Here is a 144,179-nt window from a genome sequence, read left to right on the forward strand (position 1 = left end):
CGAACTAATGAAACACGTTTCACTTTTGTTAGGCTATCAGTGGAAATTTCACTGTGTCCGACACCCCGAGGCAGCAGGTCTCGTGGAAAGACATAATCAGACCCTGAAAATTAGATTGTCCAAAATATGCAGAGAGAAAGGTGTCGACTGGGTAGTAGCGTTACCAGTTGCACTCTTTTACATGAGAATGGTAGCACACTCTCGAACAGGGCTATCCCCGTATGAGGTGATCTTTGGCAGACCACCAAATATGTGGGGGACGCCTATACCACGCAAAATAACTGATATTGACTGTAATATGCTGACAGATTACTTGGCTTCCTTGATGTCTGCACTACAATCTTGTCGTTCACAGGTAGCTGCAGCTTTTCCCGACAACACTGAGGTGAAACCCCATGACGTAATTCCAGGAGATTTGGTCTTAGTGAGGAACTTTGATCGGAAGTCTCAGCTGGATTCTAGGTGGAGGTCGCCTCAGCTCGTACTGCTAACGACGAGGACAGCCGTGAAGATCGAAGGTCGAAAAGGCTGGATACATTCAAGTCATATCAAGAAATTTCATGGACTGTCGTCAGACGTAAACGACACACCTTGCGTGTCTTCCTCGATTGACTCAAAACTTCCTTTGGTTGAACTGAGTAACCACGAACAATACAAACTAAAACTTAGGTCTAACCAGTCAGGCAATTTGATTGTTTAAGTCCTCTCCAAGGTGAATCGGTCGAATTTGTCTCTGACATGTATCACTTAGACCTGTATAGAGAAAGAAACAGAAGGATAAAACTGAAACGACAGGCGTACTGTAAATCACTGCGTAGTCATTGCACAGTGACGTTATTAATTCTGTTTTTCTTAAGCCTTTTAATAATTACTGCAAGTATATTGTTGCACATATATTATCCTATTTCTAGACATGTTTATAAAGTTACTGCTGAACATTCTTTTAGTGAATTACCTCTGCATGAGTTGTCCTATAGATTCGCGCTGCGCAATAACACGTTTATTAGTATGTTACATCATTCCCATCAGGTTAGCAATGCTACAAATTGTTGGATATGTGGCCGACTCCCTCCCTATCAGAATTATAAAGGAATTCTACCTCTCTTTCCATACCCGTTCACACACAACGGCTCCTGTGGAGCATGGTTTAGTTTAATCAATTCCCTAGATTCGAATTCTGCAGTTTATCAAGACAACTGGGTATGGGGAAATTTGAACTTAGTTTTACTTAAAGTCTGCTACCCTAACAAGGAGGGACTTCCCAAAAGAACAGGAACTGATCTAGAAAACGAAGTGTATGGTTTAGGTAATTTTACGCTTAATCTTATGATCCTAAATGTCGAATCCGAAGCTACTCCAATTTTGCCCGCTATGTCAATATTTCCAGTAGAAGGTGAATTATGTGTAAGAAAGAATGGTTCCATACATATGGGCCATAGTAGATGCACCACTGTAATAGAATTTAGTGATCAAGGCAAGTCGACATTTAGAGCTTCCCGCCATTCCTATTTTATATGTGGCCAGACGGCATATATACGTCTGCCTCTAGATTGGGATGGTACCTGCTACATCGGATTCCTTTTGCCACCTGTTTTCCTAGCTCCTCCTGATTATCACAGAAATACTCATTTAGTACACAATAGAGAAAGGAGAGATCTCCCAATAGTCGATTACACTGAAACAGCATGGGAAAAATACACAGATTTCAATAAAGGTCTCTTTCCCTATATAGGTACCGTTACTAATAGTAAGCTGATACGTAGATTAACTAGAACCCTTGAAGCAGTAGTGAACGAAACTATTTCCGCCTTAGGCAATTTAACAGAAGAGCAGTCTGCTATGCGGATTGTTGTGCTTCAAAATCGTCTTGTCCTTGACGTCATCCTGGCCGATAGGGGCGGAGCTTGTAGGGTCATCGGATCAAGTTGTTGCATTTTCATACCAGAAAATTCGCCATCTGTATATAAAGCCATAACTCGCCTTCATAAGATTGTAAGCCAGATACATCAGAATCCAGGCACCTGGACTTGGTCCGGTTGGTTTTGGAGTGTATTATCTACCTTTGGATGGAAGGTCCTATCCTTCTTAGGTATTGGCTTTCTCATACTATTCAGTTGCTGTCTATGTCTACAATGTGGACCAGCGATCTGTGGTCTGTGTGCCACATCGTGTATTCCACCACCAAGATTTCATTCATCCCAGAAGAAAAAAGAAGAACAAATGATGCTATATGAACAGATCAACGGATTGATGAAGATTGATATCTCTTAACGGGCAAGTAGGGGACAAGGAGGGAATGTGGAAATATGGATTTTTCTGATCAGTTATGTCCCCTATCTTGGACCCCAACGGTTTCATGTATGAATCATAAGTACATGTATGTTCCCTCCAGTTCCAGTTATGAAGACGCAAACACATGTGCGTCCACCGTCAACACGTCCTCTTTCAGATCCGCCATGAATAGGCCGGATATTCCATTCCTAAGTACGAAAGGCCACCGGCTTTATATGGTTCACTTATGCCATTTTACAGTCCAGGCAAGTAGGCCCTGATTCTGTCATCAAGCTTTTCTTGCCTTCTGCCTCTGAAAGCTCCAGTCTGAGCCTGCATCTGTGACCATGAACTTTGTCTCATTCCCTGCGCGGCTCACGGTGCCTGACATCAGCCTGTTGCCTGCCAAAAACTGTATTTCACCTTCGAAATTATCTGCTCCGCTCCCTGCCCAATGCATTCCTGTCTAGTAGTTTAAGTAAACATTCTTCCAGCTACCGAGCAAAGGCCCGGCTTCTCTGTCTTTATGCAAGTAATTCATAGCCCTATTATTATGGAAGACTTCTGCCCTCGCATCTAGTGTAGACACTTAGACGCTTGTACACGCACTAACAGTCAGTATAGTCAGTATAGAATAAGATTCTACTCTAAGAGACCTCTCTTTTGGATAACATAGTTCTTTAAACATAGGATGTTAGATATGATTTGGGATTAGGTTGACTTGACCCTCCAGACATCTGTCGCCACATGTAGAGTTAAATGTCAAATCCCCTTCACCCCCTAGTCGCACGTCAATCATACGTCATGCTGCTGCGCGCGCATTTCTGCCAAGTATTTCTGCTGACATTGCAAAATTCTTTCATGGAACCACCCTATTATGACATCATACCTGATGACGTTCTTTAGTTACACCCGGTTACGCCCACTTTTGCTACGCATGTATGTTTTATCTTTACTATCAATTGTTACGCCTCCTGCATTTGCTTCACTGTAATGCCTATTGTATAAAAGTGATTACTTATCAATAAAGTATGTACTTCACTTCCTGAACCTCCGTGGTGATGGAACTTGGAGTCCACGATTCGAATCGTCCATTGGAATAAAGCCCATTCCGAACCTCTAATATCACGGATTTTGCCTCTTATTTTACTGAGCTATTTTTATTATTTTTCTGTATCAAATTAAGTCCCGGTAATTAAATTATTTACCACAGTACCCCCACCCCAGTACGTGTCATACCCCCGTGTACCTACACCCCAGTACGTTCCAGTCGTACCCCCACCCCAGTACGTGTCGTACCACCGTCTATGTACACCCCAGTACGTTCGAGCCCCACCCCAGTACGTGTCATACCCCCCGTGTACCTACACCCCAGTACGTTCCAGTCGTACCCCCACCCCAGTACATGTCGTACCACCGTCTATGTACACCCCAGTACGTTCCAGCCGTACCCCCACCCCAGTACGTGTCATACCCCCGTGTACCTACACCCCAGTACGTTCCAGTCGTACCCCCACCCCAGTACGTGTCATACCCCCGTGTACCTACACCCCAGTACGTTCCAGTCGTACCCCCACCCCAGTACGTGTCGTACCACCGTCTATGTACACCCCAGTACGTTCGAGCCCCACCCCCACCCCAGTATGTGTCATACCCCCGTGTACCTACACCCCAGTACGTTCCAGTCGTACCCCCACCCCAGTACGTGTCATACCCCCGTCTATGTACACCCCAGTACGTTCCAGTCGTACCCCCACCCCAGTACGTGTCGTACCACCCTCTATGTACACCCCAGTACGTTCCAGTCGTACCCCCACCCCAGTACGTGTCATACCCCCGTGTACCTACACCCCAGTACGTTCCAGTCGTACCCCCACCCCAGTACGTGTCGTACCACCGTCTATGTACACCCCAGTACGTTCGAGCCCCACCCCCACCCCAGTACGTGTCATACCCCCCGTGTACCTACACCCCAGTACGTTCCAGTCGTACCCCCACCCCAGTACGTGTCGTACCACCGTCTATGTACACCCCAGTACGTTCCAGTCGTACCCCCACCCCAGTACGTGTCATACCCCCGTGTACCTACAGCCCAGTACGTTCCAGTCGTACCCCCACCCCAGTACGTGTCGTACCACCGTCTATGTACACCCCAGTACGTTCGAGCCCCACCCCAGTACGTGTCATACCCCCGTGTACCTACACCCTAGTACGTTCCAATCGTACCCCCACCCCAGTACGTGTCGTACCACCGTCTATGTACACCCCAGTACGTTCCAGTCGTACCCCCACCCCAGTACGTGTCATACCCCTGTGTACCTACACCCCAGTACGTTCCAGTCGTACCCCCACCCCAGTACGTGTCGTACCACCGTCTATGTACACCCCAGTACGTTCGAGCCCCACCCCCACCCCAGTACGTGTCATACCCCCCGTGTACCTACACCCCAGTACGTTCCAGTCGTACCCCCACCCCAGTATGTGTCGTACCACCATCTATGTACACCCCAGTACGTTCCAGTCGTACCCCCACCCCAGTACGTGTCATACCCCCGTGTACCTACACCCCAGTACGTTCCAGTCGTACCCCCACCCCAGTACGTGTCGTACCACCCTCTATGTACACCCCAGTACGTTCGAGCCCCACCCCCACCCCAGTACGTGTCATACCCCCGTGTACCTACACCCCAGTACGTTCCAGTCGTACCCCCACCCCAGTACGTGTCATACCACCGTCTATGTACACCCCAGTACGTTCCGGTCCTACCCCCAACACAACCTCCTAAGTACGGAGCGCACCCCAGGCCCCAACATCACAACCGCATGTACGAGTCGTACCAACCCACACACAAGGACAGCACCGTACAACCAAATGGCCCATCTACACACCGTACACACGCTCAAAACGCACGTACACAACCAGGACAAAACAAAACAACACAAGAAGACACTATTCGAATGGCACAAAGCCACTAAACATGGCCAACAAACACTACAAATACACCTTCACTGACCTGCAACTGCCAAAGACAAACAGAGGGCCAAAACACCACCACTACTTATAACACACCCACCCAAAATTCAAACACTGCCACACCCACCCATGGACCAATAAAAAGGGCCCACACACACAAACCATGAGCCTTTGCAACAGACTCACTGCTGCCAGACACCACAGAACCATACAACAAGCTACACCACACCTTACACTTGCACACCTTCACACAACCACCCTCACAAACACGCCCTCATCACATTCACACACACACACACACACAACCATCCACACCCCCCCCCCAACATCCACACCCCCCCCCCCACCATCCCCACCCACACCCCTCACCATGCCCACTACCAAGAATCCAAAGTTCAGTAACCGAGAGTTGGAGGTCCTTGTTGATCAAATCCTCAGAGTCGAGCCACAGATCTTTGGAACATTGGTCAGAAACACCAGCCTGGCAGCAAAAACAGCCATGTGGCAGACCATCGTCGATGCTGTGAATGCTGTTGCGGACACCAGGAGGACCAGGCAGGAATGCCAGAACAGGTGGTACGATCTGCGGAGGAGGGTCAGAGCCAAGAGGCAGGAGGAACACGACCAGGCCAACGCCACCGGAGGAGGGCCCTCCCGCAGACCCGTACAGTACCATCCCTGGGAGGAGAGGGTGATGGCCATACTGCCGGTGGAGGCAGTCGAAGGATTAGAAGGACTCCGAGACCCGGGTGAGTACACAAACAACGCACCTCACATGGGGAAAACGGCATCCACAACCAAAATCACTAACAGGCACGCAACCACCACAAGCCATCGCATTACTCAACCACACTCCATGAGCACGCACATGCCACTGCTGCCACCATGCCCCATGCACCCAGCTGGACAATGGCAAGTCACAGAAGACAACAACACATGACACGGTAACCCGGATGGCGGGAGGCTGGGCCCCAAAAATCACATAGTGCGACTCCGAAGCAGACAACAATGCACTCTGCCCATATGGCCTAGGTCACAGCCAGACAAACAGTGTGTCCCAACACAGGAATGACTTGCCAGCAAATGGTGGACGCCTTGCATCAACACATGGGGGTGAAGGCACTGTTTTGCACATGACAGCAGCTAATGAACAGCCAACATTGTGAAAGAGTGGCAGCACACACCACCACAGCAGCAGCGCACAGACACACATCACACCCAATGGGTGCCTGGAGATCAGAAACAAACTCACATCAACAAGCCAAGGGCCACTCAAAGATCTGCTAACAGTGTGTGCCCAAGAAGCTGGGCTGAGGTGACAGAGGGTGACACACAGAGGGAGGGAGAGGGAGACAGAGAGGGAGGGAGTGGGGGACAGAGAGGGAGGGATACACAGGGAGAGCAAATCAGCCGTGTGGTGTGTGGGAATGTCTGCTCGTCAGCAGGTAGACTGCGTGCATGTAGCCAAGGGTGGCCCGTGCCAGAACCCCCCCTCTTCTCCATGGCAAAACACAGGGCCATGTCACAACCTGTGCACGAGCACAATGACAGCTACCTGCATCACATAAGTGTGTGGAATAAATCCATGTGCACATGTACAGTGCTACACGGAAGGCGCCAATACATGGCTCGCAACACCTGCCCACTCCACTGCTGACTGCAGTCACACTTGACGCAGCAAGTAAGACTGTGCCACACATAGTTAAAGGTGCCAAAGTGGTGCCCAAGGGACACACCCATGCACAAGTGCACTGTGAGTGGAATGCAAGACAGATCCTAATTCCAAGAGGAAATGTGGCAACTTATGAAATGATGAAACATGAATGTTGCATGGACCAAAATTAACATTGTCTCTCTCACACACAGGTCAACGTCATGGTGCACCCCCAACACTGGGGGGGAACACTCACAGGACCCGGATCTGCAGGAGCCCGATCCCACCGGCAGCGACCACTCTCACCACTCTGTGGACGCCCCGACCGACCTGGCCCCTCTGGTGTCCAACCGCCTGCAGCACCTGCGTCAGGTACAACTGTGCCAACCACCACCCCCACTCCTGCCACATCCCAGGAGACACCCAGGATCCCTGCCCCAACACCACAATGCAGCCAGGCTGGCCAGGAGGGACACGGTGTCCCGGGCACCCAGGAGGAGGCAGGCGACAACGCCAATGCCACCCCTCAGGGGTCCCGGAGACCCGATGTGCCCGCAAGGGCAGGCCAGGCGCAAGTGGGCAGGGGTGGTGGGAGTGGAGGACGGCGGAGGCACGAGCCTGACCAGTTGGCTGGGGATCCGGTATTTTCCCATGTCCGTAACATCCTGGACTCATACCGGCAGGACACCACGGGCATGGCCCAGGTTGTGTCCACCCTCAATGAGATCAAGGGGAGCCTCGATGAGATAAAGACCCAGCAGGCCCAGCAACATGCGGAGCTACATGCCTGTCTACTGGTACACCAACGGAGGATGGAGGACAGACAGGCTGAGCAAGTGACGGCATTCCAGGGGATTCACGCTACACTCCGTCGGATGGCCGACAACATGGCCGACCCTCCCTGTGCCAGAAGGCGGAGAACATCACCACCCACAGGGAGGGATCAGGAGGAGGAGGAGGAAACATCCGACGGAGCATCCCAGATGTCGTCAGAGCCTGCTGGTGAGGTTCCCCGCAGGAGGCCGGGTCATCCACGGAAAGGACCGTGAGGGTCGGCGCTACATCACCATCTCCCAGGACACCTGGCCTGGCACCTGGCCCACTGGAGCAACAGCATCACAGCATCAAGAGACATTCTCTGCCACATGGCCCTGCTGGTCACTGGCTGACCAATGTTGACAAAGACTGTGGCATGGACTCTGAGGACATCCAATGGCAAGGACACCAACTCCCCTACTGAACTTTGGATTCAAACTTCCCGGAAAGACACTCACTTTGTTCCCCCCCCCCCCCAATAATACATCACACTATGAAGAGTAGATGCCTGCTGGTAGCATTATTACCTAACATGTGTCTTGTAAAGTCTAAACATGCCTGAGTCATCTTTTGTCTTCAACCACCCACACCCTGGGGCCTGAGTCTGGCACAGGACACATGGGTCACAGTGTATTAGGCAAGACAGACATGGAGCACCATACACACCCGTGATGGGCCCAACCAGCTGAGGGGGTTACCGAACAACCGTGCTGACAGACACATTGAGTACAGCAACAGTCATGCGCAGAGGTCAGGGATCCAGTCCAGTGTCCTGGGGGGCACCCAGGTATGTGTAGACAGGTGGCAGAAACATGTCCTGCAAGCTTGAGTCCGGTGGATGCAGAGAATGGGGGCCTGGCCAACGTTGGATGCATGGGGATGGCACATGTCACAATACCCACACAGTCATGGACATCATGCCCAATACACAGTCTCAGCCCACACACACAGCTTGCATCTTGCCACTCGACACATTGACACATAGCCACAATCAGGGAATACCATGCCAGACAAGCAGGATGCACCATGGCAACACACCAGCATTGACTGAGAAGAGGCACCTTGGAGGCATAGGGACACCTTTATTAGTCATGTATTCGGGATTGCAGAGGCAACTCAAAGTACACATGAACACATCATGTGGAGTAACATGTGGGTCCAACACTGGCACCCCCCTTCAGCAGCACACATGCGTGTTCGCCATGGAACTGGCACACAAGCGTCGGCTAACAGCTAAATACCCACAGCTGCACACGGAGAGCCTGCCATACACCATAGATCCGCGGATGTCGAAGTCCCACACCATGTCAAGCCAATGCTAACCGAATGTGTCCGAGGGCAGTGTCACACACATTGATGCCATCATCACAATCCCCTATCCCATCACTGATGACTGTCAACCAGGCAGACCATCTATTCAGGTGTACACAGCTGCATGTCGTGTCCCATGGGGATGCGACATGGCTGTAGAGGAACCAAACACCGACAGGGGCAGTGTGCACACATCGTGAACAACTGCCACACCCAATATACCCCAGATGCATCCCTTACCCCATGGAGACTTCCAAACGTGTCCGTGCCTGTAACGCTGAGTCAGCCCACGATGTCATGTCCATGAGGAATAGCAGTGCCACAACAATGCAACCAGCAGACGGCATGCGCAGGTACCTGGGGAAGAGAAACACACAAGAAGTCAGCCACAAAAAGCACAGCCACTTGCATGTGCATTTACTCGACACATGTATGGATGACAACATGCTAGGTCACAATTATGACTGCGGAAGTACAACCATCACTGGCACCATCACTCCAGTGACACACCCACACACACCTCTGACTCACGTGCCATACATGCAGGTGGAGACACACATCACAACGCATGCCACACGGGGACCAATGCGTGCACACTCAGACACTGGTACTCACCACTATGCAAAGAAGTCGCGTATGAGCCGAGTCCGGATGTCCTCTTGCGGCTCCACATCCTCCACATCACTAGCCCCATTGCCAAGCCCTTCGTCCTCCACGGGTGGATGGTCCTCGTCATGTTGATTCAGGATGAGTGGCACTGCTCTTTCAACTGCCATGTTGTGCAGCATGCAGCAGACCATGAAGATCTTGCAGACCTTCGCCGGGGCATATGGGAGTGCGCCGCCGGTCTTGTGGAGGCACCTGAATCGGCTCTTCAGCATGCCAAACGTCCTCTCTATCACTCGCCTTGTCCGGCCATGGGCGGTGTTGTAGCAGAGCTGGGCCGGCGTGATGGGGTTGCGGAGAGGTGTGAGCAGCCAAGGCATGTTGGGATAGCCAGCGTCCCCTACATGGAAAGCACATGGTCATCGTTAGAAGTGGTGAAGCGGTCGTGCTGGTAGGCTATACTGAATACAGGACAGACAGACTGTACCCACCAACAACACATGCCCGTTCGTTGCGCAGCTGCATCATCATATCAGGCATCCCGCTACGCCTCATGATGTAGGCATCGTGTGCTGATCCTGGAAAACGAGCACAGACATGTGAAATCACCATGTTGGACAGACACACCACAAGGGCATTGATGGAGTGGTAGTGCTTCCGATTGCGGTACGCCACCTCCCGTGCGTGTGGTGGTACCAAAGCTACATGTGTCCCATCTATGGACCCAATGACATGGGGCATCCCTCCCAGGGCATAGAATCCACGCTTGACCTCAGTCATCTGTTCAGGGGTTGGGAACTTGATGAAGTCATCCAGGTGAATCAACATGGCCTCTAAGAAATCATGCAGCACACCACTGAACGTGATCTGGGACATGCCACCAACATGAGCTATGGTATTTTGAAAGGTACCCGTGGCAAGAAAATGTAGGGCAGCCATTACCTTCAGCTGGGGTGTCAGTGCCGTGGGATACCTGTGCTGCGGTTGCAGGTGTGGTGCCAGTCTCGCCGTCAACTCCAGAATCAACGGTTGGGTGAAGCGGTAGAGCCGGATGCTGTCATTATCCTGCATGGCAGCCAAGTCTGGAATTCTTCGGGCAAGAGGCGGCGCTCTGCAGTAATTTTGAAGTGACAAGGAAGAGTGAGTGCACTACGACAACAACTCATGTGTACTGAGCACATGTTAATCTGGCAATACACACATGCTACATAGGGAGTCAGGTATGTGCTACATGGCCAGGACACGTATGGATGCAAGGTGACACTCCTTCAAAGACCCAGCTACACACGGAGATTGAGAACCTCCCCATGCCACACCATGGGAATAGCTGTGTCCCAGTGCAAGTGAACAGCCAAACGCAACACAGGAGTGACATACGCCCACACATCAGCAGCAGTAGGATGCCGATTGCAGAGATTGGTAGCGGAACACTGGAGCCACAGGTCACATGACATTACACTAGGCCAGCCCACACACCTTGCCATGAAGGTGCACATGTCATGACTCACCACACATACCTTGTGAGGATGCTGACATGTCCTTGTCACGCTACTCCGTGTCCCATGCATACATGTGCACCTCACATCCGATACCACATGTGGCATGGTGTGCGGAACAGTGTGCAATGACAATCTACACACAGACACATGTTTGTTGCTGCAACGGCTGCAGCTTTTGAGGGTGCTCCAACATCAACCTGATGTGAAGCCCCCACACATACATGACATAGTCACATTGTGCACCGTGGGTAGTGACAAGTCAGGTGTCATAACCCCTGTACCGGGCATCAGGGGACACTTCCGTGTGTTGGTGTCCGTGCCATGCCAGTGACGCTCACCCCAAGTGCGCAGTACGACATGCACACATGTCAAAGGAGTCAAGGGCATGCCTGGCACACATCACACCATCACACAGTACATCTGTACACATCTCATCATACATCTGGTGCCTTCTCGACTCAGGAGTAATGTTCCACATCACAGGCCTTTCACACCTGTGCCCCACACATGTAGTGATGCACAGACGATGCCTCAATGTCAATTAATGGACAAGTATGTCCATCCATGGACAAGTATGTCCGCCCTATCCCTACCTGTGTGCCGCCTGTCACCACTGTGATGTGTGAATACCGCTGTACTGCTGCAAAGAGGGCCTGTGTACGTTCCCATATCACTATGGGAGTGCTGCCGTATGTGTACCCATCGTGATGGCGAGCGTACAGGCATGTGTACGGCCCGTACCACTACGAGTACGCATACGCGAGGCCACACATACTGATAGGGAGCGTACACACGCCTGTATGCTCCCTATCACTACGAGTACGCATACGCGAACCACACATACTGATAGGGAGCGTACACACGCCTGTACGCGCCCTATCAGTATGTGTGGCCTCGCGTATGCGTACTCGTAGTGGTACGGGCCGTACACACGCCTGTACGCTCCCTATCAGTATGGGTGGGCTCGCGTATGCGTACTCGTAGTGATAGGGAGCGTACAGGCGTGTGTACGGCCCGTACCACTACGAGTACGCATACGCAAGGCCACACATACTGATAGGGCACGTACAGGCGTGTGTACGCTCCCTATCAGTATGTGTGGTTCGCGTATGCGTACTCATAGTGATAGGGAGCATACAGGCGTGTGTACGCTCCCTATCAGTATGTGTGGCCTCGCGTATGCGTACTCGTAGTGGTACGGGCCGTACACACGCCTGTACGCTCCCTATCAGTATGGGTGGGCTCGCGTATGCGTACTCGTAGTGATAGGGAGCGTACAGGCGTGTGTACCGCCCATACCACTACGAGTACGCATACGCGAGGCCACACATACTGATAGTGAACGTAGTCACGCGTGTACGGGCCGTTGCAATGCATTTGGGGTGCCCTAGGGCCCCGGAACGCACCGTACCTGTGTGTGGAGCTCAGAATTACATAGGGGACACATGAGGGACAAGTATTAAGGCCTACATGCATGCTGGTTGTCATGGAGACCAAGTTCAAAATTTGAATTTATTCTGGAAGGTGAACAGCAGAAGTCAGTTGGAATAAAAATACTTTGTTGCAATGTGTTTGTGGAGCTGACATCATGCAGGAGAATGAAACCGATAGAGTACACACAGACTGCTAGGTTTGAAGGGATTGGTGGAAACATAGGATGCAAATGTGAGTGACCAATCACTCTGTACTCCTGTGCATGAGACAGGGCAGAAAGGCACATATAAGGCAGCCAGGTCCCATGAGGGAGTACTTGCCTGCACATCTTTGAATTCGTCGACCCAGCTGCTGCTACTGATTCCCTGGAACCATGTCAAGGGCTGTGGAGAGGTCACAGCCATTCACCCTGGAGGAGAACATGGCATTGCTGGATGTTATCCTCCCACAGTACCCCATGCTGTATGGGCGACCAGGGTATCAGGTGAGTGCATAGGCCACTGGCACAGACTGTCCCTATGTTGTGACTGTGACTTCTGCCATTGTGTCCTGGTGTGACACACATGCCATGTACTGTTGGGGGGTTCCAGGGGGGGGGATGCCTGATGTCTCCCAGCAGTGCCCTGAGACAGGAGGGGTGTGTGCCTATCACTAACAGCAGTGCCCTGAGACAGGAGGGGTGTGTGCCTATCACGAACAGCAGTGCCCTGAGACAGGAGGGGTGTGTGCCTATCACGAACAGCAGTGCCCTGAGACAGGAGGGGTGTGTGCCTATCACTAACAGCAGTGCCCTGAGACAGGAGGGGTGTGTGCCTATCACTAACAGCAGTGCCCTGAGACAGGAGGGGTGGGTGTGATGCACAGTGTGAGCCTTGATCATTGATTGTGACATTGCCATCATTCCACCTGTGTACCCACTATGGCACGTACTGCTTTTTCCCTCACCAGAGGATCATGTCCCTATGACAAAGGTGCAATGCGTTGGCTGCATGACATGCCTTGTTGTTACCAGCTAATTTGTTATCAAATGTCTCTCTGTGACATGTGGCTGGTGTATTGATGTGGTGTCACTTGTTCTTCCTCACAGGTAGGCGCCACTGCCAAGGAGCAGATCTGGCTGACCGCCGTCAGTGCCGTGAGGGGTGTGGATGGTCGGAGGCGGAGCCTGTCCCAGGTGAGGAAACGCTGGCAGGATATCCGGTGCTGGACGCGGAGGATTGCACGGGTACTGCTGGAGGACTCACCTGAGAGCCACAAGAACCGCGGGCGCCGCCGTCTGAGCCACCTCCACAGGCGTGTGCTGCCGGTGGTCTTTCCAGACTTGGATCGGCGCTTACAGGCGAAGCAGCAGCCGGAAGGGGGTAGGTACATGTGTGTGTTACCGGCATTTGTAAGGGCACAGTAGCATGAATTCACTGCCAGGGTTTAAAGGTGCTGTGCAGATCCATTTTGCCCCAGTATAGCGCTGCGCCCCTGCCACCCTTCCCCTCCTTGCAATGTGTTCCCTGGTCTGTGTGTAGCCACTCCTTCACAAGGTAATGTAGGCTGGCGCTTTGTCCACGAGAACTATGCCTGTAGCATCATGTGTGGGGGTGGTGGGTAACAGGTTTTGGGACCTTGGCTGTGCCCTGTCAAGTTCACTGCATGTGGGTTCCATGTCAGTTGGCACTGATGCTGACTCCAGACATGGGAGTTGGTCTCTCATGTGTCATGCCTTACAGTGCGCATGTCCTATGTAGTGGCCTGTGACATGATGTGCATGAGTGTGCGATACGCATACTGCAGGGATGGTGGCGTGGGTTGCAGTCATTACCATTCAGGAGCATGGAGTTGCGTGGCCACTACTGTCCCCTGGGGCACCTTTTCATCAGTGTTGTATGTGTCATCATAAACGTGGACACTCTCAGTGTCTACAGCGTAGGTTGTGCTCTGTGCCATTGTCCCCTGGCACCATGTATATAGACGTGCTATTTTGTACAGGTGTCCACTGTGCAGCCTGACCTGAATGTCCTTCTTCATACTCACAGTTGCTAGTGCCTGTGTGTCTTGTTATACTCATCTGAGGATGGGCACTGGTACCTCATTATTTGTACAGGCGCACCTTGGCTGTTTGGCGTCCAATCTTGCATTTTGCCTGCCCCTGTGTTTATCACCCAGACTATGAGATGTTGGTGCCACCTGTGTCTCAACTATTTGCCTCGTGTAGGGGGTGGTTGGGGCGGGCAAAGCCTATATGTCAAATCCAGATTTCTACTTGCTGGGTCTGGGCAGTGTGTGATGTTTGTCTGGACACACACGCAAGGTGCAGTGACCGAGTCATGTTGTGCATGTTTTCTGCATTACCTATGCAGCATGTGTCTCAAGTTCATGGATATGGTCCCTGGTCATCGGTATTTTCGCCAACGCTGTGTGGTGCAGATGCAGTGCTGGATTGTCCCCAGGGCCTGGGTGCTATGTCAGACTCCGTTTCCTGTCTTTAGCTATTGTCTCATGCTCTCCATGGTATTTCAGTGGCATGGTGGCTCAACCAACTGTGTGTTTCATGCCCTACATCGGTACCTTGTTTAGTAGATGTTAGGGATCTTCCTTTTCAGGCTATGCAATGTTACCTATGTAGATTGGACTCATGTGACAGATGTGTACAGCTGTCTGATTAATTTCTGTCTCTCCACCCTGCCCACAGCATCGTCGGGGGACACAGAGGGAGACATGGACACAGACCAGGCGGAGGGACCGAGCACCAGTGCCAGCCGTGACATCGGGGCTGGCACATCGAGTGGGACAGAGGCGGAGGAGAGTGTGGCCGAGGACCTGTCGACTGGCACATCAGAATACGAAGCTGACAGGTCCGAGGAGGATGTCTCCGAGTGGGCAGAGGCTGCACCAGGAGCTGACAGCGGAACAACACCTCGCACCGCCCCCTCAGTTCCCATCAGCCGCCTCCCACTTGCTCGTGTCCCTTCCCAGCGTGCCCGGTCACCGCATGTCTCCTTCATGCCAGGCACCGCACCCCCTGCCCCTGTCTCCACTGCTGCCGCCAATGCTGAGTCTGTGGACATCCAGCGGCAACTGCAGGTTGGTCAGGCTGCGATCCTTAATGTCCTCCATGCCCACGGGCAAACACTCAACAACATCGAGGCATACTTGGAGGGCATTCATTCATCGCAGGCTGACCAACGCAACTTGCTGAGGTCCATAGACTCGACACTGACTGCAGCAGTGGGTCTCCTGCAGCACGACCTCCCCCCACCTACCCCTGCCCCATCCACACTTCCCACTCCCATGCCTGTCCCACGTACACCCAGACGTCGGCATGCACCCACATCAACAGACACAGGCACCACACCAGCAGGGAAGGTCCACCGCACTCCTCCTGACACGCACACACAGGGTGAGGTAGGCACACCCACTGGGTCGGGGGGCAAACGTGTGACACGCAGCCATAGTGGGAGTCCGCATTCCACCCAGTCCACTCCCTCCAAATCCCCTCCCCTCAGCTCTCCTGGCCACATCTCCCCCAAGGACTCCTTCATGGCCGCTCTGTCCCTGAGCCCCACAGTGACACCACCCCGCAAGCGGTCAAGGAAGTCCTCGGTCACGGTGGTTGATTCTCCCCCCCCTGTCTACGCCCTCCCCCGGTGGCGCTGCGACCCATCCCTCTGACCCCCCCCTCCTTGGGGCCTGTGGATCCTTCGGGTGCAGGGGACTCCCTGGAGGACCTTGCAAAGGTGTTTAGTGCCATCCTGGCCTCCGCCTTTGGCCCTGCCCCACCCCCTGTGGTGGAGTCCTCCATCCCTGCACCCACAACGCCTCCCCTTTGCCCTGATGTCCCTGCGGTGCCTGGTGCTCCCCCCCCCCCCGATGGCCTCACCCCTGTGGAAGACGACGGCATGTAACTGTGCAGGCAAGCTAGGGGACACGCATCCCACTGTGTCCCCCATCCAGCTGAGACTTATTGACTGCCCTATGGGCTTTGTGAATATTTAACTGCCTGCAATCCACGGACACTGTGATCATGCTGAATAAAGCTTTATTTTTTTTTTTCATTCTGACACTACTGCTATGCTGGTATTGGTGTTGGTTGCGCTGCTACATGGTTTTGGGTGGTGTTTATGTGTTGGGTGTGTGGGAAATGTAGTAGTGGGCTGCTCATTGGGGGGACCCTGGGATCTGTGTGCCATCACAAGGTGTTAGCTAACTTTCTTTGTTCATGTAAGCAGTTACTGCATGGTGCAATTGTACCAGGGTGTATTCCTCCCTCTGTGTACCCTGATATCTTCCCTGCAGGGTGTTCCCAATCTTTAGCGCAGAGCTGTGTCTACATGAGCTGTGTGTGTGACGGAGCCCTTCTACTTTGGCCATGCATGCAGGGCCATGTCTCCACCTGCAACATTCGTGGCATCCTTGGTGATCACTGTACTTGTGTGTGGAGTCTGTTGACATGAGTTCATGGGGACATGTTCCCTTGTAGGCAGTATGCATGTGGGTACTTCCAGCCTCACACACATGTGTTGCACACCTCCTGTCTCTGGGCACTGCTGGGAGTGATAGGCACCCACCCCTCCTGTCTCTGGGCACTGCTGGGAGGACTCTGCACCCACCCCTCCTGTCTCAGGGCACTGCTGGGAGTGTTGGGCACCCACCCCTCCTGTCTCAGGGCACTGCTGGGAGGACTCTGCACCCACCCCTCCTGTCTCAGGGCACTGCTGGGAGTGTTAGGCACCCACCCCTCCTGTCTCAGGGCACTGCTGGGAGGACTCTGCACCCACCCCTCCTGTCTCAGGGCACTGCTGGGAGTGTTAGGCACCCACCCCTCCTGTCTCAGGGCACTGCTGGGAGTGTTAGGCACCCACCCCTCCTGTCTCAGGGCACTGCTGGGAGGACTCCACACCCACCCCTCCTGTCTCAGGGCACTGCTGGGAGGACTCTGCACACACAACTCCTATTTCTGGATATGTACGCTTGGAACATACACGGTGGGGGTACGCTCCATGCATACGAGGGTGATGGTACGGGTCGTACTTACACTGTTGGGGTGGGTGTACGGTACGTACATACGCGGTTGGGGGTACGCTCCATGCATACGCGGGTGAGGGTACGGGTCGTACTTACACTGTTGGGGTGGGGGTACGCTCCATGCATACGCGGGTGAGGGTACGGTACGTACATACGCGGTTGGGGTGGGGGTACGCTCCATGCATACACGGGTGAGGGTACGGGTCGTACTTACACTGTTGGGGTGGGGGTACGCTCCATGCATACGCGGGTGAGGGTACGGGTCGTACTTACACTGTTGGGGTGGGGGTACGCTCCATGCATACGAGGGTGAGGGTACGGGTCGTACTTACACTGTTGGGGTGGGGGTATGCTCCATGCATACGAGGGTGAGGGTACGGGTCGTACTTACACTGTTGGGGTGGGGGTACGGTACGTACATACGCGGTTGGGGTGGGGGTACGCTCCATGCATACGCGGGTGAGGGTACGGGTCGTACTTACACTGTTGGGGTGGGGGTACGGTACGTACATACGTGGTTGGGGGTACGCTCCATGCATACGCGGGTGAGGGTACGGGTCGTACTTACACTGTTGGGGTGGGGGTACGCTCCATGCATACGCGGGTGAGGGTACGGTATGTACATACGCGGTTGGGGTGGGGGTACGCTCCATGCATACGCGGGTGAGGGTACGGGTCGTACTTACACTGTTGGGGTGGGGGTACACTCCATGCATACGCGGGTGAGGGTACGGTACGTACATACGCAGTTGGGGTGGGGGTACGCTCCATGCATACGCGGGTGAGGGTACGGGTCGTACTTACACTGTTGGGGTGGGGGTACGCTCCATGCATACGCGGGTGAGGGTACGGGTCGTACTTACACTGTTGGGGTGGGGGTACGCTACATGCATACGAGGGTGAGGGTACGGGTCGTACTTACACTGTTGGGGTGGGGGTACGGTACGTACATACGCGGTTGGGGTGGGGGTACGCTCCATGCATACGCGGGTGAGGGTACGGGTCGTACTTACACTGTTGGGGTGGGGGTACGGTACGTACATACGCGGTTGGGGTGGGGGTACGCTCCATGCATACGCGGGTGAGGGTACGGGTCGTACTTACACTGTTGGGGTGGGGGTACGTTCCATGCATAGGGGGGTGGGGGTAGGGTCCGTACATCTCTATCCCCACGCTATGTGATGCTTGTGCGGGCCGTACCCAGGCCTTTGCCACGTGGGTACGATCCGTCCCGCCATTGTTGGGGTGACGTGGGTGTGGGCGTGGTACGTCTCGTACCCACGCTCTTGAGGCGTGGGTACGGGACGTACCGGTCTGGTTGTGTTGCCGGTTCGCGTGGTGACGGACTTCCGTTGTGGCGGTCGCTGGCTTAGCTGGACACGCCCCCACCCCCTCGTAGTGACCAGGGCATGGGTGTCAGGTATGTCCTGGGCATGTGTGGTGTGTGACTTTGGTGGGGGTTTTGTGGCCTGCCCTGGTCCTGCCACCCCCACCCCCCCCCCCCTTTCCCCCCTCCCTTAGTTGTTCTGACCTTCTGCGGCATCTGCGTCGTAACCTGTAGAGGAGGTGGACTTCTATGAGGGCCGGGATGACCCGTAGGTTCGGGTCCATGTCTGTCCGTCGCGTACGGGTCCTCCTTGTTCGCGTCGTCCTGTGTGTCCGTCGCGTACTGGTGGTCCTTGTTCGCGTCGTCCTGATTTCCCGGCAGTTTTTGGCAGCCGGAAAATATTCACCGTGCGGGATGACGTATGTGCGAATCGAGATTCCTGGTTCGTGAATGGCAGGCTGCGAGCGTCCCGACGTCAGGTCGGCACTTTCCCGGATCGCATTGGTAGGTTTATTTTGTTCGGTCGGGCTTTTTTACGAATCGTACGGAAATGGTGTTCCGTGCGAATCGTAATTCCTTGTTTGGAAATTTTGACGACCGGGTACGCGTCGGACGGAGAATATGCTCCGTCCAACGGTTCGTACCCGGTTTTTACCGGATCGTGATCGGCACCAAAGTGCCATAGTATAAATAATCCACATGTGATAATTATAAATATACAAACTCCATATAAGAACAATTTTTTCTCAAAAAGGGGGAATAGAATATATATATACAGAGTATAAAAATAAGTATAAAAATACAAGACTAAACCGGATATCAAAAAATGTATAAGATTCAAAAGTGCTGGTTCATAAGAAATTGTGTAAATCCTCAGTATTGTTAAGGCCGGATGGGAACTTAGTATCTAGTTCCAAAATGAGTTTGGATTCCAACTGTCTCAGGGCTTTTTCACGGTCACCGCCCCGGCGTTGTTTGGGGACTGTGGCTGCCACAAAATAATTTAAACAACTAAGATCATTTTTGTGTATCGATTTAAAATGGCGAGCCACTGGATATGTGGTGTCGTTATTAACAATGGCACGTAGGTGCTGTAATATCCTGACATGCACCTGCAACTTCGTACTGCCCACATATCTAAGTCCACAGGTGCATGTCAGAACATACACCGCAAACTCAGTTTTGCAGGTAAAATTGCCCCTAATGGCTATTTTGTCTGGACTGAAAGGGGAAAAATAGTGTGTGGTATTGATGCCGAACTTGCAAGCCCTACAAGTGGTACATTTAGTAAAGCCATTTTTGGGCTGTAACCACATTTTGGCTGTAGTTAGTTCTGGGCAAGCCTTTCCTATTTAAGTACGCATAGAAATCCCCTTCCTATATGTGACAGTTGGTTGAGATGGTAGTCTAGTAGATAATACTCCATCCGTGAGAATAATCGGCCAATGACGTTTAATAATGGCACGGATATTCCTCTCTTGTTTGTTAAAAGCTGTGATCAACTTAGGGGTAGAATTGTCACTGAAAAAAAATATTCACTGAAAAAAACATAGCTTTCAGGCCTGATATAGTTAGGAATAAGCATTTAAAAAACCTTTGAAATTCACTGAAAAAACCATAAGTTTCAGGCCTGATATAGTTAGGAATTAGCATTTAAAAAACCTTAGAAATTCACTGAAAAAACAATAGGTTTTAGGGGTGTTATAGTTAGCTGGACATTTCACTCGAACAAAACCATTGTAATTCCTCCGATGTAGTTAGTTGTACTAACTACATCTCGCGCGCCCGCAATCCACTGCTGATGATGTCACATATTACATCATTCATGACATGGTCAGTGACATCACTTATGACATCTCAAATGACATCAATGGTGACATCATCCAGTGAATGTGGTTTGGTTTGTTATTCAAATATGTATTATATATATATATAGCAATTTGCATTGAAGAATGAGTGGATATATATATATAAATATCTGGATGGAGAATTTAGTAGCAGTGTGATTGACTGGTTACTTGACTAATTGATAGTGTCTCACTAAATATATTGGATAGTGACTAAACTGTGTGAATATCTGTATCACTTTGTCAGTTGTTGTGTAAACTGCTGCACCAGTTGGTTACTAGCTACGTGAAAGTCTATATTATTTATTGGTTAGTTAACTGAGTATTTGTATGGGAGAGTGAATGTGTGTGGCTCGGTGGGGGGTGTGTGACTGCCCAAGGATGTGTGAATAGTTGATTCAGTAGGTATATGAAGTTAAAACTACATGTTATAACAGTTGTTTGGGTGAGTGAATATCTTTATGGGTGTGGTGATGAGCCAATATATGTCTCAATGGAACATGTCCAACAAACTAGAAAAATAAAAGCCAGTGTATGTGTCAGTTGTTGTATATCAATAAGTATACATAAGACTCAGTGATTGCATGAGTGACTGTATGGATAAATGTATACTTGCAATAGTGTTTTTATAACACACTAAGGTGCTGTTCTGCTTGGGTTTTCGGATCAGATAGAACCCGCTCATCAGAGCCTCACTAACCCAGCCAGAACGTTACCCCCTCCCTAGAACCTATTTACAATCCTGCAACCACATATATCTATCACCTAAGGACAGGGGATCCCTACTATGCATACCAAGACCTCTTATAATCGGCGGCCTCGCGATCCCATACGGATCCAGACCTCACTGCCCATACGACAGTATCACAAGTGGCGGCCTCGCGGTCCCATACGAACCCAGACCTCTCTACCCAGACGGCAGTCTCAGCACAATCGGCGGCCTCGCGATCCCATACGGATCCAGACCTCTCTGCCCATACGACAGTATCACAAGTGGCGGCCTCGCGGTCCCATACGAACCCAGACCTCTCTACCCAGACGGCAGTCTCAGCACAATCGGCGGCCTCGCGATCCCATACGGATCCAGACCTCTCTGCCCATACGACAGTATCACAAGTGGCGGCCTCGCGGTCCCATACGAACCCAGACCTCTCTGCCCATACGACAGTATCACAAGTGGCGGCCTCGCGGTTCCATACGAACCCAGACCTCTCTACCCAGACGGCAGTCTCAGCACAATCGGCGGCCTCGCGATCCCCTACGAATCCAGACCTCTCTGCCCATACAACAGTATCACAAGTGGCGGCCTCGCGGTCCCATACGAACCCAGACCTCTCTGCCCAGACGACAGTATCACAAGTGGCGGCCTCGCGATCCCCTACGAATCCAGACCTCTCTACCTAGACGGCAGTCTCATACGACAGTTCATCCTATGATCACCATAACATACAAAAAGGGAATCAGTCTCACTATTCATCAGATCACACAAGGATTGCCAGTTCGAGCATAGCCTGTTCTCAGGTTCGAGGGGCTCCTCTTTTCCTTATTCAGTTACCACTTACCTGATCAGGGTTAACATCTGTTCATGTAGCCGCAGCTGACTAGAAGAATGGGCTACCCTCTTATACAAGAACACGCAGCACATGTCGGTTCACTACAAACTGGATACTTTATTACTCATTACATACACAATCACATAACATTACGATAAAACACATAACCTGCAAAGAAAAGTGAAAGATTAAGTTGTACACTCTAATAAGAAAGGGTCGACATCACCTTAGTAGTATGTAGCCTGCACTCAGTGGTCATCTAGGTTCCCTTCTCGTCTGTGCCTCGGCTCGCCTGGAATCACCCTTCTCCGAGTCACTGGGACCTCTTCCTTATCGGCTACTCTCTCCTCTCTGGCTATTCTGCTAGGAAAGCATCTGTCTCTCGGTTCTTCTCCGCCTTCAAGATGGCGTCTGTCTTCCCTGGAATAAGTAGTAGCTTGACTGCTAACGGCTAGATGCCGCCTACGGACTGAACATGTAACTGCCTCAGACTTTCACTAATATAGAGGTGCGTTTCCTCATGGAAAATTCCGGCCTGTAACCTGCCGCCCACCAAATTCTTGTACCTCCCCGTACCAAGGACACGTTCCCAGCCGGCCGGCCTGATGTAGTGTCTTCGGCATGAAGAAAAATACAATCCTTCGATAAGGGCCGGCCTGAACCGGTTCTCTCCAAGCGAATAACACCTCATAACTAAAACATTACGTTTGACCTAGAAGCATCCCAAGCTGCCGGAGCAGAAAGAAAGATGGAGTCTCTCCCGTTTGAGGCCTACCAGGCCTGAATTCAGCACAGCTCTGTGAAATACCCTCACTACAGGACAGGTTATCCCTAATACTAACGAATCTATCCCCTAGGCTATGTGTGCAAGCCCTGATCTATGGGGAAGAGCACAGAATCATGTCGAAGTGCCTAGTAAATAGGCTCCATTCACTACTCTAACCCTTAGACGTGAATGGTAAGAGACTGAAGTCACATTTAATCATCTTTGCCTCACAAGAAGGCCGGGAAAATCGAGCAGAACATTTCACCCTTGACTTCAGTCTATTATACATTCATTAAACGGAACTAATATCTGTGGAAGAATAATATGAAACAAGACTAACTGATCTATGTCTAGTACCAGGTGTGCAGAATTGAAGTAGTGAAGGAATACACTGCATAAAGCAACAGATAGAAATCAAAATGCCGATAGTAATCAGAATACCTCCTAATATTTGACGTAACATATGTAAATCAGGTAACCAATTAAAGAGCCAGTCAAACCAGCCCTGGTCAATGTGTTTTCTAACTTCTTCTGTCAAGTCATGTAATTTATCAATGTGAGCTTGAATGGATTTTGTATGATCCGACAAGTTAAAACAACAAAGACCCTCAAAATCAGAACAACCGTGTCCATGTTTAAGCAAAAGATAATCAATGGCCGCTCGATTTTGCAAGATAGCCCTTCGTTCACCCTGGGCGTCTAGTAGCATGTCAGACAGGACTGTAGAAGTATGATTGATGGATTTTACCATCCAGCAGGCCATTTTCCCAATAGATTTGGCATTATAAACTGCCAAAGCAGGAACACCAACAATTGAAATAGCCAGGCTAAGGTATTCAGACTTGGAATATAAATGCAAAGATGAGTCACAATCCTCCTGTAACCTCACTGTATCTCGAATCACACGAGAGTTGGCATTCGGATGTGAGGAAAACATGAGCAAGCTCAGTCTAGTAATGGCACAAGGGCCTCCAGAAATATTTGCGGGGATATATGGCCAGGAAGTATTACCACATAAGAAGAGCCATCCGGCAGGTAGTAACATCGTGCGATAGTGACTGGGGGTAACTACCATACTCTTGCAAGTCATGTTATTCTGAACAGAAGTACATGTTTTCGGTGTCCTTTGAAGGCACAAAGTTCGTTCATGAGCGGTGAATGAAGTGGCACCTTTCAATTTTAAACGCATACATTCAGAAATCGCACTAGGATCACAAGTAAGGAAAAAACATAAATCACCTTGTGTGATATTATAGGTAACTATTTGGGACTGGATGGGCGGTATCGGGTCTGACAGTACAGTACACAAGGGGCAATACTCATGGGCAGCGAAATCGCCCAGAAGAACATTGGGGCGAGCATTTGATATATTAAAAATATGAGTCAAAGTCTCCAATGAAGCAGGGACAGCAACCAAACAAGTTGCCAGTATATCCGTCACCGATCTCATCGGTGTCAAGCAGAAATGAGGGGCCTTAGTCACTTGCTTGGCCAATGTAATCCAAAAGTTCGGCGACGAATCCCACGCAGTGAAGGAACGCGACACTCGGGTTCTCAACTCAGCCCGGGTTGATGGGATCCCTCCTCTCTCGTCGTACCAGCCCAAAAGGAGTCCAACGCCGACACATCCTGCAGCAACAGTCCAAAGAATGATCTGAAAGAGAATCAAATACAGGCATTATTCATTCTCGTAAGTAACATTTGTCAGCCGGGACTGCTTCCCAGCTATCTTTCCCTGGTCTCATAACTAAAATGGTGTTGTCTTGACCGGTTGCAATGACTTCTGCTTGTTCAGGGGGATTCTTAGGCGACTGCACCCAAACTCTGGCCCAAGGATTATCTGTGGAGCCAAAACCTATCTGGCCTCGTACAGTTAGCAACGTTGGGGCAGTGCCTTTTGTCATCTCACCACTGAAGACAGGCATTATTAGCAATTGAGCCACTCGGTCAGTTTGATGTATCAGTAAGTCAACCTCACTGCTATTCAGCAGGAGCACCTTAATCTCTCCCTGATAATCACTATCAATTATTCCTCCAAGCACCTGAATGCCTTTTACAGCCAGCCCCGATCTAGGGGCGATTAATCCGAAATTTCCAGTTGGTATATGAACACCAACACCGGTTTCAATGATGACTCGATCTTTACTTTTTATAATGGTGTCATCCATGGCATGCAAGTCTAAACCTGCCGACCCTGGGGTCGCTCTACATGAAGCCAAAGCTCCGGGAGTAATCTCCCAGTACATCACAGTCTCTCTGATCTCATTGGGCTTAGCATCAACATTCGGAGGAAACAAACGCATAAGTGGGGATTCAGCATTTAGAAAAGGACGGTTATTCAAAATCAATAGCGCTTGAGGCAAAAAATCTCGCCAATTCTTATACTTGTCATCTGTTAATTTGCGCAATTGGTCTTTCAGCAGGCCATTCAACCTCTCCACAAGACCCGAGGCCTGTGGATAATATGGTATATGAAACACCCATTCAATATTGTTTTCCACACAGAATTCCTGTACCAATCTTCCACGAAAATGGGATGCATTATCAGATTGAATTTGGAATGGCACACCATAATACATCATAATCAATTCCAATGTTTTAATAGTATTCAATTGGGTAGCTTGCTTACAGGGAAGGGCCACCAACAGACCACTGTATGTATCAACAATGGTGCAAACATATTGACAATTCCTACTCATAGGAAGTGGACCAATGTAATCAATCTGCCAAATTTGAGCGGGCAATTTCCCGCGATGTAAATGACCTTTAACAATTTGGGGCACTTTGCGCTGCCTGATATGCTGACAAATGGGACAATGTAGAATAACATTTTTGATTACATCTAGGGGAATATAAATTCCTCGATCAGCAGCCCACCTGCTAGTGGCTTTCTCTCCAAAGTGTCCTGCTTTCTGGTGGGCCCATTTCGCCAATCCCGCAATATCAGAATCTTGCGTGTCCACCACTGCCTCAGCAATTTTAGATTTCTCATCTGCAATATTATGAAAGAATTTGTCAAGAGAGTCTATCGGGGTATGAGCATCCACATGGAAGATTGTAACAGTACTCTGTGGGAGCATTTCCCAAATCTCCTGCCATAATTCTTTTCCCCACAGTTCTTTTGAATGGATTTTCCAACTATGGGAATGCCAAGTCGGTAACCAAACTGCCAGTCCATTGGCAGTAGACCAAGAATCGGTAAAAATATGACATGTGCCAGGTAACTCTTGTTTCAGAACTTGATAAACAGCATAGAGTTCAGCAAATTGACTGCTCTTACCCTCACCAGTTGTACTCAGCAATTTTTGTGTGATCGGATTATAGGACACTGCCTTCCAATGCCGTTTCGTTCCTATGAACCTTGCTGAACCATCCGTAAACCAGACATGGTTTCTGTCCTCTGCGGACAAATCATCAAAAGGTTTACCCCACTTAACAGGAGACTCCTGTACTAAAGGTACGGAACATTCACTCTCAGTCTCAGTTGATGGCGCCCGTGCCACCTGCTCATGCAAAGATGCAACTCCTTTTTGTCCCACATGTGCCCTGTCTTGTATATACCATTTCCATTTAATCACACTCGCCTCTTGAGCGTGTCCAATTCGGTGAGTTTTCGGCGAACTCATAACCCACTGCATGATAGGAATTTCAGGTCGCAAAACTATATCATGTCCCAAAGTCAATTGCTCGGTATCCACCAGAGCCCAATAACATGCAAGTAACTGTTTCTCAAAAGGTGTATAACGCTCACCAGCATCAGGTAACTTTTTGGTCCAGAAACCTAACGGTACTCTACTCTTGCCTTGTTTCTGCCACAAACTCCAGTTCGCATAAAGGCCTTGTACAGACACATTCAAATCCACATCACCATCACATACAGGCCATAAATCCAGAGCATGCTGAATTGCTTCTTTTGCCAGACTGAACGCATCTTGCTGTGGTTTACCCCATTCAAATGCATTCTTTTTACGAGTGACCTGGTACAAAGGGGCCAATATTTGACTCAAATGAGGAATATGCTGGCGCCAAAAACCAAACAAGCCAATGAAGCTTTGGGCTTCTTTCCTATTCCTCGGAACTGCAAAATCAAGAATTTTCTGTTTAACCTGAGGGATCACTTCTCGGTGCCCCTCATGCCAATTAATGCCCAAAAATTTCACAGCCTGGGACGGACCTTGTAATTTATCCGGGTTGATTTCCCAACCTTTCTCACGCAAGCACTCAATGACTCTATCCAATTGGGTCTGAACTTCCTCTTGTGATTCGGCTTGGATCAAAATATCATCAATATAGTGACATATCTGAATTTGCGGATGAACCGGTACCTCAGCCAAATGCTCTGCCACCAGCCGGTGACATATCGTAGGACTATGCACATAGCCCTGGGGAAGACTTCTAAACGTCATTTGACGCCCGTTCCACGTAAAACTGAATTGTTCCTGGCACTCAGGGGCAATCGGAATCGAAAAGAAACCATTAGCAATATCAATGGACGCATACCATGTACCTGGATGTTTTTGGATTCTTTCAATTAGGGTAATAACATCCGGTACTGCAACAGTCAAAGAGGGTGTGTGTCTATTCAATTCTCGATAATCAACAGACACGCGCCAAGAATTATCACTCTTACGTGCAGGCCAAACAGGATTATTCCAAGCAGAAGTAACTGGGGTTATAACTCCTGCATCCACCAACTCCTGAATAGTGGTACTAATCTCTTCATGACCACCTGGAATACGATACTGCTTCTGACGAACCACTTTTGTCGCCTGGGGAACTTTTATGGGGGGCATTCTTAAACGACCAACCCGTACAGGCCTGGACGATATATAATGTTTAGTTCCAAATTGGTAACATCCATCATCTAAGTGCAAAGTCATTCCTTTCAAAATATCAATTCCAATTATGAATTCTAAGAGTGGCACCACTAATACAGAGTATTCTTTTCTAGGAATTCTACCTATTCTCATTTCAAGTAAGGTTTGAACTGCGGGAGTTTCCTTTCCACCTAATCCGGTAATTGTAAAAGGCTGACCTTTAAACTTCTTTGATTTTCCATGAATAAGAGTGGCCTCCGCTCCTGTATCTACCAATGCTCGGGCCCTTTGGATATTACGATGTCTCCAATAAATATCAATATCTACATAGGGTCTATTATCTCTGTGAGCCCATCTGTGTACTGGAGCTTGACCTATTTCCTAGTCCTTTTTACTGTGTTCTGTGTACCAGGATAAATCAGGATAAAGACTCTCACGTTTCCTAGGTATCGATACCTCCTGTTCATATCCATCTCCATTACGAAATGGATTACTGTTCTCTGCATTGTACTGCGGGTTTCGATCGGCCAATATGTGTCGATCCTCTCTCCTCCTCAACTCAGGGGATTGATCCCTATCATCTCTACGTCTGCTGTTAACATAATCATCTCTCCCCCTCTCTCTTTCCCCCTCTCTCTCCCTGTCTCTCTCACGACGGGGGGACAAATCACGTACATAACGTCGATCATCACGACGATCAGAGCGCCCACGGCGGTCGTCATCACCGCTACCGTCAGAAAAACCACGATCACATTCAGTTGTCCGAACACGCCGGGCACCCTCCTTTCGATCCAAGCCACGTTTGCGAAACATTTCCCACAAACGAGAAGTAGTCTCACCATCAATGTCCTCCTTCCGCACACCATCGGCCATAAGACCAAAAAACATATCACGTCTAGTAAGTTTATTATCACCAGGAGTACGAGTGTCAGGCCGGGACTGCCGTTCAGGTTTAAACCACTCACCCAACTCACCGAGTTGGCGTACCGATTCCAGCACCACAGATAACATGTTACCAGTCTGATTAATCAATAAAGTCATCATGACCTGCTTATAAGCAACAGGGGAAGAACGAATAATACGATTCCGCACAGAAGATGTCAAGAAACCATCAAGCAACCTGTCAGCAGTATTCAGAAAAATTGCCGTTTTCATCACCTCCTCTTTGAGACGCTGTGCAGCATCGCGCAAAGTATACCACGGTTTGTCATTCATAGGCCAGGCAGACTCAGTAGGATATTTTTGATTACAACCCTCAGTCGCCAATTGAAGCAAAGAAATTTGACCACCACCATTAAAGTTACGAAAATGATCCTGTACAGTAGAATCCGAACTCAAGGAACAAAACTTCAAACAATCGCCAGCATCCAACATAATGCCAGCAGCGCCCAGTTCATAAAGGCGCACCATCCATGTGAGTAAGGTCTCACCAGCTCGCTGCCGAAATCGCTGCAGAATATCACTAATTTCTTGTTGAGTAAAATCCTCCAAAGAGTCTAAAGCAATACCATTCGGAGCACCGGGAGCCTGCTGCACCTTCCGCCGAAAAACCGGATGCACCGAGACCGCGGGACGAGCATCACAAGGAGCTCGACCAGTACACGTAGAGGAACAATCAGTGGAAGAAGCATCGACCCCGCTCGAAGGACGAGCGCAATCACGGGGTGCACCATCAGAGGCGCAAGAAGCAGATTTACAAGCACGGCCGGAGCGAGAGGACTCGCGCTTGGCAGACTCCTCACCCGAGGAAGAAGAATCACTCGAGTTCCAGATATTACCATCCCATTCATCAGGATTCCAATCCAGTCCGGCTTTCGCCACGACCAGACGCACCTTTCGCGTCGAAACCCGACCACGCCGATTTTTGTATTTATAACAAGCAATTCGCACAGCCGCCCTCTCGGCAATAGTTTGGTACGTCTCAAGTTTATCAGCAAGCAACTTATTTTGACACCGCAACAAAGTATGAGCATTCTGAATCTCAACAAAGTTCGCTTCCAAATCCTTATGCAAGTTCTGTAACTTCAACAACCTCTCATGCAGAATCCTGTACGCAGACAGAACAATCCAACCTCTGCGCCCCAAAACGGGAAGCTCATCACCCTTAGATACCGGCGCCTTCTGTAAACAAGTAATCACATTAGCCGGCTCCGCCAGCTCCAAAAAAGAATTCCAATTCTCACTTAAACCAGTAGAATCAGCCCACTCACGGGCTAAGGCTTCATAAGGCGTTGAATCCCAGCCGGGAATATCAACGGGCAACTTAAAAGTAGATTTTGACTTTCTAGAAAACATCTCGGAAAAGAAAGAAAAAGAGAGAAAGAAAAAGAAGAAAGAGAAAAGAAAATAACAAACAATTATATAGAAATAATATACAAACGAAACCACGCACGCACCGAAAGCAAACACGATACAACCACAACGCACACAGGTTTCGTAAACGGTTCGTGACGCCAAATGTTCTGCTTGGGTTTTCGGATCAGATAGAACCCGCTCATCAGAGCCTCACTAACCCAGCCAGAACGTTACCCCCTCCCTAGAACCTATTTACAATCCTGCAACCACATATATCTATCACCTAAGGACAGGGGATTCCTACTATGCATACCAAGACCTCTTATAATCGGCGGCCTCGCGATCCCATACGGATCCAGACCTCTCTGCCCATACGACAGTATCACAAGTGGCGGCCTCGCGGTCCCATACGAACCCAGACCTCTCTACCCAGACGGCAGTCTCAGCACAATCGGCGGCCTCGCGATCCCATACGGATCCAGACCTCTCTGCCCATACGACAGTATCACAAGTGGCGGCCTCGCGGTCCCATACAAACCCAGACCTCTCTACCCAGACGGCAGTCTCAGCACAATCGGCGGCCTCGCGATCCCATACGGATCCAGACCTCTCTGCCCATACGACAGTATCACAAGTGGCGGCCTCGCGGTCCCATACGAACCCAGACCTCTCTGCCCATACGACAGTATCACAAGTGGCGGCCTCGCGGTCCCATACGAACCCAGACCTCTCTACCCAGACGGCAGTCTCAGCACAATCGGCGGCCTCGCGATCCCCTACGAATCCAGACCTCTCTGCCCATACGACAGTATCACAAGTGGCGGCCTCGCGGTCCCATACGAACCCAGACCTCTCTGCCCAGACGACAGTATCACAAGTGGCGGCCTCGCGATCCCCTACGAATACAGACCTCTCTACCTAGACGGCAGTCTCATACGACAGTTCATCCTATGATCACCATAACATACAAAAAGGGAATCAGTCTCACTATTCATCAGATCACACAAGGATTGCCAGTTCGAGCATAGCCTGTTCTCAGGTTCGAGGGGCTCCTCTTTTCCTTATTCAGTTACCACTTACCTGATCAGGGTTAACATCTGTTCATGTAGCCGCAGCTGACTAGAAGAATAGGCTACCCTCTTATACAAGAACACGCAGCACATGTCGGTTCACTACAAACTGGATACTTTATTACTCATTACATACACAATCACATAACATTACGATATAACACATAACCTGCAAAGAAAAGTGAAAGATTAAGTTGTACACTCTAATAAGAAAGGGTCGACATCACCTTAGTAGTATGTAGCCTGCACTCAGTGGTCATCTAGGTTCCCTTCTCGTCTGTGCCTCGGCTCGCCTGGAATCACCCTTCTCCGAGTCACTGGGACCTCTTCCTTATCGGCTACTCTCTCCTCTCTGGCTATTCTGCTAGGAAAGCATCTGTCTCTCGGTTCTTCTCCGCCTTCAAGATGGCGTCTGTCTTCCCTGGAATAAGTAGTAGCTTGACTGCTAACGGCTAGATGCCGCCTACGGACTGAACATGTAACTGCCTCAGACTTTCACTAATATAGAGGTGCGTTTCCTCATGGAAAATTCCGGCCTGTAACCTGCCGCCCACCAAATTCTTGTACCTCCCCGTACCAAGGACACGTTCCCAGCCGGCCGGCCTGATGTAGTGTCTTCGGCATGAAGAAAAATACAATCCTTCGATAAGGGCCGGCCTGAACCGGTTCTCTCCAAGCGAATAACACCTCATAACTAAAACATTACGTTTGACCTAGAAGCATCCCAAGCTGCCGTAGCAGAAAGAAAGATGGAGTCTCTCCCGTTTGAGGCCTACCAGGCCTGAATTCAGCACAGCTCCGTGAAATACCCTCACTACAGGACAGGTTATCCCTAATACTAACAAATCTATCCCCTAGGCTATGTGTGCAAGCCCTGATCTATGGGGAAGAGCACAGAATCATGTCGAAGTGCCTAGTAAATAGGCTCCATTCACTACTCTAACCCTTAGACTTGAATGGTAAGAGACTGAAGTCACATTTAATCATCTTTGCCTCACAAGAAGGCCGGGAAAATCGAGCAGAACAGGTGCCAATTCCGATCCGGTAAAAAAATTCCCCGTCCGACTCGTATCCGGATTTTTTACCGTCCGAATCGTCAAAGTGGCGTACAAACTGCCAAGTACGATTCGAACGGAAAAAAGTCCATACGAATCGCATTGGGAAGATTTCCCCACATGTCCTCGGGTCGGGAAAAGTCACCGACACGTCCCCGGTCGAAAAACCCACCGTGCGGAAAAATAAAGTCCGACAGCGCAAGTACGATCCCTCCCGTCCTCCCCATTTCACAACCGTACGCAAAAAACACCGTCCGAACCGAACTCCCATAGCAACCATGGAGACATGTGCCCGCATACGCGCCGAACACCCCACCACCCCCCCGCCCGCGTATGTACGCACCGAACCCCCACCCCAGCAGTGCATGTACGCCCCGAACCCCCACCCATGTATGTACGCCCCCGAGCCCCCACCCGTGTATATACGCACCGAACCCCCACCCGTGTATGTACGCACCGAACCCCCACCCATGAATGTACGCCCCGAACCCCCACCCGTGTATGTACGCACCGAACCCCCACCCCAGCAGTGTATGTACGCCCCGAACCCCCACCCGTGTATGTACGAACCGAATCCCCACCCGTGTATGTACGCACCGAACCCCCACCCGTGTATGTACGCACCGAACCCCCACCCCAGCAGTGTATGTACGCCCCGAACCCCCACCCGTGTATGTACGCACCGAATCCCCACCCCAGCAGTGTATGTACGCCCCGAACCCCCACCCGTGTATGTACGCACCCAACCACCACCCGTGTATGTACGCACCAAACCCCCACCCGTGTATGAATGGACCGAACCCCCCCCCCAGCCGTGTATGTACGCACCGAACCCCCCCCAGCCGTGTATGTACGCCCCCGAACCCCCACCCGTGTATGTACGCACCGAACCCCCACCCGTGTATGTAGGCCCCGAACCCCCACCCCAGCAGTGTATGTACGCCCCAAACCCCCACCCGTGTATGTACGCACCGAATCCCCACCCCAGCAGTGTATGTACGCCCCGAACCCCCACCCGTGTATGTACGCACCCAACCACCACCCGTGTATGTACGCACCAAACCCCCACCCGTGTATGTACGCCCCAAACCCCCACCCGTGTATGTACGCACCGAACCCCCACCCCAGCAGTGTATGTACGCCCCGAACCCCCACCCGTGTATGTACGAACCGAATCCCCACCCGTGTATGTACGCACCGAACCCCCACCCGTGTATGTACGCACCGAACCCCCACCCCAGCAGTGTATGTACGCCCCGAACCCCCACCCGTGTATGTACGCACCGAATCCCCACCCCAGCAGTGTATGTACGCCCCGAACCCCCACCCGTGTATGTACGCACCCAACCACCACCCGTGTATGTACGCACCAAACCCCCACCCGTGTATGAACGGACCGAACCCCCCCCAGCCGTGTATGTACGCACTGAACCCCCCCCCAGCCGTGTATGTACGCCCCCGAACCCCCACCCATGTATGTACGCACCGAACCCCCACCCGTGTATGTAGGCCCCGAACCCCCACCCCAGCAGTGTATGTACGCCCCGAACCCCCACCCGTGTATGTATGCACCGAATCCCCACCCCAGCAGTGTATGTACGCCCCGAACCCCCACCCGTGTATGTACGCACCCAACCACCACCCGTGTGTGTACGCACCAAACCCCCACCCGTGTATGAACGGACCGAACCCCCCCCAGCCGTGTATGTACGCACCGAACCCCCCCCAGCCATGTATGTACGCCCCCAAACCCCCACCCGTGTATGTACGCACCGAACCCCCACCCGTGTATGTAGGCCCCGAACCCCCACCCCAGCAGTGTATGTACGCCCCGAACCCCCACCCGTGTATGTACGCACCGAATCTCCACCCCAGCAGTGTATGTACGCCCCGAACCCCCACCCGTGTATGTACGCACCCAACCACCACCCGTGTATGTACGCACCAAACCCCCACCCGTGTATGAACGGACCGAACCCCCCCCCAGCCGTGTATGTACGCACCGAACCCCCCCAGCCGTGTATGTACGCCCCCGAACCCCCACCCGTGTATGTACGCACCGAACCCCCACCCGTGTATGTAGGCCCCGAACCCCCACCCCAGCAGTGTATGTACGCCCCGAACCCCCACCCGTGTATGTACGCACCGAATCCCCACCCCAGCAGTGTATGTATGCCCCGAACCCCCACCCGTGTATGTACGCACCCAACCACCACCCGTGTATGTACGCACCAAACCCCCACCCGTGTATGAACGGACCAAACCCCCCCCCCCCAGCCGTGTATGTACGCACTGAACCACCACCCGTGTATGTAGGCCCCGAACCCCCACCCCAGCAGTGTATGTACGCCCCGAACCCCCACCCGTGTATGTACGCACCGAATCCCCACCCCAGCAGTGTATGTACGCCCCGAACCCCCACCCGTGTATGTACGCACCCAACCACCACCCGTGTATGTGCGCACCAAACCCCCACCCGTGTATGAACAGACCGAACCCCCCCCAGCCGTGTATGTACGCACCGAACCCCCCCCCCAGCCGTGTATGTACGCACCTAACCACCACCCGTGTATGTAGGCCCCGAACCCCCACCCCAGCAGTGTATGTACGCCCCGAACCCCCACCCGTGTATGTACGCACCCAACCACCACCCGTGTATGTACGCACCGAACCCCCACCCGTGTATGTACGCACCAAACCCCCACCCGTGTATGAACGGACCGAACCCCCCCAGCCGTGTATGTACGCACCGAACCCCCCCCCCCAGCCGTGTATGTACACACCGAACCACCACCCGTGTATGTACGGCCGTACCCACACCCCACCAGGGAATGTACGGACCGTACCCCCACCAGTGCATGTACGGACCGTACTGACGCGAAAAACACACGTACTGAACCAGGACAAACCATATTTACACAAGGAGAGTCAATTAGAGTTTCCCCACACCACCAAACATGCCCAACAACCCCACAAACATCACATACACTGACCTGCAACTGCCAAACAGAGGCCCAAAACTCAATCACTCCTCATAACACACCCACACAAATTTCAAACACAGCCACACCCACAAATGGACCAATAAAAATGGACCACACACACAAACCATGAGCCTTTGCAACAGACCCACTGCTGCCAGAGCCCACAGACGACCCACACCACCATACTTGAACCTCACACTTGCATACCTTCACACAACCACCTACACAAACACCCCCTCATCACATTCACACACACACCTCCACTACCACACCCACACACCCACAACCATCCACACCCACACCCCCACAACCATCCACACCCACACCCCACGCCATGTCCACCACCAAGAATCCAAAGTTCACAAAGGAGGAGCTGGAGATCCTTGTCGACGAAATCCTCAGAGTCGGGCCACAGCTCTTCGGAACATTGGTCAGACAGACCAGCATATCCGAAAAAACGGCCATGTGGCAGAGGATTTTCGATTCTGTGAATGCTGTTGGGACCACCAGAAGGACCAGGCACGAGTGCCAATCCAGGTGGTACGATCTGCGGAGGACGGTCAAGAGGAAGATGACTGACAATCACAACCAGGGGAACATCACTGGAGGAGGGCCGCCCCCCAGACCGGTACAATACCATCCCTGGGAGGAGAAGGTGATGTCCACGCTGGCGGTGGAGGGACTACACGGACTACCAGGACTCCCAGACCCTGGTGAGTACACAAACAACTCACCTCACATGGGGGGGATGCCATACACAATCAATCATGCATGCCACCCCCCCAAGCCACCACCGGACACAACAACACTCCACAAACACACACATGCCACTAGCGCCTCCATGCCCCATGCATCAATCAGGGCCATGCCAAGTCACAGGCCACACAAAACACCAACACAACACAGGATGTGGCCGATGCTGGGAGTGGGGGCATCAAAACTAACATTGAGCAACTCACAAGCACACAACAATGCCCTCAGCCCATATGGCCCAGGGCACAGCCATACAAATTGTGTGTACCCACACAGTACTGTCTTGCCTGCAAATGGTGGCTGCCATGCAGGATGACATGGGTCTGAAGGCACAATTTGCACATAACAGCAGACAATGAAGATGCATCGCTCTGATAGAGTCACAGCACACACCGCCACAGCAGCAGCCTACACTCAGACACACTGCCCAATGGGTGCCCGGAGAACAGGAACTAACTCACATGAACAAGCCAATGGCCATTCAAAGACCGGCTAACTGTGTGTGCCCAGGAAGCTGGCCTGAGGTAACAGAGGGTGACAAATAGAGGGAGGGAGAGGGGGAATGAGAGGGAAGGAGACAGAGGGGGACACAGGGAGACAGACAGAGGGAGGGAGTAGGGTGACAGAGGGAGACCGACAGAGGGAGGAGGGTGACAGAGGGAGGGAGGAAGGGAGACACAGGGAGACTAAATCACCCTTGGGTGGTGTGGCCATGTCCACTCGTCAGCCGGTGGACTGTGTGCATGCAGACAAGGTCTGGCAGTGCCTCAACCCCCCCCTTACCATAGATGAAGACCGGTCCATGTGTCAATCTGTGCACGAGTCCATCCGTGCTGCAGGCACAGACCTAACCACACACCCAGTATACCCACCCACTGTGTCGGTAAGAACCCTGTCACAAATGCTTCAGTCACCTACCTGCAACATCAAATTGCCTTGGCAAAACACCATTTGGCCACGTACAGTGCAACACGTAAGGCGCCTCTGCATGGCTCGCTACGCCCGCACACCACACTGCTGACTGTGTACCCAAATAGATGCATCAACTAAGATTGTGTCACACATGCGTAAAGCCCTGACAGCTGTGGCCAAGGGACATACCCATGCACAAGTGCACTGTGAGAGGAATGCAAGACAGATCCAACTACCCAGAGGAAGAGTGCCAAATCAGAAATGCATGAAACATGGATGCCACATGTAACACTGTTAACATTGTCTCTCTCACACACAGGTCAACGTTGACGATCACCCCCCAACACTGGGGGGGAAGTCTCACAGGACCAGGCTCCGCGGGATGAGGACCCCACCGCCAGCGACGACTCTCGCCACTCCGTGGATGACCCAGACCAAGCTGGCCCCTCTGGTGTCCAACCACCTGCAGCACCTGCGTCAGGTACAACTGTGCCAACCACCACCCCCATTGCTGCCACATCCCAGGAGACGTCCAGGAGCCCTGCCCGCACACGACCACCCAGCCAGTCTGCCCAGGAGGGACACGGTCCTCCGGGCACCCAGGAGGAGGCAGGCGGCAACGCAGATGCCATCCCTCAGGGGTCCCGGAGACCCGATGCGCCCACAATGGCAGGCCAGGTGCACGTGGGCAGGGGTGGCGGGAGTGGAGGACGGCGGAGGCGCGGACCTGACCAGGGAGCTCAGGACCCGGTAGTGTCCCAGGTCAGCAACATCCTGGATACATACCGGCGCGACACCAGGGGCATGGACTAGATTGCGTCCACCCTCAATGACATCAAGGGGACCCTCGAGGAGATGAAGACCCTGCAGGCCCAGCAACATGCCTGTCAACTGCAACACCAAGGAAGGATGGAGGAAAGACATGCTGAGCTCGTGGCGGTGCAAACCCAAATGACCGGTGTACTCCGTCGGATTGCCGACAACATGGGCAACCCTCCCTGTGGCACCAGGCGAAGGCCATTACCAGACACAGGGAGGGATCAGGAGGAGGAGGATTCATCCGACGGAGCGTCACAGACATCGTCACGGCCTGCTTCCGAGGGTCCCCGCAGGAAGGTGGGTCGTCCACGAAAAAGACTGTGAGAGTCAGCAGAACATCACCATCTCCCAGGTCACCTGGCCTGGCACCTGGCCCTCTGGCCCAATAGCAGCACATGACATTCTCTGCCACATGGACTTGCTGGTCACTGTCTGACCTATGTTGACGAAGACTGTGGCATGGACTCTGACATTTCGCTACGGCAAGGATACCAACTCCCCCAGTGAACTTTGGATTCTACACTCCCGCTGTGCACCTCTTGTCATCCCCACAAACCCGTACCCCACCACAAATAAATTAATCACACTTACAAGATGATGCCGTGATTCTGCATTATTACAATACATGTGTGTGTCGTAAAGTCAAAGCATGCCTGATCTCAGAATTAACTCCAACCATCCAAACCGTGGGGTCTCAGTCTTGCCCAGGACACACATGGGTCCCAATGTATCATCTGATACAGACATGGAGTACCATACTCACCTGTGCTGGGCCCAACCAGCTGAGTGGTTCCCGCACAACTGTGGCTACAGACACATTCAGGGGAGCAACAGTCATGCGCAGAGGTCAGGGATCATGTGGAGTGACCTGGCTTGCCGCTCCCAGGTATGTCTAGACATGTGTCCCTACCATGTCCTGCATGCTAGCATCAGGCGGATGTTGAGAATGGTGGCTAGGCCAAGGTTGGATGCATGGAGATGCCAGAATGCAGTTTTGGATCACAGTGCCACATGGTTGTGTTGGGGTTGTGGGCTGCATCATGAGTGTGGGCGTGGATCGAGAAGGTCATCCTGCAGCTGGCTGTGAATCATTCCCCCCATCCCGTTTGGACGTTGATGTGGCCTGGTTGCCCGATGCAGTAGCAGAGCTGTGCAGATGCACTCCGGATATGGACAAGTATCATGGGAGTCGTAAGGCACATGTCCGTAGACTGCAGGGTAGGATTCGACACGGATGTTGTAGTTGCCCTGGGGGATGGTCTTTCTTGCCTTGAGGTGGATGGAACTGTGCATCTTGTGCATAATACAGTTTCCACTCCCTGACAAACCGCTAGCATCTTGTCACTCTACACATAGACACATATGCACCACCTCTGAAAACTATGCCAGACATGCCGCACGCACAGTGGCAACAGGCCACCATTGACAGGGAAGAGGCACCTTGGAGACAGAGGGACAAATTTATTAGTCATGTGTGTTGGAATGACAATGATACTCTGTCAACACATACACAGGTCATGTGGATGAACATGTGGGAGCAACACTGGCACCCCCCATTGCAACACAGATGCTGGTATTCCATTGAACTGGCACACAAGTGACGGATAACAGCTAAACACCCCCTGCTGCCACGGAGAGGCTGCTATACACCATTGAGGCCCTGATGGGGCAATCACACACCATGTGAACCCGGTGCAACCTGTATGTTTCCGAGGCCAGTGTTACACACATTGATGGCCTCATCACAATCCCCAATCCCCTGACACATGACAGTCACCAAGTCTGACCATGGCTCCAGGTGAAGCCTGCCCCATGTCATGTTCCCCATGTAGGATCCACATGTATGCAAATTGACCACACATGAACCGGAGAAGTGCACACAGACTACAAACATTTTACACACCCAAAACGCCGTGAGGCATCCCTTACCCTAAGGAGATTTCCAAACTTGCCCGTGCATGTGACGCAGAATCAGCACATGTTGCTGTGTTCATGAGGAGTAGCAGGAGCACAACAATGCCACCAGCAGACAGCATGCCCATGGACCTGTGGAAGAGAGACACACAAGGAGTCAGCCCAAAGGAGCACATCCGCAAGCATGTACTCAACACGTATCATGTTGTCAACATGACAGGTGACAATGATGACTCTCTGACAACATCCTTCCATTGCGCCATCACTCGAGTGACACTTCAATACACACCACTGACTCACTTGGCAGACATGCAGATGGACACACACATTGCAACACATGCCACACACGGCCCAATGCGTGCACACTCAGACACTGGAACTCACCACTGAGCAAAGAAGTTGCGTATGAGCCGACTCCGCATGTCCTCCACAGCCTCCTCCTCCTCCACATCACTTGCCCCGTCACCAAGGCCTTCATCCTCCACGGGTGGATGGTCCTGGTCATCTTGATCCAGTATGAGTGGAACAGCTTCCTTCACTGCCATGCTGTGCAGCATGCAGCAGACGATGATGATCTTGCACACCTTCACCGGGGCATATGGGAGTGCTCCGCCGGTCTTGTGGAGGCACCGGAATCGGCTCTTCAGAAGTCCAAACGTCCTCTCAATGACTCTCCTGGTCCGCCCATGGGCGTTGTTGTAGCGTTGCTCGGCAGCCGTGCTGGGGTTGCGGACAGGCGTCATCAGCCATGGCATGTTGGGATAGCCAGCGTCCCCTACAAGGAAACATCATGGACAGAAGTGTGTCAGCACAGGCAGTGAGATTGGAAGATGACGCCAAACACTGAACTGCCAGAGTCTACCCACCAACAATACATGCTCGCTCGTTCCGCAGCTGCAGCATCATTTCAGGCAGCCTGCTACGCCTCATGATGAAGGCATCGTGTGCTGATCCTGGAAAGCGAACACAGACATGTGAAATCACCATGTTGGACAGACACACCACAAGGGCATTAATGGAGTGATAATGTTTGCGATTCCTATACACCACCTCCTGTGCCTGTGGTGGTACCAACGCAACATGTGTCCCATCTATGGACCCAATGACATGGGGCATCCCTCCCAGGGCATAGAACTCACGCTTGACATCTGTCAACTGCTCACGAATTGGGAATTTAATGTACTCATCCAGGTGAACCAACATGGCCTCTAAGAAATCATGCAGAACATGGCTGAACATCGTCTGGGACATGCCCCCGACGTCAGCAATGGTATGTTGGAACGTACCCGTGGCAAGGAAATGTAGGGCTGCCATCACCTTCGACTTGGGTGTCAGTGCACTGGGATACCTGTGGCGCGGGAGGAGTTGTGCTTCCAGCCGGCCAGTCAACTCATCAATCAACCGTTGGCTGAATCTGTAGCGGCGTATACAGTCCCGTTCATGCAGGGCAGCCATGTCTGGCATACGTCGAGGGAGAGGCGGAGCCCTGCAGTGAAATGGAAGGAACACCGAAGAGTGAGCACTGTACAACGACATTGTCAATGCACTGAGCACATGTTACACAGCCAATACACAAATGCCACATTCTGAGTCAGGTCCGTGCCACATTTCCTGGACACGTACGACAGTCAGGTGACACTCCTACCAAGGGACAGCCACTAACGGAGTGGGGCAAGCTCACGATGACATGGCATGAGACTAGCTGTGGGCCAGTGTAAGTGAACATGCACACGCATCACAGGATTCACAGACATCCACACATGTGCAGAAGTAGTATGCGTATGGTACAGACAGGTTGGTGGATGCGATATGCACTGGTCACATGTCATAGGAAAAGGACAGGCCACACACATTGCCTTGGAGGAGTACATGTCGAGACAGAACATACATAGAGAGCATGTGGATATGTACTTGTTTTGATACTCCGTGTAGTTGCATACATACACACCTCATGGCAGATCACATATGTGGGCTGGTGTGCGGAACAGTGTGCCATGGCCATCTACACACAGACACATGTTGGCAGCAGCAACTGCTGATGCATTGGACCACACACCTACAGCAAAATCATGGAAACACATGCCACACACATGACATGGTTGCAGCATGCAACGCAGCCATACACATGTCATGTGTAATATTCTGTGTACCTGGCATCAGGGGACAGGTGCGGTATGCGTACGCCACAGTAGTACGGACCATACAAGCGCTTGTACGGACCTAACCACACACCCAGTATACCCACCCACTGTGTCGGTAAGAACCCTGTCACAAATGCTTCAGTCACCTACCTGCAACATCAAATTGCCTTGGCAAAACACCATTTGGCCACGTACAGTGCAACACGTAAGGCGCCTCTGCATGGCTCGCTACGCCCGCACACCACACTGCTGACTGTGTACCCAAATAGATGCATCAACTAAGATTGTGTCACACATGCGTAAAGCCCTGACAGCTGTGGCCAAGGGACATACCCATGCACAAGTGCACTGTGAGAGGAATGCAAGACAGATCCAACTACCCAGAGGAAGAGTGCCAAATCAGAAATGCATGAAACATGGATGCCACATGTAACACTGTTAACATTGTCTCTCTCACACACAGGTCAACGTCGACGATCACCCCCCAACACTGGGGGGGAAGTCTCACAGGACCAGGCTCCGCGGGATGAGGACCCCACCGCCAGCGACGACTCTCGCCACTCCGTGGATGACCCAGACCAAGCTGGCCCCTCTGGTGTCCAACCACCTGCAGCACCTGCGTCAGGTACAACTGTGCCAACCACCACCCCCATTGCTGCCACATCCCAGGAGACGTCCAGGAGCCCTGCCCGCACACGACCACCCAGCCAGTCTGCCCAGGAGGGACACGGTCCTCCGGGCACCCAGGAGGAGGCAGGCGGCAACGCAGATGCCATCCCTCAGGGGTCCCGGAGACCCGATGCGCCCACAATGGCAGGCCAGGTGCACGTGGGCAGGGGTGGCGGGAGTGGAGGACGGCAGAGGCGCGGACCTGACCAGGGAGCTCAGGACCCGGTAGTGTCCCAGGTCAGCAACATCCTGGATACATACCGGCGCGACACCAGGGGCATGGACCAGATTGCGTCCACCCTCAATGACATCAAGGGGACCCTCGAGGAGATGAAGACCCTGCAGGCCCAGCAACATGCCTGTCAACTGCAACACCAAGGAAGGATGGAGGAAAGACATGCTGAGCTCGTGGCGGTGCAAACCCAAATGACCGGTGTACTCCGTCGGATTGCCGACAACATGGGCAACCCTCCCTGTGGCACCAGGCGAAGGCCATTACCAGACACAGGGAGGGATCAGGAGGAGGAGGATTCATCCGACGGAGCGTCACAGACATCGTCACGGCCTGCTTCCGAGGGTCCCCGCAGGAAGGTGGGTCGTCCACGAAAAAGACTGTGAGAGTCAGCAGAACATCACCATCTCCCAGGTCACCTGGCCTGGCACCTGGCCCTCTGGCCCAATAGCAGCACATGACATTCTCTGCCACATGGACTTGCTGGTCACTGTCTGACCTATGTTGACGAAGACTGTGGCATGGACTCTGACATTTCGCTACGGCAAGGATACCAACTCCCCCAGTGAACTTTGGATTCTACACTCCCGCTGTGCACCTCTTGTCATCCCCACAAACCCGTACCCCACCACAAATAAATTAATCACACTTACAAGATGATGCCGTGATTCTGCATTATTACAATACATGTGTGTGTCGTAAAGTCAAAGCATGCCTGATCTCAGAATTAACTCCAACCATCCAAACCGTGGGGTCTCAGTCTTGCCCAGGACACACATGGGTCCCAATGTATCATCTGATACAGACATGGAGTACCATACTCACCTGTGCTGGGCCCAACCAGCTGAGTGGTTCCCGCACAACTGTGGCTACAGACACATTCAGGGGAGCAACAGTCATGCGCAGAGGTCAGGGATCATGTGGAGTGACCTGGCTTGCCGCTCCCAGGTATGTCTAGACATGTGTCCCTACCATGTCCTGCATGCTAGCATCAGGCGGTTGTTGAGAATGGTGGCTAGGCCAAGGTTGGATGCATGGAGATGCCAGAATGCAGTTTTGGATCACAGTGCCACATGGTTGTGTTGGGGTTGTGGGCTGCATCATGAGTGTGGGCGTGGATCGAGAAGGTCATCCTGCAGCTGGCTGTGAATCATTCCCCCTATCCCGTTTGGACGTTGATGTGGCCTGGTTGCCCGATGCAGTAGCAGAGCTGTGCAGATGCACTCCGGATATGGACAAGTATCATGGGAGTCGTAAGGCACATGTCCGTAGACTGCAGGGTAGGATTCGACACGGATGTTGTAGTTGCCCTGGGGGATGGTCTTTCTTGCCTTGAGGTGGATGGAACTGTGCATCTTGTGCATAATACAGTTTCCACTCCCTGACAAACCGCTAGCATCTTGTCACTCTACACATAGACACATATGCACCACCTCTGAAAACTATGCCAGACATGCCGCACGCACAGTGGCAACAGGCCACCATTGACAGGGAAGAGGCACCTTGGAGACAGAGGGACAAATTTATTAGTCATGTGTGTTGGAATGACAATGATACTCTGTCAACACATACACAGGTCATGTGGATGAACATGTGGGAGCAACACTGGCACCCCCCATTGCAACACAGATGCTGGTATTCCATTGAACTGGCACACAAGTGACGGATAACAGCTAAACACCCCCTGCTGCCACGGAGAGGCTGCTATACACCATTGAGGCCCTGATGGGGCAATCACACACCATGTGAACCCGGTGCAACCTGTATGTTTCCGAGGCCAGTGTTACACACATTGATGGCCTCATCACAATCCCCAATCCCCTGACACATGACAGTCACCAAGTCTGACCATGGCTCCAGGTGAAGCCTGCCCCATGTCATGTTCCCCATGTAGGATCCACATGTATGCAAATTGACCACACATGAACCGGAGAAGTGCACACAGACTACAAACATTTTACACACCCAAAACGCCGTGAGGCATCCCTTACCCTAAGGAGATTTCCAAACTTGCCCGTGCATGTGACGCAGAATCAGCACATGTTGCTGTGTTCATGAGGAGTAGCAGGAGCACAACAATGCCACCAGCAGACAGCATGCCCATGGACCTGTGGAAGAGAGACACACAAGGAGTCAGCCCAAAGGAGCACATCCGCAAGCATGTACTCAACACGTATCATGTTGTCAACATGACAGGTGACAATGATGACTCTCTGACAACATCCTTCCATTGCGCCATCACTCGAGTGACACTTCAATACACACCACTGACTCACTTGGCAGACATGCAGATGGACACACACATTGCAACACATGCCACACACGGCCCAATGCGTGCACACTCAGACACTGGAACTCACCACTAAGCAAAGAAGTTGCGTATGAGCCGACTCCGCATGTCCTCCACAGCCTCCTCCTCCTCCACATCACTTGCCCCGTCACCAAGGCCTTCATCCTCCACGGGTGGATGGTCCTGGTCATCTTGATCCAGTATGAGTGGAACAGCTTCCTTCACTGCCATGCTGTGCAGCATGCAGCAGACGATGATGATCTTGCACACCTTCACCGGGGCATATGGGAGTGCTCCGCCGGTCTTGTGGAGGCACCGGAATCGGCTCTTCAGAAGTCCAAACGTCCTCTCAATGACTCTCCTGGTCCGCCCATGGGCGTTGTTGTAGCGTTGCTCGGCAGCCGTGCTGGGGTTGCGGACAGGCGTCATCAGCCATGGCATGTTGGGATAGCCAGCGTCCCCTACAAGGAAACATCATGGACAGAAGTGTGTCAGCACAGGCAGTGAGATTGGAAGATGACGCCAAACACTGAACTGCCAGAGTCTACCCACCAACAATACATGCTCGCTCGTTCCGCAGCTGCAGCATCATTTCAGGCAGCCTGCTACGCCTCATGATGAAGGCATCGTGTGCTGATCCTGGAAAGCGAACACAGACATGTGAAATCACCATGTTGGACAGACACACCACAAGGGCATTAATGGAGTGATAATGTTTGCGATTCCTATACACCACCTCCTGTGCCTGTGGTGGTACCAACGCAACATGTGTCCCATCTATGGACCCAATGACATGGGGCATCCCTCCCAGGGCATAGAACTCACGCTTGACATCTGTCAACTGCTCACGAATTGGGAATTTAATGTACTCATCCAGGTGAACCAACATGGCCTCTAAGAAATCATGCAGAACATGGCTGAACATCGTCTGGGACATGCCCCCGACGTCAGCAATGGTATGTTGGAACGTACCCGTGGCAAGGAAATGTAGGGCTGCCATCACCTTCGACTTGGGTGTCAGTGCACTGGGATACCTGTGGCGCGGGAGGAGTTGTGCTTCCAGCCGGCCAGTCAACTCATCAATCAACCGTTGGCTGAATCTGTAGCGGCGTATACAGTCCCGTTCATGCAGGGCAGCCATGTCTGGCATACGTCGAGGGAGAGGCGGAGCCCTGCAGTGAAATGGAAGGAACACCGAAGAGTGAGCACTGTACAACGACATTGTCAATGCACTGAGCACATGTTACACAGCCAATACACAAATGCCACATTCTGAGTCAGGTCCGTGCCACATTTCCTGGACACGTACGACAGTCAGGTGACACTCCTACCAAGGGACAGCCACTAACGGAGTGGGGCAAGCTCACGATGACATGGCATGAGACTAGCTGTGGGCCAGTGTAAGTGAACATGCACACGCATCACAGGATTCACAGACATCCACACATGTGCAGAAGTAGTATGCGTATGGTACAGACAGGTTGGTGGATGCGATATGCACTGGTCAGATGTCATAGGAAAAGGACAGGCCACACACATTGCCTTGGAGGAGTACATGTCGAGACAGAACATACATAGAGAGCATGTGGATATGTACTTGTTTTGATACTCCGTGTAGTTGCATACATACACACCTCATGGCAGATCACATATGTGGGCTGGTGTGCGGAACAGTGTGCCATGGCCATCTACACACAGACACATGTTGGCAGCAGCAACTGCTGATGCATTGGACCACACACCTACAGCAAAATCATGGAAACACATGCCACACACATGACATGGTTGCAGCATGCAACGCAGCCATACACATGTCATGTGTAATATTCTGTGTACCTGGCATCAGGGGACAGGTGCGGTATGCGTACGCCACAGTAGTACGGACCATACAAGCGCTTGTACGGTCCGTACTACTGTGGCGTACGCATACGCCAGCGCCCATATTGTGATCCGGACCGTACAAGCGCTTGTACGGTCCGTACTACTGTGGCGTACGCATACGCCAGCGCACATATTGTGATCCGGACCGTACAAGCGCTTGTACGGTCCGTATCACTGCTTGTGGGGTGCCCTAGGGCGTGGAACGCATCGTACCTGTGTGTAAATGTATGAAATCACATAGGGGACACATGAGGGACAAGTATAAGGGCCTAAATGCATGATGGTTGCCATGGAGACTGAGTTAGAATTTTGAATTTGAGCACCAGGTGCCCAGCAGAAGTCAGTTTGAAAGAATCTACATTGTTGCAAAGTGGATGTTGACTTGACATCATCATCAAAACTGAAACCATGCAAAGCCACACACTGGGGTAGGTTTGAAGGGATTGGATGAAACGTAGGATGCAAATGTGACTGACCAATCAATCTGTACTCCTGTACATGAACAGGCCAACCAGGCATATATAAGGCAGCCAGGTCCCATGAGAGAGCACTTGCCTGCACATCCATTCATCCATTACCACTGCTGCTGATAGTGATTCCTCTGGCACCATGTCAAGGACTGTGGAGAGGTCACAGCCATTCACCCAGGAGGAGAACCTTGCCCTGATAGATGTGATCCTCCCACAGTTCCAGAGCCTGTATGGTCGACCAGGGGTTCAGGTGAGTGCAGACTCCACTAGCTTAGACTGTGCCCCTTTTGTGTGACAGTGAATTCTGGCATTGTGTCCATGTGTGACAGACATGCACTGTTGTTTAGAGTGGGTCCCAGGGTGTGGAAGGCCTCATGTCACCCATGCAGAGCATGCTGTGTTTCCTGTGTGCACTCCTCACTTGCATAGTGCCTACTGTGACAATGAATGCATGGTGCATGCCACATTCTGCCTGCATACTCCTCCTGGGGATGTTGTTTCCACAGTCCTGATGTGATCCTGTGTTCCCCCCAGTGTGACAGGTGACAGTACCCATGGATGTGTGTTTGTTCAGTGTACCTGTGCTGTGAGTGTCCAAAGGCCGTGTTCGTCCCCTGCACATTGGTGTGTGTGTAAGTCCCCTGTCATGTGGGTGAGTGCATATGGGGAGTGTTGCACACAAGCAGCATGAGGGATGGATATAGCCTGGCCATCCGATGTGAGCAGGGAGCAGTGCTGTGTGCATGCCGTGCTGAGCCAGCCCCACACCTGTGACACCCCCCGTCTACTGGCACATGGGCAGAGTGAGGTGTGTACCCACAGTTGGCAATGCCATGTGATTGTCCTGTACGTGTGTGTGTCTGTGTACTCTGCTGAGGTAGCATCAGTGTGCTGGGGCAGGTGACTGCTGTGAGGTGCTGTACATAATCCTGGTGTAGCCTGTGAGGCACAGTGTGATCCCTGGTCAGTGAGTGTGTGGTGCCCCTCATGCCACCCGTGTACTTTCAATGACACGTAGTGCATTTGGCCTTCCACAGTGGATAATGTCCCTATGACAAAGGTGCAATCAGTTGCATGCATACCATGGCCTGTTCATAAAGAGGATTGTACTATATGTGTGTCTCTGTGTCTTTGCTCATGTGGATTAATGTATTCTCACTTTTGCATCCTCACAGGTAGGCGCCATTGCCAAGGGCGAGATCTGGAGGGAAGCCGTCAGTGCCGTGAGGGGTACAGAGGGTCGGAGGCGGAGCCTGTCTCAGGTGAGGAAACGCTGGCAGGACATCCGGTGCTGGACGAGGAGGATTGCACGGCTCCTGCTGGGGGACTCACCTGAGAGCCGTAAGAACCGTGGGCGCCGTCGTCTGACCCACATCCAGAAGCGTGTGCTGGCAGTGGTCTTCCCCGATATGGACAGGCGCCTACAGGAGAAGCAGCAGCAGGAAGGGGGTAGGTACATGTGTGTCAGTTGTGTGTCCCCAGCCAATGTAAGTGCGCAGTTGCATGGATACACTGCCAGGGTTTGATTGTGCAGTGCGTCAACTTCTCCCCAAAGTAGCCCGGTGCTGTTCTCACTCCCTCCCTTCCCCTCCTTGCCATGTGTTCCCTGGTCTGTGTGTAGCCACTCTTGCACAAGGTTATTTCGGCAGGCTGTTTATGCTGGTGCCCAATGCTAGCAGCATCATGTGTGGGGGTGATGTGTCACAGGTCTGGGGACCTTGCGTGTGCCATGGCCAATTTCAGTCATTGTGGGGTCCATGTCACTTGGCAATGATTGTGAATCACGACATAGGGGTGTGTCTCCAAAGTGTACAGCCTTCCAGCATGCATGTCCAATTGTGTGCCCTCTGACATGATGTGCCTGAGTGGGAGGCCTGCTAAGTGCAGGGACGGTTGCTTAATTTGCAGTCATGTCCATCCTGGACCATGGAGGAGTGTGGGCACTACTGTGCCCTGGGGCACCTCTTCCTAGGTATCATGTGCGTCATCCAACAATATGGACATTCACTGTGTCTTCGCCAGGGGTTGGGTAGGATGGCATTGTACCCTGGGCTCAACTGTTATGACCTACAGGTTGCTACATGTGTCCACTGTACAGGGGGACCCATTTTGCTTGTGCATACTCACAGTGGGCATTACCTGTGTGTGTTGTTAAGACAATCTGATGATGTTTGCTTGTCAATGATGTGTGGACAGGCGCACGAGGGGCAGTGTGTGTACAGTCATGAATTAGTGGAGGCCATGTGTTTTCATCCCAGAGTAAGGGGTGTACATACTTTCTCCGTCTCCATGAGATTGTCTCAGGTGTGGGTGGTTTGTGCGTACAAGGCCTACATGTCAAGAGCTCCATCCTCCTTGCTGGGTTTGGCCTGTGTGTGATGTTTGACTGGACATACGCTCAAGGTGCAGTGACCCGGTCATGTGTTGCATGGTTTCATGGATTGCCTTTGCAGCATGTGCCAAGAGTAAATGGATATGATTCCTGCTCATCCCTTTTTGACGACGCAGTGTGGTGCAGATGCTGTGCACATTTGTCCCCAGAGGCTGGCTCCTCTGTAAAATTTGAAGTGAAGTGATTTGCTGTTGTGTCATGCTCTCCATTGTTTCTCAGTGGCATGGTGGGTCGACAAACTGTGTGTTCCATGGCCTACATGTGTACATTGTTTTGTAGGTGTAACTCCTGTTGCTTTTCAGGCTATGCAATGTGACCTATGTATATTTGACTCATGTGACATATGTGTACAGGTGTCTGATTATCTCCTGTCTCTTCACCTTGGAAGGAGACACTAGCACGGACCGGGAGGAGGGATTGAGCACCAGTGCCAGCAGTGCTGTCCTGTCTGGCACATGGAGTGGCACGGAGGCCGAGGGGAGTGAGGCAGAGGACCTGTTGACTGCCAACACAGACTATGACGCAGACGGGTCCAAGGCTGAGCTCCCAGAGGTGGCGGAGTCTGCCCACCCAGCTGAAGGCAGCCCTCCACATCCCCCCGCCACCTCAGTTTCCATCACCGGCCTCCCACCTGCTCGTGGCCCTTCCCTCCGTGCTCGGTCCCCACATGTCTCCTTCCTGCCAGGCACCGCACCCCCTGCCCCTGTCACCACTGCTGCGGTGAGTGCGGAGTCTGTGGACATCCTGAGGCAGTTGCAGGTTGGTCAGACTGCGATGCTAAATGTCCTCCATGCCCACACCCAGGTGCTGACCCAGATGGAGGCATACATGGAGGGCATGTCGGCTGCGCAGTCTGACCAACGGCAGTTGCTGAGGTCCATAGACTCCACACTGACTGCAGGACTGGATCTCCTGCAGCGCTGCCTACCCCCCCCTACCCCTGCCCCATCCACAATTCCCACTCCCGTGCCTGTCCCACGCACATCCAGACGTCAGCGTGCACGCACCCCAACAGACACAGGCACCACACCACCAGGAAAGTCAAAGCGCACACCTCCTGTCACGCACACACAGGGTGATGTAGGCACACCCACTGGGTCGGGGGGGAAACGTACAACACGCAGCCACAGTGGGAGTCCGCAGTCCACACAACCCACTCCCTCCAAATCCACTCCCCTTAGCTCTCCTGCCAACAGTCGGTGACAGCATCATCCACTGCAAGTGTGCCCCCCAGCCCCAGGATGACACCACCCCGCAAGCGGTGGAGGCGGGACCCGGCCAGGGGAGTTGAGTCCCCCACCCTGTCCACACCCTCCCCCAGTGGCGCTGCGACCCATCCCTCTCCCCCCCCCCTCCTTGGGGCCTGTGGTTCGATTGGGTGCGGGGGAGTCGCTGGGGGAACTTGCCGACGTGTGTAGCACCATTCTGTCCTCCACCTTTGGTGCTGGCACCCCCCCTGTGGCAGGATCATCCCTCCCTGCACCCACAACACCTACCCTTGCCCCTCCTGTCCCTGCGGTGCCTGTTTCCACCCTCCCCCCTGATGCCCCCTCTTCTGTGGATGAAATGGACATGTGAACTGTGCAGGCAAGCTAGGGGACACACGTCCCGATGTGTACCCCCCCGGACTTTGCTGCTGGCCTGGCCCATGGCCCTTGTACATAGTGGACATTTTCTCAGAGATATTTTCCTGCTGAATAAAGCCTTTTCTTTTGGTTTTGCACACTGATGCTTTCCTGGTCTTGCTGTTGGTGCTGGTGCTCCCTGAGTTGGGGTGGTGATAATGTGTTAGGGGTCTGTGAAATGTTGGAGTGTGCTGCTCATGGGGTGTACCCTGCCATCTGCGTGCCATCACAAAGGTCTCTGCCAATGGTATTTGGTCATGTTTGCTCTCACTGTATGGTGACATTGTCCCAAGGTGTGTTCCATCCTCTGTGGAGCAGGCCATTTTCCCTGCAGGGTGTCTCCCAAATGCTGTGCTGTGATGTGTCTACATTTCATGGATGTGTGAGGGTTGCCTTTCAATATAGCCATGCTGGCTCAGCGAAGGCTCCACCTGCATCTGGGGTATCACCCTTGTTGGTCACTGAACTTGTTGATGGGGTATATTGTCCTATGTCTGGGCACTGCTGGGAGGACTCTGCACACACCCCTCCTGTCTCTGGGCACTGCTGGGGGGACTCTGCACCCACCCCTCCTGTGTCTGGGCACTGCTGGGAGGACTCTGCACACACCCCTCCTGTGTCTGGGCACTGCTGGGAGGACTCTGTACCCACCCCTCCTGTGTCTGGGCACTGCTGGGAGGACTCTGCACACACCCCTCCTGTCTCTGGGCACTGCTGGGAGGACTCTGCACACACCCCTCCTGTGTCTGGGCACTGCTGGGAGGACTCTGCACCCACCCCTCCTGTCTCTGGGCACTGCTGGGAGGACTCTGCACACACCCCTCCTGTGTCTGGGCACTGCTGGGAGGACTCTGCACCCACCCCTCCTGTGTCTGGGCACTGCTGGGAGGACTCTGCACACACCCCTCCTGTCTCTGGGCACTGCTAGGAGTGATAGGCACCCACCCCTCCTGTCTCTGGGCACTGCTGGGGGTGTTAGGCACACACCATTCTTATTGCAGGTTAGGTGCGTACATACACGGGTGGTGGTTCGGTGCGTACATACACGGGTGGTGGTTGGGTGCGTACATACACGGGTGGGGGTTCGGTGCGTACATACACGGGTGGTGGTTCGGTGCGTACATACACGGGTGGGGGTTCGGGGCGTACATACACGGGTGGGGGTTTGGTGCGTACATACACGGGTGGGGGTTCAGGGCGTACATACACGGGTGGGGGTTCGGGGCGTACATACACTGCTGGGGTGGGGGTTCGGTGCGTACATACACGGGTGGGGGTTCGGTGCGTACATACACGGGTGGGGGTTCGGGGCGTACATACACGGGTGGGGGTTCGGGGGCGTACATACACGGGTGGGGGTTCGGGGGCGTACATACACGGGTGGGAGTTCGGGGGCGTACATACACGGGTGGGGGTTCGGGGCGTACATACACGGGTGGTGGTTGGGTGCGTACATACACGGGTGGGGGTTCGGTGCGTACATACACGGGTGGGGGTTTGGGGCGTACATGCACGGGTGGGGGTTCGGGGGCGTACATACACGGGTGGGGGTTCGGGGCGTACATACACTGCTGGGGTGGGGGTTCGGTGCATACATACACGGATGGGGGTTCGGTGCGTACATACACGGGTGGGGGTTCGGGGCGTACATACACTGCTGGGGTGGGGATTCGGTGCGTACATACACGGGTGGGGGTTCGGGGCGTACATACACTGCTGGGGTGGTGGTTCGGTGCGTACATACACGGGTGGGGGTACGGGCCGTACTTCCACGGGTGGGGGTACGGTCCGTACATACCCCTACCCACGCTCTGCGTGCCTGGGTACGGCCCGTACCCATGCCTTTGGTGGGTGGGTACGGTGCGTCCCCCCATTGTTGCGGTGCCGTGGGGTCCGCACCGTACACAGGCCTTGGGGGCGTGGCTACGGGTCGTACCACGCATACCCCTACATGACCCCAGCAATGCTGTTACGAGCCGTACCAAGGCCTTTCTGACGTGGGTACGGGCCGTACCGCCATTGTTGGAGTGACGTAGGGGGACGCGTGGTACGTTCCGTACCCACGCTCTTGCGGCCTGGGTAGGGTACGTACCGGTTCGCGTGACCATCCACTTCCGTTGTGGCGGACGCTTGCGTTGCTGGCCTCGCCCCCACCCCCTGGAAGTGACCAGGCCCTGATGGTCAGGTATGTCCAGGCCATGTGTGATTTGGTACCATGTGTTGGTGTTGTGTGTCCTGCCCCTGCCCCCCCCTTTGCCCCTGGTTGTTGTGCTGACCTTCTGCGGCGTCTGCGTCGGTTCCTGTACGCCAGGTGGACTGCTAGGAGGGCAGGGATGGCACGTAGGTTCGGGTCCATGTCTGTTCGTCGCGTCCAGCTGCTCCTTGCGTGTGTCGTCCTGATTTCCCGGCAGTTTTTGGCAGCCGGTAAATATTTTCCGTGCGGGATGACGTCAGTTCGATTCGTACTTCCTGGTTCGTGAAACGTAGGCTGGATGCGTACCGACGTCAGGTCGGCGCCTTTCAGGATCGGAATTGTGTTTAGATTCTGTTCGGTCGGTGTTTTGTTCGATTCGTACGGATATGGTGTTTCCGTGCGAATCGTACTTGCATTTTCGGATGGATTTCGCACCGGGTACGAGTCGGACGGAGAAAAGGCTCCGTCCGACGGTTCGTACCAGGTTTTTACCGGATCGGAATTGGCACCTAAGTATGAGTTATTATCTATATGAATAGAGGAAGTGGTGTTTTTATAAGTGTATAGATAAGTAAAAGTAAGTATGATCCATTCATTGCATAAGTGAGTAGGATGACTTCATAAGTGATTAGGATGTGCTGGTGTGTAATGTCGATATAGGTGTATACGTTTACTTGATAGTGTTCTATTGATCATTGACATCATGTATGAGTGAATCTATAGGTAAGTGATTAGATGTGTGTATAGATCTAGGAATAACTGAGTGGTTGTTTAGTAACTTGTATTGGTGTGTCAATGGTTTTAAATCTGGCACTCTGTATTTTACACTGAGTGATGAAAGGTTATACTAGTGTATAATGAGGTGTATCTGATTGTCACGTGGATGATGTCATCAGTGATGTCATCAGTGATGTCATTTGAGATGTCATCAGTGATGTCACTGACCATGTCATGAATGATGTAATATGTGACATCATCAGCAGTGGATTGCGGGCGTGCGAGATGTAGTTAGTACAACTAACTATATCGGAGGAATTTCAATGGTTTTGTTCGACTGAAATGTCCAGCTAACTATAACACCCCTAAAACCTATTTCTAAGGTTTTTTAAATGCTAATTCCTAACTATATCAGGCCTTAAACCTATGGGTTTTTTTCAGTGAATTTCAAAGGTTTTTTAAATGCTAATTCCTAACTATATCAGGCCTGAAACCTGTTTTTTTCAGTGAATTTCAAAGGTTTTTTAAATGCTAATTCCTAACAATATCAGGCCTGAAAACTATGGTTTTTTCAGTGAATTTCAAAGGTTTTGTAAATGACAATATTTAATGTATTATTTGTTATACTTATTTTTTTGATACTGATTTACTACATTTTTAAACTATTTGTTTTAAGATGTTTTTCTTACATTATAATTACATTATACATTACAATACAAAATATACTTTCTCAGAATGAATTACTTTAGTTTAAATACTTTGCAAATAGGCAATAGACTTTTAAGTACAGTAGTTACAGTTGTTGCAATGGGCAGCACAATTTCAAACACAATGCAACATTGAGCTCAATGTGAATTTCTAGCCAAATGCAATTAGTTACTTTATGGATTACTTTTCTAACCACAGGCCTGGATCCTAGATTCAGTCCTTGGACATCTCCTGTAAACGGTTGAGTAAAAGTGTTTTGGTTACAGTAGTGATTTTTAAGGAATATTATTGTATTTTAAAAGTTGACAGACATTTTTTCACATAGATTCACCAATGTTATCCTATGGCAGAAAATTCACTTAGCAGGTAAGTAGTGTTTTTCTTACTCAGTGGTGGATCCTGGATCCAGCACTGGTGAATCTCCTGTAAACAGTTGAAAGAATGTGTTTAAGTCATACAGACAATTTTTTAGGAATATTTTTAGTTTGTGAAAATAGACAGAAACTTTTCTGCTGAAAACCACACAATGGATTTCTATGGAAGGAAATACAAGTTACTGGTAAGTACGCTTAGAATTACTTTCCAGGGTCAGTGTTGGGCTAAAAGATGCAGCACTGGGTTCTCTCCTGATAACAGTTGAGTAAATCGGAATTCGTAGTTCGGCTGATTTTAGAGGAATATTTGTACGTTTCTAAAATGGACACTTCGAAACTTTTCTGCTGAAAACCACACAATGGATTCCTATGGAAGAAAATACAAGTTACTGATAAGTATGCTTAGAATTATTTTCCAGGGTCAGTGCTGGGCTAAAAGATGCAGCACTGGGTTCTCTCCTGATAACAGGTGAGTAAATCGGAATTCGTAGTTTGGCTGATTTTAGAGGAATATTTGTACAATGGTGAAGGAAGAGGGTGGGGCCTGAGATGACGTGTGCAAACACGCCCTGTGGCACGTTTTAAGTTGGGGAATTAATTCCTCTTCAATCCTGCCGTCCCCTGGGGGACAACTAGCCCACCAGGTACCTCCAGTATGCACCAGGGAGCTGTGTTGCAGAGAGGTGTTCAGAGACCACGCCCCTTTTTACAACACTCTGCAACGCAACTCCGTGGCGCTTACTGGAGGCACCTGGTGGGCTAGTAGCAGCTCTGCTGACCTAGTTCTTAGGCTCTAGAGCAGCTCTGCTGACCTGGTTCTCTGGCTCTACAACAGCTCTGCTGGCCTAGTTCTCTGGCTCTAAAGCAGCTCTGCTGACCTGGATCTTAGGCTCTAGAGCAGCTCTGCAGACCTGGTTCTATGGCTCTAAAGCAGCTCTGCAGACCTGGTTCTCTGGCTCTAGAGCAGCTCTGCTGACCTGGTTCTCTCCCTCTAAAGCAGCTCTGCTGACCTGATTCTCTGCCACTAGAGCAGCTCTGCTGACCTGGTTCTCTGGCTCTAAAGCAGCTCTTCTGACCTGGTTCTATAGCTCGAAAGCAGTTCAGCTGACCTGGTCCTCTGGCTCTAGAGCAGCTCTGCTGACCTGGTTCTCTGGCTCTAAAGCAGCTCTGATTACCTGGTTCACTCCCTCTAAAGAGCTCTGCTGACCTGGTTCTCTGGCACTAAAGCAGTTCTGCTGACCTGGTTCTCTGCCCCTAGAGCAGCTCTGCTGACCTGGCTCTATGCCTCTAAAGCAGCTCTGCTGACCTGGTTCTCTGGCTCTAGAGCAGCTCTGCTGACCTGGTTCTCTGGCTCTAAAGCAGTTCTGCTGACCTGGTTCTCTCCCTCTAAAGCAGCTCTACTGACCTGGTTTCTCTGGCTCTACAGCAGCTCTGCTAAACTGGTTCTCGGCCTCTAGAGCAGCTCTGCTGACCTGGGTCTCTGGCTCTAGAGCAGCTCTGCTGACCTGGGTCTCTGGCTCTAGAGCAGCTATGCTGACCTGTTCTCTGGCTCTAAGGCAGCTCTGCTGACCTGGTTCTCTGGCTCTAAAGCAGCTCTGCTGACCTGGTTCTCTCCCTCTAAAGCAGCTCTGCTGACCTGGTTCTTTGGCTCTAGAGCAGCTCTGCTGACCTGGTTCTCTGGCTCTAAAGCAGCTCTGCTGACCTGGTTCTCTCTCTCTAAAGCAGCTCTGCTGACCTGGTTCTTTGGCTCTAGAGCAGCTCTGCTGACCTGGTTCACTGGCTCTAAAGCAGCTCTGCTGACCTGGTTCTCTGGCTCTAAAGCAGCTCTGCTGACCTGGTTCACTCCCTCTAAAGAGCTCTGCTGACCTGGTTGTCTAGCTCTAAAGCAGTTCTGCTGACCTGGTTCTCTGCCTCTAGAGCAGCTCTGCTGTCCTGGTTCTATGGCTCTAAAGCAGCTCTGCTGACCTGGTTCTCTGGCTCTAGAGCAGCTCTGCTGACCTGGTTCTCTGGCTCTAAAGCAGTTCTGCTGACCTGGATCTATCCCTCTAAAGCAGCTCTGCTGACCTGGTTTTTCTGGCTCTACAGCAGCTCTGCTGACCTGGTTCTCGGCCTCTAGAGCAGCTCTGCTGACCAGGGTCTCTGGCTCTAGAGCAGCTCTGCTGACCTGGGTCCCTGGTTCTAGAGAAGCTCTGCTGACCTGCCTCTTAGGCTCTAGAGCAGCTCTGCTGACCTGGTTCTCTGGCTCTACAATGCCTCTGCTGACCTGGTTTCTCTGGCTCTACAGCAGCTCTGCTGACCTGGTTCTCTGGCTCTAAAGCAGCTCTGTTGACCTGGTTCTCTGGCTCTAAAGCAGCTCTGCTGACCTGGTTCTCTGGCTCTAAAGCAGCTCTGCTGACCTGGTTCTTTGGCTCTAGAGCAGCTCTGCTGACCTGGTTCTCTGGCTCTAAAGCAGCTCTGCTGACCTGCTTCTATGGCTCTAAAGCAGCTCTGCAGACCTGGTTTTCTGGCTCTAAAGTAGCTCTGCAGACTTGGTTCTTAGGCTCTAGAGAAGCTCTGCTGTCCTGGTTCTCTGGCTCTACAACAGCTCTGCTTGCCTAGTTCTCTGGCTCTAAAGCAGCTCGGCTGACCTGGATCTTAGGCTCTAGAGCAGCTCTGCAGAGCTGGTTCTATGGCTCTAAAGCAGCTCTGCAGACCTGGTTTTCTGGCTCTAAAGCAGCTCTGCCGACCTAGTTCTTAGGCTCTAGAGCAGCTCTGCTGACCTGGTTCTCTGTCTCTACAACAGCTCTGCTGGCCTAGTTCTCTGGCTCTAAAGCAGCTCTGCTGACCTGGATCTTGGGCTCTAGAGTAGCTCTGCAGACCTGGTTCTATGGCTCTAAAGCAGCTCTGCAGACCTGATTCTCTGGCTCTAGAGCAGCTCTGCTGACCTGGTTCTCTCCCTCTAAAGCAGCTCTGCTGACCTGATTCTCTGCCTCTAGAGCAGCTCTGCTGACCTGCTTCTCTGGCTCTAAAGCAGCTCTTCTGACCTGGTTCTATAGCTCCAAAGCAGTTCTGCTGACTTGGTCCTCTGGCTCTAGAGCAGCTCTGCTGACCTGGTTCTCTGGCTCTAAAGCAGCTCTGGTTACCTGGTTCACTCCCTCTAAAGAGCTCTGCTGACCTGGTTCTCTGGCACTAAAGCAGTTCTGCTGACCTGGTTCTCTGCCCCTAGAGCAGCTCTGCTGACCTGGCTCTATGGCTCTAAAGCAGCTCTGCTGACCTGGTTCTCTGGCTCTAGAGCAGCTCTGCTGACCTGGCTCTCTGGCTCTAAAGCAGTTCTGCTGACCTGGTTCTCTCCCTCTAAAGCAGCTCTGCTGACCTGGTTTCTCGGCCTCTAGAGCAGCTCTGCTGACCTGGGTCTCTGGCTCTAGAGCAGCTCTGCTGACCTGGGTCTCTGGCTCTAGAGCAGCTCTGCTGACCTGGTTCTTAGGCTCTAGAGCAGCTCTGCTGACCTGGTTCTCTGGCTCTAAAGCAGCTCTGCTGGCCTGGTTCTATGGCTCTAAAGCAGCTCTGCAGACCTGGTTTTCTGGCTCTAAAGCAGCTCTGCTGACCTGGTTCTCTGCCTCTAAAGCAGCTCTGCTGACCTGGTTCTCTCCCTCTAAATCAGCTCTGCTGACCTGGTTCTCTGCCTCTAGAGCAGCTCTGCTGACCTGGTTCTATGGCTCTAAAGCAGCTCTGTTGACCTGGTTCTCTGGCTCTAGAGCAGCTCTGCTGACCCGGTTCTCTGGCTCTAAAGCAGCTCTGCTGACCTGGTTCTCTCCCTCTAAAGCAGCTCTGCTGACCTGGTTTTTTGGCTCTAGAGCAGCTCTGCTGACCTGGTTCACTGGCTCTAAAGCAGCTCTGCTGACCTGGTTCTCTGGCTCTAAAGCAGCTCTGCTGACCTGGTTCACTCCCTCTAAAGAGCTCTGCTGACCTGGTTGTCTGGCTCTAAAGCAGTTCTGCTGACCTGGTTCTCTGCCTCTAGAGCAGCTCTGCTGACCTGGTTCTATGGCTCTAAAGCAGCTCTGCTGACCTGGTTCTCTGGCTCTAGAGCAGCTCTGCTGACCTGGTTCTCTGGCTCTAAAGCAGTTCTGCTGACCTGGATCTATCCCTCTAAAGCAGCTCTGCTGACCTGGTTTTTCTGGCTCTACAGCAGCTCTGCTGACCTGGTTCTCGGCCTCTAGAGCAGCTCTGCTGACCTGGGTCTCTGGCTCTAGAGCAGCTCTGCTGACCTGGGTCCCTGGTTCTAGAGAAGCTCTGCTGACCTGCCTCTTAGGCTCTAGAGCAGCTCTGCTGACCTGGTTCTCTGGCTCTACAATGCCTCTGCTGACCTGGTTTCTCTGGCTCTACAGCAGCTCTGCTGACCTGGTTCTCTGGCTCTAAAGCGGCTCTGTTGACCTGGTTCTCTGGCTCTAGAGCAGCTCTGCTGACCTGGTTCTCTGGCTCTAAAGCAGCTCTGCTGACCTGGATCTCTCCCTCTAAAGCAGCTCTGCTGACCTGGTTCTTTGGCTCTAGAGCAGCTCTGCTGACCTGGTTCTCTGGCTCTAAAGCAGCTCTGCTGACCTGGTTCTATGGCTCTAAAGCAGCTCTGCAGACCTGGTTTTCTGGCTCTAAAGCAGCTCTGCAGACCTGGTTCTTAGGCTCTAGAGCAGCTCTGCTGACCTGGTTCTCTGGCTCTACAACAGCTCTGCTGGCCTAGTTCTCTGGCTCTAAAGCAGCTCGGCTGACCTGGATCTTAGGCTCTAGAGTAGCTCTGCAGACCTGGTTCTATGGCTCTAAAGCAGCTCTGCAGACCTGATTCTCTGGCTCTAGAGCAGCTCTGCTGACCTGGTTCTCTCCCTCTAAAGCAGCTCTGCTGACCTGATTCTCTGCCTCTAGAGCAGCTCTGCTGACCTGGTTCTCTGGCTCTAAAGCAGCTCTTCTGACCTGGTTCTATAGCTCCAAAGCAGTTCTGCTGACTTGGTCCTCTGGCTCTAGAGCAGCTCTGCTGACCTGGTTCTCTGGCTCTAAAGCAGATCTGGTTACCTGGTTCACTCCCTCTAAAGAGCTCTGCTGACCTGGTTCTCTGGCACTAAAGCAGTTCTGCTGACCTGGTTCTCTGCCCCTAGAGCAGCTCTGCTGACCGGGCTCTATGGCTCTAAAGCAGCTCTGCTGACCTGGTTCTCTGGCTCTAGAGCAGCTCTGCTGACCTGGTTCTCTGGCTCTAAAGCAGTTCTGCTGACCTGGTTCTCTCCCTCTAAAGCAGCTCTGCTGACCTGGTTTCTCTGGCTCTACAGCAGCTCTGCTGAACTGGTTCTCGGCCTCTAGAGCAGCTCTGCTGACCTGGGTCTCTGACTCTAGAGCAGCTCTGCTGACTTGGGTCTCTGGCTCTAGAGCAGCTATGCTGACCTAGTTCTTAGGCTCTAGAGCCGCTCTGCTGACCTGATTCTCTGGCTCTACAACAGCTCTGAACTTGCTCTCTGGCTCTAAAGCAGCTCTGCTGACCTGGTTCTTTGGCTCTAGAGCAGCTCTGCTGACCTGGTTCTCTGGCTCTAAAGCAGCTCTGCTGACCTGGTTCTATGGCTCTAAAGCAGCTCTGCAGACCTGGTTTTCTGGCTCTAAAGCAGCTCTGCAGACCTGGTTCTTAGGCTCTAGAGCAGCTCTGCTGACCTGGTTCTCTGGCTCTACAACAGCTCTGCTGGCCTAGTTCTCTGGCTCTAAAGCAGCTCGGCTGACCTGGATCTTAGGCTCTAGAGCAGCTCTGCAGACCTGGTTCTATGGCTCTAAAGCAGCTCTGCAGACCTGATTCTCTGGCTCTAGAGCAGCTCTGCTGACCTGGTTCTCTCCATCTAAAGCAGCTCTGCTGACCTGATTCTCTGCCTCTAGAGCAGCTCTGCTGACCTGGTTCTCTGGCTCTAAAGCAGCTCTTCCGACCTGGTTCTATAGCTCCAAAGCAGTTCTGCTGACTTGGTCCTCTGGCTCTAAAGCAGCTCTGCTGACCTGGTTCTCTGGTTCTAAGGCAGCTCTGCTGACCTGGTTCTCTGGTTTTAAAGCAGCTCTGCTGACCTGGTTCTCTCCCTCTAAAGCAGCTCTGCTGACCTGGTTCTTTGGCTCTAGAGCAGCTCTGCTGACCTGGTTCTCTGGCTCTAAAGCAGCTCTGCTGACCTGGTTCTATGGCTCTAAAGCAGCTCTGCAGACCTGGTTTTCTGGCTCTAAAGCAGCTCTGCCGACCTAGTTCTTAGGCTCTAGAGCAGCTCTGCTGACCTGGTTCTCTGTCTCTACAACAGCTCTGCTGGCCTAGTTCTCTGACTCTAAAACAGCTCTGCTGACCTGGATCTTAGGCGCTAGAGTAGCTCTGCAGACCTGGTTCTATAGCTCTAAAGCAGCTCTGCACACCTGATTCTCTGGCTCTAGAGCAGCTCTGCTGACCTGGTTCTCTCCCTCTAAAGCAGCTCTGCTGACCTGATTCTCTGCCTCTAGAGCAGCTCTGCTGACCTGGTTCTCTGGCTCTAAAGCAGCTCTTCCGACCTGGTTCTATAGCTCCAAAGCAGTTCTGCTGACTTGGTCCTCTGGCTCTAAAGCAGCTCTGCTGACCTGGTTCTCTGGCTCTAAGGCAGCTCTGCTGACCTGGTTCTCTGGTTTTAAAGCAGCTCTGCTGACCTGGTTCTCTCCCTCTAAAGCAGCTCTGCTGACCTGGTTCTTTGGCTCTAGAGCAGCTCTGCTGACCTGGTTCTCTGGCTCTAAAGCATCTTTGCAGACCTGGTTTTCTGGCTCTAAAGAAGCTCTGCAGACCTGGTTCTTCGGCTCTAGAGCAGCTCTGCTGACCTGGTTCTCTGGCTCTACAACAGCTCTGCTGGCCTAGTTCTCTGGCCCTAAAGCAGCTCTGCTGACCTGGATCTTAGGCTCTAGAGCAGCTCTGCAGAGCTGGTTCTATGGCTCTAAAGCAGCTCTGCAGACCTGGTTTTCTGGCTCTAAAGCAGCTCTGCCGACCTAGTTCTTAGGCTCTAGAGCAGCTCTGCTGACCTGTTTCTCTGGCTCTACAACAGCTCTGCTGGACTAGTTCTCTGGCTCTAAAGCAGCTCTGCTGATCTGGATCTTAGGCTCTAGAGTAGCTCTGCAGACCTGGTTCTATGGCTCTAAAGCAGCTCTGCAGACCTGATTCTCTGGCTCTAAAGCAGCTCTGCTGACCTGGGTCTCTGGCTCTAGAGCAGCTCTGCTGACCCGGTTCTCTGGCTCTAAAGCAGCTCTGCTGACCTGGGTCTCTGGCTCTAGAGCAGCTCTGCTGACCTGGGTCTCTGGCTCTAGAGCAGCTATGCTGACCTAGTTCTTAGGCTCTAGAGCAGCTCTGCTGACCTGGTTCCCTGGCTCTACAACAGCTCTGAACTTGTTCTCTGGCTCTAAAGCAGCTCTGCTGACCTGGTTCTTAGGCTCTAGAGCAGCTCTGCTGACCTGGTTCTCTGGCTCTAAAGCAGCTCAGCGGGCCTGGTTCTATGGCTCTAAAGCAGCTCTGCAGACCTGGTTTTCTGGCTCTAAAGCAGCTCTGCTGACCTGGTTCTCTGGCTCTAAAGCAGCTCTGCTGACCTGGTTCTCTCCCTCTAAATCAGCTCTGCTGACCTGGTTCTCTGCCTCTAGAGCAGCTCTGCTGACCTGGTTCTATGGCTCTAAACCAGCTCTGCTGACCTGGTTCTCTGGCTCTAGAGCAGCTCTGCTGACCTGGTTCTCTGGCTCTAAAGCAGTTCTGCTGACCTGGATCTATCCCTCTAAAGCAGCTCTGCTGACCTGGTTTTTCTGGCTCTACAGCAGCTCTGCTGACCTGGTTCTCGGCCTCTAGTGCAGCTCTGCTGACCTGGGTCTCTGGCTCTAGAGCAGCTCTGCTGACCTGGGTCCCTGGTTCTAGAGAAGCTCTACTGACCTGCCTCTTAGGCTCTAGAGCAGCTCAGCTGACCTGGTTCTCTGGCTCTACAATGCCTCTGCTGACCTGGTTTCTCTGGCTCTACAGCAGCTCTGCTGACCTGGTTCTATGGCTCTAAAGCAGCTCTGCTGACCTGGTTCTCTGGCTCTAGAGCAGCTCTGCTGACCTGGTTCTCTGGCTCTAAAGCAGTTCTGCTGACCTGGTTCTCTCCCTCTAAAGCAGCTCTGCTGACCTGGTTTCTCTGGCTCTACAGCAGCTCTGCTGACCTGGTTCTCGGCCTCTAGAGCAGCTCTGCTGACCTGGGTCTCTGGCTCTAGAGCAGCTCTGCTGACCTGGGTCCCTGGTTCTAGAGCAGCTCTGCTGACCTGCCTCTTAGGCTCTAGAGCAGCTCTGCTGACCTGGTTCTCTGGCTCTACAATGGCTCTGCTGACCTGGTTTCTCTGGCTCTACAGCAGCTCTGCTGACCTGGTTCTATGGCTCTAAAGCAGCTCTGCTGACCTGGTTCTCTGGCTCTAGAGCAGCTCTGCTGACCTGGTTCTCAGGCTCTAAAGCAGTTCTGCTGACCTGGTTCTCTGGCTCTAAAGCAGTTCTGCTGACCAGGTTCTCTCCCTCTAAAGCAGCTCTGCTGACCTGGTTTCTCTGGCTCTACAGCAGCTCTGCTGACCTGGTTCTCGGCCTCTAGAGCAGCTCTGCTGACCTGGGTCTCTGGCTCTAGAGCAGCTCTGCTGACCTGGGTCCCTGGTTCTAGAGCAGCTCTGCTGACCTGCCTCTTAGGCTCTAGAGCAGCTCTGCTGACCTGGTTCTCTGGCTCTACAATGGCTCTGCTGACCTGGTTTCTCTGGCTCTACAACAGCTCTGCTGAACTGGTTCTCTGCACTCACGATGCACGCATCCGACTTCGTGAAAATATATTTAAAAATAATATAAGTTTATTATAAGTACAAATATATTATTTTTATGAATATCTTAGATAATCACTTGCCCTAATATGTATATTAAAGACACATACATATCTTTTTGGAACATAACATTTTTTTGCGGGAGTTGCGCACCTAGCGCGCCCCAGCACGTATATGACGTCACGCGGGACCCGCCACCGCGCAAGCATCTCGTACCATAACGCGCATGTGTCACGAATGCGCGGGAGCCACAGACTGGTCGCATACCAATCGCGCACATCACGGAATATTAAATGCATATGAAGTAACTGAAAAACACGCAGCCATCACACACCGTACACGGATCCTTCACGACTTTTCTAAAATGGTGGCTAGAATCCGCGCACTCACCGTGATGTGTACGCTTTGAGTGCGCGACTCCGAAAAAAAATCGAAAATAAAATAATATAAATATATTAAAATAAAAAATGAAAACAAAAAAATTAATCAATATTTCAGTTTGAATTTTTTTGAATTTTATTTTTTGCAATTTTCAGAAAAATATATCATGTTATTTAATGAATAAAATATTTATAAATAAATAGTTAAAAAACTGTAGAAAAACAGTACAAAAAATTGGTATAACTGAATGTCTGACAGAATATCGACGGACAGAAAATCGACCTACAAAAATATCGACCCAAAAATATCGATGACAAGAATATCGAGATCCTATCTACAACATGGTAAGTACAAAAATATCGAAAATAAAATATAGAATGTCAAAAATATCGTTATTAAAAATATAAAGTATTTTTTAGTAAAAAAAAATATGTAAAATAAACCAAATAATACTTATAAATAAAATAAACATACTTAAATATATGTTATAATGTTTAAAATTAATAATTAATATATATATAATGTAATAAAACATTAATTAAACATATACATATAATATATAATATATATACTTACTTAATAATACATTTTAATAATTATTTTAATAACTTATAACTTGTTAAAAATTATTATAAATTACAAATACATCATACACATAAAACAATAACATGAATAAAAATTAAATAATTATATATAACACATTTAAAAAATTACATTTAATTTGAATATTGTTAAAATTAATTATATATTACATTAGCTAAAATAATACAAAAAATATTAAATAGCACCGACAATAAAACTACTACTCCAGCTCCAAAAAAAAACAGTAAAGAAAATGTTGGATAGCGTAGAGCTAAAAATTACTATTTCCACTCCAGGGAGTGTAACAATAGGGAAAGTGTTGGATAGCGTAGGGGTAAAAACTATTCCCACTCCAGAGAGTGCAACAGTAGGGAAAGTGTTGGATAGCGGAGGGGTAAAAATTACTATTCCAACTCCAGAGAGTGCAACAGTAGGGAAAGTGTTGGATAGCGTAGGGGTAAAAATTACTATTCCAACTCCACAGAGTGCAACAGTAGGGAAAGTGTTGGATAGCGTAGGGGTAAATATTACTATTCCCACTCCAGAGAGTGCAACAGTAGGGAAAGTGTTGGATAGCGTAGGGGTAAAAATTACTGTTCCCACTCCAGAGAGTGCAACAGTAGGGAAAGTGTTGGATAGCATAGGGGTAAAAATTACTATTCCAACTCCACAGATTGCAACAGTAGGGAAAGTGTTGGATAGCGTAGGGGTAAAAATTACTATTCCAACTCCAGAGAGTGCAACAGTAGGGAAAATGTTGGATAGCGAAGGGGAAAAAAATTACTATTCCCACTCCAGAGAGTGCAACAGTAGGGAAAGTGTTGGATAGCGTAGGGGTACAAATTACTATTCCAACTCCAGAGAGTGCAACAGTAGGGAAAGTGTTGGATAGCGTAGGGGTACAAATTACTATTCCTACTCCAGAGAGTGCAACAGTAGGGAAAGTGTTGGATAGCGTAAGGGTGAAAATTACTATTCCAACTCCAGAGAGTGCAACAGTAGGGAAAGTGTTGGATAGCGTAGGGGTAAAAATTACTATTCCCACTCCAGAGAGTGCAACAGTAGGGAAAGTGTTGGATAGTGTAGGGGTAAAAATTACTATTCCAACTCCACAGAGTGCAACAGTAGGGAAAGTGTTGGATAGCGAAGGGGTAAAAATTACTATTCCAACTCCAAAGAGTGCAACAGAAGGGAAAGTGTTGGATAGCGTATGGGGTAAAAATTACTATTCCCACTCCAGAGAGTGCAACAGTAGGGAAAGTGTTGGATAGCGTAGAAGTTAAAAATAACATAGTTATAAATAAAATAATTATTTAAAATAATTAGTGATTTAATTATTAAATAACTCAAAATTATTTACAAATACCTATAAATAATTATTACAAACATAACTACCAAAGAATAATTAATTAACAATACATTAATAATAAATAACAATAAATATTAATAATTAATAAATATTAATGACCAAATAATAAATATTAAACGATAAAATATTTTTCATAACCAAAAACATATGAATTATTAAAAAGTAAGTACCAATTAAAATATATTTAACCATTTAAAAAAATATATACCGCTAAATAATAATTATGAAACATTAATTACCAATTAAAAAATATTGAACTATTAAATATTTTTCATACGCCAAAATAATAAATATTACACATTAATTACCAATTAATAATTACTTATTAATATATTAATTAGAAATATCAATGCATAATATTTAATTATATTTAATTCACAATTAATGATTAATCAACAATTAATTATTTTTCATAACCAAAATATTATAATTTAAAATATTTACCAATTAATAATTATTGTCCAATTAATTAATTATCAATACCCAACAACTATTTAATAATTACTTAATTAGATTTCAATTACTTCCAACACTATTCCCCTATAAACGCACGACACACTCCACTAATAAAATAATACAATTAACATAATTATCAATTAATCAACTAATTAAAACTAATTGCCAATTAATAAAAATTAATTACCAATTAATACTTAATTAACAATAATATAATTATCAATACCAATAAATGAAAATAAATTATTAATTAATTACAATTAAATTACTTCCCACCCTATTCCCTATAAACCCACAACCCGCTACAGAACTTAAAGGCGAACATTTGTTAAAATCAATTTATAATTCCTAAAAATGTATAATTATTTCCATATAATTAAATTACTTCCCACCCTATTCCCCTATAAACCCACAACCCGCCACAGAACTTAAATGCAAAAATTAATTAAAATTAATTTATAATTCCTAAAAATGTATAATTTATTCCATATAATTAAATTACTTCCCACCCTATTCCCCTATAAACCCACAACCCGCTACGGTACTAAAACACAAAATTGACTTAAAAAACCATTGTTAACATATAAAAATTGTATACATATATGTTAAAACCAGTAGAACACTTAACTAAAAACATATAACACATACATATTAAATACATAATAAAATACATAACAATAATATAAATATCGATATTAGTAAAATCAATATTAGTAAAATCGATATATTTGATGTCGATATTACTAACTTCGATATTACTAACATCGATATTAAAATACTTACCTTAGGATCGATATTCTGTCCATAGTTATTATTGTCATCGATATTCTGTCCCTTCGATATTTAAAACTCGATATTTGTGTAGGTAGATATTTTAGTTTCGATATTTTGGCTGCTCACCGGTATAACTACTATCACACTTAGAAATTAGCATTTAAAAAAGCTTTTAAATTCACTGAAAAAACCATAGGTTTTAGAGACGTTATAGTTAGAAATTAGCATTTAAAAAACCTTAGAAATTCACAAAAAAAAACATAAGTTTCAGGGGTGTTATAGTTAGCTGGCCATTTCACTCGTACAAAACCATAGAAATTCCTCCGTTATAGTTAGTTCTGCTAACTATAACTCGCACGCCCGCAATGCACTGCTGATGATGTCACATATTGCATCATTCATGACATGGTCAGTGACATCACTGATGACATCACTGATGACATCACTGATGACATCATCCAGTGAAAGTGGTTTAGTTTGAAATTTAAGTATGTATTATATATATACCAATCTGTATTGAAGATTGAGTGGATATATAACTGTCTGACTGTCTGTTTAAGTGAGTAATTAAAAGTGTCTCTCTTAATACATGGATTAGTAACTAAACTATGTAAATGTGTGCATCACTGTCTCTGTTGTTGTATAACATGCTGCATCAGTTTCTCACTAACTACATGAGTGTGTATATTAGTTATTGGTTAGTTGGGTGAGTATTTGTATGGGACACTGAGTTTGTGTGTGGTTGGATGGGGTATGTGTAACTCTATGCATAGATGTGTGAATGGTTGATTGACTAGGCCTATAGGTTTAAGAGTGCATGTGGAAACAGTTTTTTGGGTGACTGAGTGTATTTATTTGTGTGTTGGTGAGCGAATATATGTTTTAGTTGTACATCTTCAACAAAGTAAAAAAATAAAAGGCATCGTATGTGAGAGTTGGTGTATATAAATAAGTATGTGCAAGAGTCATTGATTGTGAGAGTAACTATATGAATGAGTGTATAATTGTAATGGTGATTTTTTAACATATTAACTATGAGTTACTATGTGTTTGAATAAATGAGGTGTTGTTGGATAATTGTGTAAGTGAGTAAATGGAAGTGTGATTAATTATTTTCATGAGTGAGTAGGAGGACTGCATAACCGACTAAGACGACTGCTGATGTGTCAATGTCTTTATATGAGTATAAGTGCATTTGATAGTGTTCTATTAATTAGTGACTGCATGTATAAATGATTCTGTTGTTGAATGGGTAGTTGTGTGTGTAGACATAGGAATCAGTGAGTGGGTATGTAGTAACTGGTATTGGTGTGTCAATGGTTTCAAATATGGTACTCTGTATTTTACAGTGAGTGATGAAAGGTTATACTAGTGTATGACGAGGTGTATCAGAGTGTCACATGGATGATGTCATCAGTGATGTCATCAGTGATGTCATTTGAGCTGTCATCAGTGATGTCAATGACCATGTCATGAATGATGCAATATGTGACATCATCAGCAGTGCAATACAGGCGAGTAAGTTATAGTTAGCAGAACTAACTATAACAGAGGAATTTCTATGGTTTTGTACGAGTGAAATGGCCAGCTAACTATAACACCCCTGAAACCTATGGTTTGTTCTGTGAATATATATTTTCTCACCTTGGTTGATATTCTGTTGACTCAATAGTTTGGTTGTTTACACACAAGGCATACAAGGTAAACTCAATATTTTTGTAGTGTATATTTTCAACACGATATTTGGTGCTGGTGTCACAATATTGTTGCACTTGATATTTATTCTGTCGTACAACATAACTATAGTTGAACCCACCAATTTATGGCACTTTTCAGCTCAACCAAACTCTAAAGGAGCCCATTAATCGCACCGAGATGTTCAAGTGAGTGAATTAGGTCCTATGGACAGGCAGTGATAAATTTCAACAATGGTGGGTTGTAGGGGAAGGAATTTCTCAGGAAAATTGTTTCACTGTTAAGAATAAAGAAAAAACTAGCAAGTAAATTTGCTCCAGCTCGTTTATTTCTGCATGGTGTTCATGTGAAAATGGAATTTGAAGGAATGCTCTTGGAAACTTTTGGGAAGTCCTAAAGATCTTATATTTTCATGCACGCATAGCAATAAATCTGAGGGTGCACATTTCAAACTTTAAAACAAAATGAATAAGCCCTAATAGTCATCCACTTAAGCCATTAGTAATTTTGCCTAAATTAGTACATTGTGCCTCCATTCATTATTACAGTTAAATTGTGACATCTATATTTACCTATAATAATGAAATGATGTAGTTTATCCACGTGTAAGTAAGGTTATAACAGTTGAGTTGTGATGTCACAATACCCACTGCCAGAGCCATATCTATTGTCCAAATTCCGACCCCCTTTTCCAACAGTCTTGCTCCTGCTAAGAAGTCGGGACCGAAGCACTTATGAAACCACTAGAGTCCATATGAAACAAGTTTCCATACAATAACATTTGCCATAAGAGGACATAGATCCAGTGGCAAGTGCTAAGAAACCATAATAATGTTTGGGGACATATCCCAGCCATTAAAGGTGCTAGCACCTTCTAGATTTTTATGTGTGCCTTCTTTTTTAATTGGACTATGTTTTTACCTGTTAAATATAGGTTTTTCTTCTCCTAAATTAAAATACTGTCTAGGCAGTGATTTATGGAGTGTTACTTTGTGTGTCATACTGAATTTGAGTTGAGTAGTCTCCACTTACTAGAGTCAGCACTGCTCCTGGGGAGACACTCATCTGGAAATACCTGAGCCAGTCTATGACTGCTATGCTCACAGTGTGCCATCTCCATCCAGTGCTAGCTAAAAGTCAAGTTACTTCTAGGGGTGGGCCTCACTCATGTAATTCTGTGAGGTGTAATCACGTGGAAGTGCCTAAAATGTAAGCGATAGTTTGGTGAATTACGCGAGAAGCGTAATTCTGCATTTAGTGCTATTTTCTTAGGGCAACAGATCATGAACACACTCGCAAAATGTACACTTAGTATAGGATGTACCACAGTTAGTTTCTTATGCAGCAGAACATGAACAGCAGTGCGAGCAGCCAGTTGTGCTCACTAAATTTGCTTTTGCAGTATGTTTTTATCTCCCAAATTACTCTTAATTACATAAACGGGCGAAATTGCATTATTATTGCATTATCTGTTATTCTGCATGAGAAGTAACATGGAATTACCGAAATTAGTCTGTTTACTTCCGTATAATTAAAATTACTCCCAGGCATAGTTATTAACATTAGCATTATTATTATTACTGCCATGATTGCTCTTGCTTTTGTTTGTGTGGAACTGTAAGCAGCTTTGCTGTATGCTGGAACACAAACGTTTCTGAATTTTGCTGAAGCATAGAGTCTTTTTCCTGTGTCCAGAAACATAGTTTATTCTATATTTATTGCAGCCACATTTCTATTTATGTAATCAGTTGATATGTGTATTTACAAAAGAGCTTCTGACTATTGTCCGCACTCATTACATTTTAATTAAGTTCAGAGAAACTGAGGGGCATATCAACAACAACCGGCGATAATTATCGCTAAGCGCACTTAGCGCTAGGATAATTATCGCCGGCTAGCGTGGATTTTGTATCGCTGAGATAGCGTGCTATTAGCAACACTTATCTAAAAAGAGATAAAAATCCTAGCGCTAACTGCCTAACGTGAGATTATCGCGATAATCGCACGAAATGTGGCGTCAGATTGTTGATAGGGCCACACAAACTTAGCCATGATATCCACCCTCCATAGGATATCATGGCTAAGTCAGTCCTGAAGCAGGCGTGAGGAAAGTAGCGATAACAGGGGTTATCGCTACTTTTCTTGCCGCTATGCTTCATAGCGTGGGGCTTGATAATAGGAGAAATGTCGCTTAGCTAATTAGGCGATAAAATAATCGCCGCTTTTCGGCCGAAAACGGCTGCAAAAGCGGCGATAATTTTCTATCGCCTCGTTGCTGATATGCCCCATAGTCTTTATAATCACTCGTATTACGTCACAGTCACGTAATGCACCAGCACTATATGTACATGTGCAGCAGAACACTATGTATACAAAATTTCAATACATTTATCTAGATAGGCACAAGTTCATCTATATGAGTAGTCAAAACTGTATGCACACTCAGCAGCAGCATGTGTACTTTAGTTGCACTATGATTTCTAACTTGTTTTTAGATAGTGGCCTTTAACACATTTTTAAGCATCATTAGCTAGTATAATGATAATTAATTTACTGACATCAGAACTATGGGTGGCCTTGCTATGATTTGAATTTGTGAATTGCTCATTACAGAACTTATCAGTTGCGGGCATTTAATCTGCTTATGGATTAAAATGGCAAGATATCTGTTGCATGATGTAGTAAAGAATAAAGAATGTTTTTTTTGTAATTGCAAGATGGCTCAGTGAGCTAAATACTTGCTGCTGAAACCTCCTGTGATCTACAGGTCTTGAGTTTGATCCTTCCACTTCCAACTCAAAAAGCACACATTGCCAGAGTGTCTCTGGCACTGAAGGGAACTGCTTTACATGTGTTCCTTGTGAAAGAGAAGAATGGCCTTAATCACAGTGAAATTAGAAAATGTTTGAAGTGGGCTGACCCATTGTATGGTCAGTATTAGCATAAAGGTAACAAACACCCAATGCTATAAGAAGCTAATCATCCATCAATTTAATTCCTTCCACCGTCCGCTGGATATCTTTAATATCCCGAAGATAGGAAGGGAGAGCAGTAACCAAGGGATAGATGTACAAGTCGCAAACTGGTTACCAACTGCAAAAATGGCATTTCAAATGTATCTAAAGCATTCGTTGGACTATTTTTTGGAACCAAAAAGTTGCTGAATCGGTATTTTAGTGACCAGAGTTTGTCAGTTGTTGTTACCGATTTGAAAATAACGATTTGCAAATAGTATGTATCCCCTTTTCGCAAATACCGAATAGTCTCAAAATGTGGATCGAGCACGTGCAAATTACCACCAACTCTGATCAGATGGTAACTAGGTGCAACCTTTGTAAAAAGGCCCAAAATGCATCATGGTGTTCCCCAATGGCAGTACTGCATGTGAATGCCGGGGGGATGTGCATTCTCTGTGCCCTGTAGAGAAGGTGGAGGAGAGAGGAAAAGATATTCAGAGTGAGGCTGAAACTCTTCCAATAAACAGGGAAGAACTTTTTGATAAGTACAGGCTGAATAGTGAAGCTAGTTTAGTCCTAATTGGAAACATAATCTCAGAAGCATTGCTACACCCACCATGTGCAGGGAGTATGCTCACTCCTTCTTATAGCCTCTAGGAGTTACCAAGGTGTCACTGCTGCTGCAGGTGGGGTATAACAGACTGCCCTTTCTAGGTTTTTTAATGATTTCCTAGATGCGATAGTAGAGAGAATACATCATCATTTTACTTTCCTCAGCACAGGAGTTGCAGGAAGCTAAATAGATTTTTTACTGCATTGCACAATTCCCCCATGCAATTGGTTGTGTTGATGACATCCATGTTCCCATATGTTCTTCCTCTTGCAATGAGTATGGATTTCTAAATTGAAAAAACACCTATTCACTAAATATACAAGTGGTGTGTGTGATGCCAATATATTATCACAGATCTTGTAGCAAAGTATCCTGGCAGTACACATGACCCTTTCTTGCTCAGACATAGCGCCATTTACTCATTTCTTCTCAGAGGAGAAGTTGAAGATGGCTATCTACATGGTAAATATGGTCTATGTATATGACATCAATGTCTGAAATGTTTAAATTGTATATATCGTACCGACACTCCCCAAATGTTTTTTAGATGACAGTGCATATGCCCTGAGGTCATGGATATTAACACCATGTCTACATCCAGCAAGCCAAAGTGAGGTATGCTACAACGCAGCACACAAAAAAACCCGGTCTGTGATTGAAAGGACATTTGGTCAACTGAAGAGTAGATTTCGCTGTCTACACAAAAGTGAGGGTGCCCTACAATATTCCACAGAGACATGTTGCAAGATAATTGCTACTTGTGCAGTCTTCCACAAAGTCGCAATGAGGAGAGGAAAGTCAGAGATAATGTCAGAATCAGATTAAGATGAAAAAGAAGCACAAAACCCACCAGCAGAGGCAACACAGGAAGGTACATTGTCAGCAGAAGAGCCAGACGTATGGCCATTGCAAACAATTAATTTAAAGGTATGTGAATGATGCTGGGTGTTTCATTTTGTACAAAGCTAAACACAAGAAGTGCAGTGTTAAACAAAAATAACCTTTATTTCTCAAGTTGTAAAGGGAGTTGTAAAATACTGTTCACTCTTCAGACTGTTCAAATCAAAATACAACATTGGTACACGCCACTAAAATAAGAAAAAATGACAAAACAATAAGGTGCCGATCACGATCCGGTAAAAACCTGGTACGAACCGTCGGACGGAGCACAATCTCCGCCCGACGCGTACCCGGTCGTCAATTTTCACAAACAAGGAATTACGATTCGCACGGGTACACCATTACCGTACGAATCGTAAAAAAGCCCGACCGAACAAAAAAACACCTACCAATGCGATCCGGGAAAGCGCCGACCTGACGTCGGGACGCTCGCAGCCAGCCATTCACGACCCAGGAATCACGATTCGCACCGACGTCACCCCGCACGGTGAATATTTTGCGGCAGCCAAAAACTGCCGGGAAATCAGGACGACGCGAACAAGGACCACCAGTACGCGACGGACAGACGACGACGCGAACAAGGAGGACCAGTACGTGACGGACACACAGGACGACGCCACCAAGGAGGACCCGTACGCGACAGGACGACGCGATCAAGGAGGACCCGTACGCGACAGGACGACGCGAGCAAGGAGTACCAGTACGCGACGGACAGACATGGACCCGAACCTACGAGTCATCCCTGCCCTCATAGCAGTACACCTCCTCTACAGGTTACAACGCAGACGCCGCAGAAGGTCAGAATAACTAAGGGAGGGGGGAAAGTGGGGTGGGGTGGGGGTGGCACGACCAGGGCAGGCCACAAAACAACCACATAAGTCACACACCACACATGGCCTGGACATACCTGACTCCCATGCCCTGGTCACCACGAGGGGGTGGGGGCGTGTCCTGATAAGCCAGCGACCGCCACAACGGAAGTCCGTCACCACGCGAACCGGCAACACAACCAGACAGGTACGTCCCGTACCCACGCCTGAAGAGCGTGGGTACGAGTCGGACCACGCCCACACACGACACCCCAACAATGGCGGGACGGATCGCACCCACGTGGCAAAGGCCTGGGTACGGGCCGCACAAACATCACATAGCGTGGGGACGGATATGTACGGACCCTACCCCCACCCCGTATGCAAGGAGCGTACCCCCCAGCCCAACAGTGCAAGTACGACCCGTACCCCCACCCGCGTATGCATGGAGCGTACCCCCCATGCCAACAGTGCAAGTACGACGTGAACCCTCACCCGCGTATGCAAGGAGCGTACCCCCCAGCCCAACAGTGTAAGTACGACCCGTACCCCCACCCGCGTATGCATGGAGCGTACCCCCCATGCCAACAGTGTAAGTACGACTCGAACCCTCACCCACGTATGCAAGGAGCGTACCCCCCAGCCCAACAGTGTAAGTACGACCCGTACCCCCACCCGCGTATGCATGGAGCGTACCCCCCAGCCCAACAGTGTAAGTACGACCCGTACCCCCACCCGCGTATGCATGGAGCGTACCCCCCATGCCAACTGTGTAAGTACGACTCGAACCCCCACCCGCGGACTCACGGACCGTACCCCCACCCCAACAATGTAAGTTCGACCCGTACCCTCACCCGCGTATGCATGGAGCGTACCCCCCAGCCCAACAGTGTAAGTACGACCCGTACCCACACCCGCGTATGCATGGAGCGTACCCCCCAGCCCAACAGTGTAAGTACGACCCGTACCCCCACCCGCGTATGCATGGAGCGTACCCCCCATGCCAACAGTGTAAGTACGACTCGAACCCTCACCCGCGTATGCAAGGAGCGTACCCCCCAGCCCAACAGTGTAAGTACGACTCGAACCCTCACCCGCGTATGCAAGGAGCGTACCCCCCAGCCCAACAGTGTAAGTACGACCCGTACCCCCACCCGCGTATGCATGGAGCGTACCCCCCATGCCAACAGTGTAAGTACGACTCGAACCCTCACCCGCATATGCAAGGAGCGTACCCCCCAGCCCAACAGTGTAAGTACGACCCGTACCCCCACCCGCGTATGCATGGAGCGTACCCCCCAGCCCAACAGTGTAAGTACGACCCGTACCCCCACCCGCGTATGCATGGAGCGTACCCCCCATGCCAACAGTGTAAGTACGACTCGAACCCTCACCCGCGTATGCAAGGAGCGTACCCCCCAGCCCAACAGTGTAAGTACGACCCGTACCCCCACCCGCGTATGCATGGAGCGTACCCCCCAGCCCAACAGTGTAAGTACGACCCGTACCCCCACCCGCGTATGCATGGAGCGTACCCCCACCACACCAGTGTAAGTAGACTCGTACCCTCACCTCGAATGCATTGAGCGTACCCCCACCGTGTATGTTCCAAGCGTACATATCCTGAAATCGGAGGTGTGTGTGCAGAGTCCACCCAGCAGTGCCCTGAGACAGGAGGGGTGTGTGCAGAGTCCTCCCAGCAGTGCCCTGAGACAGGAGGGGTGTAACACATGTGTGTGAGGCAAGAATTATCCACATGCATACTGGCTACAAGGGAACATGTCCCCATGAACTCATGTCAACAGACTCCACACACAAGTACAGTGATCACCAAGGATGCCACGATTGTTGCAGGTGGACACATGGCCCTGCATGCATGGCCAAAGTAGAAGGGCTCCGTCACACACACAGCTCATGTAGACACAGCTCTGCGCTAAACATTGGGAACACCCTGCAGGGAAGAAAGCTGGGTACACAGAGGAAGGAATACACCCTGGGACAAGTGCACCATGCAGTAACTGCTTACATGAACAAAGAAAGTTAGCCAACACCTTGTGATGGCACACAGATCCCAGGGTCCCACCAATGAGCAGTACACTACTACACATCCCACACACCCAAACCCTTACACACCACCCAAAACCATGTAGCAGCCCCACCAACACCAATACCAGCATAGCAGTAGTGTGATAATGAAAAAAAAATTAAACTTTATTCAGCATGAGCACAATGTCCGTGGATCGCAGGCAGTTCAATCTTCACAAAGCCCATAGGGCAGTCAATGATTCTCAGCTGGATGGGGGACACAGTGGGATGCGTGTCCCCTACCTTGCCTGCACAGTCAAATGGCATCGTCTTCCACACTGGTGAGGGCATCAGGGGGGGGGGAAGCAACAGGCAATGCAGGGACATCAGGGCAAAGGGGCGGCATTGTGGGTGCAGGGATGGAGGACTCCACCACAGGGGGTGGGGCAGGGCCAAAGGCGGAGGCCAGGATGGCACTACACACCTTTGCAAGGTCCTCCAGGGAGTCCCCTGCACCCGAAGGGACCTCAGGCCCCAAGGAGGGGGGGGGGTCAGAGGGATGGGTCGCAGCGCCACTGGGGGAGGGTGGAGACAGGGGGGGAGACTCAACCACCCTGACCGGGGACCTCCTTGACCGCTTGCGTGGTGGTGTAACCGTGGGGCTCAGGGACAGAGCGGCCATGAAGGAGTCCTTGGGGGAGATGTGGCCAGGAGAGCTGAGGGGAGGGGATTTGGAGGGAGTGGACTGGGTGGAATGCGGACTCCCACTATGGCTGCGTGTCACACGTTTGCCCCCCGACCCAGTGGGTGTGCCTACCTCACCCTGTGTGTGCGTGTCAGGAGGAGTGCGGTGGACCTTCCCTGCTGGTGTGGTGCCCGTGTCCGTTGATGTGGGTGCATGCCGACGTCTGGGTGTACGTGGGACAGGCATGGGAGTGGGAAGTGTGGATGGGGCAGGGGTAGGTGGGGGGAGGTCGCGCTGCAGGAGACCCACTGCTGCAGTCAGTGTGGAGTCTATGGACCTCAGCAAGTTGCGTTGGTCAGCCTGCGATGAATGAATGCCCTCCAAGAAAGCCTCGATGTTGGTGAGGGTTTTGCCGTGGGCATGGAGGACATTAAGGATCGCAGCCTGACCAACCTGCAGTTGCCGCTGGATGTCCACAGACTCTGCATTGGCGGCAGCAGTGGAGACAGGGGCAGGGGGTGCGGTGCCTGGCAGGAAGGAGACATGCTGTGACCGGGCACGCTGGGAAGGGACACGAGCAAGTGGGAGGCGGCTGATGGAAACTGAGGGGGCGGTGCGAGGTGTTGTTCCGCTGTCAGCTGCTGGTGCAGCCTCCGCCCACTCGGAGACATCCTCCTCGGACCTGTCAGCTTCGTAGTCTGATGTGCCAGTCGACAGGTCCTCGGCCACACTCTCCTCCGCCTCTGTCCCACTCGATGTGCCAGACCCGATGTCACGGCTGGCACTGGTGCTCGGTCCCTCCGCCTGGTCTGTGTCCATGTCTCCCTCTGTGTCCCCCGACGATGCTGTGGGCAGGGTGGAGAGACAGAAATTAATCAGACACCTGTACACATCTGTCACATGAGTCCAATCTACATAGGTAACATTGCATAGCCTGAAAAGGAAGATCCCTAACATCTACTGAACAGGGTACCGATGTAGGGCATGAAACACACAGTTGGTTGAGCCACCATGCCACTGAAATACCATGGAGAGCATGAGACAATAGCTAAAGACAGGAAACGGAGTCTGACATAGCACCCAGGCCCTGGGGACAATCCAGCACTGCATCTGCACCACACAGCGTTGGCGAAAATACCGATGACCAGGGACCATATCCATGAACTTGAGACACATGCTGCATAGGTAATGCTGAAAACATGCCCAACATGACTCGGTCACTGCACATTGCGTGTGTGTCCAGACACATCACACACTGCCCAGACCCAGCAAGTGGAAATCAGGATTTGACACATAGGCATTGCCCGCCCCAACAAGACCCTACACGAGGCAAATTGTTGAGACACAGGTGGCACCAACATCTCATAGTCTGGGTGATACACACAGGGGCAGGCAAAAAGCAAGATTGGACGCCAAACAGCCAAGGTGCGCCTGTACAAATAATGAGGTACCAGTGCCCATCCTCAGATGAGTATAACAAGACACACAGGCACTGGCAACTGTGAGTATGAAGAAGGACAATCAGGTCAGGCTGCACAGTGGACACCTGTACAAAATAGCACGTCAATATACATGGTGACAGGGGACAATGGCACAGAGCACAACCTACGCTGTAGACACTGAGATTGGCCACGTTTATGATGACACATACACCACTGAGGAAGAGCTGCCCCAGGGGACAGTAGTGGGCACACAACTACATGCTACTGAATGGTAATGACTGCAACACACGTCACCATCCCTGCAATATGTGTATCGCACGCTCATGCACATCATGTCACAGGCCACTACATAGGACATGCGCGCTGTAAGGCATGACACATGAGAGACCAACTCCCATGTCTGGAGTCAGCATCAGTGCCAACTGACATGGAACCCACATGCAGTGAACTTGACAGTGCACAGGCAAGGTCCCACAACCTGTTACACACCACCCCCACACATGATGCTACAGTCATTGTTCTCGTGGACAAAGCGCCAGCCTACATTACCTTGTGAAGGAGTGACTACACACGGACCAGGGAACACATTGCAAGGAGGGGAAGGGTGGCAGGGGCACAGCGCTATACTGGGGCAAACAGGATCTGCACAGCACCTTTAAACCCTGCCAGTGAATTCATGCTACTGTGCCCTTACAAATGCCGGTGACACACAACAAACACACATGTACCTACCCCCTTCCGGCTGCTGCATCGCCTGTAAGCGCCTCTCCAGGTCTGGAAAGACCACCGGCAGCACACGCCTGTGGAGGTGGCTCAGACGGCGGCGGCCGCGGTTCTTGTGGCTCTCAGGTGAGTCCCCCAGCAGGAGCCGTGCAATCCTCCGCGTCCAGCACCGGATATCCTGCCAGCGTTTCCTCACCTGGGGCAGGCTCCGCCTCCGACCATCCACACCCCTCACGGCACTGACGGCGGTCAGCCAGATCTGCTCCTTGGCAGTGGCGCCTACCTGTGAGGAGGAACAAGTGACACCACATCAATACACCAGCCACATGTCACAGAGAGACATATGGGTACAAATTAGCTGGTTACAACAAGGCATGTCATGCAGCCAACGCATTGCACCTTTGTCATAGGGACATCATCCCCTGGTGAGGGAAAAAGCAGTACGTGCCACAGTGGGTACACAGGTGGAATGATGGCAATGTCACAATCAATGATCAAGGCTCACACTGTGCATCACACCCACCCCTCCTGTCTCAGGGCACTGCTGTGAGTGATAGGCCCCCACCCCTCCTGTCTCAGGGCACTGCTGTGAGTGATAGGCCCCCACCCCTCCTGTCTCAGGGCACTGCTGGGAGTGATAGGCCCCCACCCCTCCTGTCTCAGGGCACTGCTGGGAGTGATAGGCCCCCACCCCTCCTGTCTCAGGGCACTGCTGGGAGTGATAGGCCCCCACCCCTCCTGTCTCAGGGCACTGCTGGGAGACATCAGGCACCCCCCCCCTGGGACCCCCCCGACAGTACATGGCATGTGTGTTACACCTGGACGCAATGGCAGAAGTCACAGTCACAACATAGGGACAGTCTGTGGCAGTGGCCTATGCACTCACCTGATACCCTGGTCGCCCATACAGCATGGAGTACTGTGGGAGGATCACATCCAGCAGAGCCATGTTCTCCTCCAGGGTGAATGGCTGTGTCCTCTCCACAGCCCTTGACATGGTTCCAGGGAATCAGTAGCAGCAGCTGGGTCGACGAATGCAAAGATGTGCAGGCAAGTGCTCCCTCGTGGGACCTGGCTGCCTTATATGTGCCCTTCTGCCCAGTCTCATGCACAGGAGTACAGAGTGATTGGTCACTCACATTTGCATCCTATGTTTCCACCAATCCCTTCAAACCTAGCAGTCTGTGGGTTCTCTATCGGTTTCATTCTCCTGCATGATGTCAGCCCCACAAACACATTGCAACAAAGTAGAAGAATTCCAACTGACTTCTGCTGTGCACCTTCCAGAACAATTTCGAATTTTGAACTTGGTCTCCATGACAACCAGCATGCATGTAGGCCTTAATACTTGTCCCCTATGTAATTTGGAGCATCACACACAGGTACGATGCGTTTCGGGGCCCTAGGGCACCCCAAATGCATGGCAACGGCCCGTACATGCATGCCTACGCTCTCCATCACTATGGGTCTGCACGCGTATGCGTACCCGTAGTGTTACGGACCGTACACACGCATGTACGCTCTCTATCACTATGGGTCTGCACGCGTATGCGTACCCGTAGTGTTACGGACCGTACACACGCATGTACGCTCTATATCACTATGGGTCTGCACGCGTATGCGTACTCCTAGTGATAGTGAGCGTACATGCGAGTGTACGGTCCGTACCACTACGGGTACGCATACGCGTGCAGACCCATAGTGATAGTGAGCGTACATGCGTGTGTACGGTCCGTACCACCACGGGTACGCATACGCGTGCAGACCCATAGTGATAGTGAGCGTACATGCGTGTGTACGGTCCGTACCACTACGGGTACGCATACGCGTGCAGACCCATAGTGATAGGGCCGTACACACGCATCTACGCTCACTATCACTATGGGTCTGCACGCGTATGCGTACCCGTAGTGGTACGGACCGTACACACGCATGTACGCTCACTATCACTATGGGTCTGCATGCGCATGCGTACCCGTAGTGGTACGGACCGTACACACGCATGTACGCTCACTATCACTATGGGTCTGCACGCGTATGCGTACCCGTAGTGGTACGGACCGTACACACGCATGTACGCTCACTATCACTATGGGTCTGCACGCGTATGCGTACCCGTAGTGGTACGGACCGTACACACGCATGTACGCTCACTATCACTATGGGTCTGCACGCGTATGCGTACCCGTAGTGGTACGGACCGTACAAATGCCTGTACGCTCGCCATCACGATGGGTACACATACGGCAGCACTCCCACAGTGATTTGGGAACATGCACAGGCCCTCTCAGCAGCAGTACGGCGGTTTTTACACATCACTGTGGTGATAGGCGACACACATGTAGGAATAGGGCGGACATACTTGTCCAGGAATGGACATCAAGGCATCGTCTGTGCATTACTACATGTGTGGGGCACAGGTGTCACAGGCTGTGAAGTGGAACATGCCTCCTGAGTGGAGAAGGCACCAGATGTATGATGAGATGTGTACATGTGTACTGTGTGAGGGTGCAATGTGTGCCAGGCATGCCCTTGACTCCTTTGACATGTGTGCATGTGGGACTGCGCACTTGGGGTGAGCGTCACTGGCATGGCACGGACACCAACACACGGAAGTGTCCCATGATGCCCGGTACAGGGGTCATGACACATGACTTGTCACTACCCACAGTGCACAATGTGACTATGTCATATATGTGTCCGGGATTTACATCAGGTTGATGTTGTAGCACCCTCAAAAGCTGCAGCCGTTGCAGCAACCAACATGTGGCTGTGTGTAGATTGTCATTGCACACTGTTCCCAACACCATGCCACATGTGTTATCGGATGTGAGGTGCACATGTATGCATGGGACACGGAGTAGCGTGACAAGGCCATGTCAGCAAACTCACAAGGAATGTGTGGTGAGTCATGACATGTGCACCTTCATGGCAAGGTGTGTGGGCTGGACTAGTGTAATGTCATGTGACCTGTGGCTCCAGTGTTCCGCTACCAGTCTCTGCAATCGGCATCACACTTCTGCTGATGTGTGGGTGTATGTCACTCCTGTCTTGCGTCGGGCAGTGCACTTGCACTGGGACACAGCTATTTCCATGGCGTGGCATGGGGAGGTTCTCAATCACCGTGTGTAGCTGGGTCTTGGAAGGAGTGTCACCTTGCATCCATACGTGTCCTGGGCATGTAGCACATGCCTGACTCCCTATGTGGCATGTGTGTATTGCCAGATTTACATGTGCTCAGTAGACATGAGTTGTTCTCGTAGTGCACTCACTCTTCCTTGTCACTTCCAAATTACTGCAGAGCGCCTCCTGTTGCCCGAAGAATTCCAGACTTGGCTACCATGCAGGAAAATGACAGGATCCGGCTCTACCGCTTCACCCAACCGTTGATTCTGGAGCTGACGGCGAGACTGGCACCACACCTGCAACCGCAGCACAGGTATCCTACGGCACTGACACCCCAGCTGAAGGTAATGGCTGCCCTACATTTTCTGGCCACGGGTACCTTCCAAAATACCATAGCTCATGTTGGTGGCATGTCCCAGAGCATGTTCAGCGGTGTGCTGCATGATTTCTTGGAGGCCATGTTGATTCACCTGGATGACTTCATCAAGTTCCCAACCCCTGAACAGATGACTGAGGTCAAGCGTGGATTCTATGCCCTGGGAGGGATGCCCCATGTCATTGGGTCCATAGATGGGACACATGTAGGTTTGGTACCACCACACGCACGGGAGGTGGCGTACCGCAATCGGAAGCACTACCACTCCATCAATGCCCTTGTGGTGTGTCTGTCCAATATGGTGATTTCACATGTCTGTGCTCGTTTCCCAGGATCAGCACACGATGCCTACATCATGAGGCGTAGCGGGATGCCTGATATGATGATGCAGCTGCGCAACGAACGGGCATGTGTTGTTGGTGGGTACAGTCTGTCTGTCCTGTATTCTGTATAGCCGACCAGCACGACCGCTACACCAGTTCTAACGATGTCCATGTGCTTCCCATGTAGGGGACGCTGGCTATCCCAACATGCCTTGGCTGCTGACACCTCTCCGCAACCCCATCACGCCGGCCCAGCTCCGCTATAACACCGCCCATGGCCGGACAAGGCGAGTGATAGAGAGGACGTTTGGCATGCTGAAGAGCCGATTCCGGTGCCTCCACAAGACCGGCGGTGCACTCCCTTATGCCCCGGCGAAGGTCTGCAAGATCTTCATGGTCTGCTGCATGCTGCACAACATGGCAGTTGAAAGAGCTGTGCCACTCATCCTGAATCAACATGACGAGGACCATCCACCCGTGGAGGACGAAGGGCTTGGCAATGGGGCTAGTGATGTGGAGGATGTGGAGCCGCAAGAGGACATCCGGACTCGGCTCATACGCGACTTCTTTGCTTAGTGGTGAGTACCAGGGTCTGAGTGTGCACGCATTGGTCCCCGTGTGGCATGCGTTGTGATGTGTGTCTCCACCTGCATGTATGGCACGTGGGTCAGAGGTGTGTGTGGGTGTGTCACTGGAGTGATGGTGGCAGTGATGGTAGTATTTCCCAGTCATAATTGTGACCTAGCATGTTGTCATCCATACATGTGTCGAGTAACTGCACATGCAAGTGGCTGTGCTTTTTGTGGCTGACTTCTTGTGTGTCTCTCTTCCCCAGGTACCTGCGCATGCCGTTTGCTGGTTGCATTGTTGTGGCACTGCTATTCCTCATGGACATGACATCGTGGGCTGACTCAGCGTTACAGGCACGGACACGTTTGGAAGTCTCCATGGGGTAAGGGATGCATCTGGGGTGTATTGGGTGTGGCAGTTGTTCACGATGTGTGCACACTGCCCCGGTCGGGGTTTGGTTCCTCTGCAGACATGTGGCATCCCCATGGGACACGACATGCAGCTGGGTACACCTGAATAGATGGGCTGCCTGGTTGTCAGTCATCAGTGATGGGATAGTGGATTGTGATGATGGCATCAATGTGTGTGACACTGCCCTCGGACACATACGGTTAACATTGTCTTGACATGGCGTGGGACTTCCACATCAGCGGATGTATGGTGTATGGCAGGCTCTCTGTGAGCAGCTGTGGGTGTTTAGCTGTTAGCCGACGCTTGTGTGCCAGTTCCATGGCTATCACGCATTTGTGCTGCAGAAGGGGGGTGCCAGTGTTGGAGCCACATGTTACTCCACATGATGTGTTCATGTGTACTTCAAGTTGCCTCTGCAATCCCAAAAACATGACTAATAAAGGTGTCCCTATGCCTCCAAGGTGCCTCTTCTCAGTCAGTGCTGGTGTGTTGGCACGGTGCATCCTGCATGTCTGGCATGGTATTCCCTGATTGTGGCTATGTGTCAATGTGTCGAGTGGCAAGATGCAAGCTGTGTGTGTGTGCTGAGACTGTGTATTGGGCATGATGTCCATGACTGTGTGGGTATTGTGACATGTGCCATCCCCATGCATCCAACGTTGTCCATGACCCCATTCTCTGCATCCACCGGACTCAAGCTTGCAGGACATGGTTCTGCCACCTGTCTACACATACCTGGGTGCCCCCCAGGACACGGGCCAGGATCCCTGACCTCTGCGCATGACTGTTGCTGTACTCAATGTGTCTGTCAGCACGGTTGTTCGGCCACCCCCTCAGCTGGTTCTGACCATCACGGGTGTGTATGGTGCTCCATGTCTGTCTTGCCTAATAAACTGTGACCCATGTGTCCTGTGCCAGACTCAGGCCCCAGGGTGTGGATGGTTGAAGTGAACAGATGACTCAGGCATGTTTAGACTGTACAAGACACATGTTAGGTAATAATGCTACCAGCAGGCATCTACTCTTAATAGTGTGATTTATTATTGGGGGGGGGGGGGGACAAAGTGAGGGGCTTTCCGGGATTAGGGAATCCAAAGTTCAGTAGGGGAGTTGGTGTCCTTGCCATTGGAAATCCTCAGAGTCCATGCCACAGTCTTTGTCAACATTGGTCAGCCAGTGACCAGCAGGGCCATGTGGCAGAGAATGTCTCTTGATGCTGTGATGCTGTTGCTCCAGTGGGCCAGGTGCCAGGCCAGGTGTCCTGGGAGATGGTGATGTAGCAGCCACCCTCACGGTCCTTTCCGTGGACGACCCGGCTTCCTGCGGGGAACCTCAGCAGCAGGCCGTGACGGCGTCTGGGATGCTCCGTCGGATGTTTCCTCCTCCTCCTCATGATCCCTCCCTGTGGGTGGTGATGTTCTCCGCCTTCTGGCACAGGGAGGGTCGGCCATGGTGTCGGCCATCCGACGGAGTTCAGCGTGAATCCCCTGGGACGCCGTCACTTGCTCAGCCTGTCTGTCCTCCATCCTCCGTTGGTGTACCTGTAGACAGGCTATTAGCTCCGCATGTTGCTGGGCCTGCTGGACCTTGATCCCCTCGAGGACGGACACAACCTGGGCCATGCCCGTGGTGTCCTGCCGGTATGAGTCCAGGATGTTACGGACATGGGAAAATACCGGATCCCCAGCCAACTGGTCAGGCTCGCGCCTCCGCCGTCCTCCACTCCCACCACCCCTGCCCACTTGCATCTGGCCTGCACTTGTGGGAACATCGGGTCTCCGGGACCCCTGAGGGGTGGCATAGGCGTTGTCGCCTGCCTCCTCCTGGGTGCCCGGGACACCGTGTCCCTCCTGGCGAGCCTGGCTGCATTGTGGTGTTGGGGCAGGGATCCTGGGTGTCTCCTGGGATGTGGCAGGAGTGGGGGTGGTGGTTGGCACGGTTGTACCTGACGCAGGTGCTGCAGGTGGTTGGACACCAGAGGGGCCAGGTCGGTCGGGGTCGTCCGCAGAGTGGTGAGAGTGGTCGCTGCCGGTGGGATCGGTCTCCTGCAGATCCGGGTCCTGTGAGTGTTCCCCCCAGTGTTGGGGGGTGCAGCACGACGTTGACCTGTGTGTGAGAGAGAAAATGTTAATTTTGATCCATGCAACATCCATGTTTCATCCGTTACAAAGTTGGCACATTTCCTCTTGGAATTAGGATCTGTCTTGCATTCCACTCACAGTGCACTTGTGCATGGGTGTGTCCCTTGGCCACCAATTTGGCCCCTTTAACTATGTGTGGCACAGTCTTACTTGCTGCGTCAAGTGTGACTGCAGTCAGCAGTGGAGTGTGCATGTGTGGCGAGCCATGCATTTGCGCCTTCCTTGTAGCACTGTACATGTGCACATGGAGTGGATCCACACACTTATATGATGCAGGTGGCTGTCCTTGTGCTCGTGTACAGGTTGTGACATGGCCCTGCGTTTTGCCATGATGAAGAGGGGGGGTTCTGGCACTGGCCACCCTTGTCTACATGCACGCAGTCCACCTGCTGACGAGCAGACATTCCCACACACCAAAGGACTGATTTGCTCTCCCTGTGTCTCCCTCCTTCTCTGTCCCCCTCTCCCTCCCTCTCTGTCCCCCTCTCCCTCCCTCTGTGTGTCAGCCTCCTCCCTCTGTCCATCTTCCTGTGTCTCCCTCCCTCTCTGTCCCCCTCTCCCTCCCTCTCTGTCCCCCTCTCCCTCCCTCTGTGTGTCAGCCTCCTCCCTCTGTCCGTCTCCCTCCCTCTCAGTCCCCCTCTCCCTCCCTCTGTGTCCCCCTCTCCCTCCCTCCGTGTGTCACCCTCTGTCACCTTGGCCCAGCTTCCTGGGCACACACTGTTAGCAGATCTTTGAGTGGCCCTTGGCCTGTTGATGTGAGTTTGTTTCTGATCTCCAGGCACCCATTTTGTCTGCTGTGTGTCTGTGCGCTGCTGCTGTGGTGGTGTGTGCTGCCACTCTTTCACAATGTTGGCTGTTCATTAGCTGCTGTCATGTGCAAAACAGTGCCTTCACCCCCATGTGTTGATGCAAGGCGTCCGCCATTTGCTGGCAAGTCATTCCTGTGTTGGGACACAGTGTTTGTCTGGCTGTGACCTAGGCCATATGGGCAGAGGGCATTGTTGTCTGCTTTGGAGTCGCACTATGTGATTCTTGGTGCCCAGCCTCCCGCCATCCGGGTTACCGTGTCATGTGTTGTTGTTTTCTGTGGCCTGTGACTTGACATTGTCCAGCTGGGTGCATGGGGCATGGTGGCAGCAGTGGCATGTGCCTGCTCATGGAGTGTGGTTGAGTCATGCGATGGCTTGTGGTGGTTGCGTGCCTGTTATTAATTTTGGTTGTGGTTGCAGTTCCCCCCATGTGAGGTGCGTTGTTTGTGTACTCACCCGGGTCTCGGAGTCCTTCTACTCCTTCAACTGCCTCCACCGGCAGTATGGCCATCACCCTCTCCTCCCAGGGATGGTACTGTACGGCTCTGCGGGAGGGCCCTCCTCCGGTGGCGTTGGCCTGGTCGTGTTCCTCCTGCCTCTTGGCTCTGACCCTCCTCCGCAGATCGTACCACCTGTTCTGGCAATCCTGCTTGGTCCTCCTGGTGTCCGCAACAGCATTCACAGCATCGACGATGGTCTGCCACATGGCTGTTTTGGCTGCCTGGCTGGTGCTTCTGACCAATGTTCCAAAGATCTGTGGCTCGACTCTGAGGATTTGATCAACAAGGACCTCCAACTCTCGGTGACTGAACTTTGGATTCTTGGTAGTGGGCATGGTGAGGGATGTGGGTGGGGATGGTGTGGGTGTGGGGGGTGTGTGGATGTTGGGGGGGGGTGTGGATGGTTGTGTGTGTGTGTGAATGTGATGAGAGGGTGTTTGTGAGGGTGGTCGTGTGAAGGTGTGCAAGTGTAAGATGTGGTGTAGCTTGTAGTCTGGTTCTGTGGTGTCTGGCAGCAGTGAGTCTGTTGCAAAGGCTCATGGTTTGTGTGTGTGGGCCCTTTTCATTGGTCCATGGGTGGGTGTGGCAGTGTTTGAATTTTGGGTGGGTGTGTTATAAGGAGTGGTGGTGTATTGGGCCTCTGTTTGTTTTTGACAGTTGCAGGTCAGTGATTGTGTTATTTTAGTGGTTGTTGGCCATGTTTAGTGGCTGTGTGCCTTTTGAATGGTGTATTCTTGTGTTGTTTTGTTTTGTCCTTGTTGTGTACGTGCGTTTTGAGCGTGTGTACGGTGTGTACATGGGCCATTTGGTTGTACGATTATGTCCTTGTGTGTGGCTTTGTACGACTCGTACATGCGGTTGTGATGTTGGGGCATGGGGTGCGCTCCGTACTTAGGAGGTTGTGTTGGGGGTGCGCCAGGAACGTACTGGGGTGTAGGTACACGGGGGGTATGACACGTACTGGGGTGGGGGTGGGGCTCGAACGTACTGGGGTGTACATAGACGGTGGTACGACACGTACTGGGGTGGGGGTACGACTGGAACGTACTGGGGTGTACATGGACGGTGGTACGACACGTACTGGGGTGGGGGGGTGTACATTGACGGTGGTACGACACGTACTGGGGTGGGGGTACGACTGGAACGTACTGGGGTGTACATGGACGGTGGTACGACACGTACTGGGGTGGGGGGGTGTACATTGACGGTGGTACGACACGTACTGGGGTGGGGGTACGACTGGAACGTACTGGGGTGTACATGGACGGTGGTACGACACGTACAGGGGTGGGGGGTGTACATTGACGGTGGTACGACACGTACTGGGGTGGGGGGGTGTACATTGACGGTGGTACGACACGTACTGGGGTGGGGGTACGACTCGAACGTACTGGGGTGGGGGTACGACTGGAACGTACTGGGGTGTAGGTACACGGGGGGTATGACACGTACTGGGGTGGGGGTACGACTGGAACGTACTGGGGTGTAGGTACACGGGGGGTATGACACGTACTGGGGTGGGGGTGGGGCTCGAACGTACTGGGGTGTAGGTTCACGGTGGTACGACACGTCCAGGGGTGGGGGTACGACTGGAACGTACTGGGGTGTAGGTACACGGGGGGTATGACACGTACTGGGGTGGGGGTGGGGCTCGAACGTACTGGGGTGTAGGTTCACGGTGGTACGACACGTACTGGGGTGGGGGTACGACTGGAACGTACTGGGGTGTACATAGACGGTGGTACGACACGTACAGGGGTGGGGGGTGTACATTGACGGTGGTACGACACGTACAGGGGTGGGGGGGTGTACATTGACGGTGGTACGACACGTACTGGGGTGGGGGTACGACTGGAACGTACTGGGGTGTAGGTACACGGGGGGTATGACACGTACTGGGGTGGGGGTACGACTGGAACGTACTGGGGTGTAGGTACACGGGGGGTATGACACGTACTGGGGTGGGGGTGGGGCTCGAACGTACTGGGGTGTAGGTTCACGGTGGTACGACACGTACTGGGGTGGGGGTGGGGCTCGAACGTACTGGGGTGTAGGTTCACGGTGGTACGACACGTCCAGGGGTGGGGGTACGACTGGAACGTACTGGGGTGTAGGTACACGGGGGGTATGACACGTACTGGGGTGGGGGTGGGGCTCGAACGTACTGGGGTGTAGGTTCACGGTGGTACGACACGTACTGGGGTGGGGGTACGACTGGAACGTACTGGGGTGTACATAGACGGTGGTACGACACGTACAGGGGTGGGGGGTGTACATTGACGGTGGTACGACACGTACAGGGGTGGGGGGGTGCACATTGACGGTGGTACGACACGTACTGGGGTGGGGGTACGACTGGAACGTACTGGGGTGTAGGTACACGGGGGGTATGACACGTACTGGGGTGGGGGTACGACTGGAACGTACTGGGGTGTAGGTACACGGGGGGTATGACACGTACTGGGGTGGGGGTGGGGCTCGAACGTACTGGGGTGTAGGTTCACGGTGGTACGACACGTACTGGGGTGGGGGTACGACTGGAACGTACTGGGGTGTACATAGACGGTGGTACGACACGTACAGGGGTGGGGGGTGTACATTGACGGTGGTACGACACGTACTGGGGTGGGGGTACGACTGGAACGTACTGGGGTGTGGGTAGACGGGGCTATGACACGTACTGGGGTGGGGCTCGAACGTACTGGGGTGTAGGTACACGGGGGGTGCGACACGTACTGGGGTGGGGGTACGACTGGAACGTACTGGGGTGTGGGTAGACGGGGCTATGACACGTACTGGGGTGGGGGTGTGGCTCGAACGTACTGGGGTGTAGGTACACGGGGGTACGACACGTACTGGGGTGGGGGTACGACTGGAACGTACTGGGGTGTAGGTAGACGGGGCTATGACACGTACTGGGGTGGGGGTTCGACTGGAACGTACTGGGGTGTACCTAGACGGGTGGGGGTATACATATACGGGGGGTACGTGTCGGACGTACGGGGGCTGGGGGGAGTGTTGGGCGCGTATGCGGGCACATGTCTCCATGGTTGCTGTAGGAGTTCGGTGCGGACGGTGTTTTTTCCATACGGTTGTAACCTCGGACGCACGGGATGGATCGTGATTCCTCGGTCGGACTTGGATTTTCACGTTTGTAAGGTAAATCGTCCGAGGACGTGTCGGACACATTTTCCGACCCGAGGACGTGTGGGGAATGATTCCCAGTGCGGTTCGTATGGACTTTTTACCATGCGAATCGTGATTGCCAGTTCGTACGGCACTTGTACGATTCGTACGGTAAAAAGACCCGATACGAGTCGCACGGGGGAATTTTTTACCGGATCGTGATCGGCACCTAAGTGTTGCAAATGTAAGAGGTATTACTGATCGCATAGACTATGAACTGAACTTTGTTGCACAGGTGCAGTGGAGCATTCTGTACCAACAACACCACCTCCTGATCTACTGTGATGCACATTCATTGCCTCATTCACAGAGACACTGCTTATACTGGATAGGTCCTCACTATTGGCATGCCCAGCTGCTCTGCACTGTGCCATTTGAGTAGTTTGCAAGTTCTCTACTGCAGTGGTCACTTGCAGAATGCCCCATGTGACATCGCCACCATAGTGGCTTATTTCAACCTGCAGCCCAACAGTACGGCTTGAGAGGTTTGATTTAGCCATGCAAGGAGATTTATTGAGCATTCAGGACAAAAGATGATGTTGAGTACGTCTGTGCACTGCATTGTCCTGTTGCATTTGGCTACATAGATTGTTCTTAGCCTCTGTCATAGAGTCTACTTTTTCCTCCAGAGACTTGTGGGAATCTTCAACGGTTGTTGCTACATGTTGGAATCCAATTGTGATGCTTCTTTCTATGCCATATAATCTTTTTGTTATAATGTGCATTTGCTTGTGTTGTAGGTGCTGTACCTTCAACATGGAGGCTTCAGGAACATCAAACATCTGTGTGGTATTGCCCATAGCTTGTGTGGACCCTGACCTGGGATTAGGCTGCCTTACAACACTGTGATGTCGGACACATCTACCCCTGTGCAGTTCTCTGTGACTCACTGCAGGTATTTTTGGGACATTTGGACTCCCTGCATCATCCACTTCCTCAATGGGCAGTGTCTGGCTGCTATGTTCAGGACTGCAATTAAGCCTCTGGAGTGATGCATCTGGTATCTTAGCCTTATTGCCTTTTTGACTAGACATCTCTGTGTCTTCTTGACCTTCTCCTTCGGACACATGGTCTGTTTGTGCTAGAAGATCTATATAGAGATGCAATGTGCAAGTATTTGTAAAAAAAAAAAAGCTGTTATGTTCACTTTTGTTTGCTTCAATTACAGTGTGATAGGTTTGGTTTGTACTATAGGTGTTCATAATGAAGTACTACATATCGGATAATGCACTACTAGCGTAGGCCTAAAACTTTTAATGGTATTTTTCTTATATTCTATTGCAGTTAAACATTTTCCAGCCTAACATGGTTACAATGTCACCTCACACGTTACTGCAGACATGTTATTGTTATACTATAAGTATATGTACCACTCTTATTTTTTTAAGTTGAAGGAGCCTCTGGGGTGTCAATGTTACTGTGTCTAGACACAGTTTCTGGCTCCAGGGAATCATTTCCTCTGGAGGTGTTGGTGGTAGCTGAGTTGGAGATCCTTCTCATGTTGCAAGTGCCTCAGTTCTACATATTGCCATCTTTTCTTAGTTTTTTTTTGTCGGGGTTGTACCACTTTATGGATCTCTGTGTGACCCCCACGGAGTTGATGCGCTCCTGGAATTTCAGACAGAATTTCTTCTTCTGTGCCTCTGGCACAGAGAGGGATGTTTTTCACATACAAGGCAACGTGGTTTGCCTTACACTCCTCAGTGAGTATTTCTACCTCCTTTTATGAGAATTGTAATGTTCTCTTCCTCCTTTCAAGGTCCTTTTTCTTCTCAGGATTCTGCCTGTACATTTTCCTGCTTTCCAGGGGTGGATGGCTGTGACTGCTGCAAATCCCAATTGGATTGTGTTGGCTATCACCTTTCTCAAAGCTCTCAGGTGTTCTTATAGGCCTGCTGCTGCTCTACCTCCTCTTTCTGACGTCATCACTCACTGCCAGGTAAAAATGTGGTATTAGCGAATGAGGCATGTATCGAATCAGTAATGACCAGATGCTCACATTTGCACATACCAAATACTGATTCATAAATGGTGATTTGGTGAGAATTGCAATTTACAAATCTGTATTCATTTGCTTCATACATCTAGCCCCAAATCTCTAAGAAAAAAAGTCAATGCACCTTGTTGTATTTTCTAGTATACTCCCTCTGGATAAAACAATCAGTTCCCACATACAACTGTCAGAGTGATTATATCTATCTATATCATTCTTTTTCATAGCATTTGCCATCATTTAGCTGCCTATGAGGTTCATTGATATACATCTCATGGAATATGATCACCACATTCCCCCTCATACCTGCTGGGTGAATAATGATATTGGGATCCCCTGCCAGGTCATATACAGTTTTCAATTCATCATAAGATAGATTCCAGGGCTCTTTAGTTTTAATATTTCGAAGTTTCTTGATAACCTGTATCACACTTTCATGAAACACATCTACACCATCATATGGCAACTGCTGAGAGAAGACACACCTAGGTCAAAACTCACTGGGGGCCACACAAACACATACAATGTCCTGACTTACAAGAAAATGTCCAACATTTTCAACAGTATTGCCATGAGTATTCCCTTGATTTATTTATTTAATTCATGGAGGGTAATAAGCATATCAATATTATGGATAGTAAGGTTGTCTGGATTCCACATACCTAAATCTTTAGTCCTATTTGTACGTAAGTCTGATTTTAAGTAATATCATTTCTTGAGTTTAAATTGCCTCACTAGTTTAAAAACATCTATACATGTTTCAACAAAGTCAAACCTTTGAGTGGGGCAGAAGGAAGGGCCCAAACTAAGGACGTGAAGTTCATTCTCTGTGAGTTCTCATATGGATAGGTTCACCAAAGTCTCATTCACCTTCTATTTGGCCGGCATTAATTCTTGTATTGGCCCTTCTTGCCTTTTCCCACCAGAGCCTCTGCTATAGGAGCATTTTCAAGTCCTTTTCCTCTGCCTCAGTTGCTTTTTTGGATCACCTTTCTACCCCTCCGCAGGAGGAGGTATTCCCCTAAACAAAGTAGTTTGGCTTGGATATTAAGTCCACTGATTTGCTCCTGCCTTCTCCAACATCTGAGGTATCAGTGTCACCCCCTGTTTCAGAATCTCTCTAAAAAATGGTTGTATTATATTGAAATATTGCAGTGTCCTTACCTTTTGATCATGGCCCATTATATTTTCTGGTGAATGTGAGAATCCACCCCTTCTCATAGTCCTCAAGGTCTCCATGAAACTTTCTTTGCTTTCTCATCTTGGTTTCTTCTTCCAGTTCATTAAGTCTGCCTTCCATCTCCATCATACATTTTTCAATATAATCTTTATCTTTATCCTTAAAATGTGTTGGTTCCTTCTTAGTCTCATCTCAGTTTTCCATTTAAATCCAAATTACCCCTAGCGTTCCCTTTCGGATTATCACTACTCACTGCTATTTAGAAAACAGTAGTTTGGCTTCACTGCTTCTGCAATCCTCAAGGCTTACTAACATGGTCAAAGCTGTATCTTTAAAGTTGACAAAAGTACAATGCCCAAAATAACCAAAGTAATCACTGCCTCCTTGTCAAGAGTGTACAGGTTCTTCCCTACTCTAATCAATGTCAAACTGCACCAAGGAGGAATTCAAATGCAGGCGCCCTTCCCCGAGAAGGATTAGAAACGTGAAAAAGGCCATCCTGCCAGCCAGCTCACCTGCCTCCCCACTCACAGGAACCCGCTCGAAACCTCTGTACTGAGCAGAGTTCACACAGGGAGGGAAGGGAGAAGAAGGACAGGGCAAGTACTCCTCACATCTGAATGACTCCTAACTGCCCCAAACACAGTTAGGTCACCAACCAATCAGGAGCAATCACCAAGCACAATCCAACCCCCTTAGGCAGTCCTCAATTCAGAGAAGGCCAGGGGAATAGTAAATCGAACCATTCCATTGCTCCAAAGCAAACACCCAACTTCACAGGAGGTGTAAAGGCAACTGAGGGAGCAAGCCAGTAAAGTATGCAATTCCACAAAAACACAAGTGAAGCCATTCACATAGAACGATGATTCCAAGTTTATTTGCAGAGAAAACCCATGATGCTTTCAGGACTGATTGCTTTGAATACGTGGTCCGCAGTCTACAAACCCCTCCTTATATGAAAGTGCTCAACATAGAAAAGGGACAATCTTCGTCCGTGAAAATGGAGAACCTTGATGAAACATAAAATAGTCATAGTGAAAGGACACAATACAATCATTGAGTGTGGGGGCCATCTTGGAGCAATACCAATAATACAAACTGTAACCGAGGACAAATACTTCACTATATATATTACGACAAACCTAATTAGTGGATAAAGAAAAAAGTAAAGGTAAGAATAAATGTCATATAATCTTAATGTATCAATTGCAGCATAATTATAGGAACACAAATACTGCCCAAGTGGGCTCCTCCCAATGCGCATTATAAAAACCCAAAGTACAGCCCTAAGTACAGCTCAATTACATACATACTACCACAATTGACGACCAAGTGGGCTATGGGAAAAAGGAAGGTTGTCCCTAGAAAGCAATCCTCAAATTTCAACAAAATAGCAAAGTGTCCTTATCTATCACATAAACCTCCAAACACCCAATGTGTGAAGAGAAAAGGGTAGGAGGTTCCTACCCATGAGGACACCCCTGCATCTCAGAAGAGATTCCCTTTCTTTTCTCCTGTGAACAATAAACAAAAAGGAAAAACATTTAGTGAATTGAATCTACAGAAACTTCCGAACAAGCAGAAAGCACTAAAAACATTCAAAGCTAGGAGAATTGAGAATTAGAAACCAATGGTTGCTACTGTTTATTCACTGTATAAATTAACTTTACATTTCTCCTCTGCGTTCCAGCCATTAGGGACTTAGGACATGATCATAAGTTTGGCAGGGCTGGAGTGGGCTGCCACACCGGTGACCCTCTCCAGGACACCAGGACCAGGACACCCAAACTTGACCACCCGCTGCCCACCAGAATACGAGTAATCTCATGGTCTGGTGGGCGGTCCTTTCGGCATTCCCACAGCGGTGCCTAATAAAAAGGCACTGCAGTGGGAACACCAAAGCCCGCTCTTGCACGGCATGGACAGCAAAGTCCATGCCATGCAGAAAAGAGGGAGACTGCACACAGAGGGGCACAACATGTGCCCCCCTGCAGGCACCCCTAGGCCCGAGGCAACAGGGGGCCATGTAGGACCCCCTTTGTTTCCTCACCGCTAGCGGTTTCACGGCCTGACAACCACCATGAGACTATAGACAGTGTGAAACCTCACAATATGCATGGCGGTGGCAAGACTTCCACGCCAATGCCAGGGATCGTGGATCCCTGGAGGTTGTGACGGTCCCATGGAGGTCCAACTGCCGTACTCGTAATACGGTGGTCGGACCACTGGTGTGGTGGTCCCAGACCGCCACCACATCTCCACGGCGAGTTTGGCAGTCCTATGGACCACCTAACTCGTAATTAAACCCTTAGCATCGAGGTTAATTATGTATTTGGATTCTCTCTGTCTCAAGGACAATTCTCTGTTACCACCTAGTATGTTTGAATGGATTTGTTCAATAGCAAAATATATCAACTTGTTTCCATCACTAAAGTGACACCCTTTGAAGTGTCTGGCCATGGGGTAATGTACAAATGAATAATATAATTAAAAATACATTGTCTTAATAGTAATGTAAACTATGTACATACAAATAATTATATATATATTCACTGAAGAAACCATAGGTTTCAGGGGCGTTATAGTTAGCTGGACTTTTCACTCGTACAAAACCATTGAAATTCCCCCGTTATAGTTAGTTCAGCTAACTATTACATCACTCATGATATGGTCAGTGACATCACTGATGACATCACTGATGACATCTCAAATGACATCACTGATGATATCATCCAGTGAATGTGTGTTTTTCTGAAAATTACATATGTTTTATATATGTATATCTCAAGCTCAATGGAAGAATAAATGGGTATATAAGTGTCTAAATGGATGATTTGTTTTTGACAAATTGATTGTATAACTGACTGATTAAGTGTATCTTAGTGAATACATGGCTTAGTGAGTAATGTTTAAATATGTAAATATCTGTATCAGTCTCTCACTTTGTGTATAAGTGGCTGCATGGGTTGGTGAGTAGCTACATGAGTGTCTATATAGGTTATTAGTTGGTTTTTTGAGTATCAGTATGAGTGTCTGAGTGTCTGTATGGTTCGGTGGGGGGTATTACGTAGTGCATAGGTGCATGAATGAGTGACTCACTGTTTGTATGTGTTGAAGACAGCATGTGTGCAGGACTGTATGGGTGGATGAGTGTGTGCATGGGTGTGTTAGTGAGTGAATGACTGTCTCAATAGTGTCTTTATGAGTAACTAAATATGTTTTAAACTAGTAAATGTGACTATTGGTGTATATAAGTGAGTATATGTGAGAGTGAGAGATTGGAAGAGTTCCTGTATGAATAAGTATGTGTTTCTATAAGTGATTGTTTAAAAGACTAAGTATGTGTAAGTTTCTGTAGAAGTAAGTGTAGTGGTGTGTGTATAACTGTATATGCAAGTAAATGGATGTTTGATACTTTATTAGCATGAGTGACTATGTGTGTGAGTAACTCTATGGATGAGTGGCATTGTGTAACAGGATGTATAGGTGTATGAGTACATATGATGAGTGAGTGCATGCATGAGTGACTGTATAGGACTGTTGGTGAATGAGTCGATGTGTATGTGGATCTTAAAATTACTGAATAGGTTGTTGTAACTGGTATTGGTATGTCCATTGTTTTGAAAATGTTAGTTTCTATTTTTGAATGTGTGTATCAAAGGTTATATTAGGGGTAGAGGAGGTCTGCCACTCTATCACAAGGATGATGTCATCAGTGATGTCATCAGTGATGTCATTTGAGATGTCATCAGTGATGTCATGAGTGATGTCACTGACCATGTCATGAGTGATGTAATATGTGATGTTATCAGCAGTGCACTGCGGGCGCGCGAGTTATAGTTAGCTGAACTAACTATAACGGGGAAATTTCAATGGTTTTGTACGAGTGAAAAGTCCAGCTAACTATAACGCCCCTGAAACCTATGATTTCTTCAGTGAATTTCTAAGGTTTTTTAAATGCTAATTCCTAACTATAACGTGCCTGAAACCTATGGTTTTTTCAGTGAATTTCAAAAGTTTTTTAAATGCTAATTTCTAACTATGCCTACAGAGATAGGACATGTGAAGAAAGAAGAAAAAACGCACAGAAAGAAAAAAAAGATATGCAGAAAGAAGCAACAGAAGTCCTCAAAGACAAAGAAAAGTGCAGGAAGAAGGTTAACGTGCAGAAAGTACAAACAGAAGAGCAGAGAGAAGCCTTGTTGCAGAATCATCCTGTACCCTCAACTTTTTCAGATGGATACTGGTGGTAACTGAGTCTGACTAACCAGTCCTAGAGCCAGTGCTATGTTAAAAGACACTCAGAATACAGTGAAAACACCTACATACACTAGGGAACACTATGCGTTGGGGTCCCCCTTTGATTAGCATGACGTCCTCTGTAAGCCCCTAGTATATAACAGGGCAGGGGATTAAAACTACCTCTTAAAACATGCCACAGGGGATGTTTGCACACGTCACCTCAGGCCCCTTCCCCTCCCTTCACCACTGTGTGAACACGCCCTGTGTCCGTTTTTAGTTGGGAGATTAAGTTCATTTGAATCCTGAGGGTCCCTAGGGTCCAACTAGCCCACTAGGTACCTCCAGTAAGCACCACAGAGCTGCGTTGCAGAGAGGTGTAAAAAGTGGCACGGCCTGGACCACCTCTCTGCAAAGCAGCTCAGTGGCGCTTACTGGAAGCACCTGTTGAGCTAGTTAGCCCCCAGGGGCCCTCAGGATTGAAGGGGAATTATTTCCCCAACTTAAAACGCGCCATAGGGCGTGTTTGCACATGTCACGTAAGGCCCCGTCCCCTCCCTTCCCCACTGTGTAAACACGCCCTGTGTCCGTTTTTAGTTGGGAGATTAAGTTCATTTGAATCCTGAGGGTCCCTAGGGTCCAACTAGCCCACTAGGTACCTCCAGTAAGCACCACAGAGCTGCGTTGCAGAGAGGTGTAAAAAGTGGCACAGCCTGGACCACCTCTCTGCAAAGCAGCTGAGTGGCGCTTACTGGAAGCACCTGTTGAGCTAGTTAGCCCCCAGGGGCCCTCAGGATTGAAGGGGAATTATTTCCCCAACTTAAAACGCGCCATAGGGCGTGTTTGCACATGTCACGCCAGGCCCCGTCCCCTCCCTTCCCCACTGTGTAAACACGCCCTGTGGCCGTTTTAAGTTGGGAAATTAAGTCCCCTTGAATCCTGAGGGTCCCTAGGGGCAAAATAGCCCACTAGGTACGTCCAGTAAGCGCCATTGCAGAGAGGTGTAAAAAGGGGCACGGCCTGCACCACCTCTCTGCAATGCAGAGCAGTGGCGCTTACTGGAAGCACCTGGTGGGCTAGTTGGCCCCCAGGGTCCCTCAGGATTGGAAGGGAATTATTTCCCCAACTTAAAACGCGCCATAGGGTGTGTTTGCACACGTCACCTCAGGCCCCGTCCCCTTCCTTCACCACTGTGTAAATGCACCCTGTGGCCGTTCTAAGTTAAGAGATTAAGTCCCCTTGAATCCTGAGGTTCCCTAGGGTCAAACTAGCCCACTAGGTACCTCCAGTAAGCGCCACAGAGCTGCGTTGCATAGAGGTGTAAAAAGGGGCGTGGCCTCAGAATACCTGTCTGCAACGCAGCACCCTGGCGCATAATGGAGATACCTGTTGGGCTAGTTGGCCCTCAGGGACCCTCAGTATCGAAGGGGAATTAATTCCCCAACTTACAACTGGCCAGAGGGCGCGTTTGCAGAGTGCTGCAAGGAGGGGGCGTGGCCTCTGGCGCGTTGCCGGTCTTTTATTTATTTTATTTTTTTAAGAAGGAGGGCTGTGTGGCCCCCCTTCTTTTTCTAATTTATTGGCCCTGGGGACCCATCCCCCAGGGCCTGCACCCTAATTTTTTTTGTTGAAAACAATAAATTTGGAAGGCCTTAATCGGGAGGGGGGCTGCGTTGCCCCCCTCATCTGGCCACTTATGGCCCCGGGGACCCCATCCCCCGGAGCCAGTCTTTGTTTTTTATTATTTTAAAAAAGATATATATTTATAGAAACACCTAGGACATGCTGGACAAACCGCATGTACCTATCACCATGCCGATTTGCGCGATATTCATTAAAAGGCGACTATGCATACAATTAATCCACGTGGAATGTATTTACACCGCTAGTGAAGCTCTGACGTGTCTGACGCCCTACCATGCCTAATCCCGGTGCCCCCGCCGGTGGGTACTCTCCAAGTAGACACCCTTGTCGTTTATTTATACAAACATGGGTAGCTATTGACGGGCACATTTAATACACACGCACACCAAGCCATTCAAAGGGGATTTGACAAAAATTCGACCAAACTATGCAAGAAACTCCCCTCACGGTTAATAAAACACACATCCACCGCTGGATGTGTAATACTTTTTATTTTACTCTCTGGAAAGGAGACAAACATCACTTGAGAGTCACAGCGTGCTCCTGGCTGAGCCCAATGCTGTGTTACACCCACCAGTGCCCGCCGAGTGCCACACACCTCTGTGTTGTATTCCACCAGCAAGTGCGTAAGCTATGACACTCTCTAGCCCATGTGCACTGTAACACCACCCCGTGAATGTCATGCCACACTTGCCTTCGCACGGGTTATATTGCCCCATCTAACATGCCTTCCTCGATGCCTATGTTATAACGCACAGCGCTATGCCATACATATTACAATCTGGGATCCATATCTTTGTTACAGTGCATATGCAACGTTACACTCCCCATCACATATTTTATATTACAACTTTAGAGACTAGTTAGGTTACACATCACTGCCCTGTGCATATTACACTCCAAGGCGCATATCGCATAGCACGCGCTAGTGCCTGTGCTATCTTGCTCTCTCATGTTCCATGGACCTGCCACTCCTATCTACTCTGAGTGTTCTGTTGAGCTGCCACTCCCCTCTTACCTGCCTAGCATTGTCAGATGACTGCAACCTGTCGCTGCCACCTCCACCCTGCCTGTCCACATGCCATGCCCCTATCCCCTTCCTCCTGTCCTCCATGGTCCATTTTACTGCCACACCCTTCTGCATTCCCTGGTCTGTTGTGCTGCAACTGCTCCTCCTGCCTGCCCCGCGCGGTCTGGCCAAAGTGCCCAAAGACAGCGAGGATGCACTCACTACACATGCAAACATCTGGTTTTATTTAAAGGAAAACAAGCAGCTGTATTTCAGTTCAACATTTTCCTGCCTGACACGTTTCAAAGACATTTCCCCTTATTCATGTAGAAACATCCCAGAGGCACCAATTACACCTTCATTAGTATGCTGATAATTACACAGTCCATTAGTATAGGTTCCTCAAGCAAGTATACTTTCGTGATGCATGTTGGTATTTGCAGTTTGTAATTGGCACATTCTAACCCTCCAGTGGGTTCTGTTCGTTTCCAAGCTTTAAAATTGATTTCTTCACCCTCCACTGGGCCTCCGAAATGCAGAGCAAGTTGTATTTAGCCTCATTTGTAGTGCTGCTTTTGCCATTTTGGCATAGTTCCAAGTCACGCAGCCCCTCATGAATGATGTAACATGTGACGTCATCAGCAGTGCATTGGGGAGGCGCAAGTTATAGTTAGCAGAACTAACTATAACGGACGAATTTCTCTGGTTTTGTACGAGTGAAATGTCCAACTAACTATAACGTCCCTGAAACCTGTTTTTTTTTCAGTGAATTTCTATGGCTTTTTAAATGCTAATTTCTAACTATAACGTCCCTGAAACCTATGGTTTTTTCAGTGAATTTTAACGTTTTTTTAAATGCTAATTTCTAAATATAGAGTCCCTGAAACCTGTGGATTTTTCAGTGAATTTCAAAGGGTTTTTAAATGCTAATTTCTAACTATGCCTACAGAGGTGGGACATGTGCAAAAAGAGGAAGAAAGGCACAGAAAGAAGCAAGAGAGATGCAGAAAGAGGCAACAGAAGTCCAGAAAGGTACAGAAAGAAGCAAGAGATGTGCACAAAGAACCAACAGAGGAGCAGAAAGAGGCCTTGTTGCAAAGTTATCCTGTGCCCTCGACGTTTTGCTGACAGGTACTGGTGGTAACTGACTCTGACTAACCAGGCCCAGAGCCAGTGCTATGCTGAAAGACACTTAGAATACAGTGAAAACACCTACATACACTAGGGTACACTATGGGTTGGGTTACCCCTGTGATTGGTATGACCTCCCCTGTATGGCCCTAGTACATAATAGGACAGGGGATTAAAACTACCTATAACTAAGAGGTGTAGAAGAAGGCAAGAGAAGTGCAGAAAGAAGCAACAGAGGTACCTAAAGAGGTAGAGAGGTGCAGAAAAAAAGCAAGTGAAATGCAGAAAGAGGCAAGAACAGTGCAGAAAGAACCAACAGAGGTGTAAAAAGAGGCAAAAGGGGTGCAGAAAGGGGTAGGAGAGGTGCAGAAAGAGGCAGGAGGGGTGCAGAAAGAAGGAGAAGTGCAGAAAGAGGCAAGAGAATTACTGAAAGATGCAACAGAGGTGTAGAAAGAAGCAAGAAAAGTAAAGAAAGAGGCAAGTGAGAAGCAAAAACATTCACGAAAGATACAGAAAGAGGGAAGACGAGTGCAGAAAGAGCCAACAGGGGTGCAGAAAGAAGCAAATGATGTGCAGAAAGAGGCAACAGACATTCAGGAAGAGGGAAGAGAATTGCAGAAAAAGGCAAAAAAAGTACAGAAAGAGGCAAAAGAGGTACACAAAGAGACAACAGGGGTGCAGAAAAGAAGCAAGAAAGTGCAGAAAGAATCATGGAAAGTGCAGAAGGAGCAACAGGGCTGCAGAAGGAGGCAAGGGAAGTATAGAAAGGAGCAAGTGAGGTGCAGAAAGAGCCAACAGATGTGCACAAAGAAGCAAGAGAATTGCTGAAAGAAGCAACAGAGGTGTAGAAAGAAGCAAGAAAAGTGCAGAAAGAGGCAAGTGAGATGCAAAAAAAGGCAGGAAAGGTACAGAAAGAGGGAAGACGAGTGCAAAAAGAGACAACAGGGATACAGAAAGAAGCAAATGAGGTGCAGAACGAGGCAACAGACGTGCAGAAAGAGGGAAGAGAGGTGCAGAAAAAAGCAAGAAAAGTGCAGAAAGATGTAAAAGAGGTACATAAAGAGACAACAGGAGTGTAGAAAGAAGCAAGACAGTTGCAGAAAAAAGCATGGAAAGTGCAGAAAGAAGCAACAGGGCTGCAGAAAGAGGCAAGTGATGTGCAGAAAGAGCCGACAGAGGTGCAAAAAGAGGCAAGACAGGTGCAGAAACAGGCAAGAGAAGTGCACAAAGAGGTAAGAGAACTGCTGAAAGGAGCAACAGAGGTGTAGAAAGAAGCAAGAAAGGTGCAGAAAGAGGAAAGACGAGTGCAGAAAGAGACAACAGGGGTGCAGAAAGAAGTAAATGAGGCAGAAAGGATGCTGGGCCTCCAACCAGAGTTTAGGAATTCCAGTGCGTAGGGCTTCAGGAGGTACCAGTAAGGTTTCTTGGCCCCCAAAGTCCCTCAGGAGTAAATTGGACTTCATTCCCCATCCCGTGGTCGGCCAGGAGGCACGTTTGCAGAATGGTGGAGAAAGGGGGGCATGGCCTCCGAAGATGTCCTAGCAATCCCACTGTGCTGGACTTACGGGCGGGGCCTCCAGCGAGATGCGGCTTTTTAATTTTTTTTTTTTTAGAAGGGGGGTTGTGTGCACCCCATCGTCCAGGGCCTGACCCCTATTTATATGAAAAAAAAAATGCGAAGAGGGCCACGTGGCCCCACTCCCGAGGTCAATTTAGGCCTCGGGGACCCCATCCCCGGGGCATGACCATAATTTTGTTTTTTTATATTATATTTGGAGGGAGGTCGTGTGGCCCCCTCCTAAGGCCAATATTGGACCCTGTGACCCCATTTCCCGGGGCCGGCCTTTCAGTTTTTATTTATTTATGTATTATTGGGTAGGTGGGCCACATAGCCCCCCTCCCAGGCCACTTCTGGCCCCTGGGACCCCATCCCCTGGGCCTAGTCTCTCCGTTGGGGACCCTGGGGGGAGCCCCAATGCCCCCACGGTCTCACCGGCCCCCGCCTTCTGCGGGAGCCGGCATTGCTTTTGAGCAAGGGGAGCTGCTGACATGCAGCTCCCCTTGCTCAAAAGCAATTCTGCTTTGCTTCATCGAAGCAAGAGCAGCTTTCCTTGCTCTCGCTTCAATGAAGCAAAGCAGAGGTTGCTATGGTAGGGCAGGAGCCGTGCTCCCGCCCTGCCATAGCACACAGCAATGTCCCAAGGCTGGGCACCCCGGGACAATGCAGGAGCCGGCCCTGGGGATGGCGGTCCCCAGGGCTATCAAGGGCTCCTGGAGGGGGGCTGCGCGGCACCGTCCCATCATTTAACATAGCCCCGGAGAGGTGGTGGTCTCCGGGGCCTGGGGGTCCGTAGCGAACCCCCAAATTTAAATATAGAGTGCCCCAGGAAGGTGGTGGTCCCTGGGGCATGTGGGGGGCTCGAGCCCACTCGGGGCTTTCAAAAACAAAGCGCGGGAGCCTGCGCTTCGTTTTTTTAAATGTTCTCAGCCAGATTCACGACCCCAGCATGAATTTGGCCGATTATTTATTTTTTAAAATGCTTTTTTTGCCTTGGGGATTCTTGTGGGACCCCTTGAGCAGGCCTAGGGGGTCAAGGTGTTTTTACCCTGCACCTTTTCTTGTTTTTTAACCTGTATTTCACTGTTTTCTTGTGACTCGGTTCCATCGAGTCACAAGATGGGTGCCAATACTTCCTGGTTTGGAGTGTTGGCAGCCAATCAGAGTGAAGCTCGTGCCCGGGAGGAGTCACAACTCCTCCTCGGTGCTCAGATATGGATATTTTTCTTTTTCTAATTTCTCAGGAACTACTGAACGGATTTACACCATTTAACAAAAAGGGCACTTTCTGAATCAAGACCCACCTTTTTGCCAAATTTGGTGTAATTCCGTTCCCCAGTTCGGGCTGTAGCGTTGTCTAAAGTTTCCTATGAACATTAACATGGGGAAAATGCATTTTTGGACCCCCCTTTTTTCTCGGCCCCGCTTGATGAAGCACCCGAAAACTTTCAAGACAGAAGCTGACCGGAGCGGACCACTAGTTTTGGAAATTTCGCAAAGATTTTTGGGAAAACAAAAAACGCTTTTTGAATAGAAACTAGGTCCTAATATAACTACCTACTGGCGACTGCCATTAGGTAACATATATATGCATGTAAAAAAAAAAAAAAAATATATATATATATATATATATATATATATATATATATATATATATATATATATATTATCTACTGGCGGTCGCCAGTAGATAGTTATAGTTAGGACCGAGTTGAGTTCCCATAGGAAATCTGAAAATTCTATTTTGAATAACTTTGGCGCCGGTTGACTTATGTTCGTGAAATTTTCAAAACTAATGGGGCGCTCTGCTCAGCTCCTACCCTGAAAGTCTCGGGGTGATTCGTCAAGCGGGGGCTGAGAAAAAAGGGGGGTCCCAAAACACGTTTTCCCCATGCATTTTCCCATCATCCAGGGCCTGACCCCTATTTATATGAAAAAAAAAATGCGAAGAGGGCCACGTGGCCCCACTCCCGAGGTCAATTTAGGCCTCGGGGACCCCATCCCCGGGGCATGACCATAATTTTGTTTTTTTATATTATATTTGGAGGGAGGTCGTGTGGCCCCCTCCTAAGGCCAATATTGGACCCTGTGACCCCATTTCCCGGGGCCGGCCTTTCAGTTTTTATTTATTTATGTATTATTGGGTAGGTGGGCCACATAGCCCCCCTCCCAGGCCACTTCTGGCCCCTGGGACCCCATCCCCTGGGCCTAGTCTCTCCGTTGGGGACCCTGGGGGGAGCCCCAATGCCCCCACGGTCTCACCGGCCCCCGCCTTCTGCGGGAGCCGGCATTGCTTTTGAGCAAGGGGAGCTGCTGACATGCAGCTCCCCTTGCTCAAAAGCAATTCTGCTTTGCTTCATCGAAGCAAGAGCAGCTTTCCTTGCTCTCGCTTCAATGAAGCAAAGCAGAGGTTGCTATGGTAGGGCAGGAGCCGTGCTCCCGCCCTGCCATAGCACACAGCAATGTCCCAAGGCTGGGCACCCCGGGACAATGCAGGAGCCGGCCCTGGGGATGGCGGTCCCCAGGGCTATCAAGGGCTCCTGGAGGGGGGCTGCGCGGCACCGTCCCATCATTTAACATAGCCCCGGAGAGGTGGTGGTCTCCGGGGCCTGGGGGTCCGTAGCGAACCCCCAAATTTAAATATAGAGTGCCCCAGGAAGGTGGTGGTCCCTGGGGCATGTGGGGGGCTCGAGCCCACTCGGGGCTTTCAAAAACAAAGCGCGGGAGCCTGCGCTTCGTTTTTTTAAATGTTCTCAGCCAGATTCACGACCCCAGCATGAATTTGGCCGATTATTTATTTTTTAAAATGCTTTTTTTGCCTTGGGGATTCTTGTGGGACCCCTTGAGCAGGCCTAGGGGGTCAAGGTGTTTTTACCCTGCACCTTTTCTTGTTTTTTAACCTGTATTTCACTGTTTTCTTGTGACTCGGTTCCATCGAGTCACAAGATGGGTGCCAATACTTCCTGGTTTAGAGTGTTGGCAGCCAATCAGAGTGAAGCTCGTGCCCGGGAGGAGTCACAACTCCTCCTCGGTGCTCAGATATGGATATTTTTCTTTTTCTAATTTCTCAGGAACTACTGAACGGATTTACACCATTTAACAAAAAGGGCACTTTCTGAATCAAGACCCACCTTTTTGCCAAATTTGGTGTAATTCCGTTCCCCAGTTCGGGCTGTAGCGTTGTCTAAAGTTTCCTATGAACATTAACATGGGGAAAATGCATTTTTGGACCCCCCTTTTTTCTCGGCCCCGCTTGATGAAGCACCCGAAAACTTTCAAGACAGAAGCTGACCGGAGCGGACCACTAGTTTTGGAAATTTCGCAAAGATTTTTGGGAAAACAAAAAACGCTTTTTGAATAGAAACTAGGTCCTAATATAACTACCTACTGGCGACTGCCATTAGGTAACATATATATGCATGTAAAAAAAAAAAAAAAAAAAATATATATATATATATATATATATATATATATATATATATATATATATATATATATATATATATATATATATATTATCTACTGGCGGTCGCCAGTAGATAGTTATAGTTAGGACCGAGTTGAGTTCCCATAGGAAATCTGAAAATTCTATTTTGAATAACTTTGGCGCCGGTTGACTTATGTTCGTGAAATTTTCAAAACTAATGGGGCGCTCTGCTCAGCTCCTACCCTGAAAGTCTCGGGGTGATTCGTCAAGCGGGGGCTGAGAAAAAAGGGGGGTCCCAAAACACGTTTTCCCCATGCATTTTCCCATCGTCCAGGGCCTGACCCCTATTTATATGAAAAAAAAAATGCGAAGAGGGCCACGTGGCCCCACTCCCGAGGTCAATTTAGGCCTCGGGGACCCCATCCCCGGGGCATGACCATAATTTTGTTTTTTTATATTATATTTGGAGGGAGGTCGTGTGGCCCCCTCCTAAGGCCAATATTGGACCCTGTGACCCCATTTCCCGGGGCCGGCCTTTCAGTTTTTATTTATTTATGTATTATTGGGTAGGTGGGCCACATAGCCCCCCTCCCAGGCCACTTCTGGCCCCTGGGACCCCATCCCCTGGGCCTAGTCTCTCCGTTGGGGACCCTGGGGGGAGCCCCAATGCCCCCACGGTCTCACCGGCCCCCGCCTTCTGCGGGAGCCGGCATTGCTTTTGAGCAAGGGGAGCTGCTGACATGCAGCTCCCCTTGCTCAAAAGCAATTCTGCTTTGCTTCATCGAAGCAAGAGCAGCTTTCCTTGCTCTCGCTTCAATGAAGCAAAGCAGAGGTTGCTATGGTAGGGCAGGAGCCGTGCTCCCGCCCTGCCATAGCACACAGCAATGTTCCAAGGCAGGGCACCCCGGGACAATGCAGGAGCCGGCCCTGGGGATGGCGGTCCCCAGGGCTATCAAGGGCTCCTGGAGGGGGGCTGCGCGGCACCGTCCCATCATTTAACATAGCCCCGGAGAGGTGGTGGTCTCCGGGGCCTGGGGGTCCGTAGCGAACCCCCAAATTTAAATATAGAGTGCCCCAGGAAGGTGGTGGTCCCTGGGGCATGTGGGGGGTTCGAGCCCACTCGGGGCTTTCAAAAACAAAGCGCGGGAGCCTGCGCTTCGTTTTTTTAAATGTTCTCAGCCAGATTCACGACCCCAGCATGAATTTGGCCGATTATTTATTTTTTAAAATGCTTTTTTTGCCTTGGGGATTCTTGTGGGACCCCTTGAGCAGGCCTAGGGGGTCAAGGTGTTTTTACCCTGCACCTTTTCTTGTTTTTTAACCTGTATTTCACTGTTTTCTTGTGACACAAGAGTCACAAGATGGGTGCCAATACTTCCTGGTTTGGAGTGTTGGCAGCCAATCAGAGTGAAGCTCGTGCCCGGGAGGAGTCACAACTCCTCCTCGGTGCTCAGATATGGATATTTTTCTTTTTCTAATTTCTCAGGAACTACTGAACGGATTTACACCATTTAACAAAAAGGGCACTTTCTGAATCAAGACCCACCTTTTTGCCAAATTTGGTGTAATTCCGTTCCCCAGTTCGGGCTGTAGCGTTGTCTAAAGTTTCCTATGAACATTAACATGGGGAAAATGCATTTTTGGACCCCCCTTTTTTCTCGGCCCCGCTTGATGAAGCACCCGAAAACTTTCAAGACAGAAGCTGACCGGAGCGGACCACTAGTTTTGGAAATTTCGCAAAGATTTTTGGGAAAACAAAAAACGCTTTTTGAATAGAAACTAGGTCCTAATATAACTACCTACTGGCGACTGCCATTAGGTAACATATATATGCATGTAAAAAAAAAAAAAAAAATATATATATATATATATATATATATATATATATATATATATATATATATATATATATATATAATCTACTGGCGGTCGCCAGTAGATAGTTATAGTTAGGACCGAGTTGAGTTCCCATAGGAAATCTGAAAATTCTATTTTGAATAACTTTGGCGCCGGTTGACTTATGTTCGTGAAATTTTCAAAACTAATGGGGCGCTCTGCTCAGCTCCTACCCTGAAAGTCTCGGGGTGATTCGTCAAGCGGGGGCTGAGAAAAAAGGGGGGTCCCAAAACACGTTTTCCCCATGCATTTTCCCATAGGACCTTTAGTCGAAGGTACAGCCCGAACGGCTGAACAGAATTACTTGAAATTTGGCAAAGAGGTAGTCCTCAGGTCAGGCATGTGCCTTTTGCATATATGGTGTAAATCCGTTCAGTAGTTCCTGAGAGAATCAAAAGTAAAATCTTATATATATCTGGGCGGAGCCTAACCACACATCTCATTGTGAGATCTGATTGGCTGTCAGCACTTCATCCAAGAAGTGTTGGCAGCCATCTTGGGACCAATATACATGATAGCACCTCATTAAAAAGCATTGCAGTTAATAGAAGGTTTTAAGACTTTAGTTACATTATAAATCATTTGTTGATGGTACCATACTCATTTTAGGAATTGTGGTGTGTTCTAAGGTGATTTTACCATGTGAAAAAGCCTTCTGCTGGGATATCATGAATCATGTTTGAGAGAAAACTATTTTCACATGCTTTTCCCACAGAGGTTTGGAAGGTGATCTATAAGCTAAACTGAGAGCATATTTTCTGTAAATTCACATTATCTTTCTCAGTCATGTGAGAATGAAGTCTGACATTCTCAGTAAAACATGTACATCCAACAAGGGCAAAGACTGTCAGTTGATTCCTTTGTGTTCTACTGCAGCTTCCCAGAGTGTTCCAAAGAACAACTAGAGCGCTAACAGTCTTACTTATGACAAAGGTATGGCACACCTGAAGCCATCTTGATTGGAATAAAGTGGTAACATTTAAAACATTTAATTTAAAAAGGAACAAAATGAGAGGGTTCATTTTGCCATAGAATGTATGATTAGTGCTGCAGAAAGAAAAATTAGGGCACATTTTGAGTGACTTCTCAAATCCTCTTCTATTTCATTAAAGAATTCTGACATGCAGACTGAAACATGTACTTTCAATACCAGCAACAGACTTCCCTGGTGAGCAGTAGCTTTACTACAGTGATCTAATGAGCAACTAGAGTGCTAACATTCTGAATTTAGGGCAAATGTGTGACACATCTGAATGCCTTCTTCATTGAATCAAAGTAAAAAACTGACAGTATGCCTACTGAGGAGACTGCAGTAAATGAGGAAATTAGGAATCTTCATGACAAGGTTCCCAAGATGGCCACCAGAGACAAAAGAGCCCAAATATAGCACAAATATCACCGAGATGTAGCCCAAGTATAGCCCAATGACAGAAATCCCAGAGTGTTTTAAAAAACAACTAGAGCGCTAACAGTCTTACTTATGACAAAGGTATGGCACACCTGAAGCCATCTTGATTGGAATAAAGTGGTAACATTTAAAACATTTAATTTGCAAAGGAACAAAATGAGGGGGTTCATTTTGCCATAGAAATTATGATTAGTGCTGCAGAAAGAAAACTTAGGCCACATTTTGACTTCTCAAATCCTCTTCTATTTCATTAAAAAGTTCTGACATGCAGACTGAAACATGCACTTTGAATACCAGCAGCAGACTTCCCTGGTGAGCAGTAGCTTTGCTACAGTGATCTAATGAGGAACTAGAGTGCTACCATTCAGAATTTAAGGCAAATGTGTCACATCTGAATGCCTTCTTGATAGAACCAAAGTAAACAAGCATTGAAAATGCAATAGGTCTCGCCCTCGTTTAAGTTAAAACAATTCTGTTTGTAATTAGGTGGCTTTTTAGCTTTGCTTTTATTAGTGTTTTTCAAAATGTCATATACATACCATGCATATGTATGCATATATGTATATGTATATGTTTGCATGAATTTATATTTATATAGATATGCAGATTATATGTTTATATATGTATATATATATATATATATTATCTACTGGCGGTCGCGAAGCGCACCGTGCGCGCACGGTGAAAAACCTTAAAAAATATATATATTAATAAATACATAACTTAGCATTTAAAAAAACGTACAAATTCACTTAAAAAACCATGGGTTTCACACACGTTATAGTTAGGAATTAGCATTTAAAAAACCTTGCAAATTCACTTTAAAAAACCATAGGTTTCACACATGTTTTAGTTAGCTGGACATTTCCCTCATAAAAAACCAATGAAATTCCCCTGTTATAGTTAGTGCAGGCAATTATAACTCACGCGACCGCAATCCTCTGCTGATGAAGTCAGATATTACATCACTGATTACATATGTGTCTTTCTGAAAAATAAATATTTGTAATTACCTACTGGCGGTCGCCAGTAGGTAGTTATAGTTAGGACCCTGTTTCCATAGGAAATCCGCAACATTCTATTTGGAATAACTTTGGCGCCGGTCGACGAATCCTCGCGAAATTTTCAAAACTAATGGGGCGCTACGCTCCGCTCCTACCCTGAAAGTCTCGGGGGGATTTGTCAAGCGGGGACTGAGAAAAAAGGGGGGTCCCAAAACGCGTTTTCCCCATGCATTTTTCCATAGGACATTTAGACACAGCTACAGCCCAAACGGCTGAACAGAATTACTTGTAATTTGGCAGAGAGGTAGTCCTCAGGTCAAGGAAGTGCCTTTTGTAGGTCTGGTGTAAATATGTTCAGTAGTTCCTGAGAAAATAGCATTTAAATCAATATATATATCTGTAAGCGCGCTCCGAGCGCGCATCGTAAGCTTACCGTACGCGTACGGTGCCGTGCGCGAGCGCGATTCTGATTGGCTGTTAGATCTTAGTAAACATTCGAATCGGTCGAAACCAGGAAGTGTCGGCCGCCATTTTCTCTCTCGCACTCTGAGGGGGGGATGAAAAACAAAGTTGGATATCATTAAAAGGGGGCAGGTTAGACAGCTCCTAACCACCTAACCTTGGTTATGGTGTGCCAGAAGGCCATCCAAGGCCAAAAAATATTTATATTTTTTTTTAAAAAAACGCCGAATACGCTTACGGTAAAAAAAAAAAAAAAAAAATTTAAAAATCCATATTATCCCCCCCCCCGTGTGCATAAGGTGCCCGCATGGCACCTTTTGTGCATGGCATATTACTTCGTTGAACATGTAATAGAAAACCTTTCACAACGAAGCGCATAATATGTCCTCCGTGTGCGGACGGTGCGCGAAGGGCATCGTGCGTACATGGCCCATCCAGCGTAACGTGGGCACTAACTGCGTTAAGTGGGCGCGCGGTGCTCAAAGCGCACCGCGTGCTCACTGTGCGTGCACGGTGCGCAAAGCGCACCGAGCGCGCACGGAACGAACTGCGTGAAGTGGGCGCGCACGGCACGAACGGCGTAAAGTAACTTAGCATTTAAAAAAACGTACAAATTCACTGAAAAAACCATAGGTTTCACACACGTTATAGTTAGGAATTAGCATTTAAAAAACCTTGCAAATTCACTGAAAAAACCATAGGTTTCACACAAGTTATAGTTAGCTGTACATTTCGCTCGTAAAAAACCAATGAAATTCCACGTTATAGTTAGTGCAGGCAACTATAACTCACGCGACCGCAATCCTCTGCTGATGCTAATACTGTATTTAGACACTTATTTGCCCATGTCTTCTTCCATTAAATTTTAGCTATACATATATTACAAATATTTTTTTTTCATAAAGACACATATGTCATTAGCAGAGGATTGCGGTCGCGTGAGTTATAGTTGCCTGCACTAACTATAACGTGGAATTTCATTGGTTTTTTACGAGTGAAATGTACAGCTAACTATAACTTGTGTGAAATCTATGGTTTTTTCAGTGAATATATGTATAGCTAAAGATTAATGGAAGAAGACATGGGTAAATAGGTGTCTAAATACAGTGATGTAATATCTGACGTCATCAGCAGAGGATTGTGGTCGCGTGAGTTATAGTTGCCTGCACTAACTATAACGGGGGAATTTCATTGTTTTTTTACAAGGGAAATGTCCAGCTAACTATAACATGTGTGAAACCTATGGTTTTTAAAGTGAATATATATATATATATATATATATATATGTATATATATATATATATATATATATATATATACATATATATACAGAGTTTTCCCATCCAAGAAAGAACCTTGATCCGGTAATATCAAGAAGAATACAGACTCCAATTCCTCTGTGCAAAATGCTGGTTTATTTAAGTGCAAAATGTCGCCATGACACGTTTCGGGATCAGCAGCCCTTGATCACATGGTATATATATATATATATATACATACATACACATACACACACACACATATATATATCACCAAAGGCCACCTCCTGGAAAGCAACCACAAGGACACAGCGGGGCAAACTTCGGGAAGCTCTTTATTCATCGGCTGCAGTAATGGCACAATGCATTTCTGCGTGACCGCCTTCCTCAGGTGCTGCTGCAAAACCAAACAATCATTTCCTCCCTCCTTAGAGTCTCCTGTGGCGCTCCCATTGGTGGGAGGTCAGCTGATCCTGCTGCAATGGGAAAGTAGTCATATACGAGACTACCATTCCCATCATGCATCGGTAAAACTCAATCCGGCAGCTGGATCCGATGTTTACTCAAATGAGTGCTGCTGTTTGCCAAGCCAAGGGGGGGCCATGTAGCGGCTGATGATTGCTTCTATTACTGATGCTCGGAGCTCCCTCAGGTCCCCAACATCCAGCCTTTGCTCCGAGTGCAAACCGGGCCGTGAGTCGAGCTGCAATCATGCTCTTCTCCCCATGAAATCACAGGCTGCCAATGGCAGCAGCCTCAGGCGTGCTTCGTTGTTAAGGCGGTCCTGGATATATCGATACCTCGATCACCAACAGTCCAGATGCCAATTATCACCAGGACACTTTGTAGACGGGTCCTTGTTTTCGCAGTATTGGCAACCGCGACATATATCACCAAAGGCCACCTCCTGGAAAGCAACCACAAGGACACAGCGGGGCAAACTTCGGGAAGCTCTTTATTCATCGGCTGCAGTAATGGCACAATGCATTTCGGCGTGACCGCCTTCCTCAGGTGCTGCTGCAAAACCAAACAATCATTTCCTCCCTCCTTAGAGTCTCCTGTGGCGCTCCCATTGGTGGGAGGTCAGCTGATCCTGCTGCGATGGGAAAGTAGTCATATACGAGACTACCATTCCCATCATGCATCGGTAAAACTCAATCCGGCAGCTGGATCCGATATTTACTCAAATGAGTGCTGCTGTTTGCCAAGCCAAGGGGGGGCCGTGTAGCGGCTGATGATTGCTTCTATTACTGATGCTCGGAGCTCCCTCAGGTCCCCAACATCCAGCCTTTGCTCCGAGTGCAAACCGGGCCGTGAGTCGAGCTGCAATCATGCTCTTCTCCCCATGAAATCACAGGCTGCCAATGGCAGCAGCCTCAGGCGTGCTTCGTTGTTAAGGCGGTCCTGGATATATCGATACCTCGATCACCAACAGTCCAGATGCCAATTATATATATATATATATGCTTAAAATCCTCCATGCGAAGACGCACACAAAGACAGGTGACTTCCATTGATTCTTTATTAAGACGACGTGAGCATTTTCCATTTGGAATTGATTCTCGAGCCTTACATGTTTTGGAGCAGCAGCTCCTTGTTCACAGGCCTGTAAGAGATTGTGCAGTGTTGTTTAAAAAAGCACTTCCCTGTGCATGTGCTTCATTTAAATTGGTCCCCTAGTGGGCTTTGCAGGTGAGTGCAACAAGTGTTGCACTCTGGGTCCTGTAGTGGTTTTGTACAAATTTGGTACTTAAAAAATGCTCACTTTGTCTTAATAAAGAATCGCTTGCATAATGCTCAACCGTTTATGTACCCTCTATGTGGATGTTCATGCTTTTATAAGCAGCCATTGACAAAGCATAAAAGTAAATAACACTGGAACTCCCACAGTTAACAGGCATGGCTTGTGGTTGCACTCAATTGTTTTTGTGTTCACTGACAGACTCTTAGTACTGCCATTTCCTCCTCAACCCTTTTGCTCATACCATTACTTATTCTATGAGGGGTCTAACCTCTACTCAGGCACCACGTGACCTAGCTGGAGCCAATCAAAAAGCGCAACACAAAAAGTTTTCTTTCCTCCCTCTTCTAAGCTCCTCTTACCTAGTATAATGGTAATAAAGAGGGCCGGAGCCCATCACTTCCTGTTTTTTCATCTGCTTTGCACATGGCACAGATCTTGTGGTGCCTGTAATATAACCTTCATAGATAAGTTCTTGGTGGAAGAGCCCTCTTGGGGTATGAGGTTCTAGGCCTCCCCTTTAAACTCCTGGTGAGTAGGATGCTGTGCGGGGCATAGTGTCAGGAACTTCAGGGTTGCTTTGAGGGTTGAGATAATTATATTATTGTGTTATGCTCCCGTTGTTACTCATTTCAGGCATTTTAAAGGTGGGGCCTTTGATATATACTGGTAGCTTTTTTAATTTTGCCATTTAGCTCTCCAGAGAGTATAACACGTTAGGCTATGCCTTTCAGTTTCCACACTCGTCTTTTCTTAATGGCATTGCTTGCAGGTTGGTGTCGGCAATTCTTGCAGTAGGCATGCTGGGCGTCCTCTTATCTCCTGCAGCTCCATCAGTTGCCCGTGTTGAAAGGTGGCGGGTGTGTTCTTTATTTAATACGCTCTTTCTTTGTCTTCTGTTTTAGCTGTGGGAACGAACACACTTCATTTCTTGGGGCATCATTTCGCCTTAGGTGTCAGTCTTTGTGCCTGTGTTTCCGCTCGCTATTAGCAGTAGGAATGTTTGTATCCAGTTGCCTCTAGTGGTGGATTATGGGAGCTGTGTTACAATTCAACCAAATATATATATATATTTCACACGGTGGGCTGCAATCTGCAATAATGCCCATTGTTGTTTAGGAGATTATAGCCTTTTGCTATTCCTTATTAGCGAATCCTTATTTTTCGCTAATAAGGAATCGCAAATGGCATTGTTGATGCATGTGCCCCATAGCCTTTTGCTATTCCTTATTAGCGAATCCTTATTTTTCGCTAATAAGGAATCGCAAATGGCATTGTTGATGCATGTGCCAGAAAATGTTCTAAGACATTTTATTTGGTTGTAGGAAAAAGGGGGAGGACCTTTTGCTCTCTCTCCTGCAGGCATTGGGATAGACACACATAGGTCCTGCTACTGCACTTCGTATAGCATGACCTTTTCTCTGCACTTGGTAACTTGTAACATAAAAAGTGGTCAGCTACATTACATCATTGTTTTAGGGTTGATGGCAAGAGGCGATAGAAATACTTATGTTCTTATTGATGGCGTTTTCGGACTCTCTGAGGACCAAATGCAGTTCTTGATTACTTTTTTGGGAGAAGCCCTCAAAACTTCTCAGGATACCATAAAATCCCTTATTCTCCTTCTCCTTCCTCTTCCACTTCTTCTTTATCATCTGTGAACATTTTGTCTCCTTTCTCGGTCTCTTCATGGCCTTTTCCTGAATATGAGGAGGACAAACCCAGGTTCCTGAAACCACACATAATGCTAAGTTTATTCAGAATTCTGAATTGTCCACCTTGTTTAGGTATTTGGGGATAATCTTTATGTTCCAATGGAGGATGAAATGCCAAGAAATAGTTCAAATCTGTTTAATCAGTTGGAATTTTGCCTCCAAAGTGTTTTTTGCGATAAACAAGGAAGTTATGGATCTGCTGATCTACCTGCAGCTCCACAGAAAGCTGACCTTAAGAATTTCTCACTTAATTTTATCTTCTGGTGAAGAGCGACATGGAGATCCCTGAATCCATTTACAATTGATAGGATGATGGCAAACTTGGTGGGGCGATTAGCTGTGATAGCTGAGGAGGATCCAGTGTCTGATTTTGTAGACTGTAAAGGCATCTTTGAAGAAAATGTTCTCAGGAATGATCTTGGCTCTGCCTGCAGCCATCTATGCAGTTTATATCACTCAGTCCTGTGCGAAATTCAGCCATCCTGGATGAGATGGGGTGTTCAGAGTTATTCTTAAATATGGTAAATTTCTTGCTGATGTGTCTTGTGATATACTGAAAGCATCTGCTTCTTCTATAGCCTCCTATATCACTGACCAATGGTAGTGGGCCTAGGTGAGAGGGAAGTTGCTTTTCCCCCCTGGGCTTTGGTTCTGTACACTCTACATTTGGCATATCTGTTTGCCTGCGATCGGCCTTGATTTTATACTGACGCTTTTTAACTCTTTTATTCCATTTTAATTTATTGTTGGTGTATTTCCACAGTGTGCTAGCATTAGAAATTGGTTCTGCTTACCCGCACTCTCATTGCAGCCGACACAAGCTGGAAGGCATACGTCTCGCTCAGCCGCCATCTTGGGTCAGGCGTGCTTGAGCACCTGGTGGTATTAGGGGAACTCTCTATAAAACATGCGTGCTGCGCGAACGCGCAGCGGATGCACACAGCGGGCGTGCCTAAGGCGTGCCTAAGGCAAGCCCGTCTGCGCCCGTCCGCGCCTCGGTCGCGGTTAGGACGTGCGGTGCGGCCCAGGGGCATGTTGTGCGCAGGGTGTGGAATAGAGAAGAATTATGTCTTATTGGCGAGTCCCTGACTAGATGTCGTCATGTGTGGTCGGATGCTGGATAATATTGATAAGATCTGCCCTTGCTGTAAGTTTGGTTTTGTGCCTTTAAGGGACTTCCTTAGCCTTCCCCTGCGTATCTCTCCTCCCCTTTGACCTTACATACTATTAATGCTGCCCTGATCAATGCTCGCTCCATGGTTAAGCACGCATTGGATATATTTGAGCTTTTGGTGGATAGTCGGCTTGATCTTTTATTTATTACCGAAACCTGGCTTAATGAGTTTTCCGCCCCGACTATCTCCGTGGCCATCCCTATGGGCTTTAAAATTGCCAGGATGGACCGAAAAATAGGAAGGGGGGGGGGTGGGGTTGCGGTGGTCTATAGAGAATGTTGGGTTTTTACACAGTTGAATTGTCAGGAAGTGGTGGAAAGTGAAGCTCTTGATTTTTCCCTCTCTATTTCCCCTCACTTTTTGCTGGGTGGCACACTAATCTATCGGGCCCCTGGGGCGCCCAGCTCATTTCTTAAGATGCTGGATGAAGTTGTTGCACAGAGATCCCTAAAATATTCCAACTACATTTTGCTGGGTGATTTTAATATTCACCTCGATTGTAGGGAAGCTCCAGAGACATTTTCTTTTCTGGAATCATTGGACTTTGCCCAATTAACTCAGTGGATCAAATCCCCTACACACAGTGGAGGGCATATTATAGATGGGATCTGTTCTAATTTCCCTTTACTAGTGTCTGATCCTTTTCCTGTTACTTGGACGGATCATTTTTTAATTCCTTATTCTTGGTCTACTCAATGATGCTCCGTTTCCTCGAATGTACTAGTGGGCAGACCGGCACCTCGTATTGAACCTGAGGTATTTCGGAAGATTTTAGCTGACACCCGTTTGGATTTGCCAGGGAATCTTTCTGAAGCTGTAGATGGATTTAAGCTTTGGCTGTCAGCTGCAGCGGAGAAATTTGTTGTTCCTCCTGATCGTAAAAGAGCTAGAAAGTCGCCATCCCAACCTTGGTTCTCCAATGAACTTAAGTTGCAAAAATATGTCTGTAAAAAGTTCGAACGGACTTGGAGACAGGCTTATAGTCCTCCAGCTAAATTAGCTCTTAGAAATGCTCAGAAAGTATACTACGCTATGGTAAAGACGGCCAAGGGGGTTTACTTTGCGGAGCGTATTGCACAATCTAAAAATAACTCTAAAGAAATGTTCTCATTCGTGCAGAGTTTTCTGGATCCTAGAGCTGAATATAGGCCCCTACCAGGCTCGAATGACTGGTGTGAAAAACTTTCAGCTTTTTTCTGCAATAAAATTAAATTCATTCAGGATGGTTTGGGGCCCTCTAGCCAGCTTCTGGTGACACAACCGTTTCCCATGGGGGCTAAGGCAATCATGGTTGGTCCTTTATTGACCACTTTTTCGGTTATATCCCTCTCCGACACTCTGTCGATACTTAAATCGCTGAAGTCAGGCTCCCCTACTGATCGTTGCCGTGCTAGGCTTCTAGCAGCGGTGGCTGATACAGTTAACCCGGAAATTAACAATATGGTGAATCTGTCTCTTCAGACCGCCACGATTCCATTTGAGTGGAAGCAAGCAAAACTCCTTCCATTATTGAAAAAACCCTCTCTTGACCCTATATGTCCTGCCAGCTACCGTCATATTTCCCTCCTTCCGGCTGTGGCTAAGATCTGTGATAAAGCTGCCCATAAACAACTCTCTGAGTTTGTTGAGATCTCCGGGGCTCTCCACCCTGCCCAGTCAGGTTTTAGAGCTGCTCATAGTACCAAGACAGCTCTGGTTGAAGTGACTGAGGCGATTAGAGACTGCCTGGATGCCGGCGGCAAAGCAGCACTTGTGCTTTTAGATCTCTCAGCCGCATTTGACACCGTGCCACACCAACAACTTCTGGCACAGTTGTCCCATATTGGCATCTCAGGGCAGATATGGAAATGGATCGAATCGTTCCTTGCCAATTGATCGCAACAAGTGTGGCTGCCGCCTTTTTCTTCGACCCCGCGCACATTGGATACGGGGGTCCCGCAGGGTTCTACACTTAGCCCTCTTCTTTTTAATGTTTACATGACTCCCTTGGTTTATTTAGCTGAGGAGCTGGGTGCGAAAAGTATAGTCTACGCTGATGATACCCAGCTCCTCTTTACATGGAGTAAAATGGATTTCTCTCCTACTACTGCCAGGACATGCCTTTCAGAGGTTTTTAAATGGCTAGCTTAAGGCCCAATTAAAGTGCAACAAGGAGAAATCGGAAGTGCTTCTTTATGGGGCCTTTCCCTCTAATTTTAGGGAAGAGATTTGGCCTGTTGGCTTTCCTCTTCCGATTGCCTCGGGCTGTCCGGCAAAAAATCAGGGGATCTGATTTGGCCAGGATTTGAGATTCAATACCCAGATCAGCAAACTGGCGGGGGCATGTTTTGGAATGCTCAAACGACTAAAGAAGTTCCTGCCGCTACTTCCTAAAGATGCCAAGGAAATGGTTACACGGGCACTTATTCTGTCCAGGCTGGATTATGCTAATGCATTGTATTTTGGACTTCCGGCCTACCGATTGAAAAGGTTACAGATCATACAGAATGCGACGGCTAGAACCTTACTGGGCTTGCCAGTTAGATCCAGTGCCAGCCAGAACCTTCGTACCCTCCACTGGCTCCCGGTTGAACAGCGAGTCCGGTTTAAGGCCTTGGTTTTGGTACATGGGGCTCTCTATCAGACTGGGCCTTTCTACATCAGAAGGCATTTTGCATTTTATGAGCCTTCCCGGCAGCTTCGCTCGAAGGGTCAATGCCTCGCGGCGGTCCCTAGGTTCCGCCTGTTGAGACTAGGTGGCTGCTCTCTCTCGGTGAAGGCGGCCAGGGATTGGAACACCTTGCCCTTTGAGTTACGGAGCATGGATAATCCTAGGCTATTTAAAAAACAATTAAAAACTTTACTCTTCCACTAAATGCCTTTTGGGCAGGAGTGGTCGGTGGTTCTTAAGCATGCCTTCTTCTTTTGCTATTTGGCTCCCGCGCCGGGACACTTTTTTAGTATCTGTGCGCGTTATGAAATGAGGCTAACTATAAAATGCACGTTGAATTCAACACTAACATAACATAACATAACAAGTGTATTTGAGAGATTAAAAGGCTGAAGGCACCCAAAAGGCGGGATTACGTCATATTCTTTTTTAATGAGAATAAGCTGTTTGGTGTCCAGTTAGAGCATATGCTCCCGCCAAGCCGTAGCAAACTGCAAGGTCCCGGGGGTGGGCATCCTGGTACATTGCTGGACATTGCTGGAGCCGGCCCTGGGGGGGCAGGGGGGATCCTCAGGGCCATGGAGTGCTCTTGGAGGGTGGCTGCTAGGCCCCCCTCTCATCTTCTGTATAACCCCAGGGAGGTGGTGGTTGTCCCCAGGGGTCCGTAACAGACCCTCATCATTGTTTCATTTGTGCCCTGGGAAGGTGGCGGTCCTCGGGCTGCGTAGGGAGGCTGCACCCCTCATGCATTATTTTTATATATAGACCCCAGGAGGTGGCAGTCCCCGGATCTGTGTGGGGGGGCTGGAGTCCCCCACGCATTTAAATTTAATATAGCCTCGGGGAGGAGGAGGTCCCCGCCCGGGGCCGGTGCAGGCTCCTGCATTATTATTTGTAATTACCCCTAAGACCTGGCCCACCCGGGGGCTTAATTAAACAAAGTGTGACAGCCCGTGTGTCATTTTTTTAACATTTCCGGTGGTATCCGTGGATCCCACGTGACTCTCGCCAAAATGTTTTTGGTTAAATCCTTTTTTGAGCCTTGGGGGTCTTGGGGGTCCCTAGGGGGTCAGGGTTCTTGTACTCTGCCTCCTTTTTTTTTTTTTTTTTACATTTTTTTTTGTGACTTTGTTCAGCTGAGTCACAAGATGGCTGCCAAAACTTCCTGGTTTGAAGTGTTGGCAGCCAATCAGATCTCAGGCATGAGATCGGGAGGAGTTGCAGATACTCTATGGCCACTGCTGTATATCTGAGAAATCTTTACATTTCTCAGAAAGTACTGAACGGATTAACAAAAAGAGTGCTTTCAGGACCAAGAGCTACCTTTTTGCCAATTTTGGTGTTATTCCATTCAGCAGGTCAGGCTGTAGCCATGTCTAAAATGTCCTATGGAAATTAGCAAGGATAAAAAGTGTACTCGGACCCCCTTTTTCTTGATCCCCGCTTGACAGAACACCCCCAACATTTTCAAGACAGGAGCTGACTTGACTGGCATATTAGTTTTGAAAATTTCACGAGGATTCATCAAATGACGCCTAAGCAATTGGCAAATAAAAAACACTCTTCCTATGGAAACTAGGTCCTAACTATAACTAGCTGCTGGCGACCCCCAGTAGGTATATATGTATATATATATTATCTACTGGCGGTCGCTAGTAGATAGTTATAGTTAGGACCGAGTTTCCATAGGAAATCTGAAAATTCTATTTTGAATAACTTTGGCGCCGGTTGACGAATCCTCGCGAAATTTTCAAAACTAATGGGGCGCTCCGCTCAGCTCCTACCCTGAGAGTCTCGGGGTGATTCGTCAAGCGGGGGCTGAGAAAAAAGGGGGGTCCCAAAACGCGTTTTCCCCATGCATTTTCCCATAGGACCTTTAGTCGAAGGTACAGCCCGAATGGCTGAACAGAATTACTTGAAATTTGGCAAAGAGGTAGTCCTCAGGTCAGGCATGTGCCTTTTGCATATATGGTGTCAATCTGTTCAGTAGTTCCTGAGAAAATTGCAGTTAAAAGTACATAAATATCTATAAGCGCGCACCGTGCGCAAATTCACCCATTTTTTGTTTTTAAATGCTTTCTTTGGACATGGCGGTCCCTGAGGGAACCCCTGAGCAGGCCTAGGGGGGTCAGGGTTTTCATACCCTGCTCCCTTTTCTTGTTCTTTATCTTTGTTTTACTGTTTTCTTGTGACTCGGTTACCAAGTCACAAGATGGCTGCCAACAGTTCCTGCTTTGGAGTGTTGGCAGCCAATCAGAAGACAGGAGGAGTCGCAACTCCTCCTTGGTGCTCAGACATAGATATATTTTTTATTTCTTCAATTTCTCTGTAACTACTGAACGGATTTACACCATTTTAAAAAAAGGTTGCTTTCTGATCCAAGAGCTACCATTTTGCCAAATTTGGTGTAATTCCGTTCAGCAGTTAGGGCTGTAGCCTGTTCCAAAATTTCCTATAGAAATTAACATGGGGAAAACGTGTTTTGGAACCCCCCTGTTTTCTCGGCCCCCGCTGACAGGAGCTGGCGGGAGCGCCCCATCAGTTTTGAATATTTTGCAAAGATTTAGTCAACCGGCAACACAGATATTGAGCAAAAGAAAAAAACACATATATATATATATATATATATATATATATATATATATATATATATATATATATATTATCTACTGGCGGTCGCCAGTAGATAGTTATAGTTAGGACCGTGTTTCTATAGGAAATCTGAAAATTCTATTTTGAATAACTTTGGCGCCGATTGACGGATCCTCGTGAAATTTTCAAAACTAATGGAGCGCTCCGCTCAGCTCCTACCCTGAAAGTCTCGGGGTGATTCTTCAAGCGGGGGCTGAGAAAAAAGGGGGGTCCCAAAACGTGTTTTCCCCATGCATTTTCCCATAGGACCTTTACTCAAAGGTACAGCCCGAACGGCTGAACAGAATTACTTGAAATTCGGCAAAGAGGTAGTCCTTAGGTCAGGGATGTGCCTTTTGCATATATGGTGTCAATCGGTTCAGTAGTTCCTGAGAAAATTGCAGTTAAAAGTACATAAATATCTATAAGCACGCATCGTGCACGCACTGTGCGCGCACCATAACGTACGCGAGCGTAATTGTGATTGGTGGTTACATGTCAGTCAGCATTCGAATCGGTCAAAATCAGGAAGTGTCGTCTGCCTTTTTGTGTGTGACAGTGAAAAAGAAAGGTGGAGAACGTGAAAAGGGGGCAGGGTACAGAGTTCCTGACCCACTAGCTTTTGTCAGGGGGTCCCTGAAGGACCCCGAAGGGTGAAAAAAACATTATTATTTTTTTTTTAAATCGCGAGGTGCGCGCACCTCGCGACGGTGCGAAAAAAATCATTAAAAAAATAGAATTAAAAATCAAATTTAAGTGTTTAGATGTTAGGTGGCTCTAAAGAGAGCCGTTGTGTTAATTGAGGAACAGAGGAACAAAAAAATGAAAAAGTTATGGGGTGCCGCATGTGTGCTGCTGTATCTTGCTCTCTATTAGGGGAATGCTGGTGTCACCATAAGAGAGAAGAGGATTGCACGCATTTCACCGTATATGCACCCTCTTGAACAGAGGGTGCATATCCAGAGGAACCGCAGATGAAGTGCTCGGCTGAGCTGCCGATGATGTGCTCGGCTGAGCTGCTGCGGATGTGCTAGGCTGAGCTGCTGGAGGGTTGTCTCTAGCAGCTCGAGCAAAAGCCACAGGATGTACTCCTTTAACGTGCCTGATCATAGTGAAAATACTAAAAGAGTATTTCTTTTTAGGATCTCCTCTTGATAAGACAACACCACAAATAGTGCAGGTGACTTTTGGAGCATTCACCTTCTTCTGCCCCTCTGGAAATGTAAAAAATTGCCATATAAAAGAGTCTTTCTGTTTCCTCTGTCTCTGTAGCACAAGGGTCTCCTGCTCACTCCCAGAAGATGACTGCTGCTCTGCCATTCTCAAGTACTGGAGTACTGGAAAAGCTGCTCAGCTTCTTCTCCCAGGGAATCAGAAGAAATAATGAGGGGCGTGGGTGTGGTGTCGGACGTTTCTGGAACTGAAACTACTATAAACCAATGAAAAGTGTTGTTTCTTAATCACATGACCTGAAACTACTATAAACCAATGAAAAGTGTTGTTTCTTAATCACATGACTTGCCGTGCACGCACCGTGCGCATGCGCATGCGCGTACGGAGCATGCACGTACGGAGCACGTGCGTACGGAGCATGCACGATGTACGCATGCGCACGTGGAGCACGTACGCATGTGCACACGGAGCACGTACGCATGCGCACACCGCGCACGGTCAAAAACCCTTAAAAAAAAAAAACATTTAAAGTGTTTATAAGTTTATAGAAGATATTTACTATGCTGTTCAACTTTATCCAAATTTAAAAAACAAAAAGAGCTGAGCCATTCCATATTACAGGATACAGTCAATCTATAACTATATACATAGGTAGCTTATTGTAAAATAAATATTTAAAAAATATAATAATACATTCATAAATTAGCATTTAAAAAACCTTGCAAATTCACTTAAAAAACCATAGGTTTCACACACGTTATAGTTAGGAATTAGCATTTAAAAAACCGTGCTAATTCACTGAAAAAACAATAGGTTTCACACACGTTATAGTTAGGAATTAGCATTTAAAAAACCTTGCAAATTCACTGAAAAAACGATAGGTTTCACACATTTTGTAGTTAGCTGGACATTTAACTCGTACAAAACCATTGAAATTCCCCCGTTATAGTTAGTTCAGCTAACTATAACTCGCGTGCCCGCAATCCACTGCTGATAACGTCACATATTACATCACTCATGACATGGTCAGTGACATCACTCATGACATCACTGATGACATCTCAAATGACATCACTGATGACATCACTGATGACATCATCCTTGTGTAAGAGTGGCAGACCTCCTCTTATCCGAATATAAACTTTGATACACACATTGAAAAATACAAACTAAGGTTTTGAATACTATAGAGATACCAATACCAGTTAGAACAACCTATTCAGTAATTCCAAAATCTACATGCGCATCCACTCATTCATCAACACTTCTATATAGTCACTCATACATGTACTCAGTCATCATGTGTACTCATACACCTATACATCCTGTTACACACCTACACTCATACATAGAGTTACTCACACACATACTCACACATGCAAATAAACATCCATTTACTTGCATGTACAGCTGTACACACACCAGTACACTTACTTCTACAGAAACGTACACATACTTACTCTCTAAAACAATCACTTATAGAAACACATACTTATTTATACAGGAACTCTTCCAATCTCTCACTCTCATATATCCTCACTTATATACATCAATACTCACATATACTAGTTCAAAACATATGGACTTACTCATCAAGACACTATTGAGACAGTCATTCACTCTCTTACTCACCCATACAAACACTCATCCACCCATACTGTCCTGCTCACATACTGTCTTCAAAATACATACAAACAGTGAGTCACTCATTCATGCATCCATACGCTAAGTAACATCCCCCACTGAACCATACAGACACTCATACTGATACTCTAAAAACGAACTAATAACCCATATACACACTCCTGTAGCTACTCACCAACCCATGCAGCCACTTATACACAAAGCGAGACGCTGATACAGATATTTAAATATTTAAACATTACTCACTAATACTTGTATTCACTAAAATACTGTTAATAAGTCAGTTATACAATTAATTTTACAAAAAAAACCCATCCATTTAGACACATATTTACCCATTTATTCTTCCATTAACCTTTAGATATACATATATAAAAAAAAATATTTTTCAGAAAGACACACATTCACTGGATGATGTCATCAGTGATGTCATCAGTGATGTCATTTGAGATGTCATCAGTGATGTCATGAGTAATGTCACTGACCATGTCATGAGTGATGTAATATGTGACGTCAATAGCAGTGGATTGCGGGCGCGCGAGTTATAGTTAGCTGAACTAACTATAACGGGGGAATTTCAATGGTTTTGTACGAGTGAAATGTCCAGCTAACTATAACATGTGTGAAACCTATGGTTTTTTCAGTGAATATATATGAGCTTTGAAAACTCATCTGTTCGCAAAAGCGTGTAAATCCACCCTGTAGCCCGCCACAGTAATCAGTCAAAGCGCTGCGAGGCCTCCGGGTAGTTACGCGCTATAAAAATATAATTTTTCATTTCATTTAATTTCATATATATATATATATATGTTACCTACTGGCGGTCACCAGTAGGTAGTTATAGTTAGGACATATTTTCCATAGGAAGTCCGCAACATTCTATTCTCAATAACTTCGGCGCTGATTGACGAATCTACGCGAAATTTTCAAAACTTATGGCCAGCTCCGGTCCGATCCTATCCTGAAAGTCTCGGGATGATTCATGTAGCGGGGGCCGAGATAAAAGGGGGTCCCAAAACGTGTTTTCCCCATGCAATTTCCCATAGGACCTTTAGCCGTAGCTACAGTCCGAACTGCTGAACGGAATTACACCAAATTTGACAAAAAGGTAGTCCCCAGTACAGACTCGTGCCTTTTGCTTAAATGGTGTAAATCCGTTCAGTAGTTCCTGAGAAAATCGAAAGTAAAATCACGTATATATCTGGGCGGAGCCTAACCACACATCTCATCGTGAGATCTGATTGGCTGTCAGCATTTCATCCAAGAAGTGTTGGCAGCCATCTTGGGACCAATATACATGATAGCACCTCATTAAAAAGCATTGCAATTAATAGAAGGTTTTACGACTTTAGTTACAGTATAAATCATTTGTTGATGGTACCATACTCATTTTAGGAATTGTGGTATGTTCTAAGGTGATTTTACCATGTGGAAAAGCCTTCTGCAGGGATATCCTGAATCATGTTTGAGAGAAAACTTTTTCTCATGCTTTTCCCACAGAGGTTTGGAAGGTGATCTATAAGCTAAACTGAGAGCATATTTTCTGTAAATTCACATTATCTTTCTCAGTCATGTGAGAATGAAGTCTAACATTCTCAGTAAAACATGTACATCCAACAAGGGCAGAGACTGTCAGTTGGTTCCTATGTGTTCTACTGCAGCTTCCCAGAGTGTTCCAAAGAACAACTAAAGCGCTAACAGTCCCACTTATGATAAACGTATGGCACACCTGAAGCCATCTTGATTGGAATAAAGTGGTAACTCTTAAAACATTTAATTTAAAAAGGAACAAAATGAGGGGGTTAATTTTGCCATGGAAAGTATGATTAGTGCTGCGGAAAGAAAAATTAGGGCACATTTTGAGTGACTTCTCAAATCCTCTTCTATTTCATTAAAAAATTCTGACATGCAGACTGAAACATGCATTTTCAATACCAGCAGCAGACTTCCCTGGTGAGCAGTACCTTTACTACAGTGATCTATTGAGCAACTAGAGTGCTAACATTCTAAATTTATGGCAAACGTGTGACACATCTGAATGCTTTCTTGAAGGAATCAAATTAAAAAACTGAAAGTATTCCTACTGAGGAGAATGTAGTATTAGGAAACTTCATAACAAATAAGTCTCCCAAGATGACCACCAGAGACAAAAGAGCCCAAATGTAGCACAAATATCACCCAGATGTAGCCAAAGTATAGCCCAATAAAAGAATGTCCCAGAGTGTTCTAAAGAACAACTAGAGCGCTAACAGTCTTACTTATGACAAAAGTATGGCACAGCTGAAGCCATCTTGATTGGAATAAAGTGGTAACACTTAAAAAATTTAATTTGCAAAGGAACAAAATGAGGGGGTTCATTTTGCCATAGATATTATGATTAGCGCTGCAGAAAGAAAATTAGGGCACATTTTGACTTCTCAAATCCTCTTCTATTTCAGTAAAAAATTCTGACATGCAGACTGAAACATGCACTTTGAATACCAGCAGCAGACTTCCCTGGTGAGCAGTAGAATTACTACACTGATCTAATGAGCAACTAGAGTGCTACCATTCAGAATTTATGGCAAATGTGTGACACATCTGAATGACTTCTTGATGGAACCAAAGTAAACAAGCATTGAAAATGCAATAGGTCTCACCCTCGTTTAAGTTAAAGCAATTCTGTTTGTAATTAGGTGGCTTTTTAGCTTTGCTCTTTTTTTAGTGTTTTTCAAACTTTCATGTACATAACATGCATATGCATGCATATATGTATATGTATATGTATGCATGCATTAATGTTTGTATTTATATAGATATGCAGATTATATATATGTTTATATATGTATGTATATATATACACATACATATATAAATGAATATGCATATATATGCATATATATATATATATGTGCATATGTGTGCGTGTAGAGAGAAGTAGAGAGAGGTAGAGAGGTAGAGGTGTAGAGGTAGAGAGGTAGAGGTAGAGAGGTAGAGAGTAGTAGAGAGTAGAGGATGAGTAATGGGAGTGGTGTGGCTCACTGGTTAGAGGTGGCAGACTCGGAAGCAGAGGTCGGCCTGGGACCAGAGTTCGATTCCCGACGCGGCAGGGTCTTGGGCCAAGGTCAGCAGACTCGATAATTCTCACCTCGGTGCCTACTCTAACCATGGATCCCACTCAGCAACTCTGGGCAATAGCTTGCTTAATCTCCACTTACGGCCCCATCAGTGCCGGGGATGCTTGTCTTCACCTTGGAGATGCCCATTAGGGACCATCTCACAGGGAAAGCCAGGATGGGTTCCCCAGTGGTATACAGCGCCGGGACGCCCCGTTGCTGGGGCAGCTGTGCACTTTACAAGTATACAACATTTACATTTTTATTTACATTTGCATAGAGAGTAGAGAGTGCGCAGTAGAGAGTAGCAGAGAGTGAGTAGTAGAGAGTAGTAGAGTGAGTAGTAGAGAGTGAGTAGTAAAGAGTAGTAGAGAGTGAGTAGTAGAGAGTGAGTAGCAGAGAGAGTAGTAGAGAGTGAGTAGTAGAGAGTAGCAGAGATAGAGTAGTAGAGAGTGAGTAGTAGAGAGTAGTAGAGAGTGAGCAGTAGAGAGTGAGAAATAGAGAGTAGTAGAGAGAGAGTAGTAGAGAGTGAGTAGTAGAGAGTAGTAGAGAGTGAGAAGTAGAGAGTAGTAGAGAGTGAGTAGAAGAGAGAGAGAGTAGTAGGGTGTAGTAGTGTAGTAGAGAGTGATTAGTAGAGTGAGTAGTAGGGCGTAGTAGAGAGTGAGTAGTAGAGTGAGTAGTAGAGAGTAGTAGAGAGCAAGTAGTAGAGAGTGTGTAGTAGAGAGTGAGTAGTAGAGAGTGAGTAGTAGAGAGAGTAGTAGAGAGTAGTAGAGTATTAGAGAGTGAGTAGTAGAGTGAGTAGTAGAGAGCGAGTAGTAGATTGTGAGTAGTGGAGAGTGAATAGTAGAGAGTATTAGAGAGTGAGTAGTAGAGAGTGAGTAGTAGAGAGTAGTAGAGAGTGAGTAGTAGAGAGTAGTAGAGAGTGAGTAGAAGAGAGAGAATAGTAGAGAGAGGTAGAGGTAGAGAGGTAGAGAGGTAGAGGTAGAGAGGTAGGGAGTAGTAGAGAGAGAGGTAGAGAGAGGTAGAGAGTAGAGGATGAGTAATAGAGAGTAGAGAGTGAGTAGTAGAGGGTAGTAGAGAGAGTAGCAGAGAGTGAGCAGTAGAGAGTAGTAGAGTGAGTAGTAGAGAGTGAATATTAGAGAGTGAGTAGTAGAGAGTAGTAGAGAGTGAGTGGTAGAGAGTAGTAGAGAGTGGGTAGTAGAGAGTGAGTAGTGGAGAGTAGTAGAGAGTGAGTAGTAGAGAGTGAGTAGTAGAGAGTAGTAGAGAGTAAGTAGTAGAGAGTAGTAGAGAGTGGGTAGTAGAGAGTGAGTAGTGGAGAGTAGTAGAGAGTGAGCAGTAGAGTGAGTACTAGAGAGTAGTAGAGAGTGAGTAGTAAAGAGTGAGTAGTAGAGAGTGAGTAGTAAAGAGTAGTAGAGAGTGAGTAGTAGAGAGTGAGTAGCAGAGAGAGTAGTAGAGAGTGAGTAGTAGAGAGTAGCAGAGATAGAGTAGTAGAGAGTGAGTAGTAGAGAGTAGTAGAGAGTGAGCAGTAGAGAGTGAGTAGTAGAGCGTAGTAGAGAGAGAGTAGTAGAGAGTGAGTAGTAGAGAGTAGTAGAGAGTAGTAGAGAGTGAGTAGTAGAGATTGAGTAGTAGAGAGTAGTAGAGAGTGAGTAGAAGAGAGAGAGAGTAGTAGGGAGTAGTAGTGTAGTAGAGAGTGATTAGTAGAGTGAGTAGTAGGGCGTAGTAGAGAGTGAGTAGTAGAGTGAGTAGTAGAGAGTAGTAGAGAGCAAGTAGTAGAGAGTGTGTAGTAGAGAGTGAGTAGTAGAGAGTGAGTAGTAGAGAGAGTAGTAGAGAGTAGTAGAGTATTAGAGAGTGAGTAGTAGAGTGAGTAGCAGAGAGCGAGTAGTAGATTGTGAGTAGTGGAGAGTGAGTAGTAGAGAGTATTAGAGAGTGAGTAGTAGAGAGTGAGTAGTAGAGAGTAGTAGAGAGTGAGTAGTAGAGAGTAGTAGAGAGTGAGTAGAAGAGAGAGAATAGTAGAGAGAGGTAGAGGTAGAGAGGTAGAGAGGTAGAGATAGAGAGGTAGGGAGTAGTAGAGAGAGAGGTAGAGAGAGGTAGAGAGTAGAGGATGAGTAATAGAGAGTAGAGAGTGAGTAGTAGAGGGTAGTAGAGAGAGTAGCAGAGAGTGAGCAGTAGAGAGTAGTAGAGTGAGTAGTAGAGAGTGAATAGTAGAGAGTGAGTAGTAGAGAGTAGTAGAGAGTGAGTGGTAGAGAGTAGTAGAGAGTGGGTAGTAGAGAGTGAGTAGTGGAGAGTAGTAGCGAGTGAGTAGTAGAGAGTGAGTAGTAGAGAGTAGTAGAGAGTGAGTAGTAGAGAGTAGTAGAGAGTGGGTAGTAGAGAGTGAGTAGTGGAGAGTAGTAGAGAGTGAGCAGTAGAGTGAGTACTAGAGAGTAGTAGAGAGTGAGTAGTAAAGAGTGAGTAGTAGAGAGTGAGTAGTAGAGAGTGAGTAGTAGAGAGTAGTAGAGAGTGAGTAGTAGAGAGTAGTAGAGAGTGAGTAGTAGAGAATGAGTAGTAGAGAGTAGTAGAGAGAGAGTAGTAGAGAGTGAGTAGTAGAGAGTGAGTAGTAGAGAGTGAGTAGTAGAGAGTAATAGAGTGAGTAGTAGAGAGTGAGTAGTAGAGAGAATAGTAGAGAGTGAGTAGTAGTGTAGTAGAGAGTGAGTAATAGAGAGTTAGTAGAGGGAGTAGTAGAGAGTGAGTAGTAGAGAGTAGTAGAGAGCGAGTAGTAGAGAGCAAGTAGTAGAGAGTGTGTAGTAGAGAGTGAGTAGTAGAGAGAAGTAGAGAGTGAGTAGTAGAGAGTGAGTAGTAGAGAGAGTAGTAGAGAGTAGTAGAGTAGTAGAGAGTGAGTAGTAGAATGAGTAGTATAGAGTAGTAGACAGCGAGTAGTAGATTGTGAGTTGTGGAGAGTGAGTAGTAGAGAGTAATAGAGTGTGAGTAGTAGAGAGTGAGTAGTAGAGAGTGAGTAGTAGAGAGAGAGTAGTAGAGAGTGAGTAGTAGAGAGTAATAGAGTGAGTAGTAGAGAGTGAGTAGTAGAGAGAATAGTAGAGAGTGAGTAGTAGAGTAGTAGCGAGTGAGTGGTGAGTAGTACAGAGTAGTAGAGAGTGAGTAGTAGAGAGAGTAGTAGGGAGTAGTAGAGTAGTAGAGAGTGAGTAGTAGAGAGTGAGTAGTAGAGAGTGAGTAGTAGAGAGAGTAGTAGAGAGTAGTAGAGAGTGAGTAGTAGAGAGTGAGTAGTAGAGAGTAGTAGAGAGCGAGTAGTAGAGAGTGAGCAGTGGAGAGTGAGTAGTAGAGAGTGAGAAGTAGAGAGAGAGTAGTAGAGAGTGAGTAGTAGAGAGTAGTAGAGTGAGTAGTAGAGAGGGAGTAGTAGAGAGGGAGAAGTGGAGAGTACTAGAGAGTGAGTAGTAGAGTGGTAATGAGTGAGTGGTAGAGAGTAGTAGAGAGTAGTAGTAATGTGTGTAGTAGAGAGTAGTAGAGAGTGAGTAGTAGAGAGTGAGAAGTAGAGAGTGAGTAGTAGTAGAGAGTGAGTAGTAGAGAGTAGTGGTAGAGAGTAGTAGAGAGTGAGTACTAGAGAGGGAGTAGTAGAGAGTAGTAGCGAGTGAGTAGTAGAGAGTGAGTAGTTTAATTTAAAAGGAACACAATGAGGGGGTTCATTTTGCCATAGAAATTATGATTAGTGCTGAAAAAAGAAAAATTAGGGCACATTTTGAGTGACTTCTCAAATCCTCTTCTATTTCGTAAAAAAATTCTGACATGCAGACTGAAACATGCACTTTCATTTTTTTTTTTGAATTTTTTTTATTCATCATTGCCAAGAACAACATTTAATAATACATTTCGACTTATAATTTCATCAAATCAGTTGTACAACCATAGTAATCAGAGGTAGTGAGAAAGAAAACTATACACAGATAAATCAAATTAGTCCCCAAAAGGAGGAGCCTTCATTCTTAGTCATTTTGTAATCTATCTTTCCAGTTTGTGATAGGGGCCCATACCCGTTTCCCCATTTGTTTTACCTTCCGCCCTTTTTTTTCATACAACGCTTTTTCTAATGTATATGCAGCTAGCACTCTTGACAACCATTGTTGGAAAGTTGGCGGACCAGGATCTTTCCACATTGCTGCAACACATAATCGAGATAAAATCATAGCAATATATATGAACTCATACTGGGGCATTTCTACACCATCCCTCGTTATCCCCAAAACCATCACTTCGTAGTAAAGCTGATTTTTATCCCAAGTCCTATATCCAGAAATTGCTCTATTGAGTTCTTAAATACAGCCAAGGCGGGACATACCGCGAACATATGTATAATATCCGCCTGTGCTGCCTGACATCTAGGGCATATCACTCCCGTTGTTCCCCCCCATTGAGCAATTCTGTGTGGCGTATAATAGAGCTCATACATGGTCTTATATTGCTGTGTTTGTAGAGTAGCTACTCTTAACACTGAGTTTGATAGCTTAATTGCTTTTTTAACCTCATTACCGGATAGATTCAGTTTGTTATTCCATCTATCGATGACTTTTCCACAATCATCTTCTTTATATCTTGTCAATTCTCCATAAATCTGGGATATTGAGCAGGCTTCCTTATCCCGTAGTAGTTCCATGATTTTGAGTCTCTTATAGTTAATATCTCCTCCCTGCTTTTTTAACAAAGCTGATCTTATTTGCAGATACTTAAAAAAGTCTTTTCTATCTAGACTATATAGCTGTTGTACTTGATCGAAAGTTATAAAGCCCATTATACCCACAAGATCTCCTATTATTCTTACTCCCCTCATATCCCATCTCTTCATAACTTGATCGTAGGAATATCGATGGTAATGATTGATTGTTAAATAGCGGGGTGTAGTAATTCATCCTCCCCATTTTCACTTTCTTTCTAACGGCTGACCATACTGCCATTGCTGCCCCCAAGGTCTTAAACTTAGTCTTTTTATAGTAGCTGCCTTCATTGAATGAGAGAAGCCATTTGTTAGAGTCCTTTATCAATAGCTCATATATATCTGGAACACACTCTCCCGCTCTCCACCGGTCCCCTGTGTTTCCACCCACTAACCCTCTAATATATTGCAGAACTGTTGCCCAATAATACATCCTAAAATCCGGTGCCGCAAGACCCCCCCGTTCTCTCGGTAGTGACAAATATTTCAGAGCTCGTCGTGTTTTGCTTTTAGCCCATATGAATCGATTTGTGAGTCCCTCTATTTCACTAAACCAAATGTTATTAAATTTCAGTGAAATAGTGCGAAATAAATATAGCAATTTTGGTAAAAACATCATTTTTATTAAATTACATCTGCCAATTGTTGTTAAATGCAGATTATTTAATCTATGCAGATCAGTCTTGGCTTTTTTAATTACCGGCCCCAGGTTCAATTCCACTATCTTTGAAAGATCTGAAGTTACTATTATCCCCAAATAAATCGCTGAGTCTGTTATTCTTTGATCTACCATCGTTATCTTATTATTGATTACTACTTGTGTTTTGCCCTGATTTAATTTATACCCCGATAGTGCTCCATAAGTTATTGCCTCTCTTTCTATTTCTAATAGTGCTAATGCCGGATCTGTAGATGTTATAGCTAGGTCGTCCGCGTATCCTAAGATTTTTGTTTCAAATCCGTTTAGAACTATGGGTCGAATGTTTTCGTTTGACTCTGTTTTTCTTATAAAAGCATCTATATTAAAAGCAAAGAGTAGCGGGGAGCAGGGGCATCCTTGCCTTGTACCCCGTCCAATCCTTATTATCCCACTCTGCTCTCCCATGATCCTTAGTCTTATCGTGGGATTCTTATATAAGGCTCTCAGGGCCCCTATATTTACTTTCTCTAGAGTTGCCTAAAGGAAGCCCCACGAGACCCTATCGAACGCTTTTTCTGCGTCTAATGAAATTAGAGCCATAGGGTCTCGTGACGCTGTTGTCCCGTCAAACATTGCACACACTCGACGGATATTATCCGCTGTGCCCCTGCCGGGGATAAACCCATGTTGTCGAGGAGATATAATCTTGCCAATGATAGTGCTTAAGCGGTTAGCTAACATCTTGGAGTAAATCTTAGTATCGCTATTCATCAGGCTTATAGGTCTGTAGGACCCAGGATCAGTTGGATTTTTGTTTTTTTTAAGAAATACCACCATAGTCGCCTCCCCCCAGGAATCGGGAGGTGTCGACCCTCTTTGTGTGTCTATCATTAATTGGTAAAGATCCTCTTCAATGCTCGCTAAAAACATGCACTTTCAATACCAGCAGCAGACTTCCTTGGTGAGCAGTAGTTTTACTACAGTGATCTAATAAGCAACTAGAGTGCTAACATTCTGAATTTATGGCAAATGTGTGACACATCTGAATGCCTTCTTGATGGAATCAAAGTAAAAAACCTGAAAGTATTTCCTACTGAGGAGACTGTAGTAAATTAGGAAACTTCATAACAAATAAGTCTCCCAAGATGGCCTCCAGAGTCAAAAGAGCCCAAATGTAGCACAAATATCACCCAGATGTAGCCGAAGTATAGCCCAATGACATAATGTCCCAGAGTGTTCTAAAGAACAACTAGAGCGCTAACAGTCTTACTTATGACAAAAGTATGGCACACCTGAAGCCATCTTGATTGGAATAAAGTGGTAACACTTAAAACATTTAATTTGCAAAGGAACAAAATGAGGGGGTACATTTTGCCAAAGAAATTATGATTAGTGCTGCAGAAAGAAAAAATTACGGCACCTTTTGTCTTCTCATATCCTCTTCTATTTCATTAAAAAATTGTGACATGCAGACTGAAACATGCACTTTGAATACCAGCAGCAGACTTCCCTGGTGAGCAGTAGCTCTACTACAGTGATCTAATGAGCAACTAGAGTGCTACTATTCAGAATTTATGGCGAATGTGTGACACATCTGAATGCCTTCTTGAGGGAACCAAAGTAAAAAAGCATTGAAAATGCAATAGGTCTCGCCCTCGTTTAAGTTAAAGCAATTCTGTTTGTAATTAGGTGTCTTTTTAGCTTTGCTTTTATTAGTGTTTTTCAAACTTTCATGTACATAGCATGCTTATGGATGCATATATGTATATGTATATGTATGCATGCATTTATATTTGTATTTATATAGATATGCAGATTATATATATGTATGTATATATATATATATATATACACATACATATATATAAATGCATATGCATATATATGCATATATATATGTGCATATGTGTGCGTGTAGAGAGATATAGAGAGAGGTAGAGGTGTAGAGGTAGAGAGGTAGAGGTAGAGAGGTGGAGGTATAGAGGTAGAGAGGTAGAGAGTAGTAGAGAGAGAGGTCGAGAGAGGTAGAGAGGAAGAGAGTAGAGAGTGAGTAATAGAGAGAAGAGAGTGAGTAGTAGAGAGTAGTAGAGAGTAGTAGAGAGTAGGAGAGAGTAGTAGAGAGTGAGTAGTAGAAAGTAGTAGAGAGTGAGTAGTAGAGAGTGAGTAGTAGAGTGAGTAGTAGAGAGTGAGTAGTAGAGAGTAGTAGAGAGTAGTAGAGAGAGAGTAGTAGAGAGTAGTAGAGAGTGAGTAGTAGCGAGTAGTAGAGAGAGAGTTGTAGAGCATTGTAGAGAGTGAGTAGTAGAGAGTGAGTAGTAGAGAGAGAGTAGTTGAGAGTAGTAGAGTAGTAGAGAGTGAGTAGTAGAGAGTGAGTAGTTGAGAGTAGTGGAGTAGTAGAGAGTGAGTAGTAGAGAGTAGTAGAGAGTGAGTAGTAGAGTGAGTAGAAGAGAGTAGTAGAGAGTGAGTAGTAGAGTGAGTACTAGGGAGCAGTAGAGAGCGAGTAGTAGAGAGCAAGTAGTAGAGAGTGTGTAGTAGAGAGTGAGAAGAAGAGAGTAGTAGAGAGTGAGTAGTAGAGAGAGTAGTAGAGAGTGAGAAGTAGAGAGAGTAAGAGAGAGTAGTAGAGTAGTAGAGAGTGAGTAGTAGAGAGTAGTAGAGAGTGAGTAGGAGACAGAGAGTAGGAGAGAGAGTAGTTGAGAGTGAGTAGTACAGAGTAGTAGAGTGAGTAGTAGAGAGTGAGTAGTAGAGCGAGAGTAGTAGAGAGTGAGTAGTAGAGTAGTAGAGAGTAAGTGGTGGAGAGTAGTAGAGAGTAGTACAGTGAGTAGTAGAAAATACTAGAGAGTGAGTAGTAGAGAGTAGTAGGGTAGTAGAGAGAGAGTAGTAGAGAGTGAGTAGTGGAGAGTGAGTAGTAGAGAGTAGTAGAGAGCGAGTAGTAGAGTGAGTGGTAGAGAGTGAGTAGCAGAGTGAATAGTAGAGAAAGAGTAGTAGAGAGTGAGTAGTAGAGAGTAGTAGAGTGAGTAGTAGAGAGTGAGTTGTACAGAGAGAGTAGTAGAGAGTAGTAGAGAGAGAGCGAAGTAGAGAGTGAATGGTAGAGAGTAGTAGAGAGTAGTAGAGTGAGTAGTAGAGAGTAGTAGAGAGTGAGTAGTAGAGAGTAGTAGAGAGTAGTAGAGAGTGAGTAGTAGAGAGTGAGAAGTAAAGAGTAGTAGAGAGTGAGTAGTACAGAGTGAGTAGTAGAGAGTAGTAGAGTGGTAGAGAGTGAGTAGTAGAGAGAGAGTAGTAGAGAGTACTAGAGAGTGAGTAGTAGAGTAGTAGAGAGTGAGTGGCAGAGAGTAGTAGAGAGTAGTAGAGTGAGTAGTAGAGAGTGAATAGTAGAGAGTGAATAGTAGAGAGTAGTAGAGAGTGAGTAGTAGAGAGATAGTAGTAGAGAGTGAGTAGTAGAGAGTAGTAGAGAGTGAGTAGCAGAGAGTGAGTAGTAGAGAGTAGTAGAGAGTGAGTAGTAGAGAGTAGTTGAGAGTGAGTAGTAGACAGTGAGTAGTAGAGAGAGAGTAGTAGAGTGAGTAGTAGAGTAGTAGAGTAGCTATACAACAGCTCTGCTGACCTGGTTCTCTGGCTCTAAAGCAGCTCTGCTGACCCGGTTCTATGGTTCTAAAGCAGTTCTGCTGACCTGGTTCTCTGGCTCTAGAGCAGCTCTGCTGACCTGGTCCCTTGGCTCTAAAGCAGCTCTGCTGACCTGTTTCTCTGGCTCTAGAGCAGCTCTGCTGACCTGGTTCTTAGGCTCTAGAACAGCTCTGCTGACCTGGTTCTCTGGCTCTAAAGCAGCTCTGCTGACCTGGTTCTATGGCTCTAAAGCAGCTCTGCTAACTTGGTTCTGAGGCTCTAGAGCAGCTCTGCTGACCTGGTTCTCTGGCTCTAGAGCAGCTCTGCTGACCCAGTTCTTAGGCTCCAGAGCAGCTCTGCTGACCTGGTTCTATGACTCTAAAGCAGCTCTGCTGACCTGGTTCTCTGGCTCTAGAGCCGCTCTGCTGACCTGGTTCTCTGGCTCTAAAGCAGCTCTGCTGACCTGGTTCTCTTCCTCTAAATCAGCTCTACGGACCTGGTTCTCTGCCTCTAGAGCAGCTCTGCTGAGCTGGTTCTATGGCTCTAAAGCAGCTCTGCTGAGCTGGTTCTCTGGCTCTAGAGCAGCTCTGCTGACCTCGTTCTGTGGCTCTAAAGGAGCTCTGCTGACCTGGTTCTCTACCTCTGAAGCAGCTCTGCTGACCTGGTTCTCTGGCTCTAAAGCAGCTCTGCTGACCTCGTTCTATGGCCTTAAAGCAGCTCTGCTGACCTGGTTCTCTGGCTCTAAAGCAGCTCTGCTGACCTGGTTCTCTGGCTCCAGACCAGCTCTGCTGACCTGGTTCTCTGGCTCTAAAGCAGCTCTGCTGAGCTGGTTCTCTGGTGAGTAGTAGAGAGTGTGTAGTAGAGAGTAGTAGAGAGTGAGTAGTACAGAGTGAGTAGTAGAGAGTAGTAGAGTAGTAGAGAGTGAGTAGTAGAGAGAGAGTAGTAGAGAGAGAGTAGTAGAGAGTACTAGAGAGTGAGTAGTAGAGTAGTAGAGAGTGAGTGCCAGAGAGTAGTAGAGTGACTAGTAGAGAGTGAATAGTAGAGAGTGAATAGTAGAGAGTAGTAGAGAGTGAGTAGTAGAGAGAGAGTAGTAGAGAGTGAGTAGTAGAGAGTGAGTAGCAGAGAGTGAGTAGTAGAGAGTAGTAGAGAGTGATTAGTAGAGAATAGTAGAGTGAGTAGTAGACAGTGAGTAGTAGAGAGAGAGTAGTAGAGAGTGAGTAGTAGAGTAGTAGAGAGTAGTCAGTCAGTGTCAGTCAATGTCAGTCGGTGTCAGTCAATCAGTGTCAGTCAGTGTCTGTCAGTGTCAGTCAGTCAGTCAGTGTCAGTCAGTCAGAGTCAGTCACTATCAGTCAATCAGTGTCAGTCATTGTCAGTCAGTCAGTGTCAGTCAGTCAGTGTCAGTCAGTCAGTCAGTGTCAGTCAATCAGTGTCAGTCAGTGTCAGTCAGTCAGTCAGTGTCAGTCAGTCAGAGTCAGTCAATGTCAGTCAATCAGTGTCAGTCATTGTCAGTCAGTCAGTTTCAGTCACTCAGTGTCAGTGTCAGTCGGTGTCAGTGTCAGTGTCAGTCAATCAGTGTCAGTCAGTCAGTGTCAGTCAGTCAGTGTCAGCTAGAGCAGCTCTGCTGACCTGGTTCTTTGGCTGTAAAGCAGCTCTGCTGACCTGGTTCTCTCCCTCTAAAGCAACTCTCCTGACCTGGTTTCTCTGGCTCTACAGCAGGTCTGCTGACCAGGTTCTCTGGCTCTAGAGCAGCTCTGCTGACCTAGTTCTTAGGCTACAGAGCAGCACTGCTGATCTGGTTCTCTGGCTCTACAACAACTCTGCTGGCATGGTTCTCTGGCTCTAGAGCAGCTCTGCTGACCTGGTTCTCTCCCTCTAGAGCAGCTCTGCTGACCTGGTTCTCTCCCTCTAAAGCAGCTCTACTGACCTGGTTTCTCTGGCTCTACAGCAGCTCTGCTGTCCGGGCTCTCTGGCTCTAGAGCAGCTCTGCTGACCTGGTTCTTAGGCTCTAGAGCAGCTCTGCCGACCTGGTTCTCTGGCTCTAAAGCAGCTCTGCTGACCTGGTTCTATGGCTCTAAAGCAACTCTGCTGATGTAGTTCTCTGGCTCTAGAGCAGCTCTGCCAACCTGGTTCTCTTGCTCTAGAGCAGCTCTGCTGACCTAGTTCTTAGGCTCTAGAGCAGCTCTTCTGACCTGGTTCTCTGGCTATACAACAGCTCTGCTGACCTGGTTCTCTGGCTCTAAAGCAGCTCTGCTGACCTGGTTCTATGGCTCTAAAGCAACTCTGCTGATGTGGTTCTCTGGCTCTAGAGCAGCTCTGCCAACCTGGTTCTCTTGCTCTAGAGCAGATCTGCTGACCTAGTTCTTAGGCTCTAGAGCAGCTCTTCTGACCTGGTTCTCTGGCTATACAACAGCTCTGCTGACCTGGTTCTCTGGCTCTAAAGCAGCTCTGCTGACCCGGTTCTATGGTTCTAAAGCAGTTCTGCTGACCTGGTTCTCTGGCTCTAGAGCAGCTCTGCGTAGCTGGTCCCTTGGCTCTAAAGCAGCTCTGCTGACCTGGTTCGCTGGCTCTAGAGCAGCTCTGCTGACCTGGTTCTTAGGCTCTAGAACAGCTCTGCTGACCTGGTTCTCTGGCTCTAAAGCAGCTCTGCTGACCTGGTTCTATGGCTCTAAAGCAGCTCTGCTAACTTGGTTCTCTGGCTCTAGAGCAGCTCTGCTGACCTGGTTCTCTGGCTCTAGAGCAGCTCTGCTGACCCGGTTCTTAGGCTCCAGATCAGCTCTGCTGACCTGGTTCTATGACTCTAAAGCAGCTCTGCTGACCTGGTTCTCTGGCTCTAGAGCAGCTCTGCTGACCGGGTTCTCTGGCTCTAAAGCAGCTCAGCTGACCTGGTTCTCTCCCTCTAAATCAGCTCTACTGACCTGGTTCTCTGCCTCTAGAGCAGCTCTGCTGACCTGGTTCTATGGCTCTAAAGCACCTCTGCTGACCTGGTTCTCTGGCTCTAGAGCAGCTCTGCGGACCTCGTTCTGTGGCTCTAAAGGAGCTCTGCTGACCTGGTTCTCTACCTCTGAAGCAGCTCTGCTGACCTGGTTCTCTGGCTCTAAAGCAGCTCTGCGGACCTGGTACTCCCTCTAAAGCAGCTCTGCTGACCTGGTTCTCTGCCTCTAGAGCAGCTCTGCTGACCTGGTTCTCTGGCTCTAAAGCAGCTCTGCTGACCTGGTTCTATGGCCTTAAAGCAGCTCTGCTGACCTGGTTCTCTGGCTCTAAAGCAGCTCTGCTAACCTCGTTCTCTGGCTCTAGAGCAGCTCTGCTGACCTGGTTCTCTGGCTCTAAAGCAGCTCTGCTGAGCTGGTTCTCTCCCTCTAAAGAGCTCTGCTGACCTGGTTCTCTAGTGAGTAGTAGAGACTGAGTAGTAGAGAGTAGTAGAGAGTGAGTAGTACAGAGTGAGTAGTAGAGAGTAGTAGAGTAGTAGAGAGTGAGTAGTAGAGAGAAAGTAGTAGAGCATAATAGAGAGTGAGTAATAGAGAGAAGAGAGTGAGTAGTAGAGAGTAGTAGAGTAGTAGAGAGAGTACCAGAGAGTGTGTAGTAGAGAGTAGTAGATAGTGAGTAGTAGAGAGTAGTAGAGAGTGAGTATTAGAGAGTGAGTAGTAGAGAGTAGGAGAGAGTAGTAGAGCGTGAGTAGTAGAAAGTAGTAGAGAGTGAGTAGTAGAGAGTGAGTAGTATAGAGTAGTAGAGAGTAGTAGAGAGAGAGTAGTAGAGAGTGAGTAGTAGAGAGTAGTAGAGAGTGAGTAGTAGCGAGTAGTAGAGAGAGAGTAGTAGAGCATTGTAGAGAGTGAGTAGTAGAGAGTGAGTAGTAGAGAGAGAGTAGTTGAAAGTAGTAGAGTAGTAGAGAGTGAGTAGTAGAGAGTGAGTAGTTGAGAGTAGTGGAGTAGTAGAGAGTGAGTAGTAGAGAGTAGTAGAGAGTGAGTAGTAGAGTGAGTAGTAGAGAGTAGTAGAGAGTGAGTAGTAGAGTGAGTACTAGGGAGCAGTAGAGAGCGAGTAGTAGAGAGCAAGTAGTAGAGAGTGTGTAGTAGAGAGTGAGAAGAAGAGAGTAGTAGAGAGTGAGTAGTAGAGAGAGTAGTAGAGAGTGAGAAGTAGAGAGAGTAAGAGAGAAAAGTAGAGTAGTAGAGAGTGAGTAGTAGAGAGTAGTAGAGAGTGAGTAGGAGACAGAGAGTAGGAGAGAGAGTAGTTGAGAGTGAGTAGTACAGAGTAGTAGAGTGAGTAGTAGAGAATGAGTAGTAGAGCGAGAGTAGTAGAGAGTGAGTAGTAGAGTAGTAGAGAGTAAGTGGTGGAGAGTAGTAGAGAGTAGTAGAGTGAGTAGTAGCACATACTAGAGAGTGAGTAGTAGAGAGTAGTAGGGTAGTAGAGAGAGAGTAGTAGAGAGTGAGTAGTGGAGAGTGAGTAGTAGAGAGTAGTAGAGAGCAAGTAGTAGAGTGAGTAGTAGAGTGAGTAGCAGAGTGAATAGTAGAGAAAGAGTAGTAGAGAGTGAGTAGTAGAGAGTAGTAGAGTGAGTAGTAGAGAGTGAGTTGTACAGAGAGAGTAGTAGAGAGTAGTAGAGAGAGAGCGAAGTAGAGAGTGAATGGTAGAGAGTAGTAGAGAGTAGTAGAGTGAGTAGTAGAGAGTAGTAGAGAGTGAGTAGTAGAGAGTAGTAGAGAGTGAGTAGTAGAGAGTGAGTAGTAAAGAGTAGTAGAGAGTGAGTAGTACAGAGTGAGTAGTAGAGAGTAGTAGAGTGGTAGAGAGTGAGTAGTAGAGAGAGAGTAGTAGAGAGTGCTAGAGTGTGAGTAGTAGAGTAGTAGAGAGTGAGTGGCAGAGAGTGGTAGAGAGTAGCAGAGTGAGTAGTAGAGAGTGAGTAGTAGAGAGTGAATAGTAGAGAGTAGTAGAGAGTGAGTAGTAGAGAGAGTGTAGTAGAGAGTGAGTAGTAGAGAGTAGTAGAGAGTGAGTAGCAGAGAGTGAGTAGTAGAGAGTAGTAGAGAGTGAGTAGTAGAGAGTAGTAGAGAGTGAGTAGTAGACAGTGAGTAGTAGAGAGAGAGTAGTAGAGTGAGTAGTAGAGTAGTAGTAGAGTAGTAGAGTAGCTATACAACAGCTCTGCTGACCTGGTTCTCTGGCTCTAAAGCAGCTCTGCTGACCCGGTTCTATGGTTCTAAAGCAGTTCTGCTGACCTGGTTCTCTGGCTCTAGAGCAGCTCTGCTGACCTGGTCCCTTGGCTCTAAAGCAGCTCTGCTGACCTGTTTCTCTGGCTCTAGACCAGCTCTGCTGACCTGGTTCTTAGGCTCTAGAACAGCTCTGCTGACCTGGTTCTCTGGCTCTAAAGCAGCTCTGCTGACCTGGTGCTATGGCTCTAAAGCAGCTCTGCTAACTTGGTTCTCTGGCTCTAGAGCAGCTCTGCTGACCTGGTTCTCTGGCTCTAGAGCAGCTCTGCTGACCCGGTTCTTAGGCTCCAGAGCAGCTCTGCTGACCTGGTTCTATGACTCTAAAGCAGCTCTGCTGACCTGGTTCTCTCCCTCTAAAGCAACTCTCCTGACCTGGTTTCTCTGGCTCTACAGCAGGTCTGCTGACCAGGTTCTCTGGCTCTAGAGCAGCTCTGCTGACCTAGTTCTTAGGCTACAGAGCAGCACTGCTGATCTGGTTCTCTGGCTCTACAACAACTCTGCTGGCATGGTTCTCTGGCTCTAGAGCAGCTCTGCTGACCTGGTTCTCTCCCTCTAGAGCAGCTCTGCTGACCTGGTTCTCTCCCTCTAAAGCAGCTCTACTGACCTGGTTTCTCTGGCTCTACAGCAGCTCTGCTGTCCGGGCTCTCTGGCTCTAGAGCAGCTCTGCTGACCTGGTTCTTAGGCTCTAGAGCAGCTCTGCCGACCTGGTTCTCTGGCTCTAAAGCAGCTCTGCTGACCTGGTTCTATGGCTCTAAAGCAACTCTGCTGATGTGGTTCTCTGGCTCTAGAGCAGCTCTGCCAACCTGGTTCTCTTGCTCTAGAGCAGCTCTGCTGACCTAGTTCTTAGGCTCTAGAGCAGCTCTTCTGACCTGGTTCTCTGGCTATACAACAGCTCTGCTGACCTGGTTCTCTGGCTCTAAAGCAGCTCTGCTGACCCGGTTCTATGGTTCTAAAGCAGTTCTGCTGACCTGGTTCTCTGGCTCTAGAGCAGCTA

Source organism: Triturus cristatus, chromosome 7, assembly GCF_964204655.1.
Source record: "Triturus cristatus chromosome 7, aTriCri1.1, whole genome shotgun sequence".
In the NCBI taxonomy this organism is placed as follows: Eukaryota; Metazoa; Chordata; class Amphibia; order Caudata; family Salamandridae; genus Triturus; species Triturus cristatus.